Source organism: Nyctereutes procyonoides, unplaced genomic scaffold, assembly GCF_905146905.1.
Source record: "Nyctereutes procyonoides isolate TBG_1078 unplaced genomic scaffold, NYPRO_anot_genome, whole genome shotgun sequence".
Classification (NCBI taxonomy): Eukaryota; Metazoa; Chordata; class Mammalia; order Carnivora; family Canidae; genus Nyctereutes; species Nyctereutes procyonoides.
In genome coordinates, this window is record NW_026575030.1 from 23780051 (window position 1) to 23907972 (window position 127922).

The 127922-nt window shown below is 41.4% G+C and overlaps 2 protein-coding genes, 1 long non-coding RNA gene and 1 other non-coding gene across 5 annotated transcripts; 3 read left to right on the forward strand and 1 right to left on the reverse strand.

Moving 5' to 3' along the window:
• The first annotated feature begins 5475 nt into the window (after positions 1 to 5475).
• On the forward strand, positions 5476 to 70142 carry HSPBAP1 (HSPB1 associated protein 1). 2 transcript variants are annotated; one of them, XM_055315974.1, is made up of 8 exons: positions 5476 to 6167; positions 23145 to 23330; positions 33383 to 33564; positions 52346 to 52482; positions 56893 to 57064; positions 60413 to 60496; positions 69022 to 69132; positions 69256 to 70142. In XM_055315974.1, the coding sequence occupies exons 1-8, from the start codon at positions 5591 to 5593 to the stop codon at positions 69790 to 69792; spliced, it is 1986 nt and encodes a 661-aa protein (XP_055171949.1). In that variant the 5' UTR covers positions 5476 to 5590; the 3' UTR covers positions 69793 to 70142. The 2 variants fall into 2 exon arrangements, with proteins under 2 accessions (XP_055171949.1, XP_055171950.1); XM_055315975.1 differs by lacking the exon at positions 5476 to 6167 and adding an exon at positions 7743 to 7904.
• On the forward strand, positions 32682 to 32789 carry LOC129504061 (U6 spliceosomal RNA). The gene has a single exon (XR_008663296.1). It is a non-coding gene; the product is annotated as a U6 spliceosomal RNA (small nuclear RNA).
• Positions 70143 to 71471: 1329 nt separating the features above from the next.
• Positions 71472 to 110326, reverse strand: PARP14 (poly(ADP-ribose) polymerase family member 14). The gene is made up of 17 exons (XM_055315976.1): positions 110115 to 110326; positions 105230 to 105363; positions 104231 to 104264; positions 99504 to 99743; positions 96926 to 97162; positions 90750 to 92968; positions 89454 to 89690; positions 88694 to 88915; positions 86327 to 86402; positions 83492 to 83641; positions 82940 to 83002; positions 82235 to 82402; positions 81119 to 81325; positions 78119 to 78718; positions 76695 to 76828; positions 76140 to 76314; positions 71472 to 75538 (listed from the first exon to the last, which is right to left on the reverse strand). Exons 1-17 carry the CDS (start codon positions 110299 to 110301, stop codon positions 75249 to 75251), a joined length of 5373 nt encoding a protein of 1790 aa, XP_055171951.1. The 5' UTR covers positions 110302 to 110326; the 3' UTR covers positions 71472 to 75248.
• Positions 76901 to 84357, forward strand: LOC129503685 (uncharacterized). Its single transcript, XR_008663234.1, has 3 exons — positions 76901 to 77969; positions 83564 to 83861; positions 84211 to 84357. It is a non-coding gene; the product is annotated as an uncharacterized LOC129503685 (long non-coding RNA).
• Positions 110327 to 127922: the final 17596 nt, after the last annotated feature.

The following is a 127922-nucleotide window of genomic DNA, read 5'->3' on the forward strand; positions in this document are numbered from 1 at the left end:
TATGAAAAGCTGATTATTAAAGCAATCTCAACAGGTACAGCTTGTGGCTTTCTTATTTTTAATTGTTGCCAAGTATTACTTAATCCACCCCAGATGATGCTCAATTCTGAATAAAATATTTTCTTTATCTCATTTGAATCTTGACAAGGTAGGACTCCACAGTTGCATGTAATCAAAATGCTATCAATTGACTTTGGGAAGGAGAAGTACAAGGACTTCAGGAAAATAGGCCTATGAGACTTTTACATAAATAAATAGATCCCAGGTGATTACAGTACCAGGATGTGACTGCAAAAGCCATCTGATGAAAGATGTTAGAACAATTTCAGAAAACCAAACATAATTGAAAATAAAAATAAAGTTATTCAAATATGGCACAGACACTGCAAGAAGCTTCCTTCCCATGGGTGAAATAACTCCTTTTGCTGGGAACATATTTGGTACAGGAATGGCATCTCTACAACAGGTGTGCCTAAAAAATCAGGATGCAAAGTTAACTGGAACACATACACATCCACATCCATAGTGGATACATGGGAAATTAATTATAGCCATAAGGTTTATCTGTTAAGACTGTTCTCAGGCTCCATACTTCCATCAACTGGAATGAAGACCAGCTCTCTTTGTTCTTGGCAAGACCTCCTGTCTCCCTATTCCCAAAAGCCACAGCCTTGCCACTCCAATCTGCTTTGGAGACCATCAGGAATAATCACGTTGTGCCTGTTTTTCCTGTCTACACCAGTCAAGAGAGATCCAAGATTCATAGGTCATTCGTATACAAATATGGCTTCATATATCCCCTAATCTGACCTCATCTCTACAGCTTCCCCAACTCCTGAAACCCTTCCACTGTGCCTTCTGTAGTGCTCACAATCAGTATATCAGTGGAATCCCTACATTGCCAAGCCCTTCTCCAAATGTTCTCTTCACCTTCTAATCCCACCAAAACCTCTCACCCCATGACAATGCTTCCCAAGCACTTTCAGATCCCAGTCATTCTCTCCTCCCTAAACTTCCTCAATCTCTTTTCTTGATGCTTTTAAGATTTTGTCTGGTTTTAAATGATATGATTAGGCTGTGCCTCATGTTTCTTCTGCTAGGATTCTTGTATTTCTTAGAGTTGTGGGTTTGTAGATATGGATTTTTTTCTGCCATTATTTCTTCAATTTTCGGGCCCTCCCTAATCTTACTCCTGTTCTCCCCTTACTCCTCTTTCTGGAACCCTAATTACATGTATATTAGGTCACTAAAAACTGTCCCACAGCTCACTGACACTGGTGGAGTTTTGTTTCTTTTTAGTCATTTTTTTGTGCCTCTCTTTTCCATTTTGGATAGTGTTTATTGCTGTCTTCAAGTTCACTAATCTTTTCTTCTGCAATGTCTAATCTGCATTTAAATCCTGTCTGGCATGGCTTTTTTGTTGTTGATCAGATCACATTTTCATCTATAGAAATTTAATGGTCTTCTTATGTTTCCTGCATCTCTCCTCAACATGTTCATGCTTTCTTCTATCTTCTTGAATGTATATAGAATATTTAAAGTAGCTGTTTTGATGTTCCTATCTAATAATTCTATCATTTGTGTCATTTTTTTCCTTTAAAGATTTATCTATGTATTCATGAGAGACACGGTGGGGGGGGGGGCAGAGACATAGGCAGAGGGAGAAGTAGGCTCCTCATAGGAGCCCAATGCAGGGCTTGATCCCGGACCCCAGGATCATGACCTAAGCCAAAGGCAGCTGCCCAACCGCTAAGCCACCCAGGTGTCCCCATTTGTGCCATTTTGGGACCTGTTTTTATTCATTGTTTTTTCTCTACATGTTGTATTTTCCTGCTTGTTTGCATACTTTGTAAATTTTTATTTCAATGTCAGGAGTCCTGAATTTTACCTTGTTGGATGGTTTTTTTTTTTTTTTTTTAGCACTTCTTTAAATGTTTGTGAATGATACTGAGAGATATCTAAGTTACTTTTGATCTTTCCGAAGCACACTTTTAAACTTTATTAGGTGAAACCAGAGCATTCTTTAGTCTAGGGTTCTTTTGTCTTTACTACTGAGGCAATATTCAACCCAACCTCTTATGTATTTTGGGGTTTTCCCTTTCTGGCCTTGGGAATGTGAACTATGCCCAGCCTTGTGTGAACCTGAGGAATTGTTCTGCTTGTTCTTTTTTGCTGGTCCTTTTTCCAGTGTTTGGTAGTTTCCTCACATGTATCTGCTGATCGGTTATCAGCTGAAGACTCAAGAGAAACTCCCTATAGAACTTTCTGTGAGGTTTTTTTCCTCTCTGGTTCCACCCTAAGAATTCTAGCTAAGTTGGTCTCTTGGAATCCTCAACTGTCTACTAAACTTAGGGAAACTGCAGCACTCAGCCCAGGCTCCCCATCCCTACACAGATACCTGGACATTCTTTCCAGGCAGTGGGCTGAGGTATTCATAGGATCACTGCTCTGCCCTGCCTGCTGCCCAGTGTCTGAAAACTGTTTTTTGGTTTTTGTTTTTGTTGAAAATAGAAGAATAAATCCAGTTCCTATTACTCCATTATGGCCAGAACAGCCTTTGATCTAATTAATATTTTATTCTAATACTCAAAAACTCCTTGCTGCAGCTGTCTATAGACCACCACACACTTGTCTCCAGGGCATTTACTCTCACCATCTGCAAATGTCTTGGTTCAATATTCCTCCTTATGACACCACTTTTTCATAAATCTGGTGTTTTAGAGATCCACTAGATGATCATTTCAATATCCTGACCTCTCAGTCCCCTGACTTCTTATTCTATGATCATGTCCTCTGCCCTACACTTCAGTAGTCTGTTTGGCTGTTTATACTCTGACTTTATCTTTACTACGATTGCATTCAAGACATAATCTGTTTCAAGCATTCCAGTCTTCAACCATGACCTCCTCTTTCTCTCCTGTCTTGCTTTATTTTTCTCCATAGCATTTATCATCATTTGACATACTAAATATTTAATATTACTGTTTGTTTTTGGTTTTTTTTTTTTGTTTTTTTTTTGCTTAGGTCTCCTCATTAGAATGTAGGCTCTGTGAAGGCTATCTTTCTAGTACTTAGCATACATTTAAGTACTATCTCCTTGAAACTTTCTTCACTTGACTTCTAAGGCACACTTGCTCTTGGATCTCCTATTATCTCACCACCTAGTCCTTTTTTGTCTCTTTACTAAAAAAATGAAAAGGTGTAAGCAGGTATAAAACCCACCTTACAAAGATAACTGGTCTTCTATGCTAAGGTGGCTGGGGCCTATGGCAGTAGGAAGGCTAGACAACTATCTACCCTCTAAAGAGCAAGATATTTTAGTACCCAAGGATGCTGAGAACTTACTTTCTAGGTATGTAGATAGGACATCTGTAGCAGGACAGCCAACATATGAAAGTATATTAGCTTTCTCCTACTGAAAAGGAAAATCACTTCCCAAAGAGAAATTTTAAATTTAGTTTTTACTGCTTCAACCCATGGTGAATATAAAACTTAATTCTCCGGACACCTGAGTGGCTCAGCGGTGGAGTGTCTGCCTTCTGCCCAGGGTGTGATCCCAGGATCCAGGATCGAGTCCCACAACAGGCTCCCCACAGGGAGCCTGCTTCTCCCTCCGCCAAATAAATAAATAAATCTTTAAAAAATAATAAAAAATAAAACTTAATTCTCGGGGATCCCTGGGTGGCTCAGCAGTTTAGCATCTGCCTTCGGCCCAGGGCGTGATCCTGGAGTCCCAGAATCGAGTCCCACACTGGGCTCCCTGCATGGCGCCTGCTTCTCCCTCTGCCTGTGTCTCTGCCTCTGTGTCTCTCATGAATAAATAAATAAAATCTTAAAAAAAATAAAAAAATAAAACTTAATTCTCTATGTGGAGGAACTATCAAAAGAATTCCTAAAATAACTTATTTTATAAGTGAAGAGGTAATCCCTAACTTATCTAGCCACAGACAGTTCATACAATTATAAGAAAAAGGTAAAAATTAACATTCTTCTACCACAAAAACAAGTTTGGTTAAATTTAGAAAAATAATATTGGAACATGCTCCTGATGAAAAGATAAATAAAAATAACCACAAAATAAGATTTTCCCCTAAATTTAGCCAACCTTATAAGGAATGACAGAGGAACTGTCACAGATTGGAAGAGATTAAGGAGAAGTTGTAGCTAAATGCAATCTGGAGCCCTACACTGAATCCTGGAACAGGAAAAAAATAAATAAAAGATGCTAGTGGAAAAACTGGCAAAATCCAAATACAATCTATAAATTGGTGTAAAAGTAAACAAACAAAAAACAAAGAAAACCTCCATTTGGTACAAGAAGCCTTTCCTCAGCATCTAGCACACATCCTCTGCAAAAGCACCTACTCTATCTGGAAGGTCTATGCCGGTCAAGACACACCTTCCAGGGCTGCACACCTTTTTTGTTCTTAGAAGGTTCTTCCTTTATTGCTTTGAGTTACATCCTTTTGTAGCTTCACTCAATTTAGTTCTTCCTTCTAGAATTACACACAGTAAGCCTAATTCCTCTTTTACTTGATCTTCACATGTTTTACATTCTTCCTCAAGTTTCTTTTTAAAGCTTGACACACCCAGTTCCCTTAACCTTACACACAATGATTTTATTATTCTTGCCACACGACTTTAACAACGCTCCAGTTTGTCAATGGGCTCCTTAAAATGAATGCTCAGGCTACACACCAGAGCATATCCAGCTGTCTCTGTTTGACACTCTACCTCCATGCCTAAAACTGTCCTCCTTTTTCAGCAGCTACATCACAGTGATCCTAAATCCTGTACCCAGATCTGTGTGGTATAATTCAATGCCTTATCATTCAGTCGTACGACCTCTTTTTTCTCCTCTTTTTTTACACTGGGAAGGGGTAGGTAAAAGAGAGATGTGTGTCCACAGTGTTCCTCAGAGAGGAACACTTCATTCATCCGCCCTGCTTTATCTGAGAATCCTACATCTCGACTGGCACAACCACCTAGTCACCAACACACACTTTAAAGCTGCCAGTGCACCATTTTACAGAAACCATAGCTCTGAGATCGGAGTTTCCCAAAAGCCCTGGGCTCTGGAGTCATCTATGATGCAAAGGCCAACTCAGTACTTGTGGGCATCATCAATTTTCTGACCTTTCACCCTCCACCTCTCCAAATCCCTTTGAAGTCAAAGCATCAGTCATCCTGCTCAGGTATTAAAAAAAAAAAAAAAGGCATAAATAGCACATGCACAGGAATGCTCTGAGGTCCACACTGTGCAATAAAACGTGAACGTTTAGAAGATGGCTTAAGCTTTGTTTGCATAATGGGCCTCGATGTAAACACAAATACAGTCTCTGCAAAGAGGCTTTGTCGCTTTGGGGACGGAGGGCTGGGAATGGGATGCCAGCAGCACCGGGTGGCCTCACGTAACCCTTCAGACCACCGCGCCCGCGGCTCCCCGGCTCCCCCAGCAGCGACCCCCTCACCTCTCTTGTCCAGCAGCCACATGAACGCGAAGCAGGGCAAGAAGCCGATGGGTCCCCACAGCACCAGCAGCGCGATGTCCCAGCTGGAGAAGCCGTAGGCCTGGCGCGCCGAGTTCTGGATGGGGCCCCAGGTGTTCCAGACCAGGCCCTGCGCGAAGCCCAGCAGCGAGAAGAGCAGCAGCACCAGCCAGCGGCGCCCGTACACCCGCCCGGGCCCCGGCGCCGCCGCCGCCGCCGCCGCCGCCGCCGCCTCCCCGCGGCCCCTCCAGGCGCCCCCCGGCGCGGCAGGCCCGAGCCCGGGCCCCAGCAGCGGCTGCCGCTCCTCCTCGCTGCTCCAGCCCGCGCCCATGGCGACGCGTGGCCCGCGGGGCCTGTGCCCAGCGCCGTCCGGGGGGCCGCCGAGCAGCCCCGCGCCGCTGCGGTCGCCCTCGGCCTCCGGGCCACGCCTGCTGCGCCTGCGCCCTGCGCGCCCGCCCGGGGCCGCGAGGAGGGGCGGGTGCCGCGCGCGCCGGGCGGAGGCTGGGGGGCCGCGCGAGGGGAGCCCTCGCCCCCACCGCACCCCTGCACCCCGCGAGCCCCGGAGAGCCACGGGAGGCGGGCGCCGGCCTGCAGACAGCCTCCCGGAGGAAGCACGAGGAAGTCCCAGCGCCGCCGAGCCCGGGAGAAGGAGACTCCCCGGAGACGCTGTTTTAAGAGGTTGGCCCGGGAGCCTGGGATTGCTGGAGGCAGGGCCTAAGTTTACATCACGTGCCGAGTAAACAACTCGGATGCCTCCCATTACTTAAGCTACTGCTTGCTTCCGTATTGGGACTTATTATTATTTCTGTTGGATTTCTGATTTTGGGAATTAAAGGCGTGTGTGTGTGTGTGTGTGTGTGTGTGTTGGGGATGGGGGATACGGTAAGATTGAGCCGTTGCGTCTGCCGCTTGAAAATAATTTCGTTTTTACGGACAGTCAGTACTTGCATACTTTTATCATCATGTCTTACACGCCCACCGACACCATAAGCTAGCCAGTTCCATTCATACGCACGTAGAAAAAGGTAGAGATCTCTTTCTATCCGTTGACTGTCATTGATGGGCTAGCAATAAAGACATGTGGATGAAGACTAAGAGACTTCTGCCCCTAATGGCTTGGATCCGTCTCCAGTTGTTAGGATTTTGACCAAATGAAAAGTAAGTGAGAAGGGTGCGGGGAGGGGGAGGGTGTGATCTCTCTGATCAAGCAGCCGGTTGTTTATTTCATTATACAGATCCGGTAGCCTGACAGCTGTCGGCGAGTGTCCTTGAAACCCTAAGTCAAGCGATTTGGCTTGTGTGGGTCGGGAAATGAGTCACGGAGAACGCGCTTAAAGAACGTCTGCCTGGGGATCCCTGGGTGGCTCAGGGGATTGGCGCCTGCCTTTAGCCCGGGGCGTGATCCAGGTGTCCTGGGATCGGGTCCCGCGTCGGGCTCCCAGAGTGGGGCCTGCTTCTCCCTCTGCCTGTGTCTCTGCCTCTCTCTCTCTCTCTCTCTCTGTGTCTATCATGAATAAATAAATACAATCTAAAAGAAAGAAAGAAAGAAAGAAAGAAAGAAAGAAAGAAAGAAAGAAAGAAAGTCTGCCTGAAGTTCGTATTCCCCCGCAGCCACAAGAACCAGGCGGAATCGGGGGATCCCTGGGGGGCTCAGTGGTTTAGTGCCTGCCTTCGGCCCAGGGCGTGACCCCGGGGACCTGGGATCCAGTCCAGCATCGGGCTCCCTGCATGGAGCCTGCTTCTCCCTCTGCCTGTGTCTCTGCTTCTCTCTCTCTCTGTGTCTCTCATGAATAAATAAATCCTAAAAAAAAAAAAAAAAAAAAAAGAACCAGACGGAATCATGTTGTTGCCAGAAGGGCCAGGGAGGTTGGAAGAGAAGCGTGAGCTGTCCTGGTACCCACGGAGTCAGCGGAGGCGGAGACCCATTCTAGGGCCCCACGCCCCACAAAACTGCAAACCATCCCCTCAAACTCCCAAAGCTGTTGGGAGGAGGAAAGCGCCAAGGCAGATGGAAGGACCCGACTGGAAAAGACGGGGAGCAGAAACTAAGGCTGCGACAACGAAAGAAAGATCTTACGGCCTGTGGGGAAGGTTTAAAAAAAAAAAAAAAAAAAAAAAAAAGCGCCGGAGCCTAGACCACGTGCTGGCATTTCAGAACCAGGGCAATCAAAACAAACCTGCGTGGCCCCGCCCAGCGCGCGTCACGTGACGGGCGCGCCGCCGCGCTTCCGGGGAGCGTGGGAGCGGCCGGGACCACTTCCGGCAGCACGGCCGGGGGGAGCCGGGGTCGGCGGCGCTTCGGAGGGGCTCCCGCTGCGCTGCCCACGCGTGTGGCCGGGGCGCCGCTGGCCATGGCGGCAGCCCCGGGGGCGACCCCCGACTCGGCCCCCGCCGCTGGAGCCGGAGAGGTGGAAGGTAGGCGCCGGGCTGAGGCCGGGCCGCGGGGGCTCGCCGGCTCTCCTGGGCCCGTGGCCTAGCGCCGTCCACGTGCCTCCCGCGCCGCAGGAACTGGAGGAGGATTTAGTGTGTTGAGGGGGTGCGTGGCCTCCTCCGGGGGGCATCCGGGTCTCCAGCCCCCGCAGCCTGCCTGTGCCGTTCACGCGTCTGGGTGCTTTGGTTTTTTGTTTTTTCTTTGTTTTATTGGGGTTCAATTTGCCGACATATAGCATATCACCCAGTGGTGAGTGGTTTGAATGCGTTAAAATTAAGTTTTTTTTTAAAAAAAGGTTTTATTATTCATGAGAGACACACACAGACACAGGCAGAGGGAGAAGCAGGCTCCATGCAGGGAGCCCGACGTGGGACTCGATCCCGAGACCCCAGGGTCATATGCTGGGCTGAAGGCAGCGCTAAACTGCTGAGCCACCCGGGGACCCCCTTTATTTTATTTTATTTTTTAAAGATTCTATTTATTTATGAGAGACGCAGAGAGAGAGGCAGAGACACAGGCAGAGGGAGAAGCAGGCTCCATGCAGGGAGCCCGATTAAATTTGTGAAAGAGGAGCCCACTCGAGGTAAATGGAAATATCTGGCTGTATTATGAACAGAGATTATGAGCTTTTTGTCAGGTTTTGGCGGAATCCGGCCTTAGATAACCAGCAGGGTAGGGTGGCCCATGTGCCTGAGATCTCTTTTGGCACTTTTTGAGTGGTTGCTTCTGTGCCTGGCGCTGTTCTGGGTACTGCCCCTGGGGATCGAGAGACTTTTGATTGTTTATCGTAATGGCTTTTTCCATTCTTTTTTTTATAGATTTTACTTATTTATTCATGAGAGACAGAGGCAGAGACACAGGCAGAGGGAGAAGCAGACTCCATGCAGGGAGCCCGACGTGGGACTCCATCCTGGGTCTTCATTCAGGATCAAGCCCTGGGCCGAAGGCGGCGCTAAGCCACTGAGCCACCCAGGCTGCCCATAATGCCTTTTTCCAATTGAGTAACAGCCTAGAAAGTTAAAGAATGACTCCTAACTGGTAACACGAATAATAATCCCAGGAGGTACACACCGGGTGGAGACTGTCACCAGGAGGGAGATCCCAGTGGGGGAAACATAACAGTGCTTCAAGGAAGGGGTAGCGGGAGGTGAACCTTTAAAGATTGATTGGGATGGTGCCAAACTTAGGTGGTAGTGCTGGGGAGTTGTGGGAAGAGAGCAGAAGACCCAGGATGGCTATGGTTGGAGATCAAATAGTCATGTTTGCCCAGAGTGGGAAATGACCAGTGCAAGCCCAAGGGACAATTATAACTTCCTCCTGGGGCAGCCCAGGTGGCTCAGTGGTTTAGCACTGCCTCAGCCCAGGGCCTGATGCTGTAGACCCAGGATCAAGTCCCACGTCGGGCTCCCTGCATGGAGCCTGCTTCTCCCTCTGCCTGTGTCTCTGCCTCTTTCTCTCTGTGTCTCTCATGAATAAATAAATAAAATCTTTAAAAAAAAAAGTAACTTCCTCCTGTCTGACCACAGGCTCTTGTCTTTATCAACTCCCTCATATACCCTACAGGTACAATTCTTTTTTTTTTTTTTTTTTTTTACAATTCTTGAACTACATCTGTACCTCACATTCGTTGATTCTTAACATTTTCTGTCCATCTGTATGTACTCCCTTGTCCAGTTTATGACGCATGTTATTTTTACATATAAATATATATAAAATATATTTTTTCATGATCTCTCCCTTGAAGATGCACTGTACCCTTGTCCCTCCCTGCCTTTTATTCTTCTGGCAGAACTTGTGCCCTCCTTTAAAAAAAAAAAAACAAAAAAACTTGTGCCCTCGATGAAGCCAACCTCTTGTCCTCCTGCACCTGCACTGACATGGCCAAATTTTGCTGGGAAAAGTCCTGTGCAAATTGATGACAGCATAAAATGAAAATGATAAACCTCATGAATGTGCAGTCAGCATGGGCCAGAGATCCTGTGATTCTGTGTCTGTGATAAGCTTACTTCCTCTGATGACAATTCCCCAAACTCTATATATCTTCTCTTCATCTCTTTGTTACTTTCAGTGGGTAACTTTGCAAATCAGGTCAATTCTGCATCTAATTTGTCTTTCTCCTCTCCTTCACTATCAGACCCTTGTCCAAATCATCCACATTCTCACCTAAACCACTACTTTATCTTCAGGCCTCACGACCTGCTTTTTACCTTGTGCCCGTCCAATCCCGTCTCCGTGCAGCAGAAAAAGTGACACTCCCTTACTTAAAATTCTTCAATGAATTCCATTGCACTTAGAATACAATCCAAACTCTTAACCATGGCCTACAGAAATCCTTGATGTGTGCTCTGCTGAAGTCTCCAGGAGCATCTGTTGTCACTCATTGCCTCCTCCTCTTCTTTTCACATAGTTGGTTTACCTAATCTTCAGCTTTCAGAGTATGTCACCACCTGAGTTCTTACCAGAACAACCTATCTAGGGCAGCCCTGGTAGCCCAGCGGTTTAGCGCCGCCTTCAGCCTGGGTTGTGATCCTGGAGACCCCGGGGTCAAGTCCCACGTCAAGTCCCAGGTCGGGCTCCCTGCGTAGAGCCTGCTTTTCCCTCTGCCTGTCTCTCTCTCTCTCTCTCTCTCTCTCTCTTTCTCTCATGAATAAATAAATCTTTGTTTGTTTTTAAATCTTTCAAAAAAAAAAAAGAGCAACTTATCTAAAACTGTCATTGTAGTTTTCCCCTAACTCCTAACCATAGATAATCCTGCTCCCTTCATTTCAGTTATACAATCTGAAATTACTTGTTTGTTACTGTTTTTTCCACTTGAACTTAAGTACCTTGAGGGCGGGACCTACAACAGACCTACATCTGTTTTATTCACCTTGTGTGTCCAAGTAGCAAGTACAATGCCCAGGCACATAGTGGGCACTTAATACATATTTGAGTGAGTGAATGAGTAAGGGAACTCTGTGCCAAATCCAGGGGCAGGAGAAGAAAGAGCATGGCATGATCCAGGAACCGCAAGAAGCTGGTATTAGAAGTGGTGAGAGAAGTGGGATGGTGAAGGACCACTTATACCAAGTTAAGGAGTCTGGACTTTATGACAGTAGGAGGCCTTTATTTTTCTTATTTTTTGTTTTTCCATTTGAGAGGAGTCATTTATTAACCGACCAGATTACAAAAATAACCGTGGTAGATATCTTAGTCCATCCTTCTAATAAGAGTAGGACGCCTTTAAAGAGCTTTACACAAGGGAGTAATATAATCAGATTTGATTTCAGGAGAATCACTGCTTGAACGGTGGAGGATAGATGGGAGGGAGAAAGACTAAAGGACAGATACTTAGCCTTTTAAGCCTCAGTTTTGTCCCCTGTGTAAAATGGATAGTTGTTGTAAAAGTTAAAGGTAATTGTGGATCATCTAACATAGTGTCTGGCAGGAATTGCATATTCAAGAGTGGTAACCGTTTTTATGATTAATAAAAAGGCCTGGCACTGGTGACTGATGGATGTTGCAACTGAAAGAAAAGAAATTAGAGGGAGCTCTGGAGTTTTCCACCCTGAGAAACTACCTGTAAATTAGGAAACTGAAGAAAAGGAGATGGTTAGGAGTAATGTCTGAATGCATAGACTTTGGATATGGAAAGATGATACAAAAGATACCCAGCATGCAGCTGAGTAAGAAGAAGGGTGGTTTTTTTTTTTTTTTAAGATTTTATTTATTTATTCATGAGAGACACAGAGAGGGAGAGGCACAAACACAGGCAGAGGGAGAAGCAGGGTCCATGCAGGGAGCCCAACGCGGGACTCGATCCCAGGTCTCCAGGACCACACCCTGGGCTGAAGGTGGTGCTAAACCGCTAAGCCACCCGGGCTGCCCAGAAGGGTTTTTTTAGACTTAGTATTCACTTTCCATAAATTCACCCTTTTAAAGTATGCAATTCATTGGGTTTTTTAAGTATGTTTACAAAGTTGTGCAGCCATTACCACTATAATTCCAGAACATTTTCATTACACTGAGAAATCTGGTATCCGTTAGTAGTCATTCCCCATTAGACCCTCTCCCCAGCCTCTGGCAGTCACTAATCTACTCTCTGTCTCTGTGGATATTTGCCTACTCTGGATGTTCCTATAAATGAAATGATACAATATAGAGCTTTTTGTGCCTGGCTTCTTTCACACTGCATAATATTTTTAAGGTTCATCTGTATTGTAGCATGTATCAATACTCCATTCCTTCTTATGGCTGAGTGATATCCCATGGTATGGTAATACCACATTTGTCTATCCATTTATCAGTTGATGGCATTTGGGTTGGTCGCACTTTTTGGCTATTCTGAATAATAGTGCTGTGAACATTCATATACACGTCTTTGTGTTAACATTTTTTTATTTTTTTAGCTTTCTTGGGCATATATCTAAAATTGGAATTGCCAGGTCATAATACCATGTTTTACTTTTTGAGGAAACTGGTAAATTTTTTTTTTTTTAGAGAGCACAGTCATGAGAGAGGGAGAGAGAGAATCTTAAGCAGGCTCCATGTCCAGAACAGAGCTCCATGCAGGGCTTGAGCTTACAAGCCTAAAATCATGACATGATCTGAAATCAAGAGTCAGACACTTAACCGAATGAGTCACCCAGGTACCCCAGAGGAAACTGGTGATTCTTAATCTTGAAGTCTTAAGGAGGGAAAAAAAATCTGATGAAAATATGGATTTGTTCCCCTGAAAAATGTGGCATGCACACACATTTTTGCAGGTGATTTCATATTTGTTTTTTTACTTTTTTTATTTCATATTTTTGTATTAGATTCTCAGCATCCTGTCTGGAACTTTCTTTTTTTTATTTTTTATTTATTTATTTATGATAGTCACACACAGAGAGAGAGAGAGAGGCAGAGACATAGGCTGAGGGAGAAGCAGGCTCCATGCACTGGGAGCCCGACGTGGGATTCGATCCCGGGTCTCCAGGATCGCGCCCTGGGCCAAAGGCAGGCGCTAAACCGCTGCGCCACCCAGGGATCCCCCTGTCTGGAACTTTCAACCCCATTTTTAAATTCATTCATTCATTCATTCATTCATTTATTTATTTTCAATCCCCCATTTTTAACTGTCATCCTCCCTAGAAGCACCAGTTTGGGGCAACTGCTTATTAACATTACAAAGTAAGTTAAATAGGCAAAGTCCTACCAGAAGAGAAGGCTTTGCTTTAAATTACATGAGGCTTATATGAACAAAGGATTAAAAAGGTACATTCATTACATACATGATCCGAAAGGGTCAGTATGTTCAGGATAATGATGAATGCTGTGGGATTCATAGGAAAGTTAATTTTTGAGCAAACTTATTACCACTCCATTATGAAAAAATATTTGAATGTATATTATAAACAGAAGACTACTTACACAGTGAGGTAGAAGACCTTGCTATAAAGTAGTTTATAGGGATCCCTGGGTGGCGCAGCGGTTTAGCGCCTGCCTTTGGCCCAGGGCGCGATCCTGGAGACCCGGGATCGAATCCCACGTTGGGCTCCCGGTGCATGGAGCCTGCTTCTCCCTCTGCCTGTGTCTCTGCCTCTCTCTCTCTCTCACTGTGTGCCTATCATAAATAAATAAAAATTAAAAAAAAATTTTAAAGTAGTTTATAAATAAAGTTTGAGGGAAAAAGATGCAGATAAGAAGAGCTGTAGTATAAAACATCCACAAGCAGGAAGGAATTAATTGGGGAAGTAAAGTAAATACTACATACCTTAAGTTCTTTGGACTGAGAGAAGAAAGAACAAATGCAAATTGAATTGGTCTGTACTTCCTAGAGTAATCTGAAAGTTGGTATAGTTTGAACATGGAAAGGAATGGAAGAAGCCATTTCTGACAGGCAAGGCTGGGAGAAGTGAATGGAGATAAGCCTGAGTCACTTAGGGCCAGAGGGCAGAGAGGAAGGTGAGGAGACAGACTGGTTCCACTGGAGGATAATTGGTAGCAGAGAACACAGGGGAAAAGAAGAAAGATTGTGTCCATTGAAACCAAACAAGAGCAGGGTCAACCAGAAATGTTGAAGTGAAGAGGGAAATCAATGGGTTTCTATTTTCTAAGGAAGTCAGAGCAAGGCACCACAGACAGTGAGGAAGTAGAGGGAGGTATTAGGGATTTGAGAGTGAAGAGCTTTAGGATGGTTGCTCAAGGGGCAAGAGTGATTAGGTATCAACTAGTGATAACTAACACGCAGGGACCAGGAAAGGGACCTGGTGGAGGTGAGCATGGAATTGTGGAACTGATCCCTTTGTTTTGAGACTGTTTCTGATTATGCTCAAGAGCTCCTTCTGCAGCAGTAGAGAAAACAAGTGGTTAGTTTTAATATTTTATATACATTGCTAAAAATGAATTGTGTATTCAGAAAACATTTATTTAGCATCAGTTTATGCCAAACATTGTGCTGAGCTCTAGGGATAGAAATGTAATTGTCTTGCCTTCAAGGCTGTGATATTTTTTGTTTTAAGTAGCAACTTGAAAGTTATTAAAAGCAAAACATGATCATGTTGATAATCAAATAAATTGGAATGCTTATTTGAAAATAAAGGGGACCTTATAAATGTAAAATAAAGAACCATGTTACCGCTATTATAGCTTTAAGTTCATTTTTTATTTTTCAATAAGATGATCTGTTTCTTTGGGGCATCTGGACGGCTCAGTCGGTTGAATGTTGCACTCTTGATTTTGGCTCAGGTCATGATCTCAGGTTGTGAGATCCTGTCTGATTTCAAGGGTTTCAGGGTCTGCAACTCAGCAGGGAGTCTGCTTGAGATTCTCTGTCCCTCTTCCTCAGTGCATTCTCCACCCTTCATGTGTATGTGCTCTCTCTCAAAATAAATAAATCTTGAAAAAAAAAAAAAGATGATCTGTTTCCTCCTAAAAAGAAAACAACAAACATGAGATGAATAGCACAGAGGATTTTTAGGGCAGTGAAAATACTCTATATGATAATATAATGGTGGATATATGCCATTATATTTTGGTTCAAGTCCGTAGAATGTACAACACTAACACTGAACCAGATAAACTATGGTCTTTGGGTGATTATGTTGTGTCAATTTAGGTTTATCCTGGTTAAAAAAAAAAATGTACCATTTTGGTGAATGATGTTGAGAATGAGGGAGCCTATGCATTTGTGGGAAGGGGATATATGGCAAATCTGTACCTTCTCAATTTTATTGTAAACTTAAAACTACTCTAAAATGATTCTTAAAAAGACAGCCAACAACTATGAAACTACTCAATGTTAAGAATCAACTTAGGGATCCCTGGGTGGCGCAGCGGTTTGGCGCCTGCCTTTGGCCCAGGGCGCGATCCTGGAGACCCGAGATCGAATCCCACATCGGGCTCTGGTGCATGGAGCCTGCTTCTCCCTCTGCCTATGTCTCTGCCTCTCTCTCTTTCTCTCTCTGTGACTATCATAAATAAATAAAAAATAAAAAAAAAAGAATCAACTTAAATTCTGAGTGTGAGATATTATAGGATCACACATTGTTGGAGCTTTTCAGTGAAATTAAAAGTTGTAATTCTTTGGGGCGCTCAGGTGGCTCAGTCAGTTTAGTGTCTGTCTTTGGCTCAGGTCATGATCCCAGGGCCCTGGAATTGAGCCCTGTAACAGGCTCCCTGCTCAGTGGAGACACTGCTTCTCCCTCTGCCTCTCCCCCTGCTTGTTATCTCTCTTTCAAATAAATAAATAAGTAAATAAATAAAATCTTTTTGTTTTTTTTTAAATTGCAATTCTTTGAATCTGATGCTACCTTTCAGACTGAGGTTCTTTCTTTCTCTTGAGCTCTGGTAATTTTAATTGTAGCCAGATTTATGCCTTAATGAAGAGAAGAATATACTCAGTAACTCTTCTAGTCTTTCCTGAAATGAGTAAACATTTAAAATGGAGTTGGGAAGCCCTTAAGGGGGACCTCTCATGCACATGCAGCGCTCCCAGCAACCTATATTTTCAGCATGAGGAAGGTAGATAAGAATTAACTTAATAAGACAGGATACTTTTTTCTCTAGGAATTTATCTCCTGCTTTTAAGAAAAGGAAGATCTGGACATCTGGGTGGCTCAGCGGTTTAGTGCCTGCCTTCAGCCCGGGGCATGATCCTGGGGTCCCAGGATCAAGTCCCGCATCGGGCTCCCTATATGTGGAGCCTGCTTCTCCTTCTGCCTGTGTCTCCCTCTGCCTGTGTCTCTGCCTCTCTCTGTGTGTCTCTCATGAATAAATAAAAATTAAAAAGATAAAAAAAGGAAAAATCCCTCCCTGCCCCAGCAACAACTCACTAACCATTGCTCACAGCCAGTGAGAAACTCCCACAACCTCCAACTCTTGTTCTTCTCCAATGAACCTTTGTTCAAAACTGCCTAATTTCCTCCTAAAGTCAGTTTGCCTGTCCTGAGTTGTAATTCCTCTTCTATTCCCAAATAAGCTCATTTTCATGGTAAAATAACTGGCTGTGGTTGACATTCCCAGAGAAATATCTCATTCCAGAGTTGTTTGAGTTCTATACTTACAGAGCTGATATTCCTATTTGACTGGATACTCCTCAGTTGGAGATGCCATACTCTCTATGTCATTTTTTTTCTCACTAAAAAAAAACATGGCAGAAAGAGGCAAGAGAGTTTAAAGAAAAGCAGAAGTCTGTGTAAAGAATTTCCATGCGAGAGCATACATATAATTCATGTGTAGGTAAATACTTTATATTTGGTAGGGACAAATATCACAAAAAAATTACACTTCGAATTTTTTAACTGTGGTATAAAAAACAACAAAATTTATCATCTTAACCATTTTTAAGAGTAAATGGTGTTAAGTATATTTACATTATTATGAGACAAGAGTTCTAGAACATTTTTGTCTTGCAAATCTGTAACTTTGGACTCAGTAAACAACTCATCTTTTCTCCCACTCCTCAGCCCCTGGTAACTGCCATTCTAGTTTTCTGTTAAGTCAAATACTTTAGATACCTCATGCAGGTGGAGTAATACAGTAGGTCTCTTTGTGACTGGCTTTTTTTCACTTAGCATAATGTCTTCAAGGATCATCCATGTTGTAGGACATAACAGGATTTCCTTCCTTTCTAAGGCTGAATGATACTCCACTGTATGGTGTCAATGGATGTTTGGGTTTCTTCCATCTTTTGGCTGTTACGAATGTGTAGCTATGAATATGAGTATGCAAATCTTTTTAAGAATCTGCTGTTGAGGGGCATGTGGGTGGCTCAGTGGTTGAGTGTCTGCGTTTGGCTCAGGTCGTGATCCTGGGGTCCTGGGATAGAGTCCTGCATCACGCTCTCCCAGGGAGCCTGCTTCTCCCTCTGCCTGTGTCTCTGTCTCTCTGTGTCTCTTATGAATTAAAAAAAAAAAAAATCTGATGAATATTTTTGATGAGTAGTTGGAGAAAATAGCCATTTTATTTTAAAATGTGGAAAATTTACTTAGTGGAATTCTGAAGAACTAGATGGAAACATTTTGGTAGAAGTTTTGAAGATACTTTGGAGCATTTTAAAGAACTTTAGCCTGAGACACTCTTCTTTCTAGAATTAACTTCACTTAAAATATAGATTTATTCTTTCTTGAAGTTTAAGATCAGTACTACTTTTGAACTTATAAGTACTATTTATGAGTTCTGGCTCATAAATGGATTAAAATAAGGAGGAGAAGATCATTTTCTGGCTTGACTGGGCAAGAGTTACAAGCATAAGAGGATGGGAAGAAGAAGCTGTTGAGTGTCCAATGTGTAACTGTCTTCTGTTCCCAGTCTGAACCTGCTTGGGTGTTCATTATCACACCAAGCCTTAGTATTGGAAAGATAATGTCGCAACAGCCTCAATACTTCTGGTTATGGTTTCTTCAGTGGCACCACCTTCTAGACCTTGAAGTTCAAAGCGTTTATGACTAAACCCTCATCATTTTACTTAAGCATTATATTAACTTTCAGGGGAATTTTCTTGATTTGTACTGACTTTTTAAAATAGTGATGGATAAAATAAGAAAGTATCTTTGGTGGTGTTTTACCGTTCGATCTTAGTACGAATATAGTATTTTGTTAAATAGTACTTGCATAATTCCGTGTTTTTCTAATGTGGCCGAGATGTTCATTATTTTTTACCTTAATATCTACCATTCTAGAAGTTTTTAAATTTCTTTAATGTATATACAGAGTTGTCAGATTGATGAAACTATGATAGGTTTACATGTATGTATTTAGAAATAAGTCAGCTCACCATGCCAGGAGCTGGTTTTGTGACCTACTCTTCTGTCACCTTCTGAAACCTTTTATTTTTTTTTTTAATGATTTTATTTATTTGAGAGAGAGAGTGGAAAAAAGCAGGGAGGGGGAGGCAGAGAGAAGCAGACTCCCCACTGAGCAGAGAGCCCAACTTGAGGTTTGATTCCAGGACTCTGGGATCATGACCCCAGCCAAAGGGTCTTAACTGACTGAGCCACCCAGGTGCCCCTTCTGAAAGCTTTTAAATAAGATTGTCAAAAAAAAAAAAAAGATTGTCATAAAATCTAATAAAATTTAATTAAAGTTTTATAGTTATTAACATTTCTATTAAAATTATACCAGACATGAGAGATGATTTCATTCCAGTTTCAGGATCTTTGTCTTAGTTGTGTTCTATCATTAGGAATGAATTCTGGAAACTTACTAAGTTTTCCTTATTCTCATCTTGAATTCTAAATCTCAGATACAAATACAACCCAGGTATTAATTGATGGAAGGCAGATTGCTAACAAATTCAGAGAAATTAGGTTTCAAATTATTTTGCAGTTTGCATTAATTAAAGAGAAAAATTGCTGAGAATAAGGCAGTTTGCTTTTTGATCATGTTTCTCTGTCTCCAAAGAATTAGTTGAAACCAAAGCTGTAATAAATTGAATAACATGTTACATTTAGAGGGAGAAAAGACTGTTGTGCAACACCAAGATCACTAATCTTTTTTTCAGCAGTTTCTAAGTCATTTCATTAGAAATTGCTGCTTGCTTCACGTCTAGACCCAAATACACTTATCCTTTAAAGGCTGTCAAGATTGCTTCAGAATTTTTATAGCTCTTTGCAAATATTTCTGGCTTGGAGTGACAGAGTGCATCCCTGGGCTCTTTAATTAATACAATGTAGATTGCATTCTTCTTTAAGGGAAGTTGTAACACTTAAATTTGTTAATTTAATGCCCCAGTTCATTGTTGATTAAACTATCAGAAACCAAATTACTTTTATCTCACAACCAGCTGTTTGTTTTGTTTCATTGATAGGCTTGAGATTCTGTAAATATGCTAATTTCTTGTTATGGTGAGCATCCTCTTGCTCTGCTCTACACACACTTTTTTTTTTTTTTTTTTTTTTTTTTTTTTTATGGTAGTCACACAGATAGAGAGAGAGGCAGAGACACAGGCAGAGGGAGAAACAGGCTCCATGCACCGGGAGCCCGACGTGGGATTCGATCCCGGGTCTCCAGGATCGCGCCCTGGGCCAAAGGCAGGCGCTAAACCGCAGCGCCACCCAGGGATCTCCTACACTCACTTTTATAACACTTTTTATTCATTTAGCAAATGTTAGAGCATTTAATACATCCCAGTCACTGGGCCAGGTGCTTTCTCAGCAAATTTTAGTTTTTAGGGTCTCCTATTTAACTTCTGGGATGTCTCTGATTTTTAAATCAGATGATTAAATACTTTTTTAAAAGGCATATGCTAGAGGAAAAAAATATTTCTTTGAACACTACTCATGCGTTACTAATGACCATGTATTTATTTGTGGAAGGGTGGCAAGATATATATCTTACCCAAGTACGAGAACTCTGGGGAATGTTGAAAGCCAGATTTATTGCCTCTCATTAAAATAAGCCGAATAAATAAATCCCTTCCCCAAAAGGACTGGTGCTTCTCTTTTTCTCTGCCCTTCAAAATTCTAGAAACAAAGTTCTCAAAGTTTGAATATTTTTCAACTATAGAACTGAAAGAATTACTACAAGGTCAGACCAGCCATTATTCATTCAGTGTAAGTCACAGAATATTTTATAGAGGTAATATGGTTGTCCTTGAAAACAATAGCCTCGGAAGGCAAGGTGTTAAACCTTGTTTCGAACTAGTAACAGTCTTGACTATAAGAATTAATTTCTATATGTGAAAGGATTTAGGAGGCAGAATTTTGCTGGTATTAGTTCAGTGGCACAAAGATGGACATTTTTGCATTCTTTAAGCTGAGGTTTGCAATTTCCTGGGCCTTTTTTATTTTATTTTTGAAGTAATCTCTATGCCCGATGTGGGGCTCTCTCAACCCCAAGATCAAGAGTTAAATGCTCTACCACCTGAGCCAGCCAGGGGTCCCCTGGTCCTCTCTTTGATCTCTCAAGGTGGCTAACCATTATATCTGTTTTCCAGGCAAAATATAAGAGAGAAGGCTGAGGGCAAAAAGACTGACTTGGCAGCTTCCAGATGTATATCTGGCCACTTGTATCTGCACAGAAGTGTAGGAATTGTAATTTTTCAGCCACACTCGTCCAGAGTTGTGTTAGTAAGGAAGAAGAGAGAGAGTGGTATTGGATAAGGTAGGCAACTAGCAGTGTCTACTACAGGTATTACCCCACCACTCCCTGCCCATGGGGACAAACCACAACATTCCCTCTCTCCAACGCACACATGGATTTATTATCCATGAATGGGTCTACAGCTTTCCCAAACTAATTCTCTTTCCAGATTACACTCTCTCTCCTGAGTCTGTAATGCTAGTATAGGTCCCACAGTTTGAATTCTCTGGAAGCAGGATTATGCAGTAGAAAGAGCACTGGACTTGGAATCAGGGAACCTAACCTGTAGTTCCAGGTCATCACTGATGTGTTAAACTTTGACATCTGAGCTTCCTATTCTTCCTTTGGATAATGGAAATGATATGCCTTCTTTGCCTATGTTTTATAGGTTTCTTAGAGATCAGATGAGCAGTTTTCATGTATGTAAATGGCAAATGGTAAAGGAAATATATTATTATGATGATGATGTTCAAACTCTTCATCTTCCCTCCAGAATGAACTGCTGCTCCTAACTTTTTTTTTACGTCAAGTCACAAAGTCTAGATACCTCAGTCTCCCTTATGGCTGCCATCTTCCTCCCACCCCACATGTCTTTGTTTGTAATAGTCTTTGATATTATTCTCTTAGTATTTCTATATCTCCACCATCTCTGCCTTCCTTACTGCCACCCCTTGCTGTTCAGGGCCTTACTGTAATACTTCTTACTTGGCTAGTACAGTAGCTCTGAGTCAGTTCCAGTCTCTACATCTCCACACATTTCTACATAGCCTTCATTTTTATTGCTGATGGATGTAATGTACCATGGGAAAAAATTTACATAATATTTAGTAATATTCAGTAAATATTTTTCTATTTTTAGATATTAAGCTGTTTATATTTTTAGTTTTTATATTATGGTAGTAGATATTTTATGTGTATACATATATATTATAAATATGCATACAGCTGATGATGATTTTGTTAAAAGCAAATTCCTATAACAGGAGTTACTAGATTAATGGGTGGTTATTTGAGATTTCTGCTTCACTTTTCCAGTTGTTTGCCAGAGGATAGTACTAATTTACATGCCACAAACAACAGAGTGTTATCTTGAATGTATTACAGCTTCTTGTAGTCTAGCAAAACTTACAAAATATGTAATAAAAATACAGCTTGTCTATTTTCCATGTACATGGAATCCAGACACTCCCAAGTCCAGGAAGATTTGGTGTATCATGATCCAGGTAACCTTGTACTTATATTTATCAGCGAGTATGGGTCTAGACCCCTAATGTGAATTTATCAAGCATGTCAAAAGTTGAAAACAAGAATCTCAAGGAAAGATAGAAAATTTTGCTCCTGGTCACATCCTGTTTCCCTTACAGCCTCTTCAGCACTTACCTATGAACTTGGGGCTTCATTTACTTGGGGGCCCAAGGGTGCCTTCTCTCTTCCTCCCTCCACATAGCCCCACCCAGCCACCCAGGGCATCTATTGCCTTTCCCCCCTTGAATGTCCACATGTCTCCTCACTTGGGAGCCCTGAATGTGTAGACAGTGACAGACTGTCCTCAAATGTCTTGCTTACTTTCATCAAAGTTTTAGGGGAAGGATTCTGAGTGTTTGCCCTTGTCTGAGAAAAGAGGCCAAGTTGACTTAAAATTTTTCATTTTCTTTAAAAACAAGCCTTAAGAATAGTTAATGAATTAGAGGCTTTAGCTGATTATTCTAGAGAATCATAAATTTAGAGAATCATATGCTAATGATATATGCATATGTATCAGGAATCAGTATGAAGCATGTTTTGACTTTCCCAAAAAAAATACTTCCATTTTAAGATGTCTTTAAGGAGAAACTTACTTGTTCTTTTATTTAGCAAATACTTATCATTACCATCCAACCCAGGATTTACAGTCTATGATTCTGTGAAATTTATTGAAGTACTCAGTCACAAAATTTATTTTTTCATAGCCCTTATACTGTTTATAGATACAATTGATGTCAATGATTAACATTGATACCTGTCATAGTATATCTTTTATCTTTTTAAATTTTGAAGTGAAAATAATCATTCCCCACCCCTTTGACTGATATAAGAATTCAGTAGTCTTTTGGGGTAAACACATGATATTTGACAAATAGAATTATTCCTGACTCCAGCAGCTCTAGTTCTAGAGTAGTCCCATCAGCATTTCATATATAAGCCTCTATTTAGGAAATGCAATTTTCAAAAAATGGTGTCTTTTAAAAATTAAATATAGTGGAAAGCCTTTTTTAAAAACATTTTTTGACATTGAAAATTATAAATATTTTCCAACATTTAAAATTTAGTAAGAAAAATCACTTAAGGGGATGCCTGGGTGGCTCAGTGGTTTAGCGCCTGCCTTTGGCCCAGGGTATGATCCTGGAGTCCCAGGATCCAGTTCACATCAGGCTCCCAGCATGGAGCCTGATTCTCCCTCTGCCTGTGTCTGTCCCCTCCCCCCCATGTCTATCATGAATAAATAAATAAAATCTTAAAAAGAAAAAATATCACTTAAGAATTATGGTTTTTGAGGTTAAATATTTATGTAAATAGTAATAAACGAAGTATAAAATGTATAATTGCATAGAAAGATTTACCGTAATAGAAATGATACTAGCTATTTTTCCTTCATATTACATGAAATAACTTTATAGTTATCACTCTATTTCTCTCCCCAGGTGAACGTGTCAAACCTTTTACACCAGAGAAAGCAAAAGAAATTATAATGTCTTTACAACAACCTGCAATCTTCTGTAACATGGCTTTTGATTGGCCAGCACACCACTGGACTGCTAAACACCTTTCTGAGGTCCTTCACGACAAGCAGATCCGGTTCAGGATGGGAATGAAAAGAACAGATACAGGTAGGACTACAAGTAATCATAATAATAACATCTCTTCAGTAGCATTCTCACATTCTTAGTGGTTTATGTCTAGAGAATCCTTTATTTCTAATCCTGTTTTTGACCATTTGCAGATGGGAAAGTTTTATTGGAGGTTTTAGGAGAACAGTTTGTGTTAAGACTTTTTTTTTTAATATACTATGTGTGTAGTTGATAACCTTATGCAGTTGATAGCCTTATAACTTTGTTCATGTATCATGGTTCACTGAATGTGGTAGAAAACTTAATATTTGTTAACGTGCTATTATTTATGTTCCCCTATGACTGAAAAAGATTATTACCAAGCTTATAGTCCCTTTTGGTTTTTACTCATGTAGAATGTGTCCTTTTATTTGTGGCTTCAGGCACTATATTTATACTGCTTGCTCCTGGTTGTAATTTTATCTCTCTGCTCCATCAGCCGCCTGACCTCTGTGGTTCTGCATCAATATGAAAAGTATATAAAGCTGTCTTTCTTTTCATCCTTTTAAGCAATTAGAATTTGCCAGCCTCTTCTTTTTCCCTGGAGACTTGTAACATTTTGATATTTTGCCTTATAGTCAGATAAAGCAGTTGCTGTTAATTCTAAAAATAGTAAAAGGAAAGAGTGCTGTTTAAAGGAATCCATAACCATTGAATGGCTTTAGAAGTGTTTAACTTCTATTTAAATATGGGCAAGGTTGGTTGGTAGTCTACAATTTCACAGTGTTTGAAGCATTGCTGTGAAGTGGCTGTATGAATATAGGAAGTAAGAGCACAGGCTGAGTTTTTATGGCCTTTTGCCAGTCTAGCATTTAATTTTAACCCAGAAGGAACTAGAAAATTACCCAGCTTCCCTCTAGCTTCTCCAAGCTTCTTTTTCTCATGTTGACCTTCTCATGTATCTCTCAAGAGTTATTTGGTTTTTGGTGTCTAGAACCCCCTTGTACTCATGGCAGAAACAGTAGGATTAATAAGCACAACTCTTTAAAATCTCATTCTAATCACAGATCAAAATCTTACTGTGTTTTAAAATTAAATGCTAGACTGGCAAAAGGCCCATAAAAACTCAGCCTGTGATTTTAGTCAAATAAATCCTTCCTTGATTTTAGTCAAATAAATCTCCCATCCACTGAGATGTCTATTAGACAATAATTTTGAGATAAATAGGAGCTATAATTTTTTTCATACCCTGGTTAGATTCCAAATACAGCATGACTACTAATTGCTAATAGTTATTGAGAGCTATTGTGTCAGGCACTCTTCTGAGTGCTTTATACGTATTAATTCTTTTAATCTTCTTCAAAGCCTCTTAGAATGGTTCTATTATAATCCTATTTTCTAGATGAGGTACAGTGATTTGACATTTTCAAGCTAATACTTAAACATCAGAGAAAAAGAAAGTAGAAGTTCTCTGCAGTTGTGAGCAACTGCTCTGTTTTTACTAAAGATAATTTTTTAAAAAATAGGTACAATTCACATAACATAAAATTTATCATTTTAAAGTGTACAGTTCGGTGCTTTTAACATATGCATGATGTTGTGCAAACCATCATCGCTATCTAATTCCAGACATTTCATCACCCCATAAGGAAGCCCAGTACCCTTTAAGCGGTCACTCTCCATTCCACTTTACTCCCTGACAACCACTAGTCTGCTTTCTGTTCTTATAGATTTGCCTATTTCATATAAACAGAATCATTCAATACATGGCTTTTGTGTATAGCTTCTTTCATATAGCATATTTTCTAGCTTCTTTCACGTAGCATATTTTCAAGATTCATCTAAATTGTAGCATAAATCTGTACTTCATTTCTTTTTATTGTTGAATAATACTCCATTATATGTACATATCATGTTTTGTTTATCCATTCATCAGTCGATGGACATGTGCGTTGTTTCCAATTTTTGGCTATTATGAATAATGCTGCTACGAACATTTATGAGCAAGTTTTTTTATATGGATATATGTTTTCATTTCTCTTGGGTTTATACCTAGAAGGGGGATTGCTGAGTCCTACGGTAACTCTGTATTTAACCTTTTTTTTTTTTAAGGTTTTATTTATTTATTCATGAGACACAGAGAAAGAGGGAGGCAGAGGGAGAAGCAGGCTTCATGCAGGGAGCCTGATGTAGGACCTGATCCCGGGACTCCAGGATGACGCCCTGGACAGAAGGCCAGTGCTAAACTGCTGAGCCACCCTGGAATCCCTGTGTTTAACCTTTTAAGGAACTGCCTAAATGTTTTCCAAAGCAGCTGAACCATTTTACATTCCTATCCCAATGTATGACGGTTTTAATTTCTCTACATCTTTGCCAATACTTAACCTATTTTTTATTCCAGCCATCCTAGTGGGTGTGAAGTGTTATCTCATAATGGTTTTGATATGCATTTCCCTAATGACTAATGATGTTGAGCATCTTTTCATGTGTTTACTGACCATGTGTATGTCTTCAGAAAAATGTCTATTCGAGTCCTTTGCCCATTTTCTAATTGAGGTGTTTTTTGGTTTGAACGCGTTTTTTGGTCTTTTTGTTGTTGAGTTTAAAAAAGATCTTTACAGGGAATCCTTGGGTGGCTTGGTGATTTAGTGCCTGCCTTTGGCCCAGGGTGTGATCCTGGAGTCCTGGAATCAAGTCCCACATCAGACTTGATTGGCAGAGGGAGAAGCAGGCTCCATGCAGGGAGCCCGACGCGGACTCAATCCCAAGTCCCCAGGATCACACCCCAGGCTGCAGGCGGTGCCAAACCACCGCGCCACCGGGGCTGCCCAAATAAATAAAATCTTTAAAAAAAAAAAAAAAAGTTCTTTACAGATCTTCCTCAACTTATGATGGGATTAAGTCTTGATAAACTCATCATAAGTTGAAAATATTTCAAATCAAAACTACATTTAATACACCTAACTGTGCACTTGGATGGCTCAGTCGGTTCAGCGTCTGCCTTCAGCTCAGGTCATGATCCTGGGGTACGAGAAATCAACCCCTGAATCAGGCTCTCTGCTCAGTGAGAAGTCTCTGTCTCCCTTTGCCCCTCTGCCTGCTCGTGCTCTCTCTCTAATAAATAAACAAAATCTAAAAATAAATAAATAAATAAAAATACACCTAACTTACCAAATGTAATAGCTTAGCCTAGCCTACCTTAAATGTCATCAGAATACTTACTAGCTTACAGTTGAGCAAAATCATCTAACACAAAGCCATTTTGATCAAGTATTGAATAGCTCATGTAATTGAATATGGTAGTGAAAGTGAAAAGCAGAATGATTATATGGGTACAGAATGGCTGCAAGTGTATCTGTTGTTTACCCTTGTAATGGTCTGGCTGAGATCTATTGCTTGCTGCCACTGTCCAGCATCATAAGAGAGTATCATAGTGCATATCACTAGCCAGAGAAAAGATCCAAATTCAAATTTCAAGTACGGTTTCTACTGAATATGTATCACTTTCACACCATCATAAAGTCAAAAAATCATTAAGTCAAACCACTGTAAGTAGGGGACTTTATATATTCTGGATATCAGACCTTTATCAGACTTAGACTTTTATTTTTTTATTTTTATTTATTTATTCATGAGAGACACACAGAGAGAGGCAGAGACATAGAGAGAGGGAGAGGCAGGCTCCCTGCGGGGAGTCTACTCCAGGCAGGACTTGATCCCAGGACCTTGGGATCACAACCTGATCCTAAGGCAAATGCTTAACCATTGAGCCACCCAGATGCCCTTCTCTTGATGTTAAATGCGGTTTTTAAAGAGCTAATACTTGGGCAGGCCGGGTGTCTCAGCGGTTTAATGCCGCCTTCAGCCCAGGACCTGATCCTAGAGACCCAGAATCAAGTCTCAAGTCAGGCTCCCTGCATGAAGCCTGCTTGTCTCTCTGCCCCTCTCTCTGTGTGTCTCTCATGAATAAATAAATAAAATCTTTAAAAATAAATTAAAAAATAAAGGGCTAATACTCTCTTGTATGTTAGTATCATAATTAAATTTTTTCTAGATTACTTAGAAGCTTCAAATTTATAAATAAGGCTGTAAGTGAGCATCTTTGAAAATAAATCTTGTTCAAGTTTCTGATGATTTTCCTAGGATAGATTCCTAGAAGAATGACTGGGTCAAAGGGTATAAATGTTATGAGTAAGCAGCATGATGCATGAACCTTCTTATACCAGAAACCTCTGAGTCATCTGATTGTCCCTGTAAGTGATGTCTGGTGACCCTGTGACTTATACCCTAAATATGTACCATCTACCTCTTTCTCTCGTTCCAGGCGGGGTCACCCTGCTCTCTCTCAGCAACAGAGTTGCAGTAGTCTGTCATAGTCCCTCTGCACCCCCTGTCTTTCCTTTTTTTTTTAAAAAAATTTTTTAAAATCTATTTATGAGAGAGACGGAGAGAGAGGCAGAGGGAGGAGCAGGCTCCATGCAGGGAGCCTGATGTGGGACTGGATCCCAGGTCTCCAGGATCACACCCTAGACTGAAGGCGGCGCTAAACTGCTGAGCCACCAGGGCTGCCCTCCCGTCTTTCCTATCCAGGCCATGCTTCAGACTGAAACCAGAAACAGTTTTTTAAAAAAACAGATCTCATCCTATTTTTCTGCTTACAACCCTTAAATGGCCTCCATAATCCTTAGGCTAAAGGTCAAAATTTGTGTGTGGTATAGAGATCTCTATTTGCCTCATCAGCTTAATCCCTCTCCCTGAGCTCGGGCCAAACAAGCTTTTTAAATTTATTTATTTATTTATTTATTTTTTCAGCTTCTGTATTTCCAGAGGTTGGGTTCTCCTTTCTTCAGGGCTTTTACATCTAGAGTCCAGCCATTCTTTTCTCCTTTCCCGTTTTCCCTGGTTAACTCCTCTTCTTCCTTCAGATCTTTGCTCAAATATTTTGTCATGGAGATCTTTCCTGATCACACACCTCTGCCTCCTGAATCAGGTGCAGCTACTCAGTTAACTCTGAGTACCTTGTATTTCCCAGTAGCCCCTAGCTCAGTTAGAATCACGTGGTTAGTCTGTAAATAAATAACTGTTTACTGTCTCTCCTCCCTTCAAGAAGGCCACCTTGTGAGGGCCAGGGTCAGGCCTCGCCATGGGCTGAGCACCTAATGGCACTCAGATATTTGTGGAGTAAAAGAATGAAGGCTTTTGGTACCTGTGGCAAAGTGCTTTGCAGAAAAGTAGTTTCCATTTACTCTCCTTTCAGAACATGCAAGGGTGTCTGTTTTGCCACTCTGTTGCCCAAACCAAGATTTGTCTTTAATTATTTTTTTAAAGATTTTATTTATTGGGCAGCCCAGGTGGCTCAGTGCACCGCCTTTAGCCCAGGGCATGATCCTGGGGACCCGGGATCGAGTCCCACGTCGGGCTCCCTGCATGGAGCCTGCTTTTCCCTCTGCCTGTGTCTTTGCCTTTCTCTCTCCTTCTATGTCTCCCATGAATAAATAAATAAAATCTTTTTTAAAAAAAAAGATTTTATTTATTTACTTGAGAGAGTGCATGAAAACATGAGCTGGGAGTGTGGATGGGAAGGGCAGAGGGAGAGGGAGAAGCAGGCTCCCTGCTAAGCAGGAAGCTTGATATGGGGCTTGATCGCAAGACCCTGGGATCATGACCTGAGCCTAAGGCAGACGCTTAACTGAATGAGCCTCCCAGGAGCCCTGAGATTTATCTTTTTTTAAAAAAAATCTGCTGATATTTTTATATAGTCCAATGAACTATTATTTCACTAACATTTTATTCTTTATTTACTTAGAAATTCCCTTCTGTATCTTGAAAATAAATATTTTAATATTTTCTTCTAATAGCTTGATTTCCTTTTTACATTTTACTCTTTATCCTTTCCATATTTATTTTGATATATGATGTTCACTGACTTTTTTTAGTTAAGCTGGAAATAACCGTAGCTTTTATTTTAGTATTGTTTACTGAATAATCCTTTTTTCCCCTACTGACTTTGAAATCATCTTAATTATATTACTGTATTCTTACAACTTCCAGCACCTATTGTTGGACCATCCTTTGAGCTATCAGTTTTGAAGCCAGTAAAACATTTTTTTTAAAGATTTTATTCATTTATTCATGAGAGAGAGAGAGAGAGAGAGAGAGAGGCAGAGACACAGGCAGAGGGAGAAGCAGGCTCCATTCAAGGAGCCCGATGTGGGACTTGATCCCGGAACTCCAGGACCACGCCCCGGGCCAAAGGTAAGCGCCAAACCACTGAGCCACCCAGGGATCCCCAGTAAAATATTTTTAAAATGCTATTTCAGCAACTGATATATAGTTTAATATTTGAAAGAACAACTTGTCTTCCCTGCTCTTCTTCCTCATAGATGTTATGAATTTTATTCCTTTAAATGAATTTTAGAGGTAAATAATGTATTCACATTAAGCAAATCCTGTTGAGATTTTTTTTAAAAGATTTTAACTGTTTATTCATGAGAGATACAGAGAGAGAGAGAGAGAGGGGCAGACACACAGGCAGAGGGAGAAGCAAACTACAAGCAGGGACCCCGACGTGGGACTCAATCTCAGGTCTCCAGGATCATACCCTGGGCTGAAGGCAGCACTAAACAGCTGAGCCACCGAGGCTGCCCCCTGTTGAGATTTTAAGTGAAAATTCATTAAGTGCTGTAAACTAATTCAGAAAGAATCTACCTTGTGATAATACTGTTATCTTCCTATGCAAGAACATGTCATTATCACCTAGCAAGTTCATTTTATCTCTCAGTAAAAAGACTTGGGGTTTTCATATAGATCTACAAATTTCTTAAAATATTATAAATATTAACTTTTTAAGCTGTTACGAATGAAAATATTTTTATGTATTATATTTTTCTAGCTAGTTGTGATGGTAGATTTTAAAAAGCCATTTATTTTTGTATGTGTATTTTTTATCCAGCCATTTATTGGTGTATGTAGTTTTTTAGTTCTTGTGTGTTTTCTAGGATGACAGGCATCTGATCTTACAATCAGTGATAACCTTGTTTCCTTCCTATTGAATGTATTTCTTATTTTTGTTTAAGGTCTTGGTTTCAGTTTTTCTAGAATGCTTGCGCTAATAATAATATTGTATGTTTCTCTTAGTTTGTTTTAGAAAGCAGATAATTACATCTCATTGCTCTTTGAAACCATTCTGGATCTGGGCAGCCCGGGTGGCTCATTGGTTTAGCACCGCCTTCAGCCCAGGGTGTGATCCTGGAGACCCGGGATCGAGTCCCACATCGGGCTCCCTGCATGGAGCCTGCTTCTCCCTTTGCCTGTATCTCTTCCTCTTTCTCTCTCTCTTTCTCTCTCATAAATAAATAAAATCTTTAAAAAAAAAGAAACCATTCTGAATCAAATTCATTTGGATCATAGGCGCCCAGTGGCAATACTGTACCTCAGCTGGCCCAGTAATTTGGGAAAAGCAGTTGTAGAAATAAGCCTAAGTATGCAGTGATGGTCAAAAGTACCTACATTTCATGCAGTGTTTTCTTGCTTGAAAAATGAGGAAGTCTAACAAAATGGAGAAATATTTGTTTCCCTGCTCTGCAAAAAAAATATTTTAGGACTCCCTTTTATGAGAGTTAGAAGCAAGTTCAACTTACATACTACTTCCAAATCCTGAGCTTAGTTGAGCTGCTTCTTAACCTAACATGTTGACAGTAAGTGGGATGAAAATTGCAGCTGCCTGAGCTACTTCAATGTTAAATGAAAGAACAATAATAATAAAGTTAGAAAGGAATAATTGCATTGCAGAAAATAAACTAAGAAAAACAACTGTACTACCCAGAAAGAAATTGTCGTGATAGCAGAATGAAAACAACACCTTTTGCTTGCTACTTCCAGGAAAGAAAAATTCAAAAGATTCTATTTTGAAATCACTGTAAATGTAAAAGTCTGTCATTTACATTCATTCCATTCATTGTAATTTTCTCCTGACAGTAACAGTTCTCATATGTAATTTTTGCCCTTTTAGGTTTTCATTTTTTAAAGTACAGAACTTGCTGTGACAGAGAACAAAGTCCCCTGATGAGGCTGCAATGCAGACATGCCTGTGAAAACTGGCCTCCTACTGTACCCCCCAGGGATAAGTGTCTCAAGTAATGGCTTTAGTATTCAGTTCGATCAGTTGGATTGAATTTTATGAACTAAAAACTCATAAGATAGTGTAATATCTTCAGGCTTCCATTGGAGCTTACTGAAATGACTATAAAATGACTCCTGTTTCCCAGAACCATGCAGCTTTCTTGCCACATGGGTTTTTGTTTGTGTGTATTCCTATGTTGTTGGGTAAATGCTTAATGATGTTGATAATATTAAGAACGTATATGTATTGATGGGTTACTGAGTGGCAGCTGTTCTGTGTGTTTCTCAAAAATCGTTAAATTTAAATAGTTCTTAAATATTGCAGATTTTTATCTTTTAGATAAGCATACTCCTGTAAAGTTTTCCTTCTCAAAGTCAGATGACAAATTGTGGAAGTAAATGAATTAGGATGGCTCTTTGACACACACTCTCCCCTCTATTCTCCACCTTTCTGAGGTCATAGGAAAAAGAGAGGAAGGGGGAAAAGATGGTTAAGATAATCCTAGGCAGTTCAGGCAGAAGTGGAGGGAAGAGATAAAAGCTGTTGAAAAAAGAATCTGAATAACCTTCTCCTCTTACTACTAATTCAGCTAACTTTTGAAGGGCCTCAAGTAAATGTAAGAATCAGAATTAGAGCCTGTTACGAGCATCTGCTATGTTTCAGGCATTGTGCTGACTTACAAGCAGAAGATCTATATCACTTAAAACAATTTTACGCTGGTCATAATCAGATTTCTTGAATATTCATTCCCCATGCTCATTTAAAATATTTTGCTTCTTACCAAAAAACTTTCATTTTATCACTATTTAGAAGAATAGTTCTTGGATAAACAAAGGCATACCCATAATAACAAACCATTCTCGATAGACAGTAGACTTCTCTCTGAGCTTTCCTGATCAACCTGCATCTCTGGGTCTTTGCCTCTTCCTATGTGTCCATGGCACATTTTTCATTTAATTATGTAATGCCTCAAATTTCCTATTATTTGGGCTAAAGCTTTATCTTTGTCTAAATACATTCTCAACTCAAGAATATTACCACCTCTCTCTTTTATGTTCCCACAAGCCTGAGCACAGTGCTAGTTACAAATTAGGTACTTAATAAATGATTCTGAAATAAATGAGTTAATGAATAAATGAACAGACTTTAAGTTACCATTGGCCACTTAATGATTCTGAGGAACTATGTTTGATATATGCGCAGTATAAAGTTGGAAAATTTTCAAAAGACTTTTGTCACTACTTTCTTCTCTTTTTAATCTGAAGAAGTAGCTCTCACACTTTTTGGTCTCAGGATCCCTTTGCACTTAAAAATTATTGAATTCCCCAGTACAGAGAAGATCAGCATGGCCCCTGTACAAGGATGGCATGCAACTTCATGAAGCAGTCCATATTTCTGTAATATTTGGAAATGCAATAAATGCTGTACCTTTAAAAAAAAATTACTGAGTTCACCCGTAAGCCTTTGTCAGTATGGATTATGTCCAGTGATGCTTATTACCAAATTATAAATTAAAACTGAGACATTTTAAAAATACAAGAACATAAGCACGTATTCCACTAGTTGCAGAGCAGTGACATCAACTAATATCATGTAGCTTCTGGTAAACTCCATTGTACGCTCATGAAAGAATGAGAATGTGAAATATCCGAGTATTACTGTGAAAATAGTTTAGACCTCACAGACCTTTGAAAAGGTCTTGGAAAATTAATCTAAGGGATACCACTGGATTACTGAATCAGGCTTTACTAAGGGTAGTCAGTCTTTAATCATAAGGTTAAAACCTTGTTTTTTGTCTTTGTTAAATCATGAGTGTTGTGGGTGTTGTAGATGGTTCTAATTATATAGCAAGTGCAGAATTAATTTTTGATTAATGTTAAATGATAGTTAACATTTTTTTGGTTGAAATGATCATTTTAAGAAAACAACAATATTTGGAAATTGTATTCAGTATACATTTAAAAGTTGGATGGATTCTTTTATATTGCAGTTCCTCAGTTTGAAACAACATGTGCTTGTGTAGAAGCTACACTTGAAGAGTTTCTGACCTGGAACTGTAACCAATCTACTATTTCTGGACCATTTAGAGATTATGACCATTCCAAATTCTGGGCTTACGCTGACTATAAATATTTTATCAGCCTATTTGACGACAAGACAGATATTTTCCAGGTAAGTCAATACATTCCTTTTAATCATGGTAATAATTTATTCCTTTTAATCATGGTAATAATTTATTCTTGAGAATAGATTACAAATTAGAACCTGTCTAGTACCTTATTCCTTCACTGTCATCTCCTCTCAAAAGTAGATGCTGCAAGTCTTAAATATTTTATCCACTCAAGTTAAAAGATTTGCTCAGGAGAAGTATAAAGTTTGGCTCACATGGATGAGCAGCCTTGTCACTATTTTCCTACTCCCCAAACTTCTGACACACTTTCTCATTTGCCTGCAAACAGTACCTGAACTAGTTTGGAGCATATGGGAAGCATAGATTGTGTATAGAACTTTCTTTCCTCCTGACCTACATAGAAGTTTTTATTCTGTTAGTGAGGCAGAGGGAAGTACAGCACTGATTATTACACGAAGACGCATTCGTGAAATCCTGGAGTCTTCCCAGGCTGCAGCTGTTGCCATCCGTCCCTGCTCTGGGGGGGTTAGTACAGCTTTTTGGCCTGAGGCAGAGAGTGCTGGGCTCCTGGTATTTGATTGCAGAAGTCCTGCAGAAGTATGGGAGTGCTTGCAGAAGTAAGAATGTGGAAATTCTTTGTCATGTGTTGACATAACTGACAGAAGAATTTGCTGACTACTATATCCTCTTTTAAGTGTTTTCTACTCAAACTGCCAGCTTATTTTGTGGGGTGATTTCACAAATTCCCTCTTCTGGTTTCTATGTGGGTGTTAGGCATGAGGCAGGATGGGCATAGTTCCAGGAAGCTGTTTGGATGACTCTGCTTACCCACAATCAGGTCAGGGCTCTAGAGTCCTTTATTCTGCATCTGATCCTTTGTCCAGAGAAGTATTTCACCCTCGCTGCAGCTGTCATGCTCCCACTACTCAGCCTCCTGTACTGCTCTCCTCTTGCCCGTCATCATCACCCCCTCTCTGGACTTGCCTTTTACATAGACTGATAGTCCTTAGACTCTTTTTTTTTTTTAAGTTTTATTTAAATTCAAGTTAGTTCATATACAGTATAATGTTCACTATGGGTATACAGTATAGTGATTCAGCATCCCATAGATTGCCCAGTGCTCCTAATCCCCACACCTATTTCCTTTTCCATTCAGCCTGTATTTTTTTCTTTTTCACTTTGAGTTAAGATGTAGATGCTGCGGTTTACATAGTTATTATAATACAGTGATCAATACTTTGTAACTTTAACAATTGTTTTAAATAGTTACTTAAATTTTGCTTTTTATTTTAAAAAAGGAAAAACATATCACTTGTCTCAGAATCGTTAGTTGAGAATAAATTTTTATTCTCATAACTATGAAAGAATGCATCACCTTTGAAAACATTCAGTATGGGCAGCCCAGGTGGGGACCTAGGATCGAGTCCCACGTCAGGCTCCCTGCATGGAGCCTGCTTCTCCCTCTGCCTGTGTCTCTGCCTCTCTCTCTCTCTCTCTCTCTCTCTCTCTCTCTCTGTGTCTCTCATGAATAAATAAATAAAATCTTTAAAAAAAAAATTCAGTAGATGCTTTCTGAATCCAAAGTCTATACCAAATCCACTATTTACTTTTTTTTAAATGATAGTTTTTGAGATAATTTTTTTTCTTATAACACTATCTGTGATCACTTTAAGAGTCTTTAACCCTGGAATTTTTAGATATCATAGTTCACTTTTAGAGTCTTTTGTTATATTTCTTATACTTTCACCCATCGTGTAGATAGACTAGTACTTTTTTACTGTGTGTTTCAGATAAAACATTGTATAATAGTAATATTTATCAAGTACTTCTTATACTTGGTGCTTTTCTAAGTTTACATTTGTAATCATCACATTATAATAATTACTCCTGTTTTAAGAAAAAAGAGACACAGAGACGTAAACATTTTCTGAAATTCCACAGCTAAGAAAAGGTAACCCTTGCAGTCTGTCCTGCAAACTTTAACTGCTGTAGTGTATGCATACATTGGGTCCAAATATATTTAGTTCTTTATGACCCCACAGCTAGGGGTAAGGACTTCCATGTCTGCTGAGTCTGGGCTCACTCTACCTTGCATGAATGTCTCAGCCCAGGCATAATAGCACTGGGCAGGCATGTGTCCTGTCCATTAAGTGTGGATATGAAAGGCCTTTTGGTAGTGTGCTGGAATTCTAATTGAGCCCTTATAAGACCTGATGTTTTTCAGTTGAATGAATTTTCAGTCAGCTCACATTATGGTGATTAATCCTCTGGTTTAGAACAGGGAAATCTGCTATGAACAACCAAATTCATTATATCATTTTTTATCTCAGATGTCTGAGCATGAAGTCTTAAATCACAGGTACTTAAGTTGTTTCCCTTTTACCACTATAACTCATTCATTCACCAGGTCTTACTACTTACTGTTTTAAGCTTTCTTCCCTTTGTTATAAAATGCTGCATAGTTAAACATTAAAACAGATAATTGTAAAAAATTTCTGTTAATTCATTTAAAAAATCATTATATGTAAACATAACATTTTTATGAAAACAACTATATTGAGGGATGCCTGAGTGGCTCAGTGGTTGAGCATCTACCTTTGGCTCAGAGCCTGATCCCAGAGTTCTGGGATCGAGTCCCACAGGGGGCTCCTTGTGGGGAGTCTGCTTCTCCCTCTGCCTATGTCTCTGCCTCTCTCTGTCTCTCATGAATAAATAAATAAAATCTTAAAAAAAAAACTATATTCAAAAAAATTTTTAATGTTATAAGAGTAGTGGCATTGTTTATTTTTTTTTAATTTTTTTTTTGATTTATTTATTTATGATAGTCACAGAGAGAGAGAGAGAGAAAGAGAGAGACAGAGACACAGGCAGAGGGAGAAGCAGGCTCCATGCACCGGGAGCCCGATATGGGATTCGATCCAGGGTCTCCAGGATCGCGCCCTGAGCCAAAGGCAGGCGCCAAACCGCTGCGCCACCCAGGGATCCCGAGTAGTGGCATTGTTTTACATTTTTGTGAGTCTTGTTAATATCTGATTTAATAGAAGACAGCTATACTCTATGTCTTTATTCAGTCTGTTATAATTTATTTGAAGTATATGAAGAACATATTGCCTTACACATATAGCAGCTGAAAAAATAAGACTTTTATTTATTTAAAGATTTTTATTTTTGAGAGAGAGAGAGAATGAGCACGAGCGGGGGAGTGGCAGGGGGAAGCAGAGAAGCAGACTCCCAGCTGAGCAGGGAGCCCAACTTGGAGCTCGATCATAGGACCACGGGATCATAACCTGAGCCAAAGACAGAGGCTTAAGTGACTGAGTCACCTAGGCGCCCCAAAATAGGACTATTTTAGAAACTTTTTTTAGATAATTGTGAATTTCTTTTTTATAGTCCACCAAACTTGACAAGGAGTAATTTCTTAAAGGTTCATTTGTTGCAGTACAGAATCAGAGTGCATAATCAATGAACTCTTTGTACTTTTACAATAAATTCCATTGGTCCAGGCACCTGGGTGGCTCAGTTGATTAAGTGTCTACCTTCAGCTCAGGTTATGATCCCAAGGTCTTGGAACTAGTCCCACATCAGGCTCCCTGCTCAGCAGGGAGTCTACTTCTCCCTCTGCCCCTCACCCTGCTCATTCATTCTCTCTCTCTCTCTCTCTCTCTCTATCTTTATTGTGAAAATAAACAAAATCTTTTTAAAAATTCCATTGGTCCATCTTGCATGGAATGGATCTTTTGTAATGCTTTTCATTGGCCATTTGGAAAATATTGGTTTACTGAATTACATAGATCTTCCAAAGGTTGACAAATTTCCATATACTTCATTAGAAAAGTGACATTTATCAATATCATCACCATTCTCATCAGAAAAGTCTTTTGAGTATTAAGAAGCTTTCAAGCTCATGTGTTTCATGATACCAGTTCTCAAAAGCGTTTTCGTTCTGTTCAAATATTTTCTAATTCCCCTTGTGATGTATTGTTTGACTTATGGATTATTTAGAAGTATAATGTTTAGTTTCCAACTATTTGCAGATTTTCCAGCTATCTTTCTGTCATTGATTTCTTTTTTTTTTTTTTTTTGATTTCTAATTTAAATTCATTGTGGTCAGAAAACATATGATTTCAGTCCTTTGAAAGTCATTGTTTGCTGCCCAGAATATAGTCATTCTTGATTAATGTTCTAGATGCACTTGAAAATAATGTGTATTCTGCTATTGTTATGTTTTATAAGTGTCATCAAGTCAATTCTTTAAATCTCCTGTATCCTTACTGATTTTCTGTAGGCTTATTCTGTCCATTATATAGAAAAAGGTATGGAAATTTCCTGACTACAATTGTATATACGTTTCTTTTTCAGTTTAGGTTAGTCAGTTTTTGTGTCATGTACTTTGAAACTGTTATTAGGTTCATATATATTTAGGATTATTATGTCCTCTCAATAAATTAATCTTTTATAATGAAATGATCTTCTTCTAGATTTTTCCTTTTTCTGAAGTCTATTTGTTTAGTTTGCCTTTGGTTACCATTAGCATGAAAAGGGAATACTTACTATATGATTCCATTTATATAAAATTGTAGAACTCGCAAATATATAGTGACCAAAAAAGATTGAGCACAAGGGGCTAGAGAGAGATGGGTTACTGAGATCACAGGAAAACTCAGACATGGTCAAAATGTTTGCCATCTTGATTATAGTGATGGTTTATCACATGTATATATGTAAAAATTCATCAAATTGTACACTTTAAATATATGCTGTTTATTCTGCATCAATTATACCTCAGTAAAGCTATTTTAAAAACAAAAGAATACAATGCTGCCTGGTACAGTTTGGTTCCACTGTCCTGACACCAGCAGTTTTATTCACCATTGTTTTTTGTGCAATCAATGCAAATGTCAACATTTAGAAATAGACAAATAACGTCTTAATAGTATTATGAACATAATTTAAACCTCACAGGTCCTTTGAAAAGGTCTTGGTGACTCCTAAGGGATCCATGGACCACCTTGAGAACTTCTGGTTTACAACATCACTTCTGATACTACTCTCTATTCCTCCAGTTCGTACTCCTCCACTAATCAATTCTAAAACAGATTCTCATGAAGTTACATTCCAAGTCATGCTACAGATTAAATATTGAAATATATTAATCATGTTCACAAAAATTTGATGATTTTAAAATTGTATAAGAATAGCATTTGAAACTCTCCCCAGTATGACTGATATGACCTGTCTCCTAGGCTTATGTCCCTGTTGTCTCCTTGCTCAGTGCTGGATGGTCTTGTTTTCCTTCATCTCCTGAGCTTTGTTCATGCTTTCCTCAATTTCTGTCTAATAAAATTCTACTTAGAGCCTGGCTCAGATTCAGTCTTAGCTATGAAGCCTTCTCAACCACTGTATCCACAGCCATCCATTCCTTGCCTGTATGTTTTATTTGGATTATTTAAATGGTTCACGACATAGAATGTTTGTGTCTTGTTTTTCTAACAATATCAACTCTTTGGGAATGTGGACAATATTTTATAGCTTTTTATTCCCACAAACTGCTAACATAGTGCTAAATCCAAATAGGTATTTGAATGATTACAGAGGAGTATTTTTATCTGATTCTTACCATTTCTTATTTTGATAGTTCTTTGGTTTTTTAGCATCTTTCTGAGAATGTTTTAATTTGTACCACTAGTTTCACCTTTGTCAAATTTTTCTAGCTTCTGGGTAATCGTAGCATTTGTCAATCTTGATAAGAAATTATTAGCTCTCTTCAGCCTTTACTGGTTTTATAAGTTTTTAAGTGTAGACTCTAAAGTTTCCATCTATTAACCCTTTCTTCTATTAGTGAATTAAAATTATTCTCTAATAAATATATATAATATTTATATATACTGATAAATACACTGGTAAATAAACCAACATGATCCGAAAATATCCTATAGCCTTAGAGGTGGCCAACAATTGTGATTTTGACACTTAACTGACTTTTATGTATGGCAAATGAAATTAGTCCCATTATTTTTCAGTTGTCCATCACATCATTGATGAATTTAAATAAAACTTAATTTGGAATATTTTGTTCTCTACTTCTCAAGAAAGGTAGGGAATTTGTGAGAGTACTGCATAAAATTTCTCTCATTAGGGAAGAATGTTAACTTTTGAATTATCAATAAGAATCATCATAATTGAAGCTATTAGATTCAACATAAAGCAGTAAGGATTTTGCCCCAAGAATGTTTCCCAGGCAGATTCCATTTCATGTTGTGATTCATATTGGCTGCTGAGAGTCAGGAGGCCTGTTAATTCACCAGGACACAGAATTGCACAAGATGCAATACATGAAAGATTAGCTCTAACCTGTCTTGGACTTTATAACATAGCTATAAGAGTATGTTGAAATTGAGCCAGGTGGTTTAGTAATGATTAAAAGGGTTTGATGGCCAGTGATGCTTTCTGATGAGGCAAATTGGAATGTAAGAATCTGAGTGTTTATCCAAGCCTATCTGTTGGTAGAAAGTTAACTACTTCTTTTCTGTTTATGTTATCTAAAGTAGTTTTCCTAAGGAAAAAAAGAGCCTTAAATACTTGGTAATTTATAATGTCCATTTAAGAGGCTGTTTAAAAATTTAAATTGAAGTATTTATCCTTTAAATATATATATTTAGTTTCATATATAATTATAATTAATTGTATTGTTTTAAAGTTTCATTTTTGTTATTTTGACCAATATTATGCTTTTTTTCAGACATAAAACTCATTATGGAATTATGTATAATCAGTTTTTATAAATTTTTGATCTAGGCATGGAGAATTAATAGAGTTGAGACAACTTTTTATGTGACAAATGGAATCAAATTAACCATGGCCATGAGTCACCCAAACAGTGTGGTATAGGTAAAAGAACAAATAGTTTTGAGTTGGGGTGTTCTCAGAGCCTAGAGCTTACACCAACTAGCTCATATCAAATCTGGGCTCTGAGAATACCCCAACTCAAAATGTACCATCGTTTAGAATCAAACAACTTAAGAATGAGTTATTTTTTGGTGATTGGTTTACATGGTATGCTAAAAAAAAAAAAAAAAAAAACACTATCCTGTATTATAAGCATCTTACCAGTTTTCTTCGATTCTTTGGTTAAAACTAGAATTACAGAAGATTTAGTTACTTGTACAACATTTTTAAGATGGTGTTTGATTCTGGAATAATTATTTAACTTGTTAAATGAAACAGGTTTAGGAGTTATTCAGCTTCAGCATAAAAAGTCTACCTACATCAGTAACTCAGCAATTTTTGAGCATTTGTTTTACTCATTGTGTTAGGCACTGGAGATGCCAACCTGAATAAAATAAAAACTGGCCTCCCATGAGACTTTAAAGTGGAATGCAGAAACCAAACCTTAAGATAGAACAATATGAAATGTACTATTAGAGCTCAGTACTATTCCTGACATTTATCACTTAAACAGTAGTAATAGTTTTAGAGTATTATGCATAATCTAGAATATTGAAGTGTAAACATTTTGAATGTTTTCTTTTATTCAACCAGAGTTTTAAAGTCTCTTATTTAAAGTGTCAGGGAGAGGGCATGGCCCTGGGTGGCTCAGCAGTTTAGCGCTGCCTTCAGCCCAGGAGACCTGGGATCAAGTCCCACGTCAGGCTACCTGCATGGAGCCTGCTTCTCCCTCTGCCTATGTCTCTGCATATCTCTCTCTCTCTCTCTCTCTCTCTCTCTCTCTGTCTCTCATAAACAAATAAAATCTTAAATAAATAAATGAAGTGTCAGGGACATTTTTAATTAAAGAATTTAAAAAACTGATCCTCATTGCTGTTATGTGTACCTGAAGGAATCCAGTTTTTAAGTATTGTGATAACAAAGTAGATTGGTGGTTGTGTTAGGGTTCAGGGTAAATAAAGGCAGGCAGGTGAACTGCACAGGAATAAGAGGGAACTTTTTGGGGTAATGGAAGTAGTCACTATCTTGATCATAGATGCTGATTACACCAGTGTATACATTTGTCAAAACTTGAACTGTACTCTAAAATGGCTGCATTTTATTGTATATGAATTTTATCTCAAAATTAATTTAGAGGCACCTAGGTGGCTCCATCAGTTCATTTTATTTTATTTTTTTTAAATTTTTATTTATTTATGATAGTCACAGAGAGACTTTCCTTGACATTCTCTCCCTCTCCCATTCCCCCCCATTTTCACACATGAGCACACACACACACACTCAAATAAACAAGTAAACCTTTTAAAAAGTAAAATTAATTTTTAAAGAAGATTTTATTTATTTGAGAAAAAGAAAGAGCACAAGTTAGAGAAGGAGAGGGAGAAGCAGACTCTGCTGAGCAGGAAGCCTGATGTGGGGCTCAGTTCCAGGACCTGGAGATCAAGACTTGAGCAAAGGCAGACCTGAGTCACCCAAGCACCCAAAATTAATTTAAAAAGAAAACTAGGCAATGGAGAAATACTGTTTCTAAATGTTTGATTATGTTGATATTCAAGCAGTATCTCCTAAACTAACTCCTATCTTGATAAGTGGCACAAAAATGCGTTGTCATCTCTTGTGCCTTGATTTTTTTGGGGGGGAATATGGTAACTCTATGTACACAAGAAATAAAACCATCATTATTTTAGAATTTATATGTTCAGAACACCGTGACAAGGCAAGTCCATCTGAAAGAAAGAGGAGAGGAGAATATAGTGCCTGTCATACTTTCGTGTTATAAACAAAATTTATTTTCATTGGTCAGCCAGTTTTCAACTATGAGTGAACAATGAATTTTGCTTATAATGCTCATCCTATTCAGAAGCGGCACTACAGGGGCACCTGGGTGGCTCAGTGGTTGAGCATCTGCCTTTGGCTCAGGTCCTGATCCTGAGATCCTGGGGTCCTGGGATCAAGTTCCGAATTGGGCTTCCTGCATGGAGCCTGCTTCCCCCTCTGCCTATGTCTCTGCTTCACTTCTTTTTGTGTCTCTTATGAATAAATGGACAAAATCCTAAAAAAAAAAAAAAAAAAAAAAAGCTGTTATTCTTATCCTGAAACACTGTAATGTATTATTTCCACATATTTCTCTTAAGGCATCCTTACACTTTTGATAAACTTCTCAGATAGATTCTGAGAAGTGGCTGGGAATCAGAACTGATTAAATGGGGTTGGAGGAGGATGAAAAAGCAAGACTGGATTCCTGGTTAACTCCTTTAAATAAGTCCTGGGGTAAAATGTGATACGATTTTCTTTATGATCTGCTCAAAGAAGTGCATAGAACTCTCCCTACTTGCACCCCCAAAATGTATGTAAGAGTATGTCATCTGGGATGGATTTCTCTGAAATGGGGTTTAGGACTAGTCAACTGCAAACCTGGGAAAAAGTCTCTGACAGAATGGGATTATTAGGAAAAAACAGGTTTCATGGACTAACCTCCTGAATCAGTTTGGATTAGGCCTGTTAAAAAACAAAATTCAGGGGTGCCTGGGTGGCTCAGTCGGTAAGTGTCTGCCTTCTACTCAGGTTATGATCCTGGGATCTAGCCCCCGTGTCCTGGGCTCCTTGCTCAGTGGGGAGCCTGCTTCTCCCTCTGCCTGCTGCCCATCTTTGTGCTTAAAAAAAAAAAAAAAAAAATTTCAGCCCAGTAAATTGAAGATCTGATGGGCTTTATTAAACGACTCATGAATTGGGCAGCATCCCATCTAGCAAGGAGAAGAAAACTCCACTGAGCTAAACAAAAGAAGTTTTTAACGACAGAGAGGGGGCATTTAAAAAAAAGGCAAGGAATTTATTAGCTAGGAATGCATTGTTTAGGCAGGTTGCCCTCCTACAGGGAGTGCAAGAGGCCTATTAGCAAATTGCCTCCTATTAACCAGGAAATCCCATGTTGACCAGCTAAAGGTTACATTTCTCAGTGAAATGCAATTAGGTTAGGTATTAAGTCTTATTTTACTGACTTAACCTAAGGGATAGGCATTTTGAGCCTATGGTTGTTTTGTGGTTTTGTTGGTTTGTTTGTTTGTTTTAACAGATTGAGTTGCTTAGATAACCCTGAATAGAAGTTGCCTAACAAAATGAATACAGGTGATTTTTTTTTTTCCTAAGTAGAGTTGGGAATTGCTTTAGCCAGGGCTGTAGTGGAGGCTTTGTGGTACCAAAGAACCCAAGTTTTACTGTCTTTCTGCTTTGTCCTTCTTTTTTTTTCTTTTCAGATTTTATTTATACGTTCATGAGAGACAGACACACACAGGCAGAGGGAGAAGCAGGCTCCATGCAGGGAGCCCAACCCGGGACTCCATCCTGGGACTCGATCCTGGGTCTCCAGGATCATGCCCTAGGCTGAAGGTGGCGCTAAACCGCTGGGCCACCGGGGCTACCCCTGCTTTGTCCTTCTTAGCATATGGCATCTGTCCTCAAGGCCATCTTGTATTCTAGGATAGCCATCACAGCTATATTGCTGAAAGGAAGAAGGACAAAAGTCTACTCCCAGTTCTCTGTCTCACTTCTATTTTTTTTTTCACTTCTATTTTTTTTAAAGATTGTATTTATTTATTCATGAGAGAGACACAGAGAGAGGCAGAGACATTAGGCAGAGGGAGGAGAAGCGGGCTCACACAGGGAGCCTGATGTGGGACTCGATTCCAGGACCCCGGGAACATACCCTGAGCCAAAGGCAGATGCTCAACCACTGAGCCACCCAGACATCCCTCTCTGTCTCACTTTTAAGGAACTTTGTCAGAGGTCCTACCTAACAACTTCCCTTTAATGGTTAGAATTTAATCTTGTAGCCGCACTTCAAAGAAGGCTGGAAAATGGGTGTCTTTTTAGCGAGCATATCCCTGAATAAAATTGGGAGATACTAAGAAAGACAGGCAGTTTCTGCCACACGCTGCTCATGGAAAAACATGCAAATTAAAGCAATATTTATTTAACAAAGAAAGTAGGGATGCCTGGGTGGCTGAGCGGCTGACCGGTTGAGCCATTGAGCGTCTGCGTTTGGCTCAGGGCATAATCCCCAGGTCCAGGATCAAGTCCCACACCGGGCTCCTGGCGGGGAGCCTGCTTTTCCCTCTGCCTGTGTCTCTGCCTCGCTCTCTGTGTCTCTCATGAATAAATAAATAAAGTCTTCAAAAAAATTTAAAAAGTATACTTATTACAGGGTATCTGAGTGGAGCAAGTGTAGGGTCTGGGAGAATTACAGCATTAAAGGAAGGGTTCCAAGGATGAGTCTCGCCCTCTGCACCATCATCCTCTGTGCATGGCTAAAGATGCTTAGGGCTAATGCCCTTGCAGCAGGGGAAGGAGGCTTTTGAAGGTGATGGAAGAGCAGTTCTCAGGTAGCCATAGGTCCGGCCCTTTCAAAGGGAGGTCCTATGGCCAGATCCCTCGGGCAAGATAATTGGTGCTCATTTTATTTTGTGGTTAAATTCATGGGTTAGCAATCTCTAAACTTCTTCCTGGAGCAGAAGAAGGAAAAGGAGCAAAGTTCGGATCTCTCTGTTAAGTCCCAATGCATTAGTTCCTTGTTGAGGGATCAAGACTGAGAAGGATAAAAGCCAAATCTCAACCATTCTTGAGCTCTTAATTTATTGTACCATCATGTAATAGTGGTAGAAACTACCTGTGGCATTTTTTTTGATAATTTATTTATGTTGCTGTTTCAGGTTGGTGTCTCCAACAAGATTGTAAAGTTTCCAATATGATAGTAGAGATTTTTATGTCTTACATTCTTTTGAGTCTCCATCCTTGATTAGCATATCCCATGTTATCAGTCCTATTTGTTGATTCAGGTAGATGTGGCCTGATTCTCAACTCCCTGGGCTCTTGCATTCCCCTTATGGTCCTGAAATACAACTTGTAGATGATATAGTTATGTACACATGAAATTTTTTTAAATTGTTAGAATGGGGATCCCTGGGTGGCGCAGCGGTTTGGCGCCTGCCTTTGGCCCAGGGCGCGATCCTGGGGATCCGGGATCGAATCCCATGTCGGGCTCCCAGTGCATGGAGCCTGTTTCTCCCTCTGCCTATGTCTCTGCCTCTCGCTCTCACTGTGTGCCTATCATAAATAAAAAATAAAAAATAAATAAAATAAAATAGTTAGAATGCCTTACCAATGACAAAAAGGAAAATTTTAAAGGAAGTAATTTATGATACAACAACATATATTTTGGTGTGTTAATGCTCAGTGAAGGCGTAATGAAGTAGTCAAATCAGGTATGTGATTAAGTAGACCACCTCTAAAACCAATATGCCATCCTTTTTAATGGATACCACATTCCATTTACTCCAGAAACCAGGCCAACCCTGATGCACACTGTGGTCTGTGATGCTCCTTTTCTGATGTTGCGGACTGTGGGGGAGATTGCTAAGTTCTAGGTGAGGCTGTCCCAAATGACTGTTGTCAGTTGCTGGTGTTAGAATTGTTTATATTTAAGCACTGGCCTAAGATGACCAAGGAATCTCTGGACCATACCCAACAGATCTATATTTGCCCAAGGGAAAAAAAAAAATTCTAGAGCAAAACAGAGCAATAAGTGTGCCACCCAAAAACATAAAAGTACCAAAGGTAAGTATAGATAAATGCAGAAACTAGATTTAAAACTCTGCCAGTAGCTAGAGCTAATGAGGTATGTTAGTGGGGAAAAGATAGAAAATAACTAAAATGTCAGTGGTTATTCATTCTACAAATTCCTGTTTTTCAGATACTGTGCTAGGGCTAGAGAGTCACAGACAGCCTTGGTCCCATTTCCTCAGGGAATTCATATTCTAGTGGAGAAGACCGACAAGTGAATCTAACCAGTAATGGCCACTTGTCCTAAGTGCTATGTAGTAAACAAAAATGGGCCCAAATCAAGAGGGACTTACTTTACATAGGTAAATTGGGAAGCTTTTCCCTAGGAGATGATATTTAAGCTGATTCCTAAAAAAATGAGAAGCTAGCCATGTGAAGGGGAGGGTCAGGAGCTTTCTAAGCAGAGTGAATAGCATAGGCAAAGCCCTTGAAGAAGGGAAAATTTGCCTTTTGGGGGAAAAAGAAAGAAGGCTATTGAGACTGAAGCCTGGCCAATGAGATGCAGAGGGATAGAAGGTGTCAGAAAAGTGAGAAGGGCCTGGTCATACAGGCTGACAATTAGGGGCATTTGGACCTAATTCTAAGTGCAAAGCATGGAAGTGACAGGTCTTAACATTTTAAAAAGATCGTTCTTGCTGTGGTAAGGAGAATGGGTCAGAGGCAGAGAGTCAAAATTCTTTGGGAGGGAGAGACTAAGAGAGAATGACCAGGTTGCATAAGGTGGAGTGGAAGCATTTAAAGAAGCGACATTTACATTGGGTCTTAAAAGAGAAATGTGAACTGGGTCGTGGGAGAGGAGCTGTGAGAAGACCAGCAAGCAGATGGAACCGCAGGAGCAAAGGCCGGGAGGTGTGGGGTCCATACCTGGAAAGCTGTAGAGCTGGTGTAGCAAGAGTTTCATACCAGATCCTGTGTCCCCTTCACTGTTCTAAAATGCAATTTGTGGTAATTACCTTCACACATAATTTTTTAAAACAATTAAAATATCCCAGCTATAAAATACAGGAAGAATTTAAGCAGAAACACATGATTTAATGTGTAATTTTTCAAGCCTGACTATACTAGAAGTCATAATGAACTAATCAGAGGCTTGTACCTACAAGGAAAAGGTTCAGTTTTGAAGAATTAAGATAAAATTCTATAGAGTAGGGACGCCTGGTGGTTCAGTGGTTACGTGCCTGCCTTCAGCTCAGGGTGTGATCTTGGGGTCCTGGGATCAAGTCCCACATCGGACTCCCTGCATGGAGCCTGCTTCTCCTTCTGCCTGTGTCTCTGCCTCTCTCCCTCTGTGTCTCTCATGAAGAAATAAATAAAATCTTTGAGAAAAAATTCTGTAGAGTATTTCCAAAATTGTATATCTAACATTTTGAAATGAGACTTAATATATTTGTATTTATACCTGTAGAGTCACCACTATGAGACAATATTAGCACAGGCTGATATCGGTGTATATGTTGCTGACCCAAAAGCTCTGAGTTTCAGTGCTGTTGCTGATCTGGTTTTTCAAAAGGGTGAACAACTCCTAGTAAAGCTGCAAGAACACAAAGTACAATCCTCCCTTGAGTATTTTTATGTTTTGGGAAAACTCAATCCCTATTAAAACCATGCCAAAGATCCTTTGATAATATGTGAAATGGAGTTGGAGTCCTATTCTCAGAAAATTAAAATCAAATTTTTCAGCAGTAGGAAAATTGTGCAAGATACAGAACATTTCTTTGTTGTGTTGAGCTGCATGCCCGACCTCTATCTACTGAATACTAGTAGTACTCTCCTCCCACTTGTTATGATGGACAAGAATGTGTGCATTTTCTTTTTTAACAGTACTGCCAGAAGGACAGTTACATCCCTTAGTTTCCATAAAAATGGGTAAAATGGGCATATCTACCTTCAATCTCATGAGGATTAAATGGATAATACACATAAAATGTTTGTATTAGAGTCTGGCCTATTGTAAGAATTCAATAACCAGGGATTGATAACTTGTTAGCAATTGAAAATATGGGTCTAGTCATAAATAAGAGAAGAGAAAAGTCAAGAGAAGGTTTGGGAGTCATGTAGACAGGTTGATGTAAACATTGTAAAATGCCAGGCAGAAACTTAATAAGATTGAGTTTAAGAGGGATAAATATAAGATCCCATGGCTTTTCTGTACAATAAATTAAGGCTGAAGAGATATGGCAGTATGGCTAGGCAACAGTTCATAAGAAAACAGCCATCAAGCCAAGATTAGCCATGGTATAATTGCTTAACTACCACCACGCACACACACTGACAGTACATTAATGGTATAATGTCCAGGTCATGCAGTGCTGCAATCCCATAGACAAGGTTTCATGTGGGCTGTATCTGGGGCTGGGGAAACCAGGCTTTAAGAGTGCTGTTGAGAAGATAGCAACTGGATAGAAAGCTAATGCTACAGAGTTTAGGTATAAAAAGAGAAGTTATGACAGTTTTTCAGATAATTTAAAGACAGCAGTTTTTCGCAGAAAATAACCTTGTCTGTAGAAAACAAATCTACAACCTTCTGTAAGTTACAAGAAAGCAGCTATTTTGTAGTGAGCAGATATTTTGTCGTTAAAAAAACTCAACCAAGTAAACTTTAAGATCTGACTGGCTTTATTAAACAAATCAGGCAGCATCCCATCTAGCAAGTAGAGAGCTCCAAAGTGGAACGTTCCGGGCAGCCTGGGTGGCTCAGCTATTTATCACCACCTTCAGCTCAGGGCGTGATCCTGGAGTTCTGGGATCGAGTCCCCTGTCGGGCTCCCAGCGGGGAGCCTGCTTCTCCCTCTGCCTGTGTCTCTGCCGCTCTCTGTGTCTCTCGTGAATAAATAATAAATAAAATCTTAAGGAAGAAAAAAAAACCACAAAGTGGAACTTTTTTTTTAATAGAAAGGAGGGTGGGGCAAGAAGTTATTAGCAAAGGTAAGCTCACCTTCCCTTAATGGGAAGGGCACGGGGTTTTATCATGCACAGCACCTCAGCTTCCTTTGGGGGTGGCCGGTGCGGGTAGGGATGGCCCCTGTGACAGACTACCTCATTGGTGCTGACCAGAAAACTCCTGACCCACTAGTTAAGACTGCATTTCTGGGAAGGTTGAACTACAATTCAGTTAAATATTAAACCCTGGTTTGGTGACATGACCTAGCATGAGTGACTCCATCTTGGGCCTTCAGTTTTCTTTCTTTTTCTTTTAAAAGAGTTTATTCATTCATTCATGAGAGACACACAGAGAGAGAGAGGCAGAAGGAGAAGCAGGCTCCATGCAGGGAGCCCCGACGTGTGGGACTTGATCCCGGGTCTCCAGGATCACACCCTGGGCCAAAGGCAGACGCTCAACCGGTGAGCGGCCTAGGCCTGCAGTTTTCTCAACACGGTCAACCAGGCACTTGATTGCTCTTTTCAGGGATGGTGTAGAATAGAATTTTATGTATATAGATGATTTCTAAAGGCTTTTCCAACTATTGAGGTGGGTGTGGAAATAGACTCCAAGGTAGGTCACCCTGCCAATCACCTTTTTCTAGCAAAATTCAAGGTAGATTCCTTCTGGGCCCACTTTGATTTAAGATGTTTGACTATAAGTAGCTGAACAGGATTGACAAGAAAGCCTCAATTCTCAAGAGCCTGGGAGGGCAGTGGAGTGGGGAGCACAAAACAGGCACACTGAATCCTCTTTTTTGACAGATTTACTTTTTTCCAGCCTTTGGTTTTCCCATCCAAGTTGCCCCTGAATTTTAGGTGGTTTAGGTCACCCTGGTCTGATCACTCCAAAATTATTTTCCTTTTCTTGTCATTGCTGTCAGGGAAGCCTCTTGCCAGTTTTTCATGTAACCCCTATCCCCCATAAGTAAATCTTCCTTCTGTGACTCTTTCTGAAGCAATGCTCTAGAACAGAGTTTCTCACGTGCAGTCTGTTGACTCCCTCAGTAGATGTGAAATTGTGTATGTTTTTGCATTTCTCAGAGAAGAGGGGTGTTGGCATTCATTGAATCCCCAGAGGGGAGTATCTATAAGATGAAGAATCACTTAAATAAACCCCTTTGTAGGTAAGGCAAATCTCTGTTTTTTGTCTCTATGTTTTTCAGTTGCCTTTGGTTAAATTCTAAACGAGGTGTGGTGGATTGTTCAGCAAGAGCCAAGTTAATTAGAAGCCTCTTCTAAGTTCCCTGCTTGGACCAAGAGCCCTTCATTCGTGATTGTAGAGCACCCTCCACGCACCTCTGTCAGAGCGCTTGCCACTGTATATGAGTTCATTTATGGGACCCTCTTCTATTATTAGATTTGAAGGGTAGCCCTGTATTGTGTTAGTTTTTGTATTCTGAACACTGAGCATCATACCAGGGATGGTGGTAGATGTTCAAAAATGTTCTTGACCAGAACCATTTACCCATAATAAGCCAACAGATTCTTCTTTCTGCCCCAAGCAACAAATATTTTAAGCATTTACCTTGAACCAGGTATTATGTTAGACACTGGGAATACAGAGATAAGCTTCTTGCAGGGAGCTAATGGGCTATATCCAGAGGGACATGATTTTTGCCACTCCTTGGAGCAGTTGTGTGTGAGCCATATGCGAATGCATTTACAATAGCAATGATCTTGCAAAAACTCTCCATTCCATAACAGACATTAGTTATATGCACATAGTCCGCTACTTCTGTTACTCAAAACAAGAATGAAAATGCTTTTGCTAGTCTTCCTCAAAACCACCCATTAAATGTCTCTCCAAAATCCTCTTTGACTACTGCTGCTAATTAATGATTTGCCTCTTAAAAATAGAAAATGTAGATGGAAGATACTGATAAAAGAAGTGTCAGCATTTAGGCCCATATTCTGCACATAGAAGTGTTTTTTTGTTTTAAATTCATGATTTGTAAAAACAAATAGGGGTGCTTGGGTGGCTTAGTAGGTATTCAAAAATGTTAAGTGTCTGCCTTCTGTTCAGGTCATGATTCTGGGGTCCTGGGATTGAATCCCACATCATGCTCCCTGCTCAGTGGGGAGTCTCCTTCTCTCTCTGCCCCTCCCCCTGCTTGTGCTCAGGCACTCTGTCATGAATACGTAAACTCTTTAAAAAAAAAAAAAAACAAATAGAAGGGCACCTGGCTGGTCAGAGGAACACGTGACTCTTGATCTCAGGTTGTGAGTTCAAGCCCCATGTTGGGTATAGCGATTACTTAAGTAAGTAAAACTTAAAAAACCAAACGATGGAAAATCTTTGTGTTTGGTTCATTAGTATGTCCTTTTTCTTTTCCAGCTTATACATACTATAATTTCAGGGATTTGAGTTCGTGTCAGACTACATTTATAGTTTTCCAGCTTTTATTTAAAAGCAGGAAGCCCCTTCTTCAAACCTAAACAAGAGCAGAGCAGTTTGTTGAAAGCAAGGGGCTTTGCTGCTACCCTTAAGCCCCTAAGGGGACGCCAAGGGAGCCTGGTTTGAGAACTGAGGACTAGATAGTATTTATGGGTCAGTAGTTGAGTAGGGCATGATTTGTCCACAGAACAGGAAAGCCAAGTCCAGAGCACTGTGCTATCTGTTTTAGAGTTCTTTATGCTTAAGGAGATCATGACTTTGGGGAGCATAGCAAAAGTCATCTTTGGATATGTATTTCAAAAGATATGCTGTCCTTACCGGAAGGCTCTGATTTAATAGGTGTGAAATAAGGCTCCGGCATCTATAGTTTTGAATAACTCTATTAACCTAGGAGAAGCCTTTTTAAATGTCACTAGAGTGTAAAAAGTTAATATACTAGTTATACCTAGAAATATTTGCACTGCTTACAGAGAATATGGATTTCTGGCTTCCTGAGTTGAGCTTCAGAGACTTTTCTAAAAAACTTCTGTTTCTATTGCACTACCGTTCCTGCTGCCTGAATGAAACGCTCTTCCCCCTAGATATATGCATAATTATGGCTGTTGTTTATTTTCTCTCTCCAGCCTCTAAAATGTAAGCTTCACTTGAGCGGACATGTCGTTTGTCTTATTCATTGATTCATTACATGCTTCTAGAATAGTCAGTAAATATTTGTTGAATAACTACTAGCAGTGAGGTATTTCAGGTATGTTTTGGTTGAAAAGATTTCTTGGACTGCTCTGGAAGCCTAACCTCCTCCCTCTATAGCATTTTCTATATAAAAAAAAAAAAAAAAAAAGTACTCCAAGTACCAAAAAAACAGATATGCAAGTAAAAATGTGTAACACTACCACGTAGCACATTTGGTTGGTTCTTGACCAACTGTAACTTTATTTTCAAAACAGGATGTGATATGGTCTGACTTCGGGTTTCCTGGAAGAAATGGACGGGAAAGTACATTGTGGATTGGCTCCATGGGAGCCCATACACCCTGTCATCTGGACTCCTATGGTTGCAACTTAGTATTCCAGGTACAAGGAAGGTAATGCATGGGTACATGCATATGAGTGTGTGTGTGTGTGTGTGTGTGTGTGTGTGTGTGTGTCTGTATGTGTGTTGTGTGTGTGTGTGTTGCACAGGAAGAGGAATGAGGACCAGGCAGGTGGCAGACCCCAAAGTTTATTCCTAGCTCTACCCCATCAGCTTGCCTCATGACCATGACTGATCAGTTAACCTCAGGTTTAGTTTCCTCCTTTTTGAAGTAAGGAAACAGTTCAAATGATGGTTTCCATATGTGTCCTGTCAACCATGATCAGGATTAACCTTCAGAGACCTGATCCTAGTGCTCCAGGATTCCACTCCTAGTTCAGCTAGACAGTTGTCTGCTTAGCTCTGTTATGTAACACACTGCATTTGTAGTTTCAAACTTCTATTTAAAAGCAGGAAGACCCTCTCTTCAAACCTAAATAAACAAAAACAGACCAGTTTGTTGAAAGAGAGAGGCTTTGCTGCTATCCTCAGGCCCCTGAGGAGATGCCAGGGAGCCTGGTTTGGGAACTACTGAATGAGATGATATTTATGGCCCCTTCTGAGTCTAAATTTTAGTCTGTGTTTACATGTAGACACAATGCAGTATCTTACTACTTCAGTTAAGTTCTCCATCTGTCTGTGGACCCTAAGATGTGTAAGGGTAAGTCAGGCAATACTTTTGATAATCCAGGATTCTGCTAGTTGGAGGCTGTACTTAGAATATTGTATGCGTAGCCTTATTTTCCCCTGATTAGTGATGCTCGAGTCTCCTTTCCTGGCCCTTTGGAGCATTTATAGGACAGCAGGAAAAATAGTAATGGCCATTTCCAGGTTCTTAGACCCTTTAGACAGGGAGAGTATTATGAGTAGATTAAAAAAAAAAAAAAAACAGTGAATAAGTATATGAGTAGATTTCACAGGTGAAATATTTTAAAACCTATAAAATGGAGTAAGACGGTCCATTTCTGGATTCATACAACTTTATTAAAGGGTCTAGAACATTTCAGGTGCATTATTATGTGTTACGGATGCCACAGTGAATCAAGTGTGCATGGCTCTTGCCCTTAGGGAGTTAGTAGACTAAACCTTAAATTTGGTAAGAGAGATATCATTGTTAAGTAGCTGTTTTCAACATGTTCTGAATTGGGAAAGAAATCCAGTTGGGAAAACATTACCAAAAAATACCTGGGTTCTTCCTATGATGTAGAATTAATAAAGCTTTATTTTAACATTGTAATAGAGTATATTTTAACATTTTCCAGTCTCAAAGCTCTGGAATAGTAAAATAACTATTCAGTAAATACTCATGGAGCAAGTACCATCTGTTACAGTAGGAATGGAGGTGAATGAGTAAGATACCTCTCTGCCGTGAGAGAGTTTATAGTTAGAGTACAGGGAAGCCCACAACTAGTGTGACAGAAGGCAGAATGGACATGCTCCTGAGGAAGGTTTCATAGAACTGTAAAAAGTAGGAGAGATACCGTTCCTGCTGAAAAGATGAAGATTTCAGAGAAGAGCTGCCATTTGTGATAGGCTTTGAAGGGTGGGTGAATGTTCAAGACATGGGTGGGAGGGGCAGAGGAACCAGTATGACCGGAGCCCTAGGAAAGCATGTGGTGTATAAAGAAAGAATCCTGTGAATTGGCCAGTGTATGCTGAGCATTAGAAATGAAAGGATTAGGCAGGAAAGGGAAGGTGGACCCAAAAGTTTACTTTCAGGCAAATAACCTCTTATGCTCTTTTAGCATGCAGGACAATGAAATGTTTTTTGATGAGGGGATGACATGGTGATTCACCACCTTTTCTGATTAATTAGAGAAGAACGTGTATGCAGTTGACCCTTGAATAATGAGGGGGTTTTGGGTACCGACCCCCATACACAGTCAAAACTCCACATGTAACTTTTGGCTCCCTAAAAATTTAACCATTAATAGCCTACTATTGACAGGAAGCCTTACCAATAACGTAGACAGTTGATTAACACATATTTTGCATGTCATATATATTATATTCTGTATTCTTACAGTAAAGTAAGCTAGGGGCGCCTGGGTGGTGTAGTCAGTTGAGCCTCTGACTCTTGTTTGCAGTTCAGGTCATGGTCTCAGGGTCATGGAGGCCAGCCCTGCATCAGACTTAGTACTGGATTTGGAGTCTGCTTGAGATTCTTACCCTCTCCCTCTGCCCCTTTTCCCTCCTTACATGTTCACTCATTCAAAATAAATAAATAAATAAAATATTTTTTTAAAAAAGCAAGCTAGAGAAAAGAAAATGTTATTAAGCAAGTCATAAGGAAAATACATTGACAGTATTGTACTGTATTTATCGAAAAAGCATCTGCACATAGGTGGACCTGTGTGGTTCAAACCACATGTTGTTAAAGGGTCAGCTGTATATTACATTTTTAGTGGAGCAAAACAAATTGTATGGGATTGTTATCATTATGGCTATTCCTGTAGGAACACAGCCATGAGGCAGAAGTAGGAGTGGGACCTAAAGAGGTCAGGAGATCTGGGGCCTCGTTCTGGGTCCACCACTAATCACTAGTCCAATGAATGACATTGAAAAAGTACTGGGTCCCTTTCCCACTACTTTGAAAGTAAAATTAGACTGATGACCTATTAAGAGTTCTGGCTCAGGACGCCTGGGTTGCTCAGCGGTTAAGCATCTGCCTTTAGCCAAGGGTGTGATCCCAAAATCCCAGGATCAGGTCCTATATCAGGCTCTTTGCATGGAGCCTGCTTCTCCCCTCTGCCTGTGTCTCTGCCTCTCTTTCTCTCTTTCTCTCATGAATAATAAAATCTTAAAAAAAAAAAAAAGTTCTTCTAGCTCTGACATTCTAAACTTAGTAAATGCCTGGAATTCTCCGAAGCTACATAGCTGCAGTGGAATTGAGCAGCTTTATCTTGAAGGCAGAATGAGACTTTACTATCTACTTCTTAGTTTGAAAATAGCAGCCAGCTGAAAGGAACATAGTGGTCCCACTGTACTGCAAGGAGTCACTAGAGAGCTTTAAGGCTTTTCTCAAAACTAGTTCTCTCTCTCTCTCCTTGTCCCTGCCCCTCTCCCTGTTCTCTCTCTCTCTCTCTCTCTCTCTCTCTCTCTCTCTCTCTGTCTTGTTCTCTCTGCTTCCCCATCTGTGTATGTCTGTCTGTATGTCTTCCTTTTTCACACTTTCTCCTTCTTTGCCTTAGATGTCCTCCCTCTATTGGCTCAAAGTATGGGTGTGTCTAGTGTCTTGTGATTTAAGATTTATCACTTCCATTTTTCAAAAACTTTTAAGTGACCGAAATATTTTACAATTTTCTCTTCTTAAAAATTCTAATATTATACCACTTTTTAGTTGGGTGGCATAATTTGTGCATTTCTTTTCCTTATGGATTAACTTAACACAGGTTTAAGGAATTTACAAACCCAAACTGGGAGAAGTCTGGAAACTATTTGGTGGATAGCTCTATGGGTGACTAGTCTGCAGAAGATAAAAATACAGGTATTTGAAAAGGAGGGATTATTCACGGTAGCTCCAGAATCAGGGATAGAATCAACTTATGAGGAAGTAAACTTTTTTTTTTTTTGAGGAAGTAAATTTTGATTTGAGATATAAAAGAATGATCTGAAGGGGCACCTGCACCCTGATGTTTATAAGCAGCATTATCAACAATAGGCAAACTGTGGAAAGAGCCCAGATGTCATCCATTGACAGATGAATGGATAAAGATGTGGGACACACACACACACACTGGAATATTACTCAGCCATCAAAAAGGATGGAATCTTAGCATTGACATGGATGTGGATGGAACTGGAGGGTATTATGCTGAGTGAAATAAGCCAGAGAAAAATAGTTATATGGTTTCACGCATATGTGGAGTTTAAGAAATAAAACAGAATCGTAAGGGAAGGGAGGAAAAAATAAAATAAGATGAAGTCAGAGAGGGAAACAAACCATAAGATACTCTTATGTATAGGAAACAAACTGAGGGTTGCTGGAGGGGAGGAGATGGGATAACTGGGTGATGGATGTTAAGGAGGGCCTGTGATATAATGAGCATTGGGTGTTACATGCAATAGATGAATAACTGAACTCTACATTAAAAACTAATGATACACTATATGTTAACTAATTGAATTTAAATAAAATGAGTTTATTTAAAAAAAAAAAAAGAATGATCTTACAAACTAGATCCTGTCCCAGCAGTAGGGTTGCCTTAGGGCAATAGGGCATCAGGAGATAGCTGGTGGTTGCTGCTTTACCTTCACCAGTATCAGCACAGGAGATTCCAGTACTGAGAGATGGGCCAGGTGACTACTGAGACTGCTCCTATATCCTTTATGGATCAGATGAAAATGAACACTTAGCTGCTGCCTTCTTAGATGTTTTGTCTCAAGTTCAGATTACTAACTTGTATCTTATTTTTTTAATTAGGAAAAGATGGCATCTCTTTCCTCCGGAAGATACTCCTTTCCTTTATCCGACTAGAATCCCTTATGAAGAATCTAGTGTGTTCAGTAAAATCAATGTTGTGAATCCTGATTTAAAACGTTTTCCTCAGTTCTGCAAAGCTCGAAGATATATGGTTACACTAAAGCCAGGACAGGTAATGGGGGCCTTAAAACATTGATGACCTGGCAGTGTGCCCCCAGCTGTATACCCTCTTTCATATCTGTATACCACATGCCTCCTCACCAGTACAAATGAGAATGATTTTCTTCCCTGCTGCTCTCTGCTGTTAGGTGACTTCAGACACAAACTTCTCAGCCTCACTGGTCATGGAACTATGGGAAGAGGGAATACAGCTCTTTCTGCTGGTTAAGAGGAGGTTGACTTTGGAGAAAAACAAGAACTCACAGTCCTTTATTTTCTAAAGATTTTATTTATTTGAGAGAGAGAGTATTAGAGTGTGACGGGGTGAGGGGTCGGGTGTGCAGGGGGAGGGAGACAGACTCCCCAAGGAGCAGGGACCTCAGTGGCAGCCAGATCCCCAGGACCCTGGGATCATGACCTGAGCCAAAGGCAGACACTTAACTGAGCCACCCCGGCGCCCTACACAGTCATTTTTAATAAGGTTAAGAGAAAGTGTCAGGCCATGGGTACTTGAGCACCTCTAGAACATTTATTCACAATTAATATCCCTTCAATTATGTTAGAACTCAGACCCATAACTGCAGGTGGGAAGGCATCCAGGCGATGGGTCAAAAAGACAGAATGAACTTGAGAAGGATCTGCTTTTAAGCAAACACGGATGTTCCTTTTATTAAAGACTGTCTCTGAAACATTTCCAAAGAGTTTGCTCTTAATGCTGCTCTCCAGTGAGGAGAACCACCTTTACAACATTGGCATTTTCTGTCTGATGTTTTATTAACAATCTGAAAGTTTTTCTTAGTCTCTTTAAGGAGATTTTATTCCCTCAACCATTCCTCTCGCCTGGATGTTTTCCTTTTTTTGGTCCCTTCTCCCTGGCTCTTTTCTGCTTCCTTCACATGTGAAGACTCCAACTTAAATAACTCGACTTAAACAGCTTGCTTCAACCTGCTAGCGGTCATTCCCCAAGCACCTATCCCCCTATCCTCTGACAACCATCTATTTTATAGCCCTACAGATTTACCTAATCTGGTCATTTCACTTACGTGCAGTCGTACGAGTGGCCTTCTGCATCTGTCTGCCTTCTTCCACATGGCATTGTACTGCAAGATGTTACCAGTACCTTATTCCTTTTTATGGCTGAATGTATTTCATTGTTATAGATATACACTTTGTTTATCCATTCATCAGTTGATAGACATTTGGGTGGTTTCCACTTTTTGGCTATTATGAAGAATGTTGCTGTGGACATTGGAGTACCAGTTTTTGGGTGAAGATATGTTCTCATTTCCCTTGGTTATATACCTACCAGTGGAATTGCTGGGTCAAATGGTAACTCTGTGTCTAACCTTTTGAGGAACTGCCCAGCTGTTTTCCACAGCAGCTACACCATTTTACATTCCCACAATCCTTCTGGTTCTGATTTCTTCACCTCCTCACCAACACTTATTTTCCATTATTCCTATTATTATAGCTATTCTAGTGAGTGTGACATGGCTGGTCATTTTTTCTTCTATTTTAATAGCCAAATTTAAATGTGTGGCTCTGTCCATCAATGTTCCTTACATTCTGCTCGTTCTCTAATCTACCGACAACTGGCTCCCTCTCTTATCACTTTACTGGAAGGATAATCTGATAGGACATACATGATCTCCTTCAGACTAAATGCAGTAGTCCTTTGTAGGGCTTAGCCCTAAAAGGTGCTGTCTTCCCATCTCCTAGCACCACCTTACTCATAGCAGATGCCATCCATTTTCTCAATCTGAGTCCCCAAAGCTTTGGATCATCCCATCTGCTGTTCTCAAACTTTCATGGGTACTAATTTCATACTGAGCCTGGACAAATGCAGTCCTTTTTGACTCTGCCTATTGCTTTTGTTTACTATACCTTCCTGTTTAGATCTCAACATTTAATAGTTGGACCACCGAATGAATCTCCTGTCCTTCCCAGACTCTCCCAGGATGTTGCTGTTTTAACCATCCCCCTACTGGGGATCCCTGGGTGGCGCAGCGGTTTGGCGCCTGCCTTTGGCCCGGGGCACGGTCCTGGAGACCCGGGATCGAATCCCGCGTCGGGCTCCCGGTGCATGGAGCCTGCTTCTGTCTCTGCCTCTCTCTCTCTCTCTCTCTCTCTCTCTGTGCGCGACTATCATAAATAAAAAAAATAAATAAATAAAAAAAATTAAAAAAAATAAAAATAACCATCCCCCTACTAAAACTTTCTTAGCAGGGCACCTGGGTCACTCAATTGATTAAACGCCTGACTCTTGATTTCAGCTCAGGTCATAATCTCAGGGTGATGAGATTGAGCCCTGCTTCAGGTTCCACGTTTAACGTGGAACCTGTTCAAGACTCTCTCCCTCTCAAAAAAGAAACTTTTTTCTCTTAGCAACTCTTTAATGCTTAAAAATAAAATCCAGATTCTTTATTCTGAATTCAGGGCCTTCCATTGGCCCTAATCTAACTTTCCCACCTCATCTCCCATTACCCCATCTGTAATGTAACCGTAAGACTGACCTAATTGCTGTCCCTTGACAGTCCCCTCTCCCTTGCCCGTAGTACTTCTCCCTCCTGGCATGTCCTCATTCTTTGCTCTGTCTGCGTTGTCTCCTAACCCTGGTTCAAACCACACTTCCTCCATACCAGGCTGCCCCTGCCCTCCCTGGTTTGTGCCTGTGTCTCCCACCTCTGAGGTTCTCTAGCACCAGTGTCTACTCCTCTGAGTTACCACATATCAGATTCCCCATTTCTACATATTGTTTCTTCATTGGCTAGATTTTGGATTGTGAAAAGACAGAAACTACTGCCTATATTTTTACCTGTGCCCTTTTTCAGAATGCATACAACTATTTCTCAATGGAAAGGAGGAAAAATTAGAATCTAAGAGTCCTTTACTACGATTTAGATGCAGGCAGAGCAGGTCCAGGATTAAAGACAGTAGAAGTTGGGAGAAGCTGGCACCATCCTTTGTGGAACATGTGAACTTGTTGCTTAAAAGGAAGAAATAAAGAGATTGTAGGTTTGGTTTTTTTTTTTTCTCTTGTTTCCCTTTCTGACAGTAATATTACCATACATATGTATTCCTAGCATTTTCTTTTTTCCTTTTTAAGATTTTATTTATTTATTCATGAGAGACAAACACAGAGAGAGGCAGAGATACAGGCAGAGGGAGAAGCAGGCTCCATGCAGGGACCCCAACGTGGGACTCGATCCCAGGTCTCCAGGATTACACTGTGGGCCAAAGGCAGCGCTAAACCGCTGAGCCACCTGGGCTGCCCTCCTAGCTCTTCAGTTAGGGTCTGATTCTGACATAGAAACAAAATGTGCTATTCTTGTGCTAATTTACTTTTTTGTTTGCCTTTTAGGTTCTGTTTGTTCCGAGACACTGGTGGCATTACGTAGAATCCATTGATCCTGTCACTGTCAGTATAAACTCATGGATTGAGCTGGTACTTTTTTTTTTTTTTAATAAATGTAATCCCTGCTTTTAAGTATACAGAGCCTATCTATAAAACTTGGTGATTGATTTTAACCTGCACTCCAGTATTACTTTGGTTTGATATGCTCTAATTTATGTATTCAGTGCTCTTTTAACAGGTGTTTAGGTTGGAATGAGGATTTTCAGTGATGCACCATTCTCTTTTAAAGGCACACCGTGGGCCCTGGTAGCAGTGTTGTTCGGAGAATTGTGTTGGGCCCGCCTATATCTGCCGTGTGTCCCCCACATTGCCAGTCCTGTCCACACCCAGACGGGCTGGAGATAACTTCTTCTTGGTTCAGGACCCTTACTACTAATTGCACAATTCTCAGTCCTGGCTTATACATTTTCTCAAGTAAAGTCTTTGAGTGCTAGGATTTTATCATTTCATTTCTGCCAGAGGCCTTTTCCCTGCAGAGATGCTCTGTTTAATCCTGGTCACCGGCTTCACTTGACAATTAAAATGGCTGCCCAGGGAGGCTCAGCTGAGGCTCTCGTTGCACCTGGGCCTCTTTAACCAGAGGCTTTGATTGCATCTCTGCTGCCCTGTACCCAAAGCCTGATTGCATCTCTTCCTGTCTCTGGACACTCCGCCCTCCCCTCAGGCTTTCCTTATCCTTTGGTAATGGGGAGGGCTTTGGCATAGGTGAAGCATCAGGGATACTGTAACAGGAAGTTGTACTATCTAGGCTTAGAGAAGATGTGTAGCCCTTGGGGATTAGGTGAGAGGGATGGCGGGAGATCAGTGGACTCAGTTACTCAGTTAGTTACTGGTACCATGCTGAATTGTAGTTGGAGCAAATGTCAAGATCCAGTCCACTCCCAGTGCCAAAGTCACGTCTACAATAGTCCTGGCAGTGCTTCACTTCTCGAGGTAGTTCTTTTCACTGTTACACAGAGGCACTATCACCTGCCTGCTTGTAACAGTACCCATTATTTCTGAAATTATACTGAGTTTTTTTTCTTTAAGATTTTATTTATTTACTCACAAGAGACACACAGAGAGGGGCAGAGACTCAGGCAGAGGGAGAAGCAGGCTCCACGCAGGAAGCCCGATGTGGGACTCGATTCTGGGTTTCCAGGATCACACCCTGGGCCAAAGGCGGCGCTAAGCCGCTGAGCCACCTGGGCTGCCCGTTTTTTTTTTCTTTTTAAAGGATATTTTGATGATACCTGCTTTGTGTCTCCTTAAACTTTTCATTCCTAGGCACTCAGAACCTTTGGTTTCTTTAATGATGTCTTTTACTTGACCTTTTTTCTTTTTTTTTAAAGACTCTTGGGATCCCTGGGTGGCGCAGCGGTTTGGCGCCTGCCTTTGGCCCGGGGCGCAATCCTGGAGACCCGGGATCGAATCCCACATCGGGCTCCCGGTCCATGGAGCCTGCTTCTCCCTCTGCCTGTGTCTCTGCCTCTCTCTCTCTCTCTCTCTCTCTCTCTCTCTCTCTGTGACTATCATAAATAAAAAATAAAAATAAATAAAAATAAAAAAATAAAGACTCTTTAACTAGGCACGTTTAAGTTACAGATCTGTGCCTTTGCTAGCTGTCTAACCTGGATGGTCAGTTGAGCCCATCAAGCCTAAGTCTCCTCACTTGCAAAACAGGAATGATAACTGCACTCACCCCAGTGGCATCTAACCCAGTGCTTGGCACATGGGAAGTGTTTAAAAACAGAAATTGCTACGAGAAGAAAGAACTATTATGTCAGGAGTAGCCCTCTTAATGTATAAATACCGGGAAGCCTCAGTTTGTTTCTACCTCACGTGACTTAGATCCTTAATTTCTTCCATGCTGCTCATAATATTTATCAGCTTTTTTCAGAATCTTATCTCTTTGGATTCATACTCAGTTTGAGAATATCCCTGTTTTTTTCCACATGGTCAGTTGCCATGTCAGGTTGCCCTCCATTGTGAAGCTGTAAAGCTGATTCCTTAAACCCACATCCCACACTTCCCACACTTCACTGTCACCTCTTTTAGCTGTTCTCATGTTCATTGGGGTGAGCATTCCAGCTTGCCAAGGTCATTTTGAATTTGATTCTCTTCTGTATTTTTAATAAACTCCTTCAGGTAGGCCTGTGCCCTTTTTTTTTCTAATTATTTTTTTTATTTATTTATGATAGTCACACACAGAGAGAGAGAGAGAGAGGCAGAGACACAGGCAGAGGGAGAAGCAGGCTCCATGCACCAGGAGCCCAATGTGGGATTCGATCCCGGGTCTCCAGGATCGCGCCCCAGGCCAAAGGCAGGCGCCAAACCACTGCGCCACCCAGGGATCCCAGGCCTGTGCCCTTTTGATATGTCCTCATTGTCTTGGAATATATCCTTGCTTTCTAGAATTGCCTTGGACTTGCTCTGCCTCCAACTTGAAAGTCAGTAATTTCTCTTAAGTGGTCATGGTTCCTTTTAGTGGGTAATGGTATTTAGAAACTGATATTGGAGCCCTAAGGCTGTTGTTTGTTGCTATTGGCATGTTGCTGTTTCCAGACCTTTAAATGATAAAATTAGAATGTGATATAGATGGATAGATAGATAGATAGGGATATATTTATATTTCTAATTTAAGGTTAATATTATAGGTTTTTTTCCTTATTTGTTTCTGTATTTTTATTTCTTCCCTTACACTGAAAATTGGGATCCATTCTAACAGTAACACCTACTTATTTGTTTTATTCACCCATGTCCATATATATTTTTTTTAGAGGGGAGGGGAGGGGCAGAAGAAGAACGAGACTCTTAGGCAGGCTGCATGCCCAGTGCTGAGCCTGATGCAGGGCTCGATCTCACAACCCTGAGTTCATGACCTCATCGAAAATCGAGAGTCACTTACCTGACTGAGCCACCCAGATGCCCCATCCATATATGTTTTAGGATGTCAAATTTACAATTTTAAAAATCTAATACCGTGGGATGCCTGGGTGGCTCAGTGGTTGAGTGTCTGCCTTTGGCTCAGGACATGATCCCAGAGTTCCGGGATCAAGTCCCACATCGGGCTCCTGCTTAAAGCATGTTTCTCCTCCCTCTGCCTGTGTCTCTGCCTCTCTCTGTGTCTCTCATGAATAAATAAATAAAATATTAAAAAAAAAATTGTCAGGGGCATCACTTAAAGTCTGTCTTTTCTGTGGTAATTTGAAATATTGCCTTAATCATATATTAGATATCTATTTACTTGGGTCTATTTCTACCATTGGCCTTTCTTCACATTTTTTCAACACTTCCACCCTGTTCTATTTAGATAAGTTTTATAGTATTGTTTTTAGTATCTATAGGGCCAGAAACCTTTTCTTTTTTAAAAAATCTTTATTTATTTATTTGAGCCGGGGCGGTGGGTGGCGGGGCTGCAGAAAACACGATCAGAGGGAGAAGCAGGCTCCTTGCTGAACAGGGAGCCTAATTTGGGGCTCAATCCCAGGACCCTGGGATCATGATCTGAGCTGAAGGCAGATACTTAACCAACTGAGCCACCTAGGCACTCCCAGAAATTTTTTCTTTTGCAGTGTTTTTCTGGTTCTACTTGAATTTGTTTTTTCATATGATCTTTAGGATCAGTTCATCTAGCTTTAGGGAAAGAAGGTTGATATTTTTATTCCATTTTTATTAAATTTTATATGAGCTGTATGGTGTTGGATTGTCCTATCCAGGAATGAAATACCTTTCTTTTCGTCCAAGTCTAGTTGTCTTTGTTTCAGGAGTGTTTTAAAGTTTTCCTCACATAGGATTTACACATTTTCTTAAAGGTTTATTCCTGGGCATTTCATCTTTTTTTGGCTACTATGGTGAGGTGGGTCTTCTCTTCCATTGTATCATCTGAGTGGATATTGTTTGTGTACATGAAGGCTATTGATTTTTGTGTTAATGTGAATTATTTTCTTCTGTGTAGTGATTTTTAATTGATTTTCTTGGGTTTTTAGGTGTCTCTCAGATTTGGAAAATTAAGATACTTTTAACCTTTTCCTTTTCAGTTTGTTTTCCTATAAATATTTTTCTTTGTCTAATTACTTTTGCTAGTACCTCCAAATCAGTAACAAATAATAATGAATATAGCAGGCATCCTTGTCTCTTTCTGACTTTAGAGCAGTCTCTAGTGATTTTTCTTTAAGTAAAATGCTGGATTTGTGGGTGGATTGTATATATATTTTATCATGTTAAGTATCTGTCAATTCATTACTTTTTTTTAATCCAGAAAAGGTATTAAATTTTGTTGAAATGCCTTTTAAGCATCAATGGAAATGGTCATATAATATTCTTCTTTAGTAAATATCTGGTATTTGAGTAAATTAAATCAATGGATTTCCTAGTATTGAGTCATCCTTAATTTCTGGAACAAATCCCACTTGGTTGTGATGTATTATTTGTTAATGTACTATAGAATACCATTTGTTCATATTGTATTTAGATTTAAGTTTATCTGGCCTCAAGAGTCTGAAAGCCACTATGGTCTTTTTAGAAGCTTGTTCTGTACCATTTGTTCAGCTGTCTCTCACAGGATTTTCGGTGTCATTGAGTATAACAAGTTACGAAGTAGTACCTACAAGTCTGGTACCTAAGGACTTGATGCTGATTTAATGTGGATGATTTCTGTCCTTCATCAAACCAGGACTCTAGTTCCTTCCTTAACTTCTGTATATGTCACAGTTTGAAGACCACTCATTCTTCCTGAAACACTGGAATGCAGACTAGGAGTTGAGTAACTATATCTTCCTCTGTCAGGTGGTGCTTTTATCCTTGTCTCTTCAAGCACTAGGCCATAATTATTTGTTGTTGCCAACTCCAAAAACCCTTAGATTTTAAAACCTACCATGTTCAATACAATAACTCAAGCTAAATCCTGACTCGTATTCCTGTCACAAGTCACATAAATTTGGAAAAAAAGAAATTCTACTTCTGTTCAGGTGATACAATATTCCTCTCTTTTCTATGTCTCTGTTAAAGTGGTGCAGGTTCTATCTTAATATATTCCAGAGGATAAAGTGTATTCTCAATTCTTCTCAATTGTGTCTTTTTTAATCCTTTCTTTTAGTATTTTTCCTTATTCTTTTAGTATGGAAATGTATTGAATATTTATTGGTATGTTTTCCAGACTTTAAAAAATATTTTTTGTTAATTTTAAAAGGTTTTCCTCTTGCTCTAATAATTTCTCCATTATTATATCTTTCATTGTTATTATACTTGTAAAATAATATATATGTATCATATTTGTAATGGTGCATTTTGCTCATCCCCTACTCCTCTCCTTTCTGGATGAAGGGGAGGGGGAGATGCAGTCTTCCAGTTATGGAATGAATAAGTCACAGGGATGAAAGGTACAGCATAGGGAAGAGAGTCAGTGTAGGAATGTTGTATGGTGACAGATGGTAACTATGCTGTGACCTCAGCATAGTGTATAGAGCTGTTGAATCTCAATGTTGCACACCTGAAACAAATGTAACGTTGCATGTTGATTATATTTCAATTTAAAAAAATTTCTTAGAGGTTTTTAGAACTTCTAGGAGTTTTACTTGTTTAAAATTTTACTAGTTTTAAATGCAGCTTTTAAAAACCTGGTTAAGAGTCAAATGGACTGGGACACCTGGGCGGCTCAGCAGTTGAGCATCTGCTTTCGCCTCAGGGCATGATCCCAGTTCCCAGGATGGAGTCCGGCATTGGGTTCTCTGTGGGGAGCCTGCTTCTCCCTCTGTCTGTGTATCTACTTCTTTCTGTCTCTCGTGAATGAATAGAGAAATAAAATCTAAAAAAAAAAAAAAAAAAAAAAAAAGAATCAAATGGACTAGAATAGAACTATTTTAGGATTGAAATAAATGCATTTGAATAGTCTGTGGAAAAACAATAACGTGTACAGTTCAGAAATTTTAAGTATATTCAGGAATTATGCAATCATACCACAATCAATTTTAGAATATTTTCAGCAACCTGAAAAAAACACCCTATATATAAATGGTTGCTCCCCCGTTTTCCTCTCTGGCCTTAGGCAGTCACCATCCTATTTTCTGTCCCTATAGATTTGCCAACATCATATAATATATGGTATTTTGTGGCCAGTTTCCTTCACTCAGCATTATATGTTTTCAGGATTCATCTATATTGTAGCATGTTTCAATACCTCATTCCTTTTTATGGTTGAATAATATTCCGTTGAATGGATATGCCACATTTTGTTTACCTACTAATCAGCTGGTAGACATACGGGTTTTGTCTCCTTTTTGCAATTGTGAATAATGCCACTATTAAGAATCATGTACAAGTTTTTATGTGAACGTATGTTTTCATTTTCTTGTGTATTCATCTAGGAGTGGAATTTCTGGGTCATATGGTATATTAATGGATCATAAAGACAAGAGTTGAAGTTGCAGTCTGGAGTCTGAAATCTGTAGGATGGCTGGCAGACTAGAAACACACTCACCCAGATTTCTATTAAAATCTCGAGGTAGAATCCATTCTCCAGGAAACCTTAGTTTTGCTTTTAAGGCCTTCACCTGAGGTCCTTCTACGTTATTGAGGATAATCCCCTTTACTTAAAGTCAACTGATTTTAAAGGTTAGTCACATCTACAGAGTATTTTCACAGCAACATTTAGACTAGGGTTTGACCAGAAAACTGGGTACCATAGCCTAACCGAGTTAACTAATAAAATTAACCATCACATATATCAGCCTTTTTAGGAACTGCTAGGCTATTTGCAAAAACATTTAGATTCTCACCAGCAATGTGTGAAGATTCTTATTTCTCTATACCCTCACCAACTTGTCGTTATCTGTCTTTTTTTTATGATAGCCATACTGGTGGGAGGTGGTGTCTTATTGTGGAGATGGATTTCATTCATTTTCACTGTAGTATGATACTCTTAGGTATTTTTTTTTAAGATTTTATTTATTTATTCATGAGAGACACAGAAAGAAAGGCAAAGACACAGGCAGAGGGAGAAGCAGCTTCCTGCAGGGAGCCTGATGCGGGACTCAGTCCTGGAATCTGGGATGATGACCTGAGCCAAAGGCTAATGCTTAACCACTGAGCCACACAGGTGTCCCATATATTCTCATGTGTTAATGTACCCCAATTTATTGGTTCTTTGTTCTGTTGATGGATAATTTAGTTGTTTCCAATTTTTTGCTTTTTTTAAGTAGAATATTCTTGTGCACGTGTACAAGAGTTACTCTAAAGAATATGTATTCCTGGGATCCCTGGGTGGCGCAGCGGTTTGGCGCCTGCCTTTGGCCCGGGGCGCGATCCTGGAGACCCGGGATCGAATCCCACGTCGGGCTCCCGGTGTATGGAGCCTGCTTCTCCCTCTGCCTGTGTCTCTGCCTCTCTCTCTCTCACTGTGTGCCTATCATAAAATAAAATTTAAAAAAAAAATTTAAAAAAAAATTAAAAAAAAAAAGAATATGTATTCCTCTAGGAGTAGAATTGCTGGTCTATAGGTATACAGTACTCAAGCTTACAAGATAATGCTAATGTGTTTTCCAAATGGCATACCAGTTTGCACTTCCACCATCAGTGAGTCTGTCAATGCACATTTTTCTGCTACTTGGAATTATCATACTCTTTTTGCCAATTTCATCAGTTTCTTGATTGCATTTCCCTGATTATTAGTGAGGTTAAGCATATTTTCATGTTTATTAGTCATGTGATTGCTCTCTTTTTGAAATGCATGTCTTCATGTCTTTTGGCCATTTAAAAAAACTGGACAGTGTGTCATATTAATATATGTAGATCCTTTATATATACTGGATATTAACCTTGTATCAATTTTATGTGTTACAGATATCTGGTTTGGTTTTTTCCTTTTGTTGCCTTTTGAACAGAAATTGTTCATTTTATTTTCTTATTATTTTTTTAAAGATTTTATTTATTCATGAGAGACACAGAGAGAGACAGAGACAGGCAGAGGGAGGAGCAGGTTCCATGCAGGGAGGCTGACATGGGACTCAATCCTGGGATTCCAGGATCACGCCCTGGGCTGAGGGCAGGCACTAAACCGCTGAGCCACCCAAGGATCCCCCAAAATTGTTCATTTTAATGTAATTAATCATTAATGCTCTAGTTTATGCTTATTTTATCTTTAAAGAACCATATTTGGATTTTTAGCCATTTCATTCTTGTGACCAGGCATGTTTATTGTAATTTTTCTTCCATTCCTCAGTTATCAAATCCAATAGGTATAATTCCTCCCTATATAGTGCTTTTAAATAAAATTTTAAACACGTCAACAAATGGAAAAGATTGGAAAAAACATCACAAGGTAGCTCCTACTTAAGGCCTGTGTCTCATAGACAGGGTAATACTTAAACTTGGTTGGTATAGTATTCTATAACTCTTCTAGATGGCAGGTGTTAATGAATACGTAAAAGTTGTGGTCTTCCAACAACATATTCATTCCTTCTATAACAAAGTTTATATTAATAAAAGAACAGGATACACAATTAATAGAGACACTACTCCATTTTAAGCCATGAGATGGATACAAATGAAAAAAACCTATTTTTTTAATCTTGACTCAGGAAGAGGACCACCAAACCCGGGTGGAAGAGGCAATCACACGCATGCTTGTGTGTGCCTTGAAAACTGCAGAGGACCCACACAATACCAGAGCTTGGTTAAACCCAACTGAGGTAGGCCACTTCTGGTGTTCATGGCAGTTAGTTTCCTGTGATAAATCAACCCTGGCTAGGACATTTATTTTTGAATTTATGTAAATGCATATATCCATTCTAAAGAGTTTGTTTTTCCCACAGGTTGAGGAAACATCCCATGAAGTCAATTGCTGCTACTTAAATAGAGCCGTTTCTGCCCTTTTTGATTACAGAACATCTAAGGTAGTAGAAATCCAAGCACTGAGAACAAATAGAGATAACATGAAAAAGGAAGGATTAAATGTGCACCATCACATGGAGATGGAACAAATAGATGACCAGGACTTACTCTTGGGAACCATAAAACAGGAGGCAGCAAGTCCCTTTGGCCCTGATCTGGTTCCTGTAATACTGAGTTCTGAAGAACTACCATCAGAGAGAAGAGGTATATTTGAAGGTGATGGTAAAGACTTTGTTGGCAAAGATGGAGAACACCCTGGAAAATTGCACTGCACCAAGAGGCAACGGATGATGAGTAAAAATGAGGATGTAGTTGCGGAACAAATTGCTTCAGATAGTAGTATGGCTCCTTCTCAGACATTCATTTCTACAGATGACTTGTTGGACTGCTTAGTGAATCCACAAGTAACCAGTATAGTGGCCCAACTTCTGATAAAAGGAAGAAGTTTGTGGTCCTAAGGAAATGACTTTTAAAATAATACCTTAAAACTATTTTTAAAAATAATAGATTTTTAAATAAAAGATAGAAAAGCAAAAAGTTAATTTGCACATGCTTGTAAATGCACTTGTTCTTACCTTAATTGTGTTTCAGTCTCTTGCCACCTTCATTCATAAACATTGCTCTTTGGCCGGGCTGGCTCTTTGTTAGTTGTTCTTCAGTGCCTTTGCCTTTCCTCTCCCATCCCATCCTTTTAGCCTATCTCAAATGCAAGCCCTAGGTGTTCTCAACAGAAAGTTATCTCTTCAGCAGTCTCAAGCAGAGGTCGGCCTACTGCTTGTTTTTGTAAATAAAGTTTTATTGGAGCACAGCCATGCCATTCATTTACATATCGTCTATGGCAGCTTTAGAGTAACAGTGTCAGAGTTGAGCAGTGACTAAGACGGTGTGGCCTGCCACGCTGAAAATACTGTCTCCTTACAGAGAAAGTTTGCCATCCCCTGGCCTAGTGCATCCATTGGGTGGATTCTAGCCTTGATCTGAAGTGATCATACTTAATGACACCTGCAGAATTCTCACTGGCTAAATCCTGTCATCCAGAGCAGGATACCAATCAGGAAAAAAAGTAGCTGGGGGTCCAATATAAGGCCTTCTTATGGAAGGAACTGGGACATCTAGGAACACTACTCCTGGGGATGAAAAGCACCAATGTTACTCCTGCAACTAAAAATTTGATCTAGTGAAACTGAGCCTACTCTCAATATATTTGCAACAAGATCTGGGAGTGTTTATTACCATTACTGTCTAAGTAAGAATTTAGAAATTAAAAAAGCATATGGATCCCTGAGTAACCATTTGTGAAACAAATATAAACAGGTAAGGTAAGCAAAGTAATCTTTTAGGATGAATTGACAACTGGCTCCATCCTTCTCAGTCTTCAGACTTAAGGTATCAGTACATCCAAAGAAAGTCTATGCCTTCTAGCAGCGAGGGAGGTGTTACATGAATATGCCCAGGAAAAGAAAGGTCTGGAAGAAACTTGTCTGTAGTACTTACTGCTAAGTGACTACTATATCCCTGTTTATTTAATTTACCTATTTATTTGATTATTATTTATCTCCCCCAACTAGAATGTCACTCCATGGGGGTTGGACTTTGTTTTGATTATTGTATTCGCAGAGCTTTGATCAGACTGACCAGCATATGGTAGTGGCTTGTTAAATATTTCACTGAATGGATTATAAAAAGAAGAGCTTGTTGGCAACACTCCGTCAAATACATTTGGGTAGAGGATGTTGTGGCCAAGGATAAGATCTCTGTTCCCCTTAGTAGATAGATCCTTATTGCAGAAATAGACATCTCTTTTTCTTCAGATATTTTATTTTTTAAGGTTGCTCTTCCTTTATTATTTTTCAAATTGCAGGTTGTGATCCATTAGTTAAGTCATAAAATCAATATAGTGGGTAAGACCAGCATTTTTTTAAGTGAAATAGAATAGATGATTTCAGTAAATTCATTAGTAAATGTATTATTTCATGAAAATTTCCAGGAAAAGTGTTCTTTTTTTTTTTCAGGAGAAGTATATTTCATAAAACTTTTCAGTTATATCTGTGTGTGTGCTGGGCCTGATATAAATGTGTGTTGTTTTTTTTTAAGATTTTTATTTATTTATTCATGGGAGATACAGAGAGGCAGAGACACAGGCAGAGGGAGAAGCAGGCTCCACGCAGGGAGCCTGACGTGGGACTTGATCCCGGGTCCCCAGGATCACGTCCTGGGCCGAAGGCAGTGCTAAACTGCTGAGCCACCAGGGCTGCCCTATAAATGTGTTTCTTCATGTCCTCATATAGGTTGGGGTCAGAAAAGTTTGAAAGATATTCTGAAACAAAGCATTTAATTCAGTTAGAGGTAACAGTCTGACATGCAGAGACCCAAAGGGAGTTAAGACATTGATATGAATGGATTTCTAAGGTTGAGTGGGTGATGGGAGATAAATTTCCTAATTTTATCAAGATGGAGACCTTGGCTTCTGTGAAGGGGAGTATGGCAGTGAGGAGAGAGACTAAAAGGGGGAGACAGGCACTCGGAGCTGGATCCCATTTCATCCTGTATTTCTCAGATAAGTATGCCTGAGTGAGTGAAACTATTAGATAAATACATTAACCCTGCAGAGGCCTGAGGCATTAAAAACTACAGGCTCATTCTCCCCTGTTCTCAGGACTGGGCCACCTCTGTGTAGGGCAGTGTGTTCCAGCTCGGCTCACACTGAGAATGTAAGAATTAAAAACAAAATTTCTATTAAGAATATGGCTCAGCATCACACCTAAGTATCAGCAAGGCTGACCTGTCCAGTTGGCAGTGCTTAGGTCCATGAGTCTTTAGGGGTCCCCAAAATGTTTTAGTTTCTTTGGAAAAAAAAACCAAACATATTATACTCCAGCTTTCATTGCATTCATGTTTATATCAATGCAGTTGTAAAACGTAATTGCTCATACTTCTTACTTTTTATGGAGTCAGGGGCCCATGATGGCAAAAGTCCCTGGAACCATGAAAGTCCTACACGATTCTGAGTATCAGGACAGCAGAATCATTTGAAGTGCTTGCTGAAAATGCAGATTTCTGGGTACCTCTGTAGAGCTATAGAACATGACTCCTTTGGGATGGGCCAGAACTTGCTAGCTCAGCAAACACCTCAAGTGATTCAAATATCCAAAGTGTTTAAGAATCTCTGGCCCTAGTGGATACCCCCTAAACCCATCACAGTCTCCAAGTGGGCTTGGTTGAGCAGAGGCTTCTTGTTGGAGTCAACTTGCCCTTCAGCAGTACTGAACTAAACCTGTACTGTGCCCTTGCTGTAATTTTCAGCTCAATATTATTAACACTTTAAGGACCCCTTGATGCTCTCATATTTAGTTGTCTTTCTTTTCAGCAGTGACCTGTATTTATCATCAAGCTCTCTTGTATCCATCCTTTTTTCTTTTAAATGATTTTATTTATCTGACAGAGTGAGCACAAGCAGGGGGAGCAGGAGAGGGAGAAGCAGGCTCCTCACAAAGCAGGGAGCCTGACACGGGGCTCGATCCCAGGAACCCAAGACCACGACCCAAGCCGAAGGCAGACACCCAACCAACTGAGCCACTCAGGTGCCCCTGTATCCACCCTTAAGGATAAAGAGGTTTACCACCAAATGTATTTTTCAAGTACTTTATTCAAAAAGGAGGTAAAAGATATAAATTTCCTTAGATTGCGGATAACTATAAGGTTTACTGATGGGATCATTATACTTTGGTACAATACACCCTGATATTCAAATTTGCCCTGAGTTAACACTGGAGAACAAGAGCAAATCTGAGAGCAAGTCTATCCTTTTCCTTTCTTTCTTTTTTTAAAATATTTTTATTTATTTATTAATGAGAGACAGAGAGAGGCAGAGACACAGGCAGAGGGAGAAGCAGGCTCCATGCAGGGAGCCCAATACTGGACTTGATCCCAGGACCCCGGGATCACGACCTGAGCCAAAGGCAGATGCTCAACCCCTGAGCCCCTCAGGTGCCCCTTTCCCTTTTATTTCTTAACATCCATTGTCGAGGCTGAGCTCAGAGGCCAATGGCCGGGAAGCCACTCCTAAGCAGTCTTTGCCAGTCCACTTAAAAAACAAACAGCAGCAGTGGTGCCTGGGTGGCTCAGTCAGTTAAGCATCTGACTCTTGATTTCGGTTCAGGTCATGATCTTGGGGTGGTGGTATCAAGCCCTAATGTCAGGCTCTGCACTCAGCAGAGGGTCTGCTTGAGATTCTCTCCCTCTCCCTTCTCTCCCTCTCTCTCGCTCTCCAAATAAGTAAATACATCTTAAAAAAAAAAAAGCAAGACAAATTCCAAGATACCTGTCCGTTAATTAAGCAGAACTGGCCCCCTCAACTTGCTGTACTTGAAGTGAGTTCATAATAGCCACGGAAGAGTGCCTTTAACCTCCTAGCAATACCACCTTGTCTGAGGGCACCATCTGCGCTAGGCATCAGCTCTAGCCTCTTGGCCTACAGAGAGCTTCAAATGAAGAGATTATAATGGAAGCCAAAGCCAGAAGGAAAAAGCCAAGGAAATATGAGGGTGACTCATAGATTACCAGAGATGTTCCTGAAATGGTAACATTAACCAAGAGGCCATGCTCTGTAGTGGGAAGAGCTTGGTGCTACAGGAACCAGGATTGTGGCTCAGTCTCTGAGGACTACTACTACCTAGGTGACCTCAGGCAAGGAAGCTTCTTGCACTCTGAGCATCAGTTTCCTCAACTTTAAAATGGAGATATAATTCTTACCTGATGGGATTATTTGAGGGAATAAAATGAATATATGAAAGCACCTATTATATTACCTGGTACTCAATAAATAATACCTGAATCTGAAATTTACCTGGGGAAAATTTTTTCAAAATCCAGCACTTGACTATCTAATAGATACTGAGCTAGCAAATTAGCAATATGACTGCTCAATTCCTTTGGTTTACTTATGCACACGTCTTTAAAATCAAAAGCTAGACTGCCGGAGAAAATAGGCTCTTTAGTAACATTAGAATTTAGTTAATCTTAATATAATAGAAGGGCTTCACACTGAAAGTATGGCAGGCTTATCCCACGGTTGTCACTGGGCAGAACTAAGACCAGCAAAAGTTAGATGAAGGCAGATTTGGGGTTAATATAAAAAAGGATCTGCCAGGACTGCTGTGCTGCACAGAGCCAGTGGGATCCAGTTCCCTTGGACCACACACTAGACCACAGCCCCTGACCTGTGCAAGGCACAGAACCCCAACTGGACCTGTCCCACAGGTCATGGTTCAGTTCGTGAAGAATGGAGTTCCCCATCACGGAATCTGTTCGATTTAAGGCAAAGTGACAAGTCAAGGATGTCAAAGAGATGGCCTCTACTCTGGGTTGGTGTCTAACTAGGCTTTTTCCTTCTTAGTTGGTTTATGAAATGTTTCTGGAGCATCTGTTTACATCAGGCACAGACCTCAGGCCAGGGACCAAAAAAAAAAAAAAAGAGTTAGACACCATCCCTGCCCCCATGGAAGTCAGCCATCCTATCCACTCAGTAATCCTGTGCCCCTCACAGGAATATGGCTTCCTGATGTGATACCAGCTGTCCCCAGCAGCAGCTGACATTGCCTAGCTGTGCCCTCTATCTTTAAGGTGAGCTTTCTTTTCTCTTCCCGAAAATACAAACCTGTTCTTTCCTTCTTCAGATTTGATGTCCACAGTTGTAGACACACAGTTGTAACTAAGTTATCTGAGTTAAATTCTCAAATTTATTGCTCTTAAGATAGGTTCATTCCAATGATGGAGAAGCTGAAGAAAGTCTGTTTCAGTGACAAGGATCCCTTGATCTTAGAAAAAGCTGTAAGGGGGGGGGGGAATCTAAGACTTGTTTTACAACTCCATATGTATAGATGAGCAAGGTCTTCTGGGAAGGACACCAAAAACGTTAATAGGTAAAAGTAATGAGGTACTCTGGGTAAGCCTGGTAGTCATAAAATACCACAAATAAACCGGGATTTTGAACACAATCCGTGACAGTGTCATACAGGTCAGTAGGGTTATCAGCACTCTTTGGAGGAGGCACAATTAGTGACTGATTTCCACGTGTGTAGGTTCCAGTAAGTACTCTCACGTAATACATATGCTTTTTCCCATTTCTGTCCGGTCTGGAGTAGGTATCATTAGCAGAATAACGGGCATTGACAGCAAAATAGGTTCCCTTTCCATACGCCACAGCTGTGAAGAGAAAAACAAAACATTTTTAAGAAGTTCAATTTAGGGGGTGCCTGGGTGGCTCAGTCGGTGAAGTGTCTGCCTTCGGCTCAGGTCATGAATCCAGGGTCCTGGGATCGAGCCCCACACTGGGCTCCCTGCTTAGTGGGGCACCTGCTTCTCCCTCTCCTGCTCCCCTTGGTCGTGTTCATTCTCTCTCTCTCTCTCTCTCTCTCTCTCTCTCTCTCTCTCTCTCTCTCTCTCTCTCTTTCTGTCAAATGAATAATTAAATCTTAAAAAAAAAAGTTCAGTTTAGTCTATAATCTGATGAGTTGACCCAATATGTCAAATAATGTTAAAACAATGTTCAGTTCTTCTCTCCAAAACATCTTTAAAAATATTTTTCATGTGTTTTTAATTTTTAAAAATCATTCCTCCACCCCAGAGGGCCAATCAGTCCTTCTGCGATGAAATATAATGAGACCTACACTGAAACTCTGGCTGCAGCATGGCCACCAACAAACCATGAGAGAACACAATGCAATCAATCCACACTGTCCCTCACCAGTTTGGGTTCTCATGACTGACACCCCATTTGGAGCAGCTGGATCCCTTGCTTCCTTACCGTTCTTTCCGGCATAACTGCGGTTAAAGCCATTGTGGTTGACATGTGGTACCGAGTCAGCATCTGTCCCATGGAAGAGCTGCTTCTCATTGTTTTTATGCCCATTCTTGGCATCCATGGCTTTCTTCTTTGTTTGGTAGCTATTCCAGAGATGTGGATTCTGGATCCTCTCAATCTGCAAATCAACAAGGGGAAATATTCCGTTGGTCCAAGAGCCTTTGGCAAGACACAGATAGGACCATTATTTTTCACAAATAAAAAGTAAACAACAAATTCAATGCCAGGTGTCACCTTTCTGCATTCAGAAATCTTTTTAGATCCAGTATTTCACAAAAACAGACCTTGGAAAGACGGTTAATTTCATTTTTAACAATCTTAGCGTATCTGTAATTATGGTGACGAGTAGAATCTACAATCTAGAATCCGATTACCATAAAATATTCTAATTCTGTGCAAAAAAAAAAGTGTTGGAAAACGAATGAAAATGTATCTATCCAGGACCATGATATAACTTATTTCCACCATTAAGAGACGCCATGTCAGCAGAAGGCTTACCTTCTCTATGTAGAGGTGTGAGCAGGTCTGATTAAACTTGGTTGCCACTGTGTCATATTCTGCATGACCAGGCTGTAGCTCAACCACACAGACATCCTGCTGCTTCATATCACTCCAGTGCTCAGGGATCACCACTGCAAGGAGGACATTTGAGGACCACACACCTGGGAAGGCCCACCTGCACATTCCTGGTATGCACTGAAGAACTGAGTATCATCTGTGTTCCTACTTTACAATCTCCTAACTCGACGTGTCCAAGAAGTTCCCTATCTTTCTAGGGGAATGTTTTTCCAAGTGCGCCCCACAGACAACCTACATTAGAACCAACTATAGTGCTTGTTAAGAGAAAAAAACCCCAAAGATCTACTGACTCTCTGAGGGGTGGAGCTTGTGTACCTGCATCTTAATTAAGTTTGATCATGCTCAGAATTAAGAATCGTTGGTGTAGTATGACACAGCTGCATATTCTGTTCAGCCTCTAATCTGTCATAATTTAATAATTTAACAATAAATCATTTCCCTACAATGGTCTTGTTACCAACAGTGTGGGTTTTTGCAAGAACTCCTCACTATCACAAGGCCCTCCATCCATTCCTTCATTATTGTTCCCTGCATCCTTAAGAGTTGGGTGGAGGGCAGGTTTTGCTCAGAGGCAGGTGGTGGTGGTAGCTCTCTTTTTCCTCTGCTAAACAGAATATTATACTTGATTTGTCATTTCCCTAGGGTTGCTCAGAGTCTGAGGAATTCATTCATACTCATCTCACAAGAGATGACGATAATGTACAGAAAGTCAATTTACTAGTGTCGGTGGAGGACTTGTGTGGTTCAAAAGCAGGAATGGCCCTCCACACAACACAAGCACCCCCTTCGTGGGGAGCAGATCCAGTCAGAGAATTTGAAGGCTGCTTCCTGATGCGTACATTAAGGAAACCTTATGGTTAGGGCAGGAGAGGGAGTGAATTCTGAGAGAAGATCCTACAGGCTCCCAATCCTCCCTGGGTTATCAGTCACAGGCACAGAGAGGGCCCACACTGACCAGACTGTCTTCTTTTGTTCTAGAAAACCTTGGGCCACCTTTCTTTAAAGCCCTTGGCTTTTCCTCTCCTGCCTGCAACAGCCATTACCTCCACAGCTCCATTACCCACACACTCTGGGAAGCCTATAAACTGTAGAGATGGAAACAAACGCAAGGTTTGGGTCTTGTTACCATGAAGATGGTCATCCTCAGACTGTTGAATGCACCCATGCTACATTTCCCCAGTCATAAGCCATAAGGTAAGCTCCTTAAGCTTAGAGACCAAGTTTATTTCATTCCATAAGAGTTGCTTGAATTTTCTCTACTTGATTACAATTTTGATGTATGTATAGTGTTAAGTCCAAAGAAGGTGTGCAATAATGGATAACGAGCACATGATCTGACTCACCTTCAGATTTCATAAAGCGCTTAACAGGTAAATGGTGTCCTTTTGCATCTGTAGCAACGTTTGTGACGAGGTCCACTGTGTAGCTCTTATGATTAACTTTTACAAGAGTTGTCCTTTTCTTTGCCTTCCTTGCATTCTCCAATTGCAGATTAGTTATTTTGTCAAAACTATGAAAAGTGCCATTGTTGTAATATTGCCATTCTATAAATTCACTGATAAAATCTGCCTGGGATTTCTGTTCTTTGGCCAATCTAATTCCCTTGATCATTTCCTCAATTGCATTTCTAGCCTGTGTCAAATCGTTGCCAGTTCCAAAAACCTCAATCAAAGGTCTTTCACGGTCCAAACAAATGGCAATATTTAATTTCTCCTGCAGCTCATTCAATTTGTGATATTCTTTTTCATTAAAGTCTTTGATACACTCATCTTCATTGGTGTAAGGACTCAGTTCCTTTGTAATCAGATCCTGTATCCAGGAGAGAGCATTTTTCATACATTTTACATTTTCACCACACACCTGAAAACTTGCTGATTCTGTTTTCTTTTTCAAAACCAAAGGATTCTGCTTTTGTGGAGACTGACTTGGGGAACTCACAGATGCTAAAACAGAAAAGAAAGGAAGATTAGCTACTTCTCTCTCTTTTTGTCACCATGCTGTACATTACACCTCCAGGAATTAAGTATCTTATAACTGGAAGTTTGTACCTTTTGACCACCTTTTCACCTCTCTTCACCTCCCAACACCAACCCGTGCTTCCTCTGGCAACCACCAATCTGTTCTCTGGATCTATGAGTTTGTTTTTTAGATTCCACATATAAATGAGATCAAACAGTATTTGTCTTTCTCTGTCTTATTTAATTTAGCATAATACCTACTAGGTCCATTAATTTTATCACAAATGGCTGAATTTCCTTCTTTTTTATGGCTGAATAATATTCCATTGTGTGCGCATATGTGTGTAATACACATGTACATATTATATGTGTGTTGTGTATGTGTGTATATATATATATACAATATATTGTTCTATATATATATTTATATATACTATATATATATAAAATATATCATTTATCCATTCATTTGTTGGTGGACACATAGGTTTTTCCATGTCTTAGTTTTGTAAATACCATTACAACGAATAATGGGGGTGCAGATATCTTTTATTATTATCTTAAGATAAATACCCAGAAATGGAACTTCTGGATGATATGGTAGTTCTGATTTTTTGAGGAACCTCCATACTGTTTTCAACAGTGGCTGAACCAGTTTGCATTCCCACAAACAGTGCATGAGGGTACCTTTTCCCCATATCCTCACCAACACTTGTTATTTCTTGTCTTTTAGATATTAGCCATTCTATCAGGTGGGGTGATATCTCTTTATGTTTCCCCGATGATTAGTGATGTTGAGCACTTTTTATGTGTCTATTGGCCATCTGTATGTCTTCCTTAGAAAAATATCTATTCATATCCTCTGCCCATTTTAAAATCAGATTGTTTTCTCTGATTGAGTTGTGTGAGTTCTTCATATATTAACCCTTTTGTATACTAACCCCTATCAGATATATTATTTACAAATATTTTCTCCCATCCTATAGGCTGCCTTTTCATTTTATTGATAGTCGTCTTTGCCATGCAGAAGCTTTTTGGTTTGAGGTAGTTTGCTATTTGTGCTTTGGTGTCAAATCCAAAAACAAAATCACTGCCAAGATTGACATCTAGGACTTACTCCCCATGTTTTCTTCTAGGAGTATTATGGTTTCAGATCTTTAATCCATTTTGAGTGGATTTTTATGTATGGTATAAGATAGTAATCCTGTTTCATTCTTTTGCAAAAAACTGGCTGTCCAGTTTTCCCAGCACTATTTATTTTAGTTTATGTGCTGCTGAAGCAAGCATCCAAACACTATTTATAGAAGAAACTATCCTTTCCCCATTGTATATTCTTCACTCCTTTGTTGTAAATTAATTGACCACACCAATGGTCCCCAACTTACAATGGTTCAACTTAGGATTTTTTCAACTTTATGATAGTATGAAAATGATACACTTTGAATTTTGATCTTTTCCTAAGCTAGTAATGACTCTCTTGTCATGCTTGACAGGGACAGCAAGCTGCAAATCCCAATCAGGCAGGAAATCATGAGGGTAAACAACCAATATCCTTATAACTATTCTGTACCCGTAAAGACATTCTGTTTTCACTTTCATTACAGTGTTCAATAAATTATATGAAATAATCAGTACTTTATTATAAAATAGGCTTTGTGTTAGATGAGTTCATCCAACCATAAGCTAATGTGTTTTGAGCATGTCTAAGGTAGGTTAGGCTAAACTATGATGTCCAGTGGGTTAGATATGTTAAATCTATGTTTTTTACTTACAAAATTTTCAACTTATAGTGGCTTTATCAGGATGTAACCCCATTGTAGGTGAAGGAAGACCTGTACATTCATGGATTTATTTCTGGGCTATTTTGTCCCGTTAATCTATTTGTTTTTATGCCAATACCATACTGTTTTGATTACTATAGCTTCGTAATGTAGTTTGAAACCAAGAAGGGTGATGCCTTCAGCTTTGTTCTTCTTTCTCAAGATTGCTTTGAATATTAGGGGTCTTTTGTGGGTCCATACAAATGTAAGATTCTTTGATCCATTTCTGTGAAAAATGACATTGGGATTTCGATAGGGATTGCACCGAATCTGTAGATTGCTTTGGGTAGCATGGACATTTTAACAATATTAATTCTTCCAACCTATAAGCATGGTAAATTTTTTCATTTGTGCTATCTTCAATTTCATAGAAATTTCATAGCTTTCAGAGTACAGGTCTTTTACCTTCTTGGTTAAATTAATTCCTAGGTATTTCATTCTTTTGGGATAATTGTAAAAGGGATTGTTTTCTTAATTTCTCTTTCTGATGGTTTGCTAAAGATTAGCTATTTCTCATGTGACATCAGTATCAGGAACATGCATTTCATAAAAATGGTCAACTCACATTTTAATTTAGACTCCAGAGACTGTTGGGGAGAAGACTGAGATGCTTCTCTTTTTTTCATGCTGTCATAAAACACGTCCAGTAGATGAGGCAGAAAGATGACAACTTTAACTTTTTTCACAGACTTGAGCATTCCTTTCTGTATAAAGTCTTCAATGGCATCAATTATGGCATCAGCAACCTTATCTGGGTCTTTTTGGGCATTTCCTGGAAAGGCAGATAATAAAACTGGGGGCTGGGGAGAAGATCCAACTGGGAAGGCTGAGAAATAATTTGGTGATTCCGGCCCTCGCAGAATGAATGCCCACTGCCCAAGTATTTCATCATGGGCTTTTCTAGCAATGTATGAGCAAACACTTTTGAGGTCCTAGAAGCACGGGGGAGTTTCTCTTCCATTATGTCAGGAAGCCAATAGCCCAACAACGAACAAAGGATCCAGAAATCTAACTTTTGGTATCAGCTGCTCATATCTGCTCTGCCAAGTTGCCTTAGCTCACTGTGTTCCTCTGTGTTACAAAGCGCAATTAACCTTTTTGGGCTCATTAATGTCCTCAAAAGGTCCATAAAAAGCAAAAGATGCTAATATATGTTGAAATATCATGCTCTTTAAAAAGATATTTTTTCTTTTTTGTTCAGTCACCTGACTATATTCATGTATCCTTATTCTTCCAGATGTCTTTGGGGACCCAATTCCAGCTAAGCTAATTTTGTAAGATACTTGGAGCTGTTAGCTATCTGCTATAATCTATAATAATTTGCACATAAGTTATCCATAAGCATCTAGGAAGTCTTTTCCAGCTAGTCAGTGAGATTTTAGCTGATTTGCTGGGTTCAAGGTGGCCACCTGAACAAGTCTTTTTCTTTTTCCAGCGTATTCCATATCTTGTTTCTCAAGCTTACTGTCTAGGTAAGACCAGGAAAAGTCCCATGAAAAGCCATGGAAGCAGTCACATACAAATTTTTCCTCTCATTTAAACCACCCACAGTTTTGCTTACTCCCTTAGGGGCTGCCTTGGGGTGAGGAGCCACCCTTACCGAGACTCTGCGTTAACTATATTAACAGTCAGCACCAGAGCAAAGGAAAGGTGGACACCTCGACATCCAGAGATTACAAACCTGTCCCAATGGCTGGGAGGCAAATGGATGAGTAATTCCGTTTTTCACACTCTTGCAAAACAAAGGAGATGGATTTCTTGACATCATTTCCACCAATGACGTGAATGATATTCTTGCATTTCAATAATCCACCTTCTGTAACTATATAATCACTGTTGCCCTTTTGAGCTGGGAAACATAAGACAGAGATGCAAAATTAGATACAGAACCCACTCTTTGGGTGTTTAGAAAAAGCAAAATGTTTGGTTTGACACATAAAGCATTTTATGTGAAAAAAGACTCCTAACTATGGTCTTTGAGGAATATTTCTTCTATTTTTAAGTGTGAAATTACTTTTTCACTTCTAATTGTCTATGATTAGGGATCCCTGGGTGGCGCAGCGGTTTGGCGCCTGCCTTTGGCCCAGGGCACGATCCTGGAGACCCGGGATCGAGTCCCACGTCGGGCTCCCGGTGCATGGAGCCTGCTTCTCCCTCTGCCTGTGTCTCTGCCTCTCTCTCTCTCTCTCTGTGACTATCATAAATAAATAAAAAAAATTTTTTTTAAAAAATAATTGTCTATGATTAGAATTCTTTGGTCAAATATATGGTTTTAAGATTTACATGTTGTCTCCCCAGTCCCAAGGCTTTCCTCAGCCTCTCCAAAGCCTCCCATATTCAGCATTCCACTTACAATTTTGAACCAAAAAACAATACTGTGCCTTACCTAGGAGAGAACATGCCATTTCCACATTTTGTCCAGCGCATTCTAGAATTGCTTTGGACACTCCTACAGGAGAGAAGCAAGAGGGTTACAAAAATGAATTTTTAAAAAATCAAAATAGTGGGGCCCCTGGGTGGCTCAGTGGTTAAGCATCTGTCTTCAGCTAAGGTCGTGATCCGGGGGTCCTGGGATCCCATCCCACAGTGGGCTCCCCACTGGGAGCCTGCTTCTCCTTCTGCCTGTGTCTCTGCCTCTCTCTGTGACTCTCATGAATAAAGAAATATTTTTAAAAATCAGAATAGTATATCTGGATCAGAAAGATTGCTTCATCATCTAAAAAAGCTTTCTCAATCATCAAAGAATCCTATAACCTGGGTATTTCTGATAAGAAAGAAGAAAAACTTATAAATTAACTGTTACCAATTATTAGAAACCATGTCAAAATAATTTTAATATTGTTAATATTAATAAGCCAAATTTGTAGAAACCAGTTTGATGATAGCAACTGTAGGATAGCTGACTATTAGACTACTCAAAATCCTACAAGTGAAGTACCTGCTTTGAGATTAAATGTCTTCGATGTTGAATTTACGATCACATCTGCCTCTTCTTTGGTGATATCTCCAGAGGCCACCTGGAAGATGATGGGACCAATCTTCATTTCATGCATGTCTACATTTGGGCTAGACACAGTCCCATAGGAACCTGAGAAGAAAAGAAATGGAGTCCCCAACGAAGTCAGCAACAGAAGAACAACCTAGATCTCAGACTCCTCAGATGCATTCCTCTCATACTTCTTCTTCCCCCTCCCTGTGATCTCCAGCCTTTAACCAGCCCTGACTCTGAGCTCCAGTGATTGCCAGTTTCTGGGAAAGGATTATAAAATCTAACACGTATCAAATGTGGACTTCTGCTGCTGGCCAAGGTAACGTCAGGACCCCAAGCACCTGTCCCACTCATGAATTACAACTAAAAGTGCAGGATAAATACGAAAAGCCACTAACTGAGACCTGAAAAGTAAACAGTGGGCAGGCTGGGGGAGGGAGTCGAAACTTGAAGAAGCCACCTGTAAAGGGGAGGGAGAGTTTCCCATTTTATTTTGTTTTGAGAATGTTCCTCTTTTCTCCTGAAGGTGGCCCCAGTTGCAGAACTATGCAATAAGAATCCCCACTTTTGTGGCCAGAGGATTAGAAAAAGAAAATGGGTCCCTGTGAGCTGAAAAGTGTAAGAAGGAATCCTCATGATTGTCCCTATTTTTCCTTTTCTAATTCAAGCCTTGCCTCAAGATGAGCCCAGCTGCAGAACTCCACAGTGGCACCACAGGAAGCTAAAACTCTGAAAAACATTCGGTCCTTTCTGTCCAGAGGAATCAAGAGGAAAGGCCCTTATGGTCTGAAAAGCGTGTATGTGGGGGTGCCTGGGTGAGTCAGTCAGTTGGGTGTCTGACTCTTGATTTCAGCTCAGTTGATGATTTGAGGGTTGTGAGATTGAGCCTCATGTGGGGCTCCAAGCTCAGCGAGGAGTCTGCTTGAGATTCTCTCTCTCCCTCTGCCCTTCCCCTTCTCCTGCTCCCTCTCTCTCACAAATTAAAAAAAAAAAATTCTTAAAAAGAAAAGCATGTATTTGTGTGTAGGGACAATACCTGTGGCTGGCTCACTCTTTCTCTCCCTCTCCCTCTTCCTCTTTCTCTCCACTGTGTGCCCACAAGGGCAACCCTTACCACACAAAATTATGAGGCAACTGAACAGGCAGCTTAAGCTCCCAGAGAACCCTGTCTTTCTGGACAGAGGACCTAGAAAATGGGCTCCCTTGAACCAGAGAATGTAGGAGTCCCAGACAGGAGAGCTGGAGAAGGTAGCCAGTATTCCGTGTATAAAGTGGGATAAATTCGAGCTCACCTGGAGTTGCACATGTGGGGCAGATGCAAGCTACATAGCAAAGGCCTTGAGAACTAAATTACCATTGAAACTGCTGCCTGTGAGACATCTGAGTTGTTCAGTAGTTGAGCATCTGCCTTTGGCTCAGGGCATGATCCTGGGGTCCTAGGATCGAGTCCCGCATTGGGCTCCCTCTGCCTGTGTCTCTGCCTCTCTCTGTGTGTCTCTCTTGAGTAAATAAATAAAATCTTTAATAAAGAAAGAAACTGCTGCCCACACAGAAGGTGAGACAGAGCACTTAGAATGAACTTAACTGACTGCTGGCTAAAACAAACCAATCACCATTTTCCAATAGATTTCCATAGGAACCAAGTTTCACAACATAGTATTTAAAATGCCCAGTCTGTAATCCCGAATTGTTTGTCGTATAAAGAACCAGGAAAATGTGACCAGTTCTCAAGGATTGAGATCATCAATTACAGATGCTAATCTCAAGATGATCCAGATGTTGGAATTACCTGACAAAGACTTTAAAGCATCTGCTGTAACTATGCTCCCTGAGGTCAAAATAAACGCAGTTGAATGCATGAAAATGATTTGGAAGGAATGGAAAAATAGGAGGCTCTGCAGTTTATAAACTACATTTTTTTTATTTATGATAGTCACAGAGAGAGAGAGAGAGAAGCAGAGACATAGGCAGAGGGAGAAGCAGGCTCCATGCACTGGGAGCCCGATGTGGGATTCGATCCCGGGTCTCCAGGATCCGCCCTGGGCCAAAGGCAGGCGCCAAACCGCTGCGCCACCCAGGGATCCCTATAAACTACATTTTTAAAAAAGGAACCAAATGGACGTTTTAGAGCTAAAAAATACAGTATCTGAAATAAAAAAATTCACTGGATTGGCAGTGGACAGAGAAAAGAGCCCATGAACTTGGAGGTGGATCAACAGAAATTATCCAATGTGATGAAAAGAGGGGAAAAGAGATTTTAGAAAGGAAAAAAAAAAGAGAGAGATGCCGGGGACCTGTGGGACACTATCAAAACACCTCATATTCATGTTATTGGGGCACTGGAGAAAGTGTGGTATGGTAAACTAATTAAAGAAATGAGTGAAAAAGCCCCAGTACACATTCAGATTCAGGAAGCCCCAGCAAACTCCAAACAGGAGTTTGGATAAACTCAAATATAGCAATGGCAGATCTGACACAGGAGAAGCATTTGGTTGGTGGTGTCTCTTTAAATGTATCTATTTCTGAAAACACATGTGACATTATCCTTAGAAATTATAGCCACATCACCACTTAAAAGTCGTGCAGAGACTATATAATTTTGCCTGCCTACTCTTTCACTTCAGACCACATAAGCACACCAATGTCTTTCATACTCAAGGGTGTGGGATATAATTTAATATCTTGTCATTAACTGATTCCTTCCTAAAAAGCATCACTACCGTCTTTCACTGAATAGTTATTTAGCAACTAGAAATAATTTATCATCTCACAGCTTTACGGAACCTTGTGCATCTTCAGCCTTGGGAATTGTGTCACTGACATTTCCATTAGTCCTTCTGGCAAATACATCTGAAAATGCCTGGAAATACAAAGACAATTTTGACCACTACAATCCTCAGTAGATGAATAAATTTGATTCATCAGGGCTTTCAATCTTGCATGCACACATACTTAGGAGAGAACAACTCTGAAAGTGTTATTTTCATTATGGATTTTTGAAATTATAAAAATAACACATAATTCTGTTTTTACAGATTCATTCTAGGAAAACTATTAAAATATGTGAACTGTTATAAATACAAGCATATTCATTACACACTATGTAGAGCAAAGAAAAGATAAAAGTTCAAAAATCCAACAGGGAAATGGTTAAATAAACTTTGGTATATCCATGTGTTGGAACATTTAACAGCCACCAAAAATCTCATTTTCAAAGAATTATTAATGGAATAGAGAAATTCTTTTTATACTATTAAATGAAAAAATGCTATTAAGTTGCATTATATAATCCCACTTTTTAAAAAAGATTTTATTTATTCATTTGAGGGAGAATGAGTGAGAGAGGGAGAGCAAGAGATAGAGCACAAGTAGGGGGCAGGCAGAGGGAGAAGCAGACTCACTGCTGAGCAGCGAGCCCCATGTGGGGCTTGATCCCAGGACCCCATGATCATGACCCAAGCCAAAGGCAGTTGTTCAACCGACTGAGTCACCCAGGCATCCCTGTAATTGCTTCTAAAAGTACACATGTATAAAAGAAGACGAAATGCAACTAAAAGAATGTATACATTTTGTGTGGTTCAAAGTTTCTACAATGAATATTCTTTTCATAATCGGTAAGAGCAAGTACCTTGCCAATTGTAAAAAACAACCACCACAACAACATAGTAGTAAAAGAAAGTCACGTAAGACAGCAACACTTCCATTTTTTAATTTTAATTTGTCCCAGGAGAGGAATCACTAGAAAGTAGTTCTCTCTGGAGGACCCTAATCCTAGGGTTAATAAACCTGTGAATTTCATTTCTTTGCCTGGTAGTGACATCCTCAAATCATCACTTTCTTTCTCCTTTGAAACAAACAAGAGAGATTTAGGGGGAGAAAAAAAATAAGTATAACTTCTTTGCTAAAAGTTGATCCAGTAATGGGAGGGGGACACAGGGAGACTACAGAACCAGGATCACAGCGCATGGGCTCTCAGGGATGGGATGACAGGCAGGCAAGCTCCGTGTGTAAAAGAGGACAGCTGGTTGATGAACTCGCTACAACTGAAGATGGTTCTGGAATTCCTAGTTTCAACTCTCCTATGCCCATGGGGATGTGCTGACATTATTTACAGACAACCGTTTGTCCTCCTATTTAGAGGACTACAACTTTTATATTATGTTCTAAACTTTCTAGATTCCTATGAAAGGGAATCCCCTAGATTAAAAAACGATTAAGGGATGTCAGCTCTATTGCAATATATGGACCTTATTTGGATTCTGATTCAAACAACAAGCTATAAAAACAAAATAAGATGCCTGGAAAAAAAAAAAAAGATGCCTGGGTGGCTTGGTCAGTTATTCAACTGTGTCGGGCTCTTGGTGTTGGCTCCGGTTGTGATCTCAGGATGGTGACTTGGGGTCGTGGGATCGGGCCAGGGCCCATTACAGGGATCCACGCTCAGGGAGTCTGCTTGAGATTCTTTGTCTCCCTCTCCTTCTGCCCTTCCCTACATGCATGCACACACACACACACACTCTCTCTCTCTCTCTAATAAATAAATAAATAAATAAATAAATAAATAAATAAATAAATAAATAAATAAAATAACAGCCCCTCCAAAAAAACAAAAAACAAAAAACAAAATGAGGCATTTATGAGACAATTGGAAATTTGGACATTGAATTCACAACAGAGGAAATAAGGGACTGATTTTCAATTTATTTGAAGTGTGAAACAGTATTGTGGTTATACTACTTTTTAAAAAGGATCCTACTGTTTAAAATAAATACTGAATTGTTTATAGGTGAAGCATATGTCTAGGATTTGCTTGGAAATAATATAGGAAGAAGGGAAATAAATGGAGGTAGAGATGAAACATACTGGCCATAGGTTGATAATTGTGAAGAAGAGTGATGGGTACAAGGCATTTTATTATGCCATTTTGTCTACTTTTACTTATGTTTGAAGTTTTCCTTAATAAGTTAAATTTTTTTCTGTATCCATAAATTTGCTGCTTGACATTTGCTGTGCTGCAACTAGTCTACACCACTCCTTTACTTTCCTGTACAGAAAATACATGAAAGAAACAACCTAATAGACCCACCAAGAAGACATTTGAGAACAGTAGGGCTCAGCTGCCCAAATAACCAGAAATGAGTGAGACTGTACCTGAATATTTTCATGATCATTCGGGTGGAGCAGAAATTGAACCTCTTGTAAAGCTGCCAGTTGAGTCTTGCTACTAAATGTTAACACTTCCGAAGTTATTAATTCAGCAAAAATAGTTTTTGGAAACCCCAAATTTCCTGTTCCTATTGCTGGAAATGCAATTGATCTTAAGGACAGGCTCTCTGTGATTTCCAGACATTTTCTGATTATGTCTCTCATGATCTGAAAAGCACAAAGCACAAATTTATGCATCTTTCCTAGAAAGGGGAGTTAGAACAAAAATGATGAGAATTTAGCAACTTTGACTATGATCTCTGTCTACTCCTCTGCTCTCAAGAGAGGCTAAGGGCAGGCAGAAAAGGAAAGGCCAGTACAGGAGTAGACAAGGAAAAAGAAAAGGAAACCTCAGAGGCCCTCTGAAAAGATCCAAACTCACTTAGCAACAAAGGAAAGCAGCAAAACAACTACTGCTCTGACCCTTCATTCTCTTCCATTCTTCACGCCCTCACCTTGCTATCCTCACAGAAGACGTGTCATCTTCAATAACTCTTCCCTGAGCCCCAATAATGATTGAGCACTATAGTCCATTTATATTATTAACTAGTCTCCCCGGGAGAAGTCAGCCACGGCTGAAAGAAATGGCCATAGTGATAGAACGTCCTGATAATGTGACAGACGGAGAGGATCCAACCTACATGATACTGAGAGGAGGATCCCAAGCGCTACCCAGTTTCCCAGAGAACCGCAAACTTGGCCCTACCTTTTGTGAAGACGTGCTGCCCTCTTCCCAGTCCGGAGCCACCACGTGAAGCACGTAGCGACAGTGCAGATCGCATCCACTGGTTTGGAGAACTGTGCCCATGCCAACAGCCACTGCTCGTCCCACCGTGTCCAGTTCCTCCTGGAGCTTTGGCCCAGCTTTTGCCAAGAGGGCTTGGGAAAGGAGCCCTCTATTAAGCTTGAGATCCACGGGAACGGAGTTGACAATAACGTCAGCCTTAAAGACGAAACCAACTTGTTTCAGATGCTAACAAAGAGCATTCCTCAGGGTTTACCATATTTAAGCCACTGGGTTTGGCACTACTGTGGGGAAACCATGAAGATTATTTTCAGACACTGAAATGCCACCCAAGGCAAAGTCGTGCTAGATATTTATTTAATAACACTCCGGGGGCAGCCCGGGTGGCTCAGCGGTTTAGCGCCGCCTTCAGCCCAGGGCCTGATCCTGGAGACCCGGGATCGAGTCCCATGTCAGGCTCCTACATGGAGCCTGCTTCTCCCTCTGCCTGTGTCTCTGCCTCTCTCTCTCAAATAAATAAATAAAATCTTAAAAAAAAAAACACTCCAGGACAGCAGAGAGCCGTCAAAAATCGATATATAACTAGTACAGGGTTTCTGAAGGAGAGCAGAGCCAGTGGCTGGTGGGGTCTGGGGCAGGAATCAGTGCACCAGGCAGAGGGAGACGGGCTGTCACCTGGGAGGGAACCTACACAAACACAACCCCGGGACGTCTGAGCTGTGGTCAGACTGGTTGGACCTGACAGAGATGTTCTAAATTGGGTCAGATGAAGACGCCAGAAGACCGGAGAGGGGACGTGAGCAAGTGATTTCCAAAGCTGCCCCGCATGGGTCACCGAGGAGTGATGACCCTGGTTCAGTGCCATTGACAAGACTCCCATCCTCTGCTCGGATTTTTCTGTATCCGCTCTCAGTAAGTTTGGCAGGAAATTAACTTCAGATCTGCCCAAATATGACAGGTGTAAAGGCACTGCGAAAAGCACAAATGTGGAAGTGGTGACTCTGAGCATAGATGTAAGATATTGCGGGTTTTCACATCGGCTGGAAACCACTCGCAGGTCCCGCCATTGGCTGGCCAGTCTCTGTTGGTAAATGTCTCAGCGAACTCGCCCAGTTTTCTGAGAAAGCCCCACCTGAGAGGCTGGGTCAGGGGGGTACGGGGTCTCCCCCTGGGTCCTACCCGCCCCCACCCTACCCCCGGGACAGGCTGGCTGGGGTCCCAGCACCGCCATGGTGTCCTGCAGGCGGGGACACTCACCGCAGCTCTCTGTGCATCTCCTTTCACCAGCAGGACCCTCAGATTGCCCTGGGACAGCGACATCTGTCCGCTTGCATGGACACCTGTCGGGCCGGGCTGCACGGCGGCGGGTCCAGGGGCCTTGGCCAGCGCTGCCACAGTGTCCGCGAAGGCCTGGACGGTCTTCTCCGCTGCATCCACCAGGTAAATCTCTTTCAGGGAGTGCCCATCGTGGCTCAGCTGGCAGCTTTCCTGGACGGCCAGAACGATAGTGCTGACGCACACAGCTAAGGGGAAGCCGAAGAGTCCGGAGCTGATGGCAGGGATGGCCACGGACCTGCAGCCGTGCGCCTCGGCCAGACGCAGGCTCTGCTTCACGGCCGCCTTGAGCTGGGACACGCACCTCAAGGCCTCGCTGTCCTTCCACTGGGGCCCCACGGCATGGATGACCAGGCGGTAGGGCAGCTTCCCTGCCGTGGAGGCCACGGCGCCGCCCACAGGGATGGGGCCCGCCGTCCTCAGTAGCCGGCTGCAGTCCTCCTGGAGCGCGGGGCCCGCCGTCTGGGCCAGCGCGGCCGCCAGGCCCCCGCGGAGCTGCAGGTCCCCGCTGGCGGGGCTCACCACGGCCTGGGCGGCGGGGAAGCGGGTCAGGTCACCCCGCTGCACGGCCAGGGCCACCCCAGGGCGCAGCTCCACCCGAGGCAGGCCCCTGTGCGCGTCGCCCCGGCCTGCCGCCCCTGCGGCCTCCTGCAGCTCCAGGCAACAGCCGAACCGCCGCTGGACCTCGCTTCTGTAATAGGGCGCCTTCTCCCGGAAGAGCCGGCTGGCCCCCGGCGTGTGCACCTGCAGGCTTTCCACGCGCACGGCCTCCCGCACCTGGCCCAGGAGCCTCACGCCCTCCAGGACCCTGGCCCGAGGCCCGATCAGCAGGACACCTTGGGCTCTGTTCTCCGGGTTGAAAATGACCTGGACGTTTGTCCTCTTCATCTTCTGCCAGCAGAGCTTCTTCTCTCTCCTCAAGTAATCAATGACGATGGGAGGCTCGATTTCGATCAGTCGCTCTACTCTCATGTGCTTTTCCACAAAGTTGAACAGCAAGCTGTGGGTTTCATTCACTTGGCTCGTGCAGCCGGCGATGACGACCTCGGCTTTGGTTTCTGAAGTGAGCTCGTCGATGATCACAGTCCTAGAGGGCGAATTATGTCTCCTGTGCAAACTCTGAGTGAGCCCTTTCCATTTCCTGCCTTTAAGAACTTCCCCGTCCTTAAGGTCCAGGCGCTTGTAACTTAAGGCGGTGACCATCTGCTTTGCGGCATCCGATAGGACTTCAGAGGAATAGCCGGTTAGGACGACAGCTGTACCTGCTAGCTCATAAACTGCAAGAATTTTCTGTGCCACCAAAAGAGACTTCGAGAATTCTACACAGTCTACTTGTTGCAAAAACTGGAAAATCTCAGGGGGAAGCTCGATGCTTTTTTGAACCATGATGTGCATCTTCTTCTGTATTTCACACTTTGCTTTATTCACATCTGCGTGGAGACCCTTGAAGCACATGTGTTGAGAAGCTTTGTCGTAACACATCTCCACCTCTGGGCACTCAGTGCGGAGATGCTCTAGGGCGTTGCTGTGACACAAAAGAGAATACCTTCCGGGAGAAAGAGCCACTTTTTCCTCTAGACTTTGCTCTTCTCTCTTAATTTTTTGAACGGTACTTTCTATTAATTCCTTGATTTGTGGCTCCACGTTCTGTACATCCTCTGATTTCCCCACTAAGGTTACAGTCCCTGTCAGTGTATCAAACTCTATCAAAATCCTGTCGTCTTCTAAATGATTTCTTACGGTGTCCCACACCGTGGGGTCCACAGTAAGCGTAGTAACTTTATACTTAGACCTGATGCTAGAGAATGCCATCGAAACATCTTCCCTCCAGGTCCTGATTTTCAGTCTACCTAGACAGAATAATGTGGTCGCAGGTCTGATAGTAACTTCAGCACTGAGTTTAGACCATATTAGTTCACAGTGACATCGTCTCGCTTCATCATTTATCTCCTTGATCAGATGATTCTTTTGCTGCAAGAACCTCCATAAGGGAAGATCTAATGGTTCTCTGAATGGTGCCGGAAGCTTGATCAGAGGTTTTTCCTTTCCGTACAAGGCTGTGCCCAGAGAGGTATAGTACGGAAACACAGAGAGTGGCATATGTTTGAATTCAAGGTTCTTCGTCATGATGGTGCATAACACTTAAAAGGAAAGAAATAAAATCATTCCAGTGTGATGTTTCAAGTGGAAAAAAAAAACACTTCACTATTAGAGGAAAAAGAATCCTAATGATTGTAAAGCTTTGATGTTATAACGTGCTATTAGAAAGCAGCACTACTCTCAAAGTGCTCAAGTGTAAATTGATTTTTATTAATCCTACATAGGTATCCTTTGTTTAATGGAATACTTTCCAACCAAGATCACTCTGTGTTGAAATTCTGTTAAGTAAATTCTATTTTCTGTTTTCTGATAACACTGCTGTATCACCACCAGGCTAACAAATAGATAAGAATTTGTTCACAAATATGGGGGTCATGTTTGCCCTTGTGCAAAGAATATTCTGGTGCTCAAAGCAAAGCTCATGTAAGAATCATGCTATACGCTGCTTCTTGCACAGTCTCACAGTTTTAGGCTTCTTAGCTGATTTAGACTCTAGTAATAGAGAAAGAGCATAATAATAATTATCAGAGCTTACTGTGTGTCAGATGCCATTCTAAGTTCTTTCCACATATTTATTTAAGCTTCTCAACAACTCTTTGAAGTAGAGGCACTATTATTATCACCCCTATTTACAAATGATAGAACTGAGGCTAGGGAAGGTTAGGTAACTCAGATGGGACCATGTTAATGACAAATATCTGAGCTAAGATTTGAGCCAGTCAGTATCTGTCTAACCCTAAAACCCACACTCTTGCCCCTTTACCAGGGTTTCCAAACAAGATAGACTCATGGTCGTTGGAGAACCCAGCCCTGGGGACTCGGATTCAGTAAGTCCTGCCCTTCCCCTTGTCCTTGCTATGATCCCCCTCTGCCACTTCTGCTGGGGTGGTCCCTAGGGTGGGATGTGTGTGTGTGTGTGTGTGTGTGTGTGTGTGTGTGTGTGTGTTGGGGGGTACTCTTCTTTCCCTTGTGTTAGTTATTAGGTGAAAAGGGTCTAAGGAAGATAATTAGAATGAATTCCAGTAACACCTTGGATTAAAATAGCATCCTTATAGAAATATGTGAAAAATAACTTCACCTTGTGCATGATTGTCTCCTAGGCCTGGAGCCGGATGTCACAAAAAGAACATGGCCTTCACAGGCCAAGACACATAGCTGGAACTTCCCAACATGGCTCTGTATGGGCCCTGAGCCTGGGCAGGACCAGTGACCACTAATGTGTACTGAGACCCACCATGTGCAGGTATCATTTTATTCGATCCTCACAAATTCTTCTGAGGCATGTAATAATGTGAGCCTTATTTTATAGGTGAGAAAATAGGCTTTGGTGGGTTAAAGTAACTTGCTCAACACTGGACCTGAGTGAGTAGGCATTTTTCCAAAGAAGACATCCAGATCGCCAACGGACACACATGAAAAGATGCTCAACATCACTCATCATCAGGGAAATACAAATCAAAACTACAATGAGATACTACCTCATACCTGTCAGAATGGCTAGTATCATAAACAAGAAATAACAAGTATTGATGAAGACGTAGAGAAAAAGGAATCTTCGTGGACTCTTGGTTGAATTGGTGAAGCCCCTGTGATAAATGGATAAAGGGCAGTGGGAGATACAGGCTTCCAGTTATGGAATAAGTAAGTCACAGGGATGACAGGTACAGCAAGGGAATAGAATCAACGATATCGTGACAATGCTGTATGAATGGCGATAATGGTAGCTACACTTGTGAGCATAGCATATAGAGTTGTTGAATCACTTTGTTGTGCACCTGAAACTAATATAACATTGTGTGGCAACTATACTTCAATAAAAATATATATAGGGGCTCCTGGGTGGTTCAGTCAGCTAAGCATCCAACTCTTAGTTTCGACTCAGGTCGTGACCTCAGGATTGTGAGATCGAGCCCGGCGTCAGGTTCTGTGCTCAGCATGAAGTCTGCTTGAAATTCTCTCTCTCCCTCTGCCCTTCCTGCTTGTGCATGTGCTCTCAAATAAATAAATAAATAAATAAATCTTAAAATATAGAGATAAATAATAATAAGTAATAAAGTAATTTGCCCAAGATTACAAAGCTAGTAAGCATCAAAACCAGGATTTGAACTCTGATCTGACTCAAGAAGCATCATAGATGTCACCTTGCTGTGCCTTTAATTCTCCATCCTGTTTCCTCCTCTTTAAGAAAAAGTAACTATATGCACAGCATTACTAGGATTCAGTGAGCTACTGTGGCAGAAAACACAGCAAAAGATTTTACTTAGAGTAGGTTATTCAATAAGAGTTCCTCTCATTAAGATTTTGTGAATCAGATCTTGTAAAATTGAACAAAGTAATTCCAGAATAAGTGCCTGATTTATTCCTCTCAAATAATCTACGTAAAATGTAGGTTGCTAGCAAATTATGTTTTTAATCCAGCTTTTGCTACAGTTGGCCTCATTACTAATAACCCATTGTAAGTGGTGAAATAGCCCATAGGAAAAATTAATGTTATAGATGAACAGGAGATTGGGAAAGAATGAAGAGCTTAAGAGCATAGATTAGGGGCTAGACTAACCAGGTTCAGATACTGGCTCTGTCACTTACTAGCTGTGTAACCTTAGTCAAGTTATTTGACCTTTTTGTGCCTGTTTCTTATTTGTAAAATAGGGATTACAGTACTAGCAATGTCCACAGAGCAGTGTCTGCGAATACACTTTGTAGCACCCTGCAGAGCTATGCAAATGTGAGTCATAATTATAAGAGGGAGCAGCCAAAGAAAGGGAAAAATCAGTGTATCTCAGGCCACGGAGAACAGAGAGTTCATGAGTTTAGATGGGGAGGCATGGCCAACATAGTCACGAAGCGGAACCTTTGAAGAGTGCCCAACTGGTCACAGGTGCAGCTCTGCAAATAACCCTAATTACATAGTTCCTATTATTAGTCATCCACGTGTAATGCAGACATCCTGAGGATAGACCCAACTGCACCAGGCCTTCAAGCGTTCGAAGACCCACCATAAATTGGGAGGTTAACTTCTAGGCAGCTTCACGTAGCTCTCTCCCTGGGTCCAAGCCCAGGTTCAGGGAGATTTAAACCAATTGTGACCTCTTTTGTCCCCTTGCCCAAGGAACACACTAGGACTTTTATTCCATTTTAATCCAAACCATACCTTCACTCCAGTTTCCCCAACTCATCAAAGCCAAAGGGAGTTTCCTCCATATATCTCCCATGAAGCAGTTTATCTTCAGTGGGTGGAATGCCGCAGGATCATGTCTCATGCTCCCCCCATTAATCCCAAGCCCACTGTTCCTCCTCTCCCTAAGAAGTCAGCCCCCCTGATTCCTATTCCACAACCTCCACCTCCGAACACCAAGTGGAATCTCCAAGCTGAGTCTACATGTCTCAGTGAACTGGCCATCTAATATCCAAAAAACCCTCAGAAATGATTCCATGAAGTTCAGCTGGACATGGTTTTTCACAGGGTTGCTGCAAAGAACAATCTAGCAGACATCCATTGGATGCCATTTACTGTCCCTATTAATTTCTGAATGATGAGACTGACAGGAGAAAGGGGAAGTAGTGATACTTTATAGGAAGTGTACGTGTTTCTGAATATTTCTTTACCTAACCTTGTTGAAATTGAGATTTTCTACCAAGTGTACAGCTGAAACACACATGATTTTAATTTCTATGTGAGAATTTACATCCTTACAACTCCCAGTCTTTTTTATATACAGTATTTCAAAGAGTCTACGAATTATATATTTTTCACTCTAGGTAGAAACTCATGAGAGAATCTCCTTATGTCTTTCAAAACTTAGCATTGCTTCTCTAAAGTTTAAATCACTGGACTCATTAACTATCATAACCCAGAGAACGGGATTACTAATTGGATTTCCAGTGAAACTTATGAATAAGAAGTAAAACGCATTAGAACCTAACTGATAACTTAAGCTCCGCTAAAATGGTTTAGATTATGTCAGGTAGGTTCACAGAATCAGGCTCATAGATGTTACCTTTTTTGTCAAAAAACTCAATCAGAGCCGAATTCTCTTCAGGAAAACATTCAATACTGGCAACTCTTCCTCCTCCATTTTGTGGATTTTCAAATAAACACTTCAAATTATAGTCATTAACACCAGGTGGCAAGTTTTCAACCCTGATTGTTTTTGTCACTTCCAGAAGTCTTGGAGAAAGCTGAAGTTGTTTCACTGAATGGTGCCTGGCACAATCATCAACAAATTTGATGGCATCTACAAATCAAAATCAATCGATAGATCAGTCAGGAAATTATGATCATACCTTTATATTATACAGAAGAAACTGTCTGAATATTAATTGAGATAAAGAAGATAGCTAAGCACTCAATTTTTATTTTTATTTTTTTAAGCGCTCAATTTTTAGAGGCAAGATTTTAATTTCTATGTGAGAATTTGCATCCTTACAACTCCCAGTCTCTGTTGGTTATACACACGTGAATGTTTCACCTGGCTTTCTGCCCCGGAGCTGTGTCCTCACCTGCAGTCATAGCTCTCTCCAACCCCCCTTGACGTCCTACCTGGGTGCTCTCTCTACGATACAAATCCTCTCACTACATTCTTTTCTCAAGTCCTACCATGGCTTCCCATTACCTGTAGGAATCAGTTCATGCTCCTTAGGCTCAAAATGCCCTTGGTTGGGTATTTGACTCCAAAGTAATTACCAAACATCACTTCTGGTTATTTCCTGCCATTCATTTTATTTTCCATATTGTCCCCAAAACTAGCCATTATTTTGAAAACCCTATTCTCTTTTGCCTCAGTATATATAATCACCTATATCTAAAATCTCTAATTTTTTTTGTCTTGGTCCTATTCCTCCTTCAGGACTCTGATTATCTCTTTCAAATTAATAAATACCGAAGGTGGGCCCATGATGTGCCCGCACTGTGCTGACCTGGGGTTAGAGAGATGAATATAACAAGTCCTTGAAAGTTCACTATCTGGGAAGGAGGGAGGGAGGGAGTCTTGAAAGTACACAAATGGCCTATTGCGGGATCAGATGAGGCAGGAGGATAAATAAGTGGAAATCCCACAAGGACTCCCAGAGAAGGTAGTTGCTGATCTGAGTTCTGAAGGATGAAGAAGAGTTTAGCAGATAGATAAGGGGAGGAGAGCTTTCAGGCAGAGTGAAGAGCAGTGGCAGGAAACAACAGTGTACTGGGGACCTGGGAGACTGGGACCACTGGAGCATCGACCTCATAGACTGGAGAAAGCAAGGCAAAACCAAGCCACCTTGTTTGGGTCCCCCCCCCCTTCCCTGAAGCCTGCTGTTTTATGGCTGAGAGAGGCAGCTTCTCCTCTCACATCTTCATTTTTCATTTACTTATGAGTCTCCAACTCCACAGGAGTTCCTCAAGAGCAAGCCAAGAATTATTCATCTAGGTACCCTCAGCACGTAGGCAAGTGCCTGGCACATAGCACTAATCACACATAGTAGGTGTGATTAATGAACAAAAGCAAGTCCACTTAGTTTTTCCTTTATAAAAAATAATTATACATTTGAAATAAGAATAGCACCCTTCACTGAGCTCTTACTATGTCTCAGGTACTATATGAAGGGCTTTGCACACATTATCTCATTAAACCCTCTTAGAAGCTGTATCACGTAGGTGTTTTTTCCTCTGTTTTATAGATGAGAAAAGCAAAGCCCAGAAGGTAGTAACTTGGACGACCTCAGAGAATTAGTCAAATGGTTGAGCTAGAATTTTGACTTCATGACCTGTGCTCTTACTTAGCCATTCTCCTACCATGGCCATGGGACAGTGAAGGCTCGGAATAGAACAGAAGAATCCCTGGTGTTTCTGGAGATAACTCCACACACAGACCTTGAACAGCACTCATTTCCTGCATCACGTGCACTTACTCTCCTGCATATGGGATGACCATGCTAGTACTAAGGAAATATAGGGTAAAGGAAACAAGACAACAGGCTGTGTAGAGGTGGGCTGCCGAGGTTCAAATCCAAGAATTGATTAGCATCTCTGCATCTCCGGCTCCTCGACTATAAAATGAGGAGTGATAACAATTATCTCAAAAGGTTGTTAAAAGGAATAAATACATTGACACATGGCACAGGCTTGGCACACAGTCCCTGACTTACAGTATCTCTATATGAGTGTCTGCTGTTATTATCATTATTACATTCCATTAAGTCCAGTTTGGTAACACAGATCAATATTTACTTCTCCCAGTGAGATAACACGTGAAAATGCTGACTCAACTCCTTAGAATCACTTTAATAACCTAAGACTGTAGATTTCTATTTGGGTGTATAATCTGTGTCTATTGTTCTGTGTCTCTCTCTCTCTAACACTGACACACACACACACACACACCCTCATACAATAAAGTCTGATTTACTGAACATACCAGAATTCAGTTTTAAAACAAATCTTCTCTTTCAAAATAAAAAAGCATCTATTCTAACTTGGAATCTTCTCTTACTAGCTACTGGAAAAAGTCAAACTTTCAGAGAGATTCTATTAGCTGAGTGTCTCAGATCCCAAAGTGCGGTGCAAAGAAGATTGGCAAATGCAGCATTACTTGAACTTACCTGTATGCGTTTGAAAGGTAACTACAGCAACATCAAAATCTCGTAATACTTCCACTTTGAAATCATTACTGGACAGGCCGCTTACATTCTCCACTAGCAAGATTAACATTATATCAGTTACATTTGCCTTGAGATTTTCAAATGCAACCAAAGAGGAAGTATTTTCACATTCTTCTGAGGTATCTTCCATTCTCTCTGCTCTTCTGAGAGAAAGTTTTATATCCAGTTCTTCTGACACATCTGATTTTAGGAGGACAAAAGAGGCACAAGATGTTACATTTGTCTACCATGGTCCTAGCAAAGTAAATTGTCATATGACACTGTCCTCTTTCCTTCTCTTGGCTAACTCAAATAAAAACAGATCTTAGAAGGCTTTTTGTTTAATTAAAAATAAAATGTAGCGTTTAACTGTCTATTATTGATGAGCCTGATTTTTGGTATGCCCCTCCTGCCTTGTCTTTCTGAGGAACCTGTCTTTCATAGCATTTGACATATGCTTCTATCAAGCACCTCATTCTAGTTCTTGAACTCAGCTTCTCAAAAGCAAGGGACATGTTTAGTCATCCTTGTATCACCGGCACATGGAATACACTTGAGGCTCATTAGCGTTTGCTGAATCGAAGATTTACTGCTTGGGCCACTGGAGGAAGGCAAGAATATCTGATGACATGTAGCACATTATGCTCTGAAAAGTAATACATTTTCATCACCGAGAAGAAAAAAGAGAGTCGTTGAATGACAAAGGAATATAACATAGAAAGTAAAATGGGCCAGAGAGCTGCATGTACGCATCCAGCTCACCGGACAGCAATCCTCCCAGGCAGCTTGGTCCTCTGCATTGTCAGCCCTACGTGAGCCCTAGCTATGCACCAGGTCAGGCCCACTCTGCCTGTCCAGGGCAGTTTGATGCGTATGATAGGATCTTCAGACATTCTGTGAGTGATGATTCCACTGGGGCCCTTACTACGCTCAAGGCACTGGAGGTGTGGGGAGGGGTGCACACAGAAAACAGCAGATAAGGAGCTTACAGGTTTTCTAACGGAGATACACAAGAAAAATGACAAACGGAACTGACATTTGTAAACATCTATTATGGCAGAGCAAGATGCTACGTGCTCACCAAATTCCATTTAGTTTTCTTTCTGGGCCACATTTCCCAGACTTCCCACAGTCGAGTTCATGTGGCTAATGGAATATGGGTGGAAGTGTGAATCGCACTTGCATGCCTGGCCGGTACAAATCTCCTTTATGTGAATCTCCATTCTCCCTTGCAGTGACATTGGAGGCCACAGATCAAAAGTAATGTTGCCAAGAGATGGAAGGAACCTGGAATTCCTGAATGGCTGTGAAGCGGTGTAGACGCCTCCCTTCCCCAGCTGCTGACCACACTGACCTATGATGTGGGTGGTTGTTTGTTCCAGCAGTTAGATCTAACACCCTGATACGGACTCCTGCTCTGCGCTGGAGGTAACATCAGGTACTCATGCCAAATACAAAAATAGCTGGAGGATTCAATAATAACACAGCATTCAATGAGACAGGTGTGACAAAGCAGAAGGACTGCCAGGCTGGGGGTAAGGTTGTGGGAGTTCCACCCCAGATGCTGCCACATTTCAGCCATGCGACCTCAGGCATGTCTCTTTACAAAACAGTATCGGATTAACCGAATGGTAAGAGCCTTCCCAGCAACATAATTTTATGACCTTATGACTATTAGAAGGTTCATCACAAGAGAGGCTTGGTTGACTGCCAAATCAAGAGCATCAACAATCCAAGCAGAAACCCGAGGGAAACAAGGAGGTTGGGCTGCCTTAGAAAGGTGTCAGGAAAAGGGGAAGCTTGGTGGGTCTTGAAAGCTCTCTTGAGTTTAGATAGAGAGAAGTGGGGTAGCAGAGATTGTGAGCCACAGAAGTACAGCAGAGCACCGTGCCTGTGCCAAACTATTCAGGAAATGGTGATCTGACCAATGAAGCTCAGGGAGCACTTGTGTGCAAATATAAGAAAAGGCCAGAAAAGTCAGCTCCACCCAACGTGCGGTGAGGACTTTCTCTTGCAGTCGGTGGTAAGGGGGAGTTGTGGAAGGTTCTGTGATAAGGAAGACAGGATATTTAGCAATAGTAAAAGGGCCAGTCAGAGTTAAGGGGAAGGACATCAGATACAGGGCAGCCAAGCAGGGTGTGCCTGCCACGCGGGATCTGTGAGGTAATAACGGGAGCCTGGCATGAAGGAGGGACAGATGAGGAAAAAAATTTTTTTTAAAATTTTTTAATTTTTATTTATTTATGATAGTCACAGAGAGAGAGATAGGCAGAGACACAGGCAGAGGGAGAAGCAGGCTCCATGCACCGGGAGCCCGACGTGGAATTCGATCCCGGATCTCCAGGATCACGCCCTGGGCCAAAGGCAGGCACCAAACCGCTGCGCCACCCAGGGATCCCGGAAAAAAAATTTTTTAATTGATTAAAGTCTCTGTGACTAATATGTGTGAAGGCTTAAAGGAGAGAGATGACTGAAGTTTCTAGCAGGTGATGAGCAGACTGGTTGTGTACTTCAAGAGAAATAAAAGAGGGCAGCCCCGGTGGTGCAGCGGTTTAGCGCCGCCTGCAGCCCAGGGCGTGATCCAGGAGACCCTGGATGGAGTCCCATGTCGGGCTCAGCATGGAGCCTGCTTCTCCCTCTGCCTCTCTCTCTCTGTCTCTATGAATAAATAGATAGAATCTTTAAAAAAAGAGAGAGAGAGAAATAAAAGAGCCAATCATGGTACCGGTTTGATGAAGAAGATGACACAGGTGGCTTTGACATGGTGGCTCTAACGTATTTTCCAACAGGAGGGCCAGACACAAGGTTTGGAATTTGGAAGAGAGTCCAGGCTAGAAATATAGACTTGAAAAAGCCAGAATTTGCTAACCACACGTGACCAGTATTTCTCTGCTCTTGCATGTCTCTCTTCTACAGGTTCTTCTAATTGCTGGTTTCCACCTTTCAGACCCAGCCCAACTCAGCTTAGCCTGGAACAGGACATTAGCTCAGTGTTCACACCCTCTGGTGTTGGCATGTGGCTTGACTGACCTACCCTTCCTCTGTCAACGGCTTGTCCCTCTCCAACTTTAAGCCCGGGGCTGCGGGCATGCCCAGTGCGCCCAATGTGCAGTATTCTCTGTTCTTCTCATCCCCGAAATGTGGGACCTATTAGGAAACCACCCTCCACCCTGATTTTGCTCAGTTCTGAAACCTGTCTACACCATTCCAACTAATTTCAAGAGGCTTAGCCTTAGGGTCACTATCAGGATTCAGCGTGCAGCGACCATTGGACAAGGGACACCCACTTATGTCTCTTAAAGGGGCCAGCTAGCTACCTTGTTAAAGACTGCCCAACTTCTTACTGCTGCTTACTATCATTAAAGTCTGGGTCATGCAAAAACAGGTCAGCGAATGAGTCTAAAGTCTCCAGGACAATGAAAAGTCCATTGGTGGGGCGGGGCTGGACGGCTCTTTCTGAGAATATACTTGGTGTTGTAAGCAAATCTGAAACAGCGCTGACAAATCAGTGAAGACAGCGTTAGGGTAAAATCTATAGAACCATAAGAAACACAGACTTGATTAAAGTCTAGACTCAGGAAATGGCACAGATATAGATGTACCAATATAAAACCACTTCCCGCTCTAAAATTGAGCTTGAGGGTATAGCAGCTAAGGCATTTGCCAAGAACAGATAAGGATTTAGGGAGCTCCCACTGTTAAGTGAGCCAGTTCCATATCTGCAGATTAGAAATCAGGAATTACTCTAGGAGACAAAAAATTCCTATATCCTAAGAACCGTGAGCTTCTTAAGAAAACCCCACATCCTAGATTCTACAGTTGAATAGTGTCTCCATGTTAGGTAAAAACAATCCATACATCCCTATCCGGTTGTTTTGCCGAGTAAAGGCAGCTCTCAGCCTACTGCCATTGTCGAAAGAGAAAGTTGCAAAAATCTAAACATATTCTCAAGATTGTGTCAATTTTAGAGGAAAATAGTTTATATATTTTTGGGAATTCCTTTTCCCTAAGATTTGGATATATGTACCACTTTGTCTCTCTTGCTCAGCCATTCAGACACGTCATCACCTCCTCCCCTTTATAACAGCAGGCTTCGCCAGGCAAAGGAGCTGCTTCTACACTACCTGGCAGGTGTACTGCAGGCCATACCCAGACACTAGATAAGTAGCAGAGTCCATAGCAGAGGTTGCAGGCTGTTTCCTATAGCAGATGGGATGAGAAGAGCTGCTGCTGGTCTAGGGGTGCTGCACCCATATACCGCACCCAGCACTTAGAAGCTTTTGTCCATCCTCCTGTTGTGGCTCCAGAGGACAGCACCCTCCCTATGTAGTGCTCGGACACTGAGCCACACATGGCACACACTGGCACATCACGTCCTTGCTTCATGATGGCTGGTTGGGCACAGGTGGGCTCTGAGGGTCAGTTTATCACCATCTCCCAGGCACCTCTTTACCTCCCCTCAATTGCAAGGTGTTTTCCAGGCCCACAGAGAGAGCTGTTCCCATCCTTCTGACCTGAGACCTCAGGGGGCTCCCCCAGGGTTCACCCTCAGCACAGATGGCTGAGAGTATGTAAATGTACACCCCACTTTGTGAAATCAGGAAGAGAAGGATGACCCCAGCAAGTGCCATCTTTGATGAATGCAAAATTGCTGGCAAAGGTCAGCCGTCACAGTTCTTTGACCTTACCTGGCTCTTTGACATGTTCTTTGGTCTCCAATTCCTAAAATCCAATAAACAATAGAGCAGAATCAATAAACTACTAAAATTTCTTTGCATTACGAAACTGTCCCTGGGACTGGCCTGGAGACACAGGGTCAATAGAAACAATAATAAAAAGCCCTGGCACTTTTGCTGTTGAATGCACCTCACGTGTAGCAGCGTATCCACTCAGCACAAGAATCACTGGTAAAAAGGAATCACAAATAACTGAAACTCCAATTAACACCAAGTGCTTGGGGTATGGGATAAGACCCAAAACTTCATGCCCCTGGGTGGCTCGGCAGTTGAATGTCTGCCTTCAGCTCAGGTTATGATCCCAGAGTTCTGGGATCAAGTCCCACATCAGGCTCCCTGCTCAGCGGGGAGTCTGTTTCTCCCCGTGCCCCTCCCCGCTGCTCATGACCTCTCTTGCTCGCTCTCTGTTTCTCAAAGAAAAAAATAAAATATCTTTTTAAAAGACCTAAATCTTTTCCCCATTTAACATTTATTGAGTGCTTACCATTAATAAGCACTGTGCCTTGTGCTTTACAGAGCTTGTTTCATTTAATCCTCACAGTGATCTAACAATCCAAGGACTGGATTACTATCCCATTTTATAATCGAGGCGATAGCACATATAGTATGAACCACTGTCCCCTCGAAATGATGTAAAATTAAAACAGAGCAAGTTCCACATTAAAAGCACCCAGGAAAAACAAATGCAAAAATTTACATCTGAAACCACTCTCATTATAATCTGCAAATTCTGACTTTTTCTGAAAGTGTTTAAATCATACCAAAAGGGCTTCCACCTTCAATATTCCAAAACTTCCCCATGACCATTCTCACTCTCTCCACATCTATAAGGTGCATTCTGTTGCAATTCGATTTATATTTATCTTCCCTCTATACTCTCCATATTAAGATTCCCTTCCCGCACACCTCCGCAGATTACCCTACATCCCTCTTACTCACTCCTTGACTTACCTTTGTTGGAATTTCCCCCTCAAAGACATCCTGGACTTCATCTGGGGCTGTGGGCAACTGGACAGTCAACTGGAATGTTCCTTTTCCTAGCCATACTAACTCATGGTTCTTTCTCTCCAGAACTCTTTGCTGAACTGAAATTTAAAAAAAAAAACTATCAATCTTTATTTTTTTGTCAATCTTTATTAACAAAATTATTCCATAATTTCCATAGGGTTTCATCATTATCAATCGGTGGTTTGGTCAGTTTCCCAAGCAGACCCTTGGGTGGTGAAAAGAGGAAGAGTTTAGCAAATAGACGTGGGTTTCGATCCCATTTTACCCTTAGGTTTTAACTCTTGTGTATGTTCCTTAATAAGTCTCACTTACCAAGCCGCAGTGTTCCTGTCTATTAAGAATTAACGAAGATGGTCTTGTACAGGTGTTACATGGATTAAACTGGAAAACATCATGAAAGACTTAGTACAGCACACTATGCTCTGTAGGCACTTAGAAAGGTAACAATACTTATTCACAAATGAAAGGAAATAAAGCATGCCTCGTGCTGAGCCACTGAAGGTTGGGTGCTGAGACAAGGCATGATGAGAGCTATATTTTAGGGAGGTGATTTGAGTGATCATGAACAAGAATGGCCAGGAATCTTGTGAAAAAAGCTATTTCACTCAGCTCTTTAACCTGTGATGATAAGAGCCTCACCTCTGATAGTAAAAGGAGTAGAAAAGGGATGGGAGAGATTAAAAAAAAGAAGAAGAAGAAGAAGAAGAAGAGGAGGAGGAAGAATTAGCACACTAGGCAGCTGGGTTGAAGTGAAAAAATTAAACAGTGAACATAAGAGTCCAAAAACTTGGATTTGAATTCCAACTTGGCCAAAAACTAGATGAGTGACATTGAGAAAATATCTTAACGTCTTGAGTCTGTTTCCTCCCTTAAAACGGTGTCTGTGAATGAATTCTGTAACACCCGCAAGATTATGCAAATGTGTTTATAATTATAAGCAGGAGCAGCCAGAGAGAGAAAAGGAAAACTAGTGTATCTCAGGCCACGGAGAAGAGGGAAAGAATATGTTTGGAGGAGGAGGTGTGGTCAACTAGCTGGAGCAAAGAGGTCAGGGTGAAGGGGATCTTTGAGAGCGCCCTACTACCCACAGATGTGGCTCTAACGGGAACGATGTGGCATTCTGATGTGGACAGTCTGAGAGCCAATGATGCGGGGCTCTTTCACAAAGAGGAGCTGGAATAGCTTTTGCACCTCAATCACGCATGAAAGCGTGGAAAAGTGAGGCTTTCACTGGAGGCTAACTCAGAAACAGGCCCCAGAAGCAAGAGGAGAAGGAACGCCAGACCCTAATTTGACTCTTTCTGAGATGGCAGGTGTCATCACATGGACTCCTGAGGGGTTGTCCCAAGCTAGAGTGGGGACCGGGGACTGGATAAGACCCCGGAAGCCTGAGAACAAGCCAAGTTTTGTAAACCAAGTTGTCTAGAGTCGTGGATTCTGTGATGCATTCCTTTTATAATTCCCTAGACTTTAGTAGAGTCTTATCCAGGCATCTAAGTGCCAAAGCCTGTGCTGAGATTGCACACAATACGTACGGCACCACGATTTTGAGACAGCGGGCAGTAGCCAGATGAGTAAGTGACCCGCAACGAGGACAAGGTGAATCTGGGAGGAAAAGGGAGGGCTGAAATTCTGCTGTCCAGCCACCCTTACCCATGTGGACAGCCTCCCTTCTGCACCAACCTCAGACCACCTACATTTAATTTTACTTAAAGAGGAGATGGGTTCCCTCACTCCAAAGAGGCTGAAAACCATCAGGAGCCAAAGTATGGCCAGAAAGGATGATCAATGCATGCATCTGAAGCACAGCTTAACATCTTGTAAGTCGGGGCGCCTGGGGGGCTCAGTGGTTGAGCGTCTGCCTTCGGCTCAGGGTGTGACCCCAGGGTCCTGGGATCGATTCCGCATTGGGCTCCCTGCATGGAGCCTGCTTCTCCCTCTGCCTGTGTCTCTGCCTCTGCCTGTGTCTCTCATGAAAAAATAAAATCTTAAAAAAAAAAAACTACGAAAATCTTATAAGCCAATTTACACTGGACTTTTCAGAAACTGCGTGAACTATTTAAGATACAGCTTCCACATACTTCTGTGTGCTATACACTAATTGTTACAAAGAAGTGCTGTTGGGCTCATTCTTACTACATGAGTTATATGAATAAAGTTGGGCTACACTGCAAGCCTGCACCTGGTGGGGAGGGCGGAGGGTGGAGGGTGGGAGGTTGGAGGGAATCCCTGGAGAAGAACTAGTGCGAGGACCGCCAGGGTGGGGTCACTCATTGTTAGCAAATTTCTGACAGCCTGTGGCTGGTGCATTACTTCCTCCGAAGGAAACTGAAACTGGAAAGGCACTTCTCACACCCCAGGACCTTTGTTATAAAAGATTCTGAGTAGTCTGAGTTGTCTGTGCTGGAGCAGGTTGGGGAGGTGGGCAGGGCGATGAGAAGAGAGAAGCCTAGCAGGGAGACTGAAACCATTTCTGCTTTCAGGGCTAGAAGAGAATGATGATTGATGCAAAAATGGATTTTGTGCTCTTGGTGTTTTTATGCTGTTTGTATTTTCTCTGAATCATTTTCCTTTTTTTGTTCATTCAGGGTTGTCAACAAGCAACTGAGCTTCCCAAACGTTAGCACACCAGGGTCACCTGGTGCTGGTTAAGTGTGCAGATTCCCACTCACCCACACCCGGGGCTCCTAAGAGACAGCTGGGACTGCTTCTGTTTAGTCTGCTGTGAGTCAGATGCAGAGGCTGGTGGTCCCAATTTGCGAACTACTCGAGGATAATGAGATTCTACAGAAGTAAGTGTCCCTAAGGGCCAGGCCCATATGATGCTGACAGTTGCAATCAAAGTGGTCTAACTCCTCGAGGTAAATGAAACCGAGGGGAAATGGCAGGCATTGCACAGCTGCCCTTCAGAGCATTCATTCCTTGGTGAAATTAATCCTTGGAAAACTTGGTTCTTTGCTCTCATCAGGGCTCTGAGCCTAGTAGGTCTCCTGTCCCCTACCTGCCTCCCCTTGGACACACTTAGCTGTGGACCCCTCTCCTTTCTGGGTTTCATTTTTTCCTTTCTGGATCTCTGCCCTAGACCATTGCAGTTTCTCTCATGTAAGCCTCACTGGCTCTCCTCTGGCTCAAATGCTTCTCCAAATCCAGCGACAGGAACATACAATCAGAGCTTGTCCACATCCTTCCCTATGGGATTCCAAAGGAAAAAGTGCGTGCTTTGGGAACAGCAGGTCGCAGGCCTCTTGGTACCGACCTGGTGGTGTCTTGAATGAGCAGATAATAATTGGGTGGGTGCTTTACTTCCCTTTCCTAAGTCAGGGGGTAGGGAGCAGTGAGAACTCAGTCACTCAGCTGCTGGGGACGGGGAGGGATCTTCCCCCACACACAAAGCTCAAAACTCGCGACCCACACCAACTCCGAATATCAGTCTGAGAACCACCCTGACACTGAGGAAAGAGGTACCAGTGCACCCTCAATAAAGATTCTGTGTGTTGGTCAACAGCGCAGGGCCCTCCACTAACTTTCTATATTTACACCCCATGTGATTTCAGGCAGCACTTTTGCCCCTCCTCCGGGTGATCCCAGAAACACTGGGAATCTCCATGACCCTTGGGAATAGCCCCGTGACTCCCCCACGTTATTGAACCCCACGTTATTGAAGACCTTTCTTTTTTTTTTAAGACCTTTCTTTCCCCACCTAAAAAATACCTGAAGAAAAGGAGGCTCTCATTCTCTCACAGAGCATTGACCTGGGTCCCCAAATCCAGAACATGCATCTTCCATCCCTACGCTGATCTTCCTTGCTCCAGGACTCACCTGTCCTCACCTAGAACATTGTGTGAAATCTCCTAAAAAGTTCTGATTTGTAGCATTTCTCCCAGCAGAAGTCTAGGTACTTACTTTCAACCAAATTCATCTCCCTAAAGTGGGTTTGGACATCCCCTCTGCCTACTATGGGGCAAGTTCCCACCCTGCAGGCGTCCTGCAGGGCCCCTTACCATCTCAACCCAACTGTCTCTTGGCCCTTCATTTCCTCCCCAGCGCTTCACAAGAAGCAGGTTCAATAAGAGGAGGCCCAGGATTTTTAAGATATAAGCACCAGAACATGAGAGACTCCTAACTCTGGGAAACGAACAAGGGGTGGTGGAAAGGGAGGTGGGCGTGGGGTGGGGGTGACTGGGTGACCGGCACTGAGGGATGGGCACTGGGTTGTTATGCTATATGTTGGCAAATTGTACTCCAATTTAAAAATATGTTAAAAAATAAATTAATTAATTAAAAATAAAATAAAATATAGGCACCCCCTTTGTAGCCTCCTGGGACCTCCGGGCCGGCGCTGCGGGCCCTGCTTGCGCGCGGGGACTCAGCCAACCTCCCCGAGGGCGCCCTGCGCCTTCCCGCGCCCCGCGCCTGTTCACGCAGCCCGCTCCCACCCGACGGTCCTCCCCAACACCCTGCCTGTCCGGGAGCCGAATTGGCCCCCCAGGAATCCGTTTAGACAGGACTCGCCTCCTCGGACACTTCCTCGCCCCTTTAAATTGTTCTCCCTTAAACCTCTGGAGCTGCCTTCCTGGGAGGAAAGCCCTGCAATGGAACAGCGACTCCGCCGCCAGCACACCTCGCGGCGGGCTCCCCGGGCGCCCAGTCTGCCGCCTCGCGCGCGGCTCTGCCGCCACCTCCAGGCAGCCCGCCGGGAGCGCTTAGCCCCACGGGCTCCAGCTCGGCGGGGTCGCCCCGCTGTGTGTCCCGGGGGGGGGGGGGCAGGCCTCCCTTGGGGGGGAGACCCCGGCTGTCACGGGTCCCCCGCACCCCGTGAACCCCTCACCGTCCTCTAGATGGAAGACCACCAGGAAGCGGGGCGGGCTGCCGGGCTCCCGGAGGACCTCGCACGCCCCGCCGCCCGACCTCCTCGCGCTCTGGAAGTACAGCTGCAGTTTGGTGGGCAGGCTCTCCGGGGGGTCGGGGCCCCAGGACCCCTCGACCAGCAGCGGGAAGGAGCCGGGCGCCGCCATCCTCAGCTCCGCTGCTCTGCCCCTGCGGCCGCGCGACTCACGCGACTTTGCCCCCGCGTCCGTTTCGGTTTCGGTTTCCCAGAAAACTCCTCCCTGACCTAAGTTTCTGTCTGGCAGCAGTCGCGACCCCCGCCCCGCACCCCAGTGCTTCGGCAGAGGCTGGCCATCGCCGCTCCAAGCAGCTGGCGCGCCCCTGTTAGTGCGCGTGGGTCCCTAAGCTGGGTCCCTAAGCTAGCACCCCCCCCCCGCGGGCCGGTCCCTAAGCTGGGTGGCTAAGCGGGGTCCCTAAGCCCCCACCCACCCCCCGTGCTGGGTCGCTAAGCTGGGTCTCTAAGCTGGGACGCTAAGCTGGGTCCCTAAACTAGCCCGCCCCCCCCCCCGCATGACGGTCCCTAAACTGGGTCGCTAAGCTGGGACACCCCCCCCCGCCCCCCCGTGCTGGGTCGCTAAACTGGGTCCCTAAGCCCCCCCCCCACGTGCTGGGTCGCTAAAGCTGGGTCCCTAAGCTAACCCCGCCCCACCCCCACCCCCACCTCCCTCGGCGAGCTGGTCCCTAAATTGGGTCGCTAAGCTAGGCCCCCCGTGTGCCGCTCCGCCAAGCGCCAGCGGAAATCAGCGTCTCCCATCACACGGGATACCTCGCGCAGAGACCACTTCATCTTTGTCGCAGGGCAAAGTAAAATGGCTCTGGCAAAGTGTGTTTCTTTGACATGTTAGAAGGAGGGCCCAGATAGGCCCAGGCAATGCTCAGAACTTTACCTTGCACTTCTGCTCTTGCGTTCTGTTCCCTGATCTGTTGTGAATAGTCTATGTCCAGAAACTGGGCAAGGTGGGGGCGGTCCGTTCAGGTTCTTTTTTTTTAAGATTTTATTTATTTATTCATGATAGATAGAGAGAGGTAGAGACATAGGCAGATGGAGAAGCAGGCTCCTCACAGAGAGCCTGATGCAGAACTCGATTCCAGGACCCTGGGATCAGGCCCTGGAAGCAAACTCAGACACAGGGTTGAGTGTAAAGGTTTATTAAGAAGCACTGTAGGGAGAGAGATTTCCAAAGACTTGGGGAAGGCAGATCTGGGCACAGGGAGAAACTGACCTGCAATATAGTTGGTCTGAAGCTTCAACCAATCCTGTGAAGATCTCTGGAACTCAGAGAGGCTTTGTAGTTGTCCCAAATTGAGTAAAGAAGTCATTCCTTTGAATCTCTGCACCATGCAGTCCTGGGAGAGGCAATTCTCAGATCAATTTCCAACGAGGGATGCAGCTGCAACCTGTCAGCAGCAGATATTCCTGGGAGAAAAGTCAGGCTTTCCTAAAATGGGGATCAGATGGACACTCCTGTATCCTCCGCAGGGTATTAGGAGGTAGGGTAATAAGTAGGTTAAGGTCTCGGTCAGGGTTTGAGACTAATTCTGGATTTTACCAGCTAGGTGACCTGGGGCAAATTAACCAAAATCTATAAATCTTAGCTTTCTCATCTTTAAAAATAGATATAACATTACTTACCAGGATAGGTTGTTTTCAGGGCCATATAAGATAAAAATATAAGTATATTAACAGCATTATATAGTGCCTAACTTGTAGGTTCGAATTATGCTGTTATATTTAATTAGTCTGCTATTTTTTTTTAATTTTTTAAAATTTATTTATTTATGATAGTCACAGAGAGAGAGAGAGAGAGAGAGGCAGAGACATAGGCAGAGGGAGAAGCAGGCTCCATGCACCGGGAGCCCGATATGGGATTCAATCCCGGGTCTCCAGGATCGCGCCCTGAGCCAAAGGCAGGCGCCAAACCGCTGCACCACCCAGGGATCCCAATTAGTCTGCTATTAAATAAGAGGTCTGTTCAAGGTCTATCAATTTATTATTTTTTTTTAAATTTTTTTTTAATTCTTATTTATTTATGATAGTCACACAGTGAGAGAGAGAGAGGCAGAGACACAGGCAGAGGGAGAAGCAGGCTCCACGCACCGGGAGCCCGACGTGGGATTCGATCCCGGGTCTCCAGGATCGCGCCCTGGGCCAAAGGCAAGCGCCAAACCGCTGCGCCACCCAGGGATCCCAATTTATTAATTTTTTTTAAAACTGACTTTCAGACATACTGGTTCTCTTTTTATATATTTGATTGTATTGATTTCTGCTTTTCTCTTTATTTCCTTTCTTTGACTTATTTTGAGTTTAATTTGCTCTTCTTTTTCTAGTTTCTTTTTTTTTAAATATGTATATAAGCACCTAATGTTACAATGCTACATTGCCTGAGCTGCATCCCATCCTTTGGGGTGGAGGGCAGGAAAGGGTGAGGAGGAATGATGAGATAAAGCCTTCTTTCTGGGGCTTCATAGGAAATGCACTGGAATTCTGGTTAGAGATTCTTGGGCCCAGTTTGTATCAGTTCTATGGAAATAGCTAATAGTAGGTACAGTTATTTTCATAGTTAGCCCTTAAAATCTATCCTTTGTCTTCTGTATTAAGAACAAAACCTTCATTCACTTAGTTTTATGACTAAATATGTATATTTCTGGCTTTCATTAAGGAAAAAGTATAATTGAAAACTACAGTTTACATGTGTAAACTGTCAGAAATATGATTTTATATACATATGATAACATTGTGTTGGAGGTCCCCAAGATCGCCATTGGTTCACTAATTCTCTAGGAGGACTCACTGGATTCGGCACGTAGTCATACTCACAGCTGTGATTTATTACAGAGAAAGGCTACCAAGCAAAATTGGCAGAGGGGAAAGGCATATTTTTTCTTAGAATACCAGCTTTAATCCTTTTCAAATATATTAATATAAGAAGGCAAATTGTAATGATACAGCAAATGAGGTCACTGGCATTAATATAGGCAAGGTCCACATCCAGGTGGCACTGATATCAGGGTAATTTCCAAAACCAGTTGCTGCCTAAGAGTGGTTGCCACTGACGAAAGCTTGAAATAACCCGTATTCACAGGGGGGTATTGGCATTGCTGCACATCATAATGAGGACCTCCCGCAACAACTCAACAAGGAACAAGGCAGCCCACAAATGCAGAAAACGTGATTCATGAAACATAACTAGCAGGCTGTTCTCCATATGGTCGCATTATTTGATCATGCATAAACTTCACAAATGCCTCATATTGTTCTGCAAGTTTTGTGTTCAATATTTCTTCGTACTCTTCTCGAACTTTCTCTTCACGTTCTTTCAACAAACGTTCATAGATATTCCCAACCTGCCGTAAAGTAAATAAGGGCTGTTCTTTTTTTAATGGGTGAGGAAACCAGACTCAGCTTCCAAGGGTCTTCTCACAGAGGGGTCACACAGGATACACTTAATTCCTCAAGCATTGAATTGTGAACATGTGTATGAAATGTTGTCTGGGACACCTGGGTGGCTCAGTGTTTGAGCGTCTGCCTTTGGCTCAGGTCGTAATCCCCAGTCCTGGGATCGAGTCCCACATCAGGCTCCCCACAGGGAAGCCTATTTTTCCTTCTGCCTGTGTCTGCCCCTCTCTGTGTGTCTCTCATGAATAAATAGATAAATAATCTTTTTAAAAAATATTGTTTACTAAGGAAGCTCATTGGAGCCTCGGTGCCCAAGGTTTTTGGGAGGCTGGCCATGTAGGCAGCCTCTGCCAAGTCCGCACCAAAATTCCAAATACCCTGAAGGAAAGCAGATGTTCAGTACAAAGCATGTTGTTTGTACAAATAGTGTAGGCACTTTGTGAGCCAATTCTCTTATCAGGGAATTAGGGGAACCTTCCCCAACTCTAAGTTCAGACACCAGCCAAAGGCCACCCTTGCAAAGCAAGGCTTTCTAAGGAAGCAGGATAACTCTTTTCTATGCAAGCATGTTCCTGTCAAATCGACTGGACTAAACTACATCCTTCAAAGTGGTAACTTGAAATATAATGTGGTCACCTGGGATTACAAGCTTCCTATAATTCAATCATAGGGTACAGAAAAACTGACTTTTGATAATACAACATCCATTTTTTTTAAATCCTGTGTCTTTAGAAATTTTACTTAAAATTTTTTCAAGTCCAGTGAGGAGTGAGAGATGTGATCAAATCCAATCCCAGCCAAATAAAAAGTCATAGAAATGCGGTTCACAGCCGGAACCCAAAATACACTGACAGCCTTGAGTTGACACAAACTTTGTCCAGAATTTGGCCACATAGCCAGAAACTTTAGAATAATTCAGAGGCTCATAAAATCCTCCCTAAAACTCCATGGAGACTCTGTCATCTTCTGAAGTCCCCTTTTCTCAAAGATCAGTCAATTCCACTTGAACTCATCGCCATGGTTGGGACCCTGATGTTTGAAGTCCAAAGTCATGCTTAGAAACAAAATGGATGATCAACACTAAGTTGAAACACAGAGTTTATCTCTTTTGAGGCATTAGGCAGATTGTGGTGGTCACAATGATGCAGCACAAAGAGGGCCCTAGAAGGCAGGACTTGTAGACTCAGCTGCTGGAAGTCTACGGGCCAGCAGCCTTCAGCTCTTAGCCATTAGGAATTAGTTGTATCAGCTGCAGAGTGACCTCGCTCAACTCACGCCCTTCCTCGTACAGTCCCCACCCCATGACTGAGTCCAGTAGGTGTACAGGGGCTCGCCCTTCTGGTCCAACATGGGACAACTCATGCTCAAGCACCCTTTTGAATTGACGGAGGCTGATGTCAAGCCCACAGGGCCCTTGAGCACTTTCCCAAACTTGTGTTCTCTGTCTCCCTTCCATGGATGCTGATCCCAAGAGTACTCCCTAACTAACATCCTGCACATTACATTTCACGTCAAAGTCTGATCCCTAGAGAAGCCAGGCTGTAACATAATTGGGTATGAAATTTTAAAGCATCTTTCATTCTCTTGAATGAAGGCAGATTAGCAACTGGGAACAAGTGCCATCTGCTCAACCCATGTGTCTTTCATCGCCCAACCACAGCACTTCCTGAAGGTTTCACTAGGGTGCTTCCTCCTTGCAGTCTCAGCTCAAGGAATCTGGATGTTATATATTTTTTTAAGATTTTATTTATTTGACACAGAACACAAATAGGGGGAGCAGCAGAGGCAGGTGGAAAGGGAGAAGCAGGCTCCCCCCTCAGAGAACCTGACACGGGACTTGATCGCGGGACCCTGGGATCATGACCCGAGCCGAAGGCAGACACTTAACCAACTGAACCACCCAGGTGCCACTGGATGTTATATCTATCATCAGTCTGAAAGTACAGTCTCGTGAGTTAGTCTCCATACAATAAGTTGGATACCTCAAAGCCCTTACATTCTAGAAGTCATTGCTCTGTGAAGGAGGCTTGGTAAAATTTTTGTTTCCATAACTTAGTCATATGCCTGAATTAAAATAAATAAAACCTCCATCTTACATATCAACTTCTTCCCTAAATTCCATAATCTGTCAATGAAATAAAGACTTGAACATAAAGAAATACCAAAACAGGGGCACCTGGGTGTTTCAGTTGGTTGAGCGTCTGACTCTTGATGTTGATCTCAGGGTTGTGAGATGAAGCCCTGCATGGGGCTCCACCTCGAGTGTGGAACCTGCTTAAGATCCTTTCCCTCTCCTTCTGTCCCTCTCCCCTCATTCATCCATGGGCTCTCAAGAAAGAAAGAAAGAAAGAAAGAAAGAAAGAAAGAAAGAAAGAAAGAAAGAAAGAAAGAAAGAAAGAAAGAAAGAAAGAAAGAAAGAAAGAAAGAAAGAAGAAAGAAAGAAAGAAAGAAAGAAAGAAAGAAAGAAAGAAAGAGAAAGAGAGAAAGAGAAGGAAAGAAAGAGAAGGAAAGAAAGAGAAGGAAAGAAAGAAAAAAGGAAAGAAAGAAAAGGAAGAAAGAAAAAGAAAATCTCAATATAACAAATTACTCTCCTTTTACATCAGGCAATCAACTTCACTTTTTAAAATTCTTGGCACACCAGGAGATGAGTACATTATTTCAGTTGTGTATTTTTTGCTGCTTAATGCCCCCTCCCCTCAAAGTAATGGTATAAAACAACAACAACCACTTATTACTATTATCTCTCAACATCCTGGGCTCAGCCCAGCAGGCTCCCTCAAAGTCTCTCATGTGCTGGTAGTCGGACTGGGACCGAGGCTGGCGTCATCTCAAAGGCAATCTTATTCACACCTGTCTGGTTGCTAGACTGGGACAACTCAAAACACCTGGGCGCTCCGGGCCTCTCTCTCTGAGTGTGGTCTCACCACCTGGGGCCTCCAGGAAGCTCAGCAACTAGGGAGTGTTGGGGTGGGGTGGGTGGGCAGAAGGGGAGAAGCAGAGAGAAAACAAAGTCGTATCATCTTTTGTGACTCAGCCCCCAGAAGTGTCACCTCTCCAGCATTCCAGTCCTTAAGAGCAAGTCACTGAGCCCAGCCCACCCTCCAGGAGAGAGAATTAGACTCCACCTCTTCATGGGAGAGTGTTTCAGAACTTGCAGGCCTGTTTTGAACCTGTCACCTTATCCACCCCTTTTCCTTTTGAGCCGGAAAGCAGCAGCTGCACTTCCTTTGTTTCCCCCTTGGCAGGTGTTCCATCCTGGCCGAGCCATACGTTTCCATAGGTATTCCAGAAAACACAGCTCCTTACAAGAGCAGCTTCCCAGAGGGCTTAGTCTGTGCGAGTCCTTGCTTTCAGTTCCCGAGTTCTCTATCCTGTTTGAATTATTCTTTACTTAATAACCAAACAAAATATCCCAAGTCCTCATCTGACGTCCAGAACCCCGTCTAACGGATCCCTTTCCAAAGGGCTACCTTTTTCTAGAGAAAGTCCCCATGGAAATCTGCTCCTTGGTTCCTCCCTGTAGAAAACCATTCGTACTCAGCTTGCAGGCAGCGGGCCGGATCTGCTTTGCAGGACAGAGCTTACCAACTCCCATGACAGGGCTGGGGACTCCATAGAAGGTGCTTTCCTAAAAATGATGAACCATAGGTTTTCCCACTGCCTTGGAGGCCAGGACTCGGCTGCAGTCGTTTTTTTGTTGCTATTTCAACCAGACCATATGTATTTAGCCCCTGCCTTGACTTCCTAGGGCTGCTGTAACAAAGCACCACCAACTAAGCTTAAAACAATAGAAATTTGTTCTTTCACAGTCCTACAAGCCAGAAATCCTAAATCAAGGCGTCGGCAGGATCAGTCCCCACTGGGGGCCCTGAGGGCGACCCTTCCATGTGCCTCTCTCCTGGCCTCTGGGGTTTGCCTTCAGCCCTAGGCTTGCCTTGGCTCGCAGCTGCATCATGTGGATCTCGGCCTCCATGGTCAGATGGTGTTTGCCCAGTGTCTGCCTGTGTCCACCGTCCTGTGGTTGTCTTTCTCTTCTTCCTCTTCTTAAGATTTATCTGAGAGAGCACGAGGGGGGGCAGAGGGAGAGAACCTCAAGTAGAGTTCCTGCTGAGCGCAGAGCCTGATGCAAGGATGGATGTGGGGCTCGATCCGTGACCCCTGAGATCCTGACCTGTGCCTGAAGTCAAGAGGCAGATGCTCACACCCCCTGAGCCACCCAGGCGCCTCATCCCGTCTCATGATTAAGACTCCAGCCATCAGGTTAGGGCTTACGTAGTCCAATCCGAATTCATTTTGGCTTGATTACGTCTGCAGAGACGCCCTTGTCAAATGTCACATTCACAGATATGCTGGTTAGGACTTCAACGTCTCTTTTCCGGGGGACACAGTTCTACCCAGGGCAGTTCCACTTCTCCAGTTACTTTCTGGCAGTGCCTGGGGCCTAACAGCTCCTTTGTGCTCACTAAGGTTCTTTTTTCCTACCACCCCCAGTGCAGCTGAAGGGTAGCAGAATGGGCCACCCCAAAACATGATGAGGAATTCAGGACATGCTATTGCCCAAACAGGCTGCTTTGGTATCTTGATTATTTTGAATATTTATAAAACAGCAAGTGCAGGGAGACACTTTCTCTAGACTCCCTTTATCTACCTCAAGGCAGATCCTTCCAAAGGGGTTCACTTGTCATAAAGCCCCTCTTGGGAGTTTCAACCAGGGGAGATTCGCTTCACAGGCGAGGGAACTAGAAGTCAACGTCACACCCAGACGTACTTTGCCGTAAACCACTGTACCTCCATCTATTCTTCTAAGGGCCCATTCATCTTTCCTAAGTAAGTCGTGTACTTTCTCCTAAGAGACCTACATTCCCCCAACCCCTTTTTCTACTACCGATATTTAAGTTTGAAGTCTGAGCCCCCTGGGGTACGTACTCATTCTCCATTGGTATCTCCCACGTATATGTGAGGTATACCTGTTACTAAAGTTCTGCTTGCTTTTTTCTGGCCAAACTTATATTACAGGGGTCTCAGCAGAAAATTCAGGAGGCTAGAGGGAGAAAAATTATTTTTTCTCCACTAGAGAACATTCCCCTGGAGCAGGATGACCCATTCTGACCATTGTTTACCTCTGCTCTTTTTTCTATGGAAACATAGCTTCAGTAAGTTTCACGTACCTACATGGAAACCCCATCATCCTTCCATCTGGGTAGTTAACCAGGCAGTTAAGTAACTGTATTTCTATAAGCCAGTGAAATGTCCTGCGAAGAAAATCTTTCTCTTGTTATAACAATTTAAATTATTTGAAAAATCTAGTTTTGACGACCTTACAGAATAATTCCTAGAAGTCTGTTGATCTTAACCCAACTAGAAACATTCCCTATTCTGTGCTTTTGCCTCCTTGACCTATACATATTCATAGCCATATGATAGTTATGATGGGTACGTACACCCAATTTGATATTCATCCTTTTATGTAACGCGATTTAACAAAATATTTTCTACTTCCTGTGTCATCTTCATATTTATCATTCTTAGTATGTCACTAGAGCATATCATCTTGGCGTGCCACAATTAACCTCTATATTTCTGTATTGTTGGGATCTTCACTTTCTTCCAGTGTTTTATTATCATAAAATAGACATTGTATATGTATACTTTTGGTTTTTATTAAACATTATTTCTTCTGGATAAATTCTATTACTTGGTCAGGGGTTAGGCATATTTATGATTCTTTCAATAAAGTAGCATTTTGCCCCTCAGGAAGACTGGATCCATTTACATCGCTATCATTAATGCATGAGCATATCTGCTTTCCTGAAGCCTTGCAGGCTTTGGAATCTGTCACTTCTCAGAAGTGTTTCTTATTCTTTTTTTTTTTTCATGTACAAAATGAAACTTCACAGTAGGTTTAACTTGCAGTTATTTTACCAGCAAGGTTGACTGAATATTTCAAAGATCATGATTAAAATCACATTTCTGCTTGTGTGAACTGTCTTTTAATCATTTGTGCAATGGACAGCTGGTATTTTTACCCACTTATATGAGCTCTTCATACTTTTTAGTTATTAAACTTCTGTGTTTATGTGCAAACATTTTCTCTGTTCTGAATTTTTTAATCTCAGCTTTATTGGTATGCCCGCCATCAAAGCTAAAACTATCTAAGTAATGAACCTGCCCATCTTTTTTCATTTCTTTTCCATCAATAGTCAAAAAGTGATTTCCCCAGGTGCTGGTCTGTTCACATACGTGGGAGTGTATTTATTTTGATTTTGAAGAATTTAACTTTCAATCCACTTGGAGTTTTTTTGAAGAGTATGGTGGAAAGTGTGAGTCTTTTTTATTTTTTAAAGATTCATTTACTTATTTATTTTTTGAGAGAGGGAGAGAGAGAGTGCGTGGGGCAGAGGGAGAGGGAGAGAATCCCAAGCAGACTTCCCACTGAGCACAGAGGCCAACACAGGGCTGATCTCAAGGCTTTGGGATCACGGCCTGGGCTGAAATCAAGATATTTGGACACTCAACCAACTGAACCACCCAGGCATTCCAGTGTGGGTCTTTTGAATAGTCTCATTATTAATAGTCCTGTGTACTGCTCATTACTTCAAGTGCCCTCCTTAATGCCCATTATCCAGTTACCCCACCTCCCCCTCAGTTTGTTCCCTATAGTTGAGTCTTTTACGGTTTGCTTCCTTCTCTGTTTTCCTCTTATTTAATTTTTCCTTCCCTTCCCCTATGTTCATCTGTTTTTATTTTTAAGTAATCTTTTCACCCAACGTGGGACTCAAACTTACAAGCCCAAAATGAAGAGTCACATTTTCTAACAACTGAACCAGCCAGGCACCTCCCCTTCTCATATTTTAAAACCAAATCCTCAAAAAAAAATAAAAAATAAATAAAAATAAAAATGAAAAATAAAAATAAATAAAACCAAATCCTCTATTTTATTATTATTGAGATATAGTTGGCATAAAACATTGTGTACATTTTAAAAGATGTATAAGGGGTTGATTTGTTACATTTTTATATGGCAGTGTGATTACTAAAATAGCATTTGTAACACCTTTATTTTTTTATAAATTTATTCTTTATTGCTGTTCAATTTGCCAGCATATAGAATAACACCCAGTGCTCATCCCATCAAGTGCCCCCCTCAGTGCCCGTCACCCAGTCACCCCCACTCCCCACCCACCTCCCCTTCCACCATCCCTAGTTCGTTTCCCAGAGTTAGGAGTCTCTTATGTGTAACACCTTTAAAGTCTTATTTCTGTTTGATATACTCCTGTAGGGGAGGGAAAGTCTCTTTCTCTATTCAGCTTAGATTTTCCTCCTATGGCTCTGTTTATTGGACAGACAAAAGACAGATCAACAAGAGTAGAACAAACAGGTTTATTAGTCTGTGCATCATGAATGTCACACGTGGGTAAACTAAGAGTTGAGGAACTCAAAGGTTTGGTTAGAACTTGAGTTTATACAGCATCTTAGCAAAAGAAAGATAGCTTTTTAGAGAAGTAACAAGACAAAGGAAAAGGACCTTGAGTCCCAATGAGAAGCAAATCATGGGACGGCAAATATATGGGAAACTAATGATAGTTAAATGGTAGTAAAATTTGTGTAGATTCCTCTAGTGCCATCTCCAGGCTGAGAAGGGTCTAACGTTGTCTCCAGTGATTAAATTTTGTTATTCCTGGTAGGGGAAGGAGGGATACCTTTGTTAATTTCTATCCTGCTTTTAGGTAAACAGGAAAAAAAGTAGAGAGCTTTTCTTGTACTTGCTGCTGCTTTTTTTTTTTAAGATTTTATTTATTCATGAGAGACACACACACAGAGAGGCAGAGACACAGGCAGAGGGAGAAGCAGGCTCCCTGTGGGGAGTCCCCATATGGGACTCAATCCCAGCACCCCAAGATCACAACCTGGGCTGACATTAGATGATCATCCGCTGAGCCAACCAGGCGCCTGGTACTTGCTGCTTCTTAATTGCCTCCAACTCAAAATAATTCTTATGTCAAAGGACATATTTTGGGATCACTTTCCGGTTTCCTTCATTCCTCAGGAAAGCCTCACCTGACTTGTCAGACTCAGTTAAATCTTCATTTAAGTACATCTTATAGCACCCTTTATTTCTCCTTTAACATTTATTGCAATTTTGACTAATTAATTCTGAAATTATTTCTTTAATGTCTCTCTCAACTGCTAGATTATGTGCTCCTGGGAGGCAGGAACTTTATCTATCTTGTTTGTTAGAAGTTCAGTGCCTAATATAATGTCAGACGTGCAGTCAATAATTGTTGAATAAATCAATGAATATTATTTGTTGAATGAATGAATGATATTTAGATCATTTAAAGATACAGTTTTAGGGACGCCTGGGTGGCTCAGCAGTTGAGCATCTGCCTTTAGTTCAGGGTTTGATCTGGGGTCTGGGACTGAGTCCTGCATTAGGCTCCTGAGAGGGAGCCTGCTTCTCCCTCTGCCTGTGTCTCTGCCTCTCTCTGTGTGTCTCTCATGAATAAATAAATAAAATCTTGAAAAAATACAGTTTTATTTCTTTCAATTTCTTCATGCATTTTCAGATTATTTCCTCTATTTTATTGTCTTATACTTTTTGCTTGTTTTTTATAACTTTAAACTTATTATTTCTTTTGCCATATATATTTAGTAATCATTAAAGATCTAGTTTATTGCTTTTTGACTTAAAAATATATTTGCATTAGATCGCATTTGATTACTTTTAAATTTTGGCCTCTCTTGCCTCACACACTCTCTCTCTTTTTATTTATGTAAACCCTAAGCAGCAAATAAGTTGGTTTTGTGCGTAACACGGCAGTCTTTCCCCCAACCATTTTAAGACAGAGATGGCAAATTCGGGGACTGGTTTTGATTGCTCACAATCCTGAGATCATGACTTGAGCTGAAATCAAGAGTCAGACACTTAACTGAGACTAAGGAGTGTGATTAACATTTAAATACATTGGTTTTAAGTAAAGTGGATTGCTCGCCATCATATGGGTGGGCCTCATCTAATCAGTTGAATGCCTTAATAGACTAAAGACTGACCTTCCCAAAGGGAAAGTCTGCCATCAGACTGCTTTTGGACTCAAACTGCAAATTTTTTCCTGAGTCTCCAGCCTACTAGCCAACTCCATCAGGTTTTGGATTCACAAAGTTTCCACAAGTGCGTGTCAATTCTTTAAAATAAATCTCTCTACATATGTATCCACATCCTATTGGTTCTGCCTCTTCAGGGAAACCTGAATAATACAGTTATGTATCTTCCAGGATTTTTTAATAGTAAAGGGCCCTTCTAACTTTAATAGCAAAGGTGGAAATGACCCAGAAGTTCTTTTAGCAAAATGTGGTCTACAAGTTATAACAGATAGGAAACTCATATATATGTTGAAAAATTAACTCATGCCAAGATTTAAATTTTTTCTTTTCTTTTTGAAAAATACTTCAGGGTGATAGATGGATGGGAAAGAGGGAGAGAAGAGAGAAGTGAAGGAAGGAAAACAATCACCTCCTTTCAAGCAAAAAATATTTTCATATCCTCTTCCTTTCCTGTACCTTCAGGCATTCAGCTTCACAGTCCTGTTGAGCAGCCTTGAAGGGCTGGTGAAGGAATGAATATGACTTCCAAGCAATGTCATGGGTTGTGAAGATTTTGCAGATACTACAGGAGACACGGGCCTTGCTAATTGCTGGGGAAAGGGCCATAGTCTGGAAAAGGAGGGAAGGCTCAAAGAAGGGGGGGAGTTGGATGTTAAAAGGGCCTTGGGGAGAGGGGAGAAGGATGTAGCATGAGGAAGGGAGGAGGGTTCTGTATTTTACGTGCTTCACCTGCCCGAGGTCTGGGTGTGTGGCCCCCAGGGATGAGCTCTGTCAGAGGCATGTGGTCTCTTAGTTCCCCTGCAGTGTGGCTTCTTCCCTGGGGACCCAGGAGCAAAGAGTATTTGGAGCATTCTTTTGGGGGTGGCATGCATGTGTTCATACCACAGGGAGGGGGGAATAAATCGAAGCAACTCTCTCACTCCCACCTCCCCAGTTAGTGACAAAGTGACCACCTCCATGGGAACAGAAGCCACTCTTGGAGGAAGACCATGACGGTGTTTCGATAGGATCAAATTACCTTAACAGCCTCTACCCTTCCGTAGAAGGGAAATGGAAATTTTCCCAAGGGCAAAGATGCACACTGAATCCAAGTTGAGACTCTCTTCTCTTTTATTTGGGAATTAGTTTACTTACGGTTTTTGAATTTATAGTCTCTTCCATATTTTCTCCTACTTTTCATTTGAATGTCTTTAATTATCTATAATAATAATCTTATCTATAGTACGTGTGCAGACTCTAACTTGCTTTTCATAGCGGTTGCTCTAATTTGTTCTTCTGCATCCCCAATACTTGATATTATCAGACATTAAATTTTCCCAAGCTGATAGATCTGAAATAACATGTCATTACTATTTTAATGATGTTGAGCATCTAAAAAATCATATTGATCATTCTAGTTTCCTCTTCTGTGAACTGCCTTTTCGATGGTCTTATTCATATTTCTGTAGAGTTCCTTTCTCTGTTGATTCATAGAAATTCTTTATGTTTTTGTGGATACTAGTCCCTTACTGGTTGTCTGTGTTACAAATCTCTTATTCCAGTGTCTTTTTTTAAACCTTATTTATTACCTTTTAAAATTATTATACAGAAGTTTTAAAAGTTTAAGTGAGTGTATTTGTTTTTTTTAAATGCAGAGCTTTATTTTATTATTTTTTAAAGATTTTATTTATTTATTTATCCATGAGAGACACAGAAAGAGAGAGAGACAGACAGACAGAGACCTAGGCAGAGGGGAAGCAGGCTCCATGCAAGGAGCCCAATGCGGGACTCAATCTGGGATCCCAGGATCACGCCCTGAGCCAAAGGCAGACACTGAACCACCGAGCCACCCAGGTGTTCCTCATATTTGGTTTTTTAAATAGACAATACATTTATGAGATTCAAAATTCAAAAAGTATGGAGGTACAAAGTGAAAAGTCTCCTCCTATCCCATCTAGCTGTCTAGTTTTCTTGCTTGCAGGGAAGTCGATGCAAAAATGCCAAGATGCTATATTAAGTCACCTTGTACATATATGGTTCCTCACTTTTGTCTGAATGACAAATTCTTAGCAGTCGGGTTGCTGGGTAAGGATAATGCACTTGTCACTTTGATAGTCATTGCTTCTTGTGTAGGCTATTCTTCCAGAGATAGTCTATGTATATCCAAACGCATGTGGAAATTTAGAAGAATTTCCCTTATTTTCACGGGCTTATATTTTCCCCTGATAGTAGTCTATGGTGACCGGAACGCTCTTGCCCATATTGACTGTTAGAAAGCTCTTTCTATTGGGATTTTGAAAGCATTTGCTTCACTGTCTTTAAGCTTTTAGCATCGGTGTTGAGAAATCTGAAACCATTCTGATTCTTGATCCTTTGTATGTTTTATTTTCTTCCCTTGAAAAGTTTGTCCTTAGTGTCCCTGAAAATGTCCCACAGTGTATCTTGGGATTGGTCTATTTTTTTCTGTTGTACGAAGCACTAAGTACAGACTTTCAATCTGGAAAGTCATGTCCCTTAGTTTGGGATTTTTTTGAATAATTTCTTTCACTGATGGCTTCTTCTTTGCGTTCTGATATCTCTTCCTGGAATTATTAATCCAGTCTTGGGCCCTTTGCAGTGGTCTCCTAATTGTATCCTCACTTTCTTTCTTCCATTTTGTGTGCCTTTACTTCCTGAAAATTTTCAGAAATTATCAACTTCATTTTCTATACTTTTCATTTTTGCTATTACACTTTTTAATTTCAGGACCTCCTGTTTCTTAAATGTTCCTTGTGGGGTGCCTGGGTGGCTCAATTACTTCAGTGTCCAACTCCTGATTTTGGCTCAGGTCATGCTCTCGGGGTCGTGAGACTGAGCCCCGTGTCAGGCTCTGTGGTCAGTGAGGAGTCTGCTTGAGGTTCGTTCCCTCTGCCCCACTTCCCCTCACTCATGCACTCTCTCTCTCTCTCAACTAATAACTAAATCTTTTTTAAAAATGTTCCTTGTAACAGAATTTTCTTTTCAATAATAGTTTCAGATTCTGAGTTAGAGGCTTTATTTAAATGTCTGATAAACCTTGGTTGTCTGTTCTCAGAAGTCTGAAAGCTAGGGAATGGGGTTTGTCAGCTTTGGGCTTCATTGTGTGTACTTTCATGGTCTTTAGTGGGGAATCTCTGGTGTATCTTTAGGGTAAAATTTCCTCTTGACATGGACAAGTGCAAAGTAGAAATGTCCAATCTCTTGTCTGAAAAGTAAAAGTATGACTGCTGCTGTTTGGGGGGGGTCTAATGGGGGAAGGTGGCTTTGGAGGGATGTCCTCTCAGGATTTAGTATTTGGTATGCATTTGGCCACTGACTCCTTTGTTTTTGCTCCGGTACCTGAGACCTCATTGGTACCTGGTGTCCTGCTTAGAGATTCTCTATTTTACCATCTGCAGAAAATAGCCCAGGAGGCTATTTGGTAAGAGGTAGGTAAGAGGGTAGGTAGAGAGGCAGTCACCCTGGGCAAGGAGGGTGGGAAAAGTGTCGAGGGATTTAACGGTTTCCGAAATGGCTTTCATCCTGTCCACATTTTAGCACCTGCTCTTCTCGGCTTCACTCAGCCCCAGAGGCTCACATGCTGTCAGTTCCTGAGCCTTTCAAGAGGAAAGCAGATGGTTCTCAGCTTTCCTCCCACTTTCTAGCTTAAGGTTGAGCTGTCTATAGTCATTAGCACAGATCTATCTGCTTCCTAGCTTCTCAAATGCTTTTTGCTATCATCTCCTCTTCTATTCTCTCTGTTCCTAAGGGCTTATGTATCCTTTAAATCCCTTAACTGAGTCTTTCCTAGGGTTTGAGAAGGAAGCAAAATTAGGTGCATATATTCAATCTTAACCTTGAACCTCAATTTTTATTTATTTATTCAAGGTTTTATTTTTGTTTAAAGTAATCTCTATACCCAACATGGGCCTTGAACCCACAATGCTGAGATCAAGAGCTGTATACTCCAACCAGGAGCCCCAAACTCGAACCTCAATTTTCAAAATGTCAGTGTAATCAAATATATTTATCTTTGCCTCTGTAGGTTATACTCCTTGCTTCTTGCCTTCCAATTTTTAGTTTAAAACTATAATATATATATATTTTCAACATAACTGTGGTATTATCTTATTTAACCCTGGAAAAGTAGCAAGGCAGGAGTTATCTTAATGTGTTCTAGATTCTAAAATTCCTTTTGGAGGAGGCTCTTTTTTCACTTACACAGAAAATTTTAGGTTTTTTGTTGACCCCAGATGTGCTCAATTGATGTTATTGATTTTGTGTTGGTGAATACATTCCTTTTTTTAAAGATCTTTTTATTTATTATTTATTCATGAGAGACACAGAGAGAGGCAGAGACAGAGGCAGAGGGAGAAGCAGGCACCCTGCGGGGAGCCTGATGCAGGATTTGATCCCAGGACTCTGGGATCACGACCTGAGCCAAAGGCAGATGCTCAACCACTGAGCCACCCCGGTGCCCCGGTGAGTACATTCCTTATCTCAGGTGCTTTGATTGGTGAATTTAGAGGATTTAACATGAAAGACCACGCTGCACTATAAACTACAGAGACATGCAGAGAATCATTTGCATTCTTTAATTTTTTTGCAGAAAGTTTGTTCTGGTATTGAAAAAGTCCTTTCTAGTGTATTCCTGTCTGACTATGTGAAATGTGAATGAGCCATCAAGAGGTAAAGGGGATGCTGGGTTTGGGTGTGGAGAAGCAGGAGCACATCAGGCACACAAGAGGAAGATTTGGATTGAAGAGCTGGGGGTGGATTTTGTGGAAGTCAAAATTACTTATTTGACAGGTCTTTGTTATAGAATTATAATTGTAGGTAACAAGGGGCTTTGGAGAAATAAATTACTACGTTGAAAATGCCCTTTTTAACAAGAAAAGGAAAAGAAAGTTAGATATTATTTATATCCTGGTGACCACAAAGGTAATATAAACAGAGAGGGAGATGGAGCAAAGGTCTTTTAAAATTAAATGAGTCACTCAAAGGTCCAGCATAGGGAACATGGTCAGTGGTATTGTAATGGTGTTGTATGGTGACAAGTGATAGCTATGCTTGTGGTAAGCTTAGCAGAACGTATAGAGTTGTCCAATCACTATACCGGACACCTGAAACTAATGTAACACTCCTTGTCAACTGTACTTCAGTTAAAAATCCTGTTATTTACTCTGAGTTTAATTACAAGACTTCTTTCATATGTTTACTAAGAGTGGCAGAAAAGTTCAAAACTTGTGTGAAATAATAAAAAGTATATGTTGG

Excerpts from the sequence above, each read along its gene's own strand:
- HSPBAP1 (XM_055315974.1), top strand. The coding sequence starts at position 5,591 with ATGGGGCCCCAGGTGTTCCAGACCAGGCCCTGCGCGAAGCCCAGCAGC. Across the intron at positions 23,331-33,382 it reads AATGAAAAGAACAGATACAG|TTCCTCAGTTTGAAACAACA; the intron begins GTAGGACTACAA and ends TTTATATTGCAG. Across the intron at positions 33,565-52,345 it reads ACAAGACAGATATTTTCCAG|GATGTGATATGGTCTGACTT; the intron begins GTAAGTCAATAC and ends TTTTCAAAACAG.
- PARP14 (XM_055315976.1), bottom strand. The coding sequence starts at position 110,301 with ATGGCGGCGCCCGGCTCCTTCCCGCTGCTGGTCGAGGGGTCCTGGGGC. Across the intron at positions 76,829-78,118 it reads GCGCTTTATGAAATCTGAAG|TGGTGATCCCTGAGCACTGG; the intron begins GTGAGTCAGATC and ends TCCTCCTTGCAG. Across the intron at positions 76,315-76,694 it reads CACACCTCTACATAGAGAAG|ATTGAGAGGATCCAGAATCC; the intron begins GTAAGCCTTCTG and ends GTTGATTTGCAG.